The sequence below is a fragment of the Rhinolophus sinicus genome, linkage group LG13 (genome assembly GCF_036562045.2).
Source record: "Rhinolophus sinicus isolate RSC01 linkage group LG13, ASM3656204v1, whole genome shotgun sequence".
In the NCBI taxonomy this organism is placed as follows: Eukaryota; Metazoa; Chordata; class Mammalia; order Chiroptera; family Rhinolophidae; genus Rhinolophus; species Rhinolophus sinicus.
The window spans coordinates 2126562-2270740 of NC_133762.1; the positions used below are offsets into that span (position 1 = coordinate 2126562).

Genomic DNA, 144179 nt, shown 5'->3' on the forward strand with positions numbered 1-144179 from the left:
GGTCTTCCCGTGTGCGCGTCACACGGCACCATGGGTCTCAGACTTATCACGAGTGCATGCAGTTATCAGGCCTGTTGGAGGTCCTGCTGCAGACTCGCGCCTCCATTGTCATTGTACTTCCACAGCGTTCTCGAATTTCAAATACCACTTCAAAATGGTCTTGCACTCCTTGAACGACAATGGTCCTTCTGCTATTTTTTTGTTACTGTCCTGCCTGTCACATGGTGACGCTGGCATTAATTTGATTAACGCCATATTTTGAGCGAATGTCATACTACACATTGCTACCGTAATTCAATTCAACTTTGAAAAGCAATACACAGATAACATCTCTTAAAATGTGTACACATTTTTTTGGCCTGAGTCCCTAAGCAGTAACCTTCACACAGGAAGGCTGGAGGGGCCGAAATTGGATACCTGCCCTTCCACCTAAGTGAGAGACAGTCTGATTAAGTAATTTTCTCTGGAAAATAGATCTTTGCTATGCAGAATGTTCTGGAATATTCCAAAGTGGTTATTTTTCTCCACCCCCTGCCAAGGCAACAAGGTAATTTTTCTTGGCTCTTCTTGGTTAGAACCTGATGGAGTACCTGAAGGTAAATGACACGAAAGTGTGGGGACCCTCTAAGACTGGTCCCTAGGAGCTTTTCACTCTCAAGCTATGACACACTCAGCCTCCAGAAACTCATCAAAATTATTATTTAAGGGCTTCTATTAGCAGTGGCTACAGGAACCCTTGCTTCTTGCATGTTAATGTGCACTGTTTTTCTCTGTGTGCATACATATTTCCAGATTTCAGGGAACAATTCTCCTGTGACTTCAAGGCTTTCGTGGGTCCAAGAAAAGTTTTTGAATTTCAGTTTGTTCAGCTTTTTTCAAATTGTAAATTAGGTCAACTTCCCACCTCTTAACATGTTGAAGCTAAAACTAGAAGTCCTGGAAGCATCATTTTTGCATAGTGTGCTCCTATAACCAGCATCCTGACCTAGTGTTGTGATGGTTAATTTTATGTCAAGCTCACTGGGCCGTGGACTGCCCGGACGTTTGGTCAAACCTTATTTTGGGTGTCTCTGCATGATGTGCTTTAATCAGTAAGTATAGCAGATTGCCCTCCACAAAGTGGGTAGGCTTCATCCAGTTAAAAAACTGAATAAAAAAAAGATCAACCATCCCCTGAGTAAGACAGAATTCTCCAGCAGACTGCCTCAGACTTCAGCTGAACCATCAGCTCCCCAGGTTTTCAGCCTGCCAGCCGACACCGTAGATTTGGACTCACCAGTTTTGTATGAGAAACAATTTTTTAAATTTTATATCTATGTGCATCGCAAACACACATCCTATTTGTTGTGTTTTTCTAAAGAACTATGACTAAATTCAGATTTTGGTACTGGTGGTGGTTCTAGAGGAACAAACTATTAAGTATGAATTCTCAACTTACCAGGGAAATATAACAATTATAAATATATATCTATCAAATGGAGCCCAAAAATGTATGAAATGAACATTGACAGAATTAAAGGAATAAATAGAAAGTTCCACAGTAATAGTTGGAGACTTTGTACTAGTTTTCTAGGGTTGTCATAACAAAGTACTATAGACTGGGGGAGCTTAAACAGCCTAAATTTAATCTCTCACAGTTCTGGAGGCCAGAAGTCTAAAATCAAGATGTCAGCAGGAAAAATGATCCCTCAATAGACTAGAGAAGAATTTTTTCTTGCTCCTTCCAGCTTTTGGTAGTTGCCAGCAATCCTTAGCATTCCTTTTTTAGTGGCACCATGACTCCAATCTCTGCCTCTGTCTTTACATGGCTTTCTTTCCTGTGTATGCTTGTGTCTGAAAATCTCTCTTTCCTTATAAGGACACTAGTCATTGGAGTTAAGGTCTACCTTAATTCAGTGTGACCTCCGGAATCAAGCTGAAGCTTGAGTGTATCAGCAGAGACTCCTTTCAGATAAGGTCTCCTTCATGGGTACTGGGGGATATGACTGCAACATATCCTTTGGGGGGACACAATTCAACCAACAACAACTGTGGTACTAGTTCTGTAAAACATGTGGGGTGCATGCTACAGACAAGATATGCACACATCAGTGAGATACTTTAAAACACATTTGTGATCAGAAGATGAATGGGATAGATAGCAAAATCCCATTCATGTCATTTAAAATATACGCACTCAAAACAGATCTACGTATTTTACAATGGCAGGTACCAGGAAAGAATGTATACTAGCCATTAAAACAGAGCCTGTTCCTTTTTCTCCACAGCCTCTCCAGCACTTGTTACTATTTGTCTTGTTGATGATAGCCATTCTGACTGGGGTGAGGTGATATTTCATTGTGGCTTTTATTTGCATTTCTCTGTTGATTAGTGATGCTGAGCATTTTTTCATATGTCTATTTGCCATTTGTATGTCCTCTTTGGAGAAATGTCTATTCAGGTCCTTTGCCTGCCCATTTTTTAATTGGATTGTTTGTTTTTCTGTTGTTGTTGAGTTGTATGAGTTCCTTACATATTTTGGATATTAACCCCTTATCGGAGGCATTGTTTGCAAAAATCTTCTCCCATTCGGTTTGTTGCCTCTTTATTTTGTCGATGGTTTCGTTTGCTGTGCACAAGCTTTTCAGTTTGATATAGTCCCATTCATTTATTTTAGCTTTTACTTCCCTTGACTTTGAGGTCAAATTCATAAAATCCTCTGAACCCAAGGTCCATAAGTTTAGTACCTATATTTACTTCTAAGCAGCTTATTGTTTTAGGCCTTATGTTTAGGTCTTTGATCCATTTTGAGTTAATTTTGGTACACAGTGACAGCAGTCTAGTTTCATTCTTTTGCATGTGGCTTTCCAATTCTCCCATACACTGTTGGTGGGAATGCAGATTGGTGCAGACACTATGGAAGGCAGTGTGGAGAATCCTCAAAAAATTAAAAATAGAATTACCATATGACCCAGCAATCCCTCTCTTGGGTATCTACCCAAAAAAAATCTGAAAACATTTATCCATAAAGGTGTATGTGCTCTGATGTTCGTTGCCGCTTTATTTACGGTGGCCAAGACATGGAAACAACCAAAGTGTCCGATAGATGATTGGATAAAGAAGATGTGGTATATCTGCACAATGGAATACTATTCTGCCATAAGATGAAATAGTGCCACTTGTGACAATGTGGATGGATCTTGAGATTATTATGCTAAGCAAAATAAGTCAGACAGAAAAAGTCGAGAACCATATCATTTCACTGATATGCGGGATATAAAACTGAAAACAACAAAGGAACAAGACAAACAAATGAAGAAACAAAAACTCATAGACACAGACAATAGTTTAGTGGTTACCAGAGGGTAAGGGGGCAGCGGGGTGATAGATGAGGCTAAAGGGGGTCAAATATATGGTGATGGAAGGAGAACTGACTCTGGGTGGTGAACACACAATGTGATTTACAGATGATGTAATACAGAATTGTACATCTGAAACCTATGTAACTTTACTAACAATTGTCACCCCAATAAACTTTAATTTAAAGAAAAACCAGCCTGTGTTAGGGGGATGGAGTGAGGTAGGGGATGAGGACAAAATGTATACAACAAAGGAAAGGCTGTGCTCACGTGTGTGAGGGACCTTGATCTGAGATATATGATTAGCACCTGAGGTCCAAAAAAGAAATAATAATCAAATAAACATATGAAAATAATAGCAAATACACATTTAGCATCTACTGTGTGTCAGGCACTGTGCTAGCTCTGGCAGATATATACTTGTATACGAACCATACTGATATCTATCATATATATATATATATATATATATATATATATATATTCAATTAATTAAACAGTAAAACCACTCTTAACAACTTTGCTTCTTATTTGATCCCTTAAATGACATTTTAGAATATTGCAATATAATTTATAGACATGTTAATAGCTGAGATTAAATGGATTTTCTGATACAAATCTCTGGAAATCTCTTTAAGGAGAATGTCTGACAGTGGTTTTTTTCCTGTATTTGTTATTTCCTTTAAGTAGAATGTAATGCAATGTAGGAAGACGGGAGCAATTTGAACATTGAGTTTTTTGGTTGTTTTGAAAATGGCTAAATTGTACCTTATTTAAATCTCATGCTGTAGATCAACTCCCTTTCCAAATACCCTTGTACACTGAGTGTGTTTGTTTTTGCTTCTGTAGTTTAAATGCTGCAAGCTTTCCTGGATGTCAGGTATGCTGGTGTCACTTAATAAATAACAGAAGGGGCTCATTTAGATGCCCCAATGTAGCTTCGGTCACAGAGACGGTAGCTTTCCCAGCCCTGCAGGGGTTTGAAGGCATAAAAACTACACAATCATCGAGAAGGTGTGGATTTTCCTCCTTCTCATTTGACTTCCTTGGAGAAGAGATGGCTGATAGAAGGCCTGGCACTTTCTACCCATCCCCAGACACACTGGAGATTCTGTTCTCGTTTCTGCACTGCTGATCCTATGAAGATGTGTTTCTGAGAAGCTTCCCTGTGGCTACAACTTTCCCAGATGACCTGGTACCATATTAATAAGATGTTTAGCATCCACACTCCCTCCCCACTAGTCAATAAATAATGCAGGCTGGACTCACTAAATATTATGCCTCTGAGGGCTGTTTCATTGAAATTCACTGATTCACCACTTTTCTGAGTTCTGCTTCATTCAGCATTGTTCCTATGGCGTTTGCCAGCCCCAATATCAAGGTCCTTCCTACCCTCTTTGCTGCTGTCACCCTTTCTCGGCAAGTGACAGGGAAAAGGCTGGTTCCCAGAGAATTCTAATTGCATCGCATCTCTAAAGACTGGTTCATTTCTACTCAGTTTGCAAGTGGAAGGAAATCAGATATGCGTCTCTGCCCCTGTAGCAGATTTGGTCCTCCCCACCCCCCCACACACCAAGTCCAAAGGCTCAAACTGAAAAGCTTTTAAAGGGCTGTCTCAAGTCAGGCAGAGAAAGACAAATACCATATGGTTTTACTTATATGTGGATTTGAAACAAACAAACAAACAAAGAAAACAAAATAAAAACCAACACCTCGAAAGAGAGACCAAAGGGATGGCTACCAGAAGGGAGGGCATGGGAGAATGGGTGAAAGAGGTAAAGGGAACATAGTCAATAACATTGTCACAAGTTTGCATGGGACAGATGGTGACTAGACTTAGTGGGGTTACATATTGTAAGATATAGATGCCAAATCATGATATTATACACCCCAAATTAATATAACCAACATGACACTGTATATCAACTACACTAAAATTTAAATGAAAAAAAAAAAAGGCTGACTCAAAGCCTTTTCCTTCTGTCAACAATCTCTTAGAGTGTTGTTTGGAGGACCCGGTTTCATAATTGCCTCACTGCTCTTATTCCGGAATTTCCAGAACCAAGTCTTCAGAAATGGCTTCTCAGGCAAGCGTGGGCAAGTCGTGAGCTAGCCATGACTACTAACAAGAAGAATAAAACATTGGCAGCCCTTCTCGTTTCCTTCCAGAGGGAGGGAGGAGGGAGTGTTGGGAGAGGAGGGGAGAACACAAACCCAATTGCAACCTAAGGCAATTGCTTCTGAAACCCAAGGGTGACTTGGAGAAAGCACCCTGACTTTTCACTTTCCAGCTCCCGCAGCATCACGTGATTTCCAGGTGTTGTGTGTCCACAGACAGAGACACCTGGGAGGTGTCCTTCCTCCAACAATTCCGCCTTCCCCAGAGCGGCATGCCGTACACCATGCTTTAACAATTTTAGAATCATCCCCACAGATTGACTCCTGTTTTGGTGGTTTGAATTAGCAAGCCTTTCCCTGTTTATCTTTTCTCTTCCCTTCCCTTCCCTTCTCTTCCCTTCCCTTCCCTTCCCTTCCCTTCCCTTCCCTTCCCTCCCTCCCTCCTCCCTCCCTCCCTCCCTCCCTCCCCCCTGCCATCCCCTCCCCCCCTCCCCTCCCCTCCCTTCCCTTCCTTTCCACCTCTCTCCCTGTCTCCCCTTCTCTCTCTCCTCCACACCATAAACAATCTTATGACTCAGACTGTGCATTTGTCCCTGTGAACCCTACTTAATATTTGTGACCCTGATTATGGGTCTCAAGACACTCACAGGTGATGGGGGTGTGTCTTGAGTGTCATAAGCATCACCTCACAAGGGAACTCTCCCACGCAAAGGTGTCAAAGGATCTTCAAATAGGGAAGGGTTTTCACACAGGGTGGACGGGCTGCTTCTTCCTGCACGGGTGGGTCAGAGAGACTAAGTAGTTCAAAATGCCCAGCTTTTCTTGGGTCCACACACGTTTCCCAATTCCAAGTTTCAGAATGCCACCTGTCACAATCAAGGCCTGACGTGTACACAAGGGCACTAGCAAGTGTGCGAGTTCAACGTGCCCTGTAATTATGCAACCTACTCAGTTAAACTCTGAGTCTGTTTCACAGCTATATCTGCCTTGCTGCACTAAGAGAAGAAGATGGTTTGTCCTACTTTGTTTTGAGTGTCACTGCAGAAGCTGTCTGACTCTCTGATCACGATGGGAGCTGAGAGCTCAAGTCCTGAGAACATGCCAGTCATCTCGTCTGTGACTGCTCTCCTGGGCAGTCACACGTGGCGATGCCATTCCTCCCTACAGGCCTTGTCACCCTCGTCACTACCGTGAATGGCAAGTACAGTCCCCAATGCATTTGCTTCAATAGGCATTTCTTCCCCAGCACCGCAGATGCCGTCCCAAAGCCACGGCACACTGTGGGTTATTGCGATGCCACTCTCCACTCAGCCCTGCATTCAAGGTGAAGGACATGACCAGTCAGTGCTGAAATCCCACAGACGACATCAGTACCAGGCTCACACCGTCTGTATGGTGTATACAGTTTAGCTCCTAGAAAAGTCAAGTGGGGGCAGGGGGCACCATTGCTACTGGAGTTCATGCTTACTTCCAAACTTCAAAAGATAGGTGTTTAAGCACTGCTTAGTGGACAAGTGTCGGGGCATGTTTTTGTCATTGTAGATTTCTCCACAGTAACTATTAACAATATAACCATGCAACTCAACATTAAGTACTTACTGGGGTTCTTTTGGCTATAGCCCCCCTATCCAGGTGTCTTTCAATAGCATGAGTTGTGTTGTGAGACAGTAAACCCCTGTCCTGGAAGGAGCCCAGGGGACTGACATCATGACAAACCCCATCACCCCTGGCTTGTGGCTGTGGATTTGGCAGCTGCCTATGTCTAAACTCCAGTGTCCTCACTTAGTGGCACTGACTGGATGCAGTCTAGGTCCTGCCTGCCTGGGATGGCAGTTCCGGGGGGTCTTGGAAGAAATATGTTGAGGATGGCAGACTCCTGTCAGGTGACGCCTGGGTCCCTGAATGATAGAATGCAGCAGCTGCCACCTCCCCACCTGGACTGCTGCCTGGGGCGGTCACATGGGTAAGAAATGGACTTCTGCTGGGTGGAACTGTTACACATCTGTTACCACAGCTGTCTACTCTAGTCAGCTCAGAAATCTCAACCCTGAGGACGGGCAATGCCTTTGACAAGCCTTGAAGTCCATGGCCCAGCTTAGTGGTTGGGTGGTGGGCTGTGGGAAAGATCTGGAAAGATAGAGGCCCCAGCCATTCCATGGTGGACATCAGGTCAGACTCTCCTTGGTAATTTTAGGGTTACCAGATTTACCAAATAAAAATATAGGACACCCAGTTAAATTTAAATTTCAGATACACAGTGGTACCTCGGTTTTCAAACGTCTACGTTGATGAACATTTTGGTTTACTAATGCCATACATTTTATGGCTCGATGGTATCATTAGATAGTAAAATTTATGCTAAATTTGCAATTTTAGGGGTTGATTTTAAAGGTTTGGAACAGATTAGTCCATTTTGCATTACTTTCTATGGGGAAACCGTGCCTCGGTTTTCAAACATTTCAGAACTCCAACGGTCTTCAGGAACAGATTACGCTCGAAAACCGAGGTACCACTGTATAATGATTAAGTTCTAATGTAATTAAGCATGTGGTTGTTGGCATGTGAAATTGGCAGACAATCAATCAGAACTCTACTAAAATTTTGAAGAAATTATGTGGCCAAAGAAATCATGAGCTGAAAATATCACTTTGTGATATTTTATACAGAATTTCAACATTTGAACTGGGAATAAACTTTATCCACATCAGCTCTATTCATTATACCAACTAGAACCCCTGGAATGTGTTTTTCAAACCGGTACGCATGACTACTATGCTGTTCATATTTATCCACTGGAATGCCTGTCTTGAAGACAATAGACTGGGTCTCGCGATGCCTGGGGTCGTGTCCCACAGATGTGCATCTAGTGCCCTCACAGTTGTATGTTTCGACGTCATTGGAATTTTAGTTGTGATTTCTGCCTTAACTTAAGAATTATTAAGAAGGCTGGGCTTGTTAACGGGGCACAGATCATTTTTACTTTTTGGTTTTCTTTTTAATTTCTAATTTCATTGTCTTGTGGAAGAAAATATAGCATTTTTAGTCACGGGGCTATAATACCTCTTTCATGCATGTATCATTTATACTTTCGGGAATTTGTAAAGATTTTCTTCGTGGCCAGACACATCATTGATTTTTGTGCCTGTCCGGCTGGGGTGGGTTTCAAAAATACCTGGAGGCAGGAAGAGGGAGCTTCAAGTATCTTAAAACGAGGGTCAGTCCTGGCTCCCCAACGTCTCTGTTGCCAAGCTCCAGACAAGCTCCAGGCTGAGCCCTTGAGTGAAGAACCAGGACCTCAGCTGGCTTCTAGGCCACCACTCTGGAGCAAGAGGTGGGGGACCGACAAGAGCCCCATGGCCACCTCCTTTCTACGTGCCTGTCTTGACACTGTCATGCTGGCCATGCACCGATGCTATTCGCAGAAGACAGGCACACAGAGAGGCGGGTGTTCTGACGACCATGCTATATGAGGAGGTAGGGCGAGGTACGGGGAGAAGGCGTGAGCTGCAGTTCCAGGCTCCCAGGCACACTGCGGCCAGCGAGACTGGAGCAGGAATTTTTAGAACTAAAGGATGGCACAAGTGTCTTCGAATCCTTGAGCAACGCATCACAGGAAAGAAAGGTCTGAGAGCTCAAAGGCAAAAGAGACTCCTTCCCTGGCTGCATCCCTTTTCCTAAACATCAGGATGGAACTTACTGCTAGTCACAGTTCCTGGACTGCAACACACAATTTCTATTTTTCCTCTAGGTTAGCAGAGGTGACAACTTGTTTAAGTAAAAGAGAAAGTTAAGATGTTCTCTGGCCAACTCGGGCAGTGAGCACAGCATGTGTACTTTCTGCTGGCCATACACCTACATGTGAATTTTGCCCACACTTATGTGGAAGTGTAGAAGGAAGGAGTACAGTGTAAGAATAAGCAGCAGCAATCAGAAAGGCTGGGACAAGTATGAATATCAAGACACTTGGAAACTTCTACCCCAATCATTTTAAATTACAAATTATCCATACAGAAACTTGGAGACTCTTTTAATTTTCTATTTCGTTGTGGTTGTTGCTGTTGTTGGTCTTGGATCATTTTCTAAAATTGGATAACCTGGAGACTAATTTATTTGCTTGTCACTTTCCCATTAAAAGGTTGAATTCATTTCTGTTTCCATTACTGGTACACAGTGGCTTGTCCAAAATTGCCTTCACCCAAATCCCACATGGACAAATTGACAGCATTTTAATAAGATAGCTCTTTGCTTTGGGAGGAATTTATAATGAGTAAAAGAAATCTCCTTATCTTGGAAGTAATACCTCACTTGTGCCAGCATGCGCGTGGCTGCAAAGGTTGGGAGGGGAGCTTGAAGGTGAGGCCAAAGTACTATGTCTGTTATACTCGGCCACACAATCACCCAGGATTCCTTCTTTGAAAGTTCAATACTGAAGTTGTCGTGCAGCATTTTACTAGATGATAAAAAGGGCCCTTTCTTCATCTGTACTCCATAAACTGCTGAGTCGTCTCTGCTTCATAACTAATGCAGAGCACTGGCCCATCATTAACACCAGACAGAAAATTCAATGGTTCCCTTTTACGGAGCTCACAGGACACACGCTTAGCACAGTGAGCTGACCTTGCCATGCACAAAGACTGTAGCAGCACTGGCCTGGATCCTGTCACCCCGGGAAACCCAGAGCTGGAGATTATAAAGGGAAACACTGAACACTGATTCAAAGTCTGACTTTGGGCCACTGAGAAAAATGTGCAACTATGGCTTCTCTTCCATTCAGGGTGCACCCTTCTTTCCAGCAACGGCGGGCCGAGCCAGGAATCTGAGCCCTTTCCAGAACGCAGCCTGTGGTAAAGTCTGAGGGAACTGCGGAGTCAGACCACAGGGTGCTGACAGCTTGTCATCATCCAGGAGGGGCCATGAGTCATTGTTCATGCATCTCACTGGTACCAGGACACACATGCCAGTCAAGTACATACATACATCCCAGTGCGTTTAGTGTGGGAAACACAACACGGAATCACAGGTAAGTTTATAAATCTGAGGACAGCAGGTGCCGACAGGGCGAATCTGCCAAAGACAAGCAGAGGTGCGAGCGCCCACTCTGGACATGCTGTCCCAGCCCATGTGAAGTTCTACGCTCCATGTCTTAATTTTTGAAGCATTAACAAACCTCAAGCCTGCGCCAGCATCTGTGGTGAGTCCATGACCTATGGCTACTGCCCATCTATTCCCCATTTGGAATAGTCGGCAGCAGTCAGTTGATCCTATCTTCTGGAAAGAGCAGTTAGATGTAACGTAGGCGTCCACTGACCACTGCGCATTGCAAATGCTCATGAGACGGTAGGCTTCTCCCAACACTCCATTCCCTAAAATGGAATCCACCTTGCACTTGTTTTTCTCGCCCAAATCAGCCCAGACAGCCAAAACTCTTCACCTGACTATTTATGCTAAAATAACCAAGAGCCACGGACAACTATTTCTCATTGTCTGATGACAGGCCCACCATGATTGTTCTCCACAGCACACACACCCACCCTCGCCAGGGAAAGGCTAACACTGCATCTTAGAGAAAATGCATCACTCCACTCATCTAGGTGGCTTTCTTTTCCGGCCAATTGGATCAGAATCAGCTTGTGGGCATGTTAAACACCGATTCCAGGCTTCACCCCAGACCTATGAAATTGAAATTTCTGACAATGGGGTTAAGGAATTTTTACATTTTCTGAGCTCAGAGATAGTTCTGTACACGTGGTAGTTTCAGAATCACTCAGGGTAGGTTTTCACTAAGACTTATTTCTTCCCTAATGTTCTGTGGTTCTGGAAACATCCAAAGATGTCAGTGCCTATCACAGGGTCCCCTGCAGCCATCTGGCACCCCCAACCCCAGGCCATTGCAGGACAGTGCTCTGGGAGAGCTGGGCTAGGCAGACAGGGCGGGGCAAGGGTGAGGGCTGGACAGTGGGATCTGGGTTGAAGTTTGTCAGTTCTGGCTTTGCAGTCTCAGTTATAGTACTGTATTTCCCTGAAAATAAGACCTACCCCGAAAATAAGCCCCAGTTAAGATCGTCAGCCAGACGGACGCATTTAGTATGGTATGACGATGTTCCAGAAAAAGAGATATGACTGTATTTGAGTAAATGTAGATTGTTGTACATGAAAAAATAAGACATCCACTGAAAATATGCCCTAATGCGTCTTTTGGACCAAAAATTAATATAAGACCTTGTCTTACTTTCGGGGAAATACAGTAGAAGACCCGGTCTTATTTTCGGGGAAATATGGTATGTAACCTGTCTAGTGTCAGGTCCTCTACCTACAAAATGGGAGTAAAAACAAACAGAAAAACGACTTCCCAGATTATAAGAGGATTAAATGAAGCAATGGAAGGAAGGACAGGACCTTGCAGATAATGGTGCTCAACTGATACACGATTTAACTCAGCAAGTGTTAGTTCCCTTCCCAATTTCCCCCTTGCAAGATGATGATGACAGTGACCCCTGGCTTGCGGGTTGTTGGATGATCACGTGAAATGTGTGTGTGTGTGAGAGCGAGAGAGAGCCTCTCCACAGGCAGTGCTGTGAGGAGCAGGGCTCTGCATTCTTTTCTCTGCCGGAAAGAGGGACAGACAAGGTCATCAGTTCCAGCGTCACTCATTCTAGCTCCCAGCCTTACCTGACTATGAGGTCTGATAATTAAGTTCATGAACTTGTTGCAATGATGTTGCTAAACCTTTTTTGATATCAGAGGGATTATTCACTATGAATTTGTACCAACTGGAGAAACAGTTAATCAGGTTTACTACTTGGAAGTGCTGAAAAGGCTGCATGAAAAAGTTAGACGACCTGAACTTTTCGCTAACAATTCATGACTCTTGCATCACGACAATGTACCAGCTCACACGGCACTGTCTGTGAGGGAGTTTTTAGCCAGTAAACAAATAACTGTATTGGAACACCCTCCCTACTCACCTGATCTGGCCCCCAATGACTTCTTTCTTTACCTGAAGATAAAGGACATATTGAAAGGAAGACATTTTGATGACATTCAGGACATCAAGGGTAATACGACGACAGCTCTGAGGGCCATTCCAGAAAAAGAGTTCCAAAATTGCTTTGAAGTGTGGACTAGGCACTGGCATCAGTGCATAGCTTCCCAAGGGGAATAATTTGAAGGTGTCCACAGTGATATTCAGCCATGAGGTATGCAGCACTTCTAGGATGAGTTCACAAACTTAATTGTCCAACCTCGTACTTGTCCCTCTGGTCTCTTAAGGGCAGGGGCCTCCGACGTGCTGCTGCCACTGGCACCCTCCCCAATAGGTAACAACCGCTCATGTTGTCATCGTGTGTGGCACAAAGTTGCCTCCTCGGAGACCCCCCTGATGGCATTCCCTAATTCCCTGTGGAGGGTCTTCACCCCGTCACACCCGTCCTGCTTCATCCATGTCCATGTCCACCTATCGCCCTCTCTACCAGACCCAGCTCCACGTGGATACGCTTCTCCCTTTCACCTGGAACGTGGGGACATGCAATAGACATTCAAACAACAGTCGTTCTGTGAGGGACTCTGCGATGGCTCCTCCCTAACGACCACACAGGGCTTCTCTGCAGCTTGACTAAGCCTGTCAGGATTTGGGGCCTGGAAAACATCACTCGGGAGGGACAGCTAACAGTGTCTCTCAAAGTTTGCTTTTTTCCACCAGAGAACGTGTTACTGGATGTCACTGCCAGCGGTGGCAGGAGCAGTGTTGTACTTTGAAAGGGAGGCCTGTGACAGGCTGGGAAGCCCTTTTGTCATAAAACCTTCAAAAGCAAGAATAGAACATCCCCCGTGTGGGGAGATGAGGCTTGATGACGATGTAAAGAAACTCAGCTGACATCTCCTGAGTGTTTCCTGCACTCTGGTTCTATGTAGACTTCTGTCTCAGCAGGCGCTACTGTTTGCTCTTTAAAGATGGCAAAACTGAGGCTGGGAAAGGTGTGCCCGAGGTCAGTCAGCAGGGGGCAGAGCTGGGTTTGCGGGTGACTTGGGGCAGCCATTTGTAATCATGGCGTTAGAGAAGTGACGCAGGATGTGGGGTGCACGGATTGGCAAGCCATGAAGTGGCTTGGAGAGCTCCCCTTACTCTTATGCTTTCCGTGGTGGTTTAACACCGCCTAAGACACTCTTTGGGACGCTCTAATGGCACAGCCTTCAGGATATCCGTTCTCGGCCGCCCTTCTGACACCTGTGCCCCTGCTAAGCAGTTTTAGAGCCCACAAGTGCCCCCCAAGTCATGACATGAGGAGCTAACCTTTCAAAGGAAAATGCTTTCAGCCCCAAATTTCACTCCCAGCTTATGAAGACAGCACCGGCCTGTGACACAAACAACACTTTGAATGAAAGTAGAGCTACAGTGGGTAAGGCAGCTGGTGTCTGCATTTCCCTTTCACTCCGTATAGGGAAAGACAGGTTACTGTCCTCCATCCCCTGCCACTTCTGACCGAGGACAGATGGGTTTGGGGTAAGCGAGAGCAGTGTTAGGACACTGAGTTTCTAGTCCTAACTCAAAAACAACCATTTGGGAGAGACTGAGCAGGTTACCAGTGTTGGCCTCAGTCTTGCCGTCTGATTTCAGCTGAGGCGCCACCATCTCTGGGAAGCCCTCCAGGATTTCCCAAGGCTGGAATCCCTCATTGTATGGTCCTTGTCTATTTACATAGCATGTCCCTTCCTTAGAAAGAAAGTTCCAGCTAAGGAACTGTTCTTTGACATGACTGTATCTACCCCACCCCTCAGTGCCTGGCAGAGGGGTCATTATCATAGGTACCTTTATTACTATTCTAGGGCTGTCATAACAAAGTACCCTAGACTGGGTACTGGGTGGCTTCAAAAACAGACATGCCTTTTCTCACATCCTGGAGGCTGGGTTCTGAGATTAAGGTGTTGGCACCTTCTCTCCATGGCTCGCAGATGACCCTCCTGTCCCTGTGTCCTCCCATGGTTGCCCGTCTGTGCATGTCTGAGTTCTAACCTCCCCTTCTAAGGACACCAGTTAGATTGGACAAGGCCCACTGTCACGGCCTCATTTTACCTTAATCACCTCTTTAAAGACTCCATCTTCAAACACAGTCACATTCCGAGGTCCCGGGGGTAAGGACTTCAACATATGAGGGGGGGCACAATTCAGCCCATCGCAGGTCCAGCACATTTAAAGTGAATGTATTGAACCTCAGCCTGTGGTCCCAATGTGGTCATGTCAATATGAAATTTGAAGTGAAGTTGTGAGTTAGCCTCAGCCAGGGAATGGGCTGGCTCTCCTCTGCCTGTTTGTTTATTTCTAGGCCCTGGAAGGATCTCAGGAGAGCTCATGAAGCCTCCTTGAAGCAAAGTGCCAACTGCTGGACACCACTGCCACTCCCTCCTGACCCCACAGTCCCCACCTCCCCCAAACACAGATGCACGGAAGAGACACCACCCCCTCCTACCGTGTTTCCCCAAAAATAAGACCTAGCCAGACCATCAGCTCTAATGCGTCTTTTGGAGCAAAAATTAATATAAAAACCGGTCTTATTTTACTATTAATTTTTGCTCCAAAAGACACATTAGAGCTGATGGTCCGACTAGGTCTTATTTTCAGGGAAACACAGTAGATCCACTGCCTCCTGAGCCAAAACAACTTTGGCGGATGTCACAAAACTTAACACAACACTTTTCAAAATGGTTCCTTTACAGTTTCTCTTTAGGGTCAAACCCAGTCTCCCAGACTCCCCTCTGGAACTGATATTCTTACCTCTTCTGTTTGAAGAAACAGGCCCCCTGGAAATTTGGAATATGATGGCACAGATGAGCTCTAAGTGTCTGTATATTTTGGAGATTCTTAATTTAATTGAATATAATGAACTTACATCTTTCCACAAAAATTTGAGACTCTGCTTCCTCAAATGCACAGCTGGCTTCCCTCTGTGGCCAGCATGTGGGGGTTGGGAAAGGTGGGTGAGGTTGTCACAGGAACCAGAGGTCATGGGTGTCAGAGTATGGGGAGCGTGCTGCAGCGTGGACAGGAATAGATCACATTGCAGGTCTAAGTGGGTGGTGATTTCCTGAGCCTTATGTTGTTTGAAAAGTGTAAGAGCAGTCTATATTGTACAGTAATTACCAAAACGCACTGAAGGAAACATAGCCCTCATTTGAACTCTGAAGTATTTATTTCTGCAAGACTATCCTTATCTTAAATGATAGTTCCAAGTACATGTCTTAGAAAATAGCTACGCAGTTAGCATTAATAAAAAGATATACTACAAGATGCGGTCAATTCTTGGTTATTTTCATTTACCGCACAGAGAAAAACGGGCCAATATAGGTGGAGAAATATTAAGCTCCACGACTGTAGAAGCTCCTTCCGCATAAAGACCAACAGCTTCCACATAAAGTTAAAAATATCTGCCAGGATACTCTCAGATTATTGAGACGATAACTTACCACTAGCCTTGGTGTTTAAGTACAGCACTTACTCTCCACTGTGACTCATTTTTCTGAAGGTCAATGGGCCTTGAAAGGTATTATGAGTGGAGGAAAGCAGGACCAGAGACATGCCAGCCCAAAGCAGACAAAATACTAATGCACAGTAGTGGAGTCAGTGAAGTGACCGAGCTGCCTGCCACACTCTTCAACATGCTACAGTCGCACAGAGAGACACACGAGTGCTGTGGACCTGCCAAGCACAGACCTGCCTCAGTGAGACACCCCCACATACACCCCCAACTGAAATGCCTGATTCCACTTTCTCCATGGCAGCCACAGCAATTTGGAGTGAGGTTGACTGAAAAGGGAAGTTGTAACCTGGAGAGGAAATTTCTAGAAGCCCCATGGGAGCAGAACGCCCTACACACCCATTGAGGATCTCAGCAGACACTGGAACCAACTCTGGGTCTTCATGTTGTCTTTCCCAGATGAGCAGAAAGAGAGGGAATGTGATCTTAACCACCTACAGGGCACCATCTGACCGAAAGATGGGCTCCCACCTTGCTTGCACATCCCACCCACTGCCTGCATTAGCAGTCAAGTTTATAAGTATCTTATCTTCTCTCTGTCCTGACTGGAGGTGGGATTAAGGATAGAAGTTGGACAATGCTGCCGGGGAGATGAGGTTAAAATGGGAGACAAGGCTAAAATAAACAGCTGATGGGAAGCCCCAGGATTTCATGCTGAATTATAGAAATAAAAGGCAATGCAGGTCTCCTCTCAGGGGAATACCTCAAATTTTAGGGGCACTTAACAGACCAATGACTGCAGCAGAAAGGTAAAAACACAAAAGCCCAGATGCTTCATCCTTCCTCTCAGAAGCTCAGAACAAAAGAGCAGCAGAAGAGGAAGGACGGAGCCTCTACCTCAAGCCTGAATGGGAGAATAATTAGAGAATTTGGGAAGAGTTTCAGAGACCTTCTCTTCAGAGGACTAGAGGGTCCATGCAGAACTTCCCAAATTAAGCAGAAGCAAGACAAAAATAAATGACAAGGCATTCATGCAAACATGCTATGGGAAAACAGAAAAGAGAGAACCATGGTGTGTGCAAGAGAGGCAAAGTTTCCACATGCAAAGATGCAGAACCAAAGAAACAGAAGAAAAGGCTCCACAATTTTGTATAAGAAGTTGATGAGAGGGCTTCTGGTCAAGACAGTCGAGTAGGTAAATGCTGTGCTTGCCTCCTCCTGTGACCACCTCAAAATCACAGCTAAACTACAGAACAAACATCATTGAGAATTGCCTGAAGTCAAGCTGAACAGAAGACCTACAACTAAGGACACACAGAAGAAGCCAGGTGAAGATGGCAGGAGAGGCAGAGATGCGGAAAGAGCTGGGCCCACACCTACATGTGGTGGTTAAAAATCGGGGGGATGACTTGCCTGCAGAGATGCCTCCTGAGGAGAAAGGGCTGCCAGCACCACACCAGGCTCCCCAGCTTAGGTATCCAGTACCAGGCAGAGAGTCCCCACACCTCCCGGGGTGGTGATGGTAGTTGAGTGACACGGAGGGTAACTGGAGTCCCAGTCACTCCTCTTAAAGAGCCCACACACAGACTTACTCACTGACAGACTTGCTCTGAGCTCCAGGACTGGGGCAGCAGTTCAAAGGCGCCAGGGACACACGGTGAGGAACTACATTGTCTGGCCTCATGGAGAGGGCTTGAAGGGCAACTTATTCCTAGACAGAAGTACTGGCAGGAGCCATTGTTCCTCCGTTGAGCAACCCAGCCTGCATGCATAGGTAACTGTCAAATCTGAGTCTCCATAACCTGGCTAATACTGTTTGCCCTGAGACTCCGCCCCACCCAATGTGTGGACCCACTTAAGTTGTTTCCAGGGATTTCCATACAAACAGCTCATCTTGGCTCATGCTTTGGACTTTCCTAAAATCTCTCAAAGGTCCACACACCCCAAACAAGCAGCATTTGGCCTTGGTGTGCCCTGTACCTCTTGTTAAGCAGCCCCACGCCCAGCACTACTGGCAGCTGGCCTCAATTTGCAGCTTAACCTCTCCCAGGGAGGGAGGGGTTAAGCCCAGCACAAATGGTAACAATTTGCAGATCACTTTGTAGCTCATACCAAGTGGCCCTGGACAGGGCACAGGAAGTAGCTGACCTTCACCTGCACCACAGCCCCTTGCAAGAGGACCCAGAACCAACATACCTGGTGGCCAGCTTCAGACCACACCAGAGCACCACACAACCACCTCTACAAATGACACACCCAAAGGGAAGACTGGGTAGGCACCAGGAAGAGCCCTGTAAAGCAAATCCTGCTCCATAGGGTCAGCCCCTGCACAATACTTCCTCCAATGTAGTCATAGCCAGTCCTCATAGCCAATCAGCCTAAGGGTCAATCCCTCCCATTGATATGGCAACAGCAATCAAGGCTCAACTACAACAGATGAGCACACACAACCCACACAAGGGACACTCCTGGAGCACCTGGCTCAGGTAACCCAGGAGACTACCCCACTGGGCCCCACAGGACACCTACTACTTAAGTCAACTCTACTAAGACCGGGGCACATAGCAGCTCTAGCTAATACACAGAAACAAAAGCAGGGAGGCAGTCGATATTAGGAGACAAAGAAACATGTCCCAAATGAAAGAACAGGACAAAACTCCAGAAAGAGAACTAAGAAACTATGGAGGCAAGCAATCTACCAGATGCAGAGTTCAAAACACTGGTTATAAGCATGCTCAATGATCTTAGTGACAACTTCAACAAAGAGATAGGAAAAATAAAAATGGAGATAGAAAACATAAAACAGAACCATTCAGAAATGAAGACTACAATAACTGAAATAAAGAATACATTAGAGGGAATCAACAGTAGATTAGATGAAACAGAGGATTATATCAGAGATTTGGAACATAAGGTAGCAGAAAACACTCAATCAGAACAACAAAAAGAAAAAAGAATCCAAAAACATGAGGATAGTTTAAGGGGCCTGTGGGACAACAAGCATGCCAACATTTGCATTATTGGCACACCAGAAGGTGAAGTGAGAGAGCAAGGGATTGAAAAACTATTCGAAGAAATGATGATGGAAAATTTTCCTAACCTAGTGAAGGAAATAGACATACAAGTCTAGGAAATGCAGAGAGTCCCAAACAAGATGAACCCTAACGGGCCCACACCAAGACACAGCATAATTAAAATGCCAAAGGTTAAAGACAAGGAGAGAATCTTACAAGCAGCAAGAGAAAAGCAGTTAGTTACCTACAAGGGATCTCCCATAAGATGGTCAGCTGATTTTTCAACAGAAACTTTGCAGGCCAGAAGAGATTGGCACAAAATATTCAACATGATGGAAAGCAAGGACCTACTCTACCCAGCAAAGCTATCTTTTAGAATTGAAGAATAGACAAAGAGCTTCCCATACAAGAAAAAGCTAAAGGGGTTTATCACTGCCAAACCACTATTACAAGAAATGTTAATGAAGAAGAATAATTGTAAAAAAGATTTTAAAAATGAATAAAATGGCAATAGCTATATATCTATCAACAATTACTTTCAATGTAAATGGATTAAATGCTTCAATCAGAAGACATAGGGAGGCTGAATGGGTAAGAAAACAAGACCCTTACATATACTGCCTATGATATGAGACTATGAGACTTACTTCATATCAAAAGACACACACAGACTGAAAGTAAAAGGAAGGAAAAGGGTATTTCATGAAAATGGAAACAAATGAACAAAAAAGCGGGGATAGCAATACTTATACCAGACAAAACAGACTTTAAAACAAAGGCTATAACAAGAGACAAAGAAGAACCCAGTAATCCCACTTCTGGGTATTTATCTGAAGAAACCCAAAATACGAAGTTGAAAAGACATATGCATCCATATGTTCACTGAAGCATTATTTACAATAGCCAAGATATGGAGGCAACCAGGGTGTGCATAAATGGATGAATGGATAAAGAAGAGGTGGTACATATATACAAAGGACTATTACGCAGCCATAAAAAGGAATGAAATTGCACCATCTGCAACACCATGGATGGATCTAGAGGATATTTTTCTGAGTGGAGTAAGTCAGACAGAGAAAGACAAATACCATATGCTTTCACTTATATGCGGAATCTAAAGAATAAAATAAATGAATAAACTAAACAGAAACAATCTCATTCATACAGAGAACATTTTGATAGTTGCCAGATGGGAGGGAGGTTGGGGGGGATGGGTGAAAAAGGGAGGTGGATTAAGAAGTACAAATTGGCACTTACAAAACAGTCATGGGGATGGAAAGTACAGTATATTGAATATAGTTAATAATATTATTTAACTATGTATGGTGTCAGATGAATACTAGATTTATCAGGGTGATCATTTCATAAGTCATATAAATACCTAATCACTATGCTGTACACCTGAAGTTAATATAAGATTGTATGTCAACTACAATTGAAACATAAAAAAAATTTTTAAAAAGAAATTAATCAGAAATTGATGTCAATAAGACAAGAAGAAAAAGACAAGATTGACAAATAAAATGAAAGGCAAATTGCAGACCTTTGGAAACAAATTGAAGACCCCATCACTTCAGAATATGTGAAAAAACTGGAAACAGGTGCAGGTTGATAAATCATGAAATATAGGTTTGATTATATTATGTAAAAGTATATAGGTAACCACTATAAATACATACAAATATATTTTTTTTCATTTTTAACAAAAGGAAGACACATACACCCAAAGGAGGAAAAGAAAGAAAACCCAAAACATAGGATGTAAAAAAATATTAGCTACAGAAATTTTTTCAGGAAAAACAATAGAACCAACCATATCAGATATTTTTAAAATGTAAATGCATATTTGAGACATATCTACAACACAATGACTCCAAAAAAGTTAAAAATAAAATTATGGGTGAGGATATACTAGGCATAAACTCAGAAAAAAGAAATCTGGGGCTCTGATTTTAAAAACAGACAAGTTTGAATTCAAGGTAAATATTTAGGATAGAATCAAAATATGATATTAATTGTTAAATATATAGTAAAAGAAGGGCAACTGAAAGAGATGTCCTGCTAATAGGGAGTGTAGCCTGTTCTGCCTGCCTCTGACGGGTCAGTGTCAAACGATAATGTTCCAGGACCACAATCTCAGAAGAACAAACTGATTTTTTAAAACTTCAAAATATACCTCAATAAATTATACACATTAGTAGTACAGGATATGTGGTGCTCAAAGCACAATGTGATACAGTTATACATTAATTTTTAAAATGTGGAAATTGAATAACACTCAAAAAGGCTTAGTGCAAAGAAGATATCAAAATTGGAAGTTATGGAATATCTAGAAAATAAAGACAATAAAAACACTACATATCAAAACATATGCATGGCTGTTAAAGCTTTGATGAGAAGAAAATTCAGGGCTCAAAGTAATTATATGATTACATCAGAATGAATGGAAATAAATGAACGAGGTATATACTAAATAAGTTAGAAAAACATTAACAAAATAATAAAAGTAGAAGAGAAGCTACAACTTGAATGGACCTTAAGGACATCATGCTAAGTGAAATAGGCCAGTCACAAAAAGACCAATACTATCTGATTCCGCTCATATGAAGTACCTAGAATAATCAAATTCACAGAGACAGACAGTAAAATGGTGGTTACCAGGGGTGGGGGGGAGAGGAAGGGAATTGGGAATTAGGGTTGAATGTAATGGAGACAGTTTCAGGTTTGTAAGATGAAAAAAATTCTGGAAATGGATGGTAGTGATGGTTGCACAGCATTGTGAATGCACTTAATGCTACTGAACTATACACTTAAAATGGTTAAAAAGGTAAATATTATGTTATGTATATTTTACCACAATTTTATATATATATATGTTTAAAAAGTTATATATGTATATATAATTATATATACATATATAATTTTTTAAATAAAGGATCAACTTCAAAAGTTACTATAAATTATAGTAATCAAGACAGCATGGTATTAGCAAAAGAATAGACAAATAGAATAAAGAACCCAGATGGAACCCAATGAAACAGAAGAGAGAGCCCAGAAATAGACCCACATAAATACAGTGAAGTGATTTCGACACAGGGACAAAGGCAATTCAATGGGAAAATGATAGTTTTTTCAACAAATGATGCCAGAGCAACTGGACATCCACATGCAACACAATGGAGCAAACATAGTCTTTTCATAGTCTTTTCTGGGACAACTGGACATCCACATGCAAAAAAAAAAACAAACCAAAAATGAATCTAGACACAGACTTTACACTATCCAAAAATTAACTCAAAATGGACCACAGACTTAAATGTAAAACACAAAATTATAAAAGCCCTATAAGGTGACATAGGAGGAAATCTAGATGACCTTGGGTATGGAGATGATTTTTTTACACACAACAGCAAAGGCATGCTCCATGAAAGAAATAATTGATAGACTAGAGTTCATTTAAATGCAAAACTTTTGCTCTGTGAAAGAGTGCCCAGAGGCTAAAAAGACAAGTCACAGATTGGGAGAAAATATTTGAAAAAGACACCTCTGATAAAGGACAGTTATCCAATATATACAAAGAACTCTTAAGATCAAGAATAAGAAACAAACCATCCAATTTAAAAAGGGCCAAACCCACCCAATCCACCGCCTCAGGTGGGGCTGCCTGGCCCAGCCCGGTGGGCCAGCTGGCATCAAGCGGCAACTCCTACTAAGTTCCTGGCAATCTTCCGCAGCTGCGCTGCAGGTTTTAACATTTTGGCAGCCAAGGTGCCTGCCGGCACTTGTGGGCCCACAGCTGTGGCAGCAGCCGACCCATGAGGACCCGTCAGTCACATCCCGGCACGCCTGCCTCCCCACTGCATCCCAGGATCACACCAAAATTACAAATAAATTATTGAACAATCAACCTGAAGAATCATCTGAACACTAGTTGAATAGAAACACTATAATTAAGGATAGAGGCCACGTCCAGACCGGTAGAGGGGCTGAGACGCGAAATGGGCTGACCCCAAACCCACAGATAGTGGTTGAACACTAGAAGGGACACCTCAGTGGTGCAGGTTCCCCGCACCCCCAGAAGAGGAAGGGGTCTCAGCCCCTCCCTGGGCCAGTGCCAGGAAGAGGAATTCCCGCAACATTTGACAGTGAAAATCGGAGAGGCCTCTGCCTGTCCCTGTGAGACAGAAGGCAGCTGGAAACCCACACATCCCCTTAAAGAGCCCACACACAAACTCGCTCAATTGCAAACACTCACCTGGTCTCTGGTGGACGGGCTGCAACTTGAGAGGTGCCAGAGTCATACAGGAAAAGACTGAGATGTGTGGCTTTTCGACGAGAGCTGGAGGGAAAGGAACCATTATCCCTGCGTGGAGCCTGCCTCACAGGTAGCATACGGGAGGGCGCCATCTTTTCTAGGTTGAACCCTCCCCCAAAGGGCCAAATCTGCGACGGCATTGGTCTGGTGAAATCCGTGCATGCACACCACTTTGGTGACAGCCTGGGTCCCCACCTGCACACGGCCGGTTAGTGCTGCATTGCCTGGGGCACTCTGGGCTGCTGAGCTGCCGGCTCCGCCTCCACAAGCTCTGAAGGCCTTTCACAGTGGTGGACGGTTCAGAGTAGCCCAGGAACTGTTGATGGTGGACAGTTACCCAGACCTTGTGCCGTAACCTCTCTTGGGCAGCTCTTGGGGACATGCAGGCCTGAGGCCAGCGGTGGCTGGCCGCTGTGCTCTTAGGACATTCTTGTGACGTGGTCATGGGCGTGACACCGATGCAAGAACCTAAACTGTACTAACTTTGTAAAAACTATGGCCCATACCCTGTAACTCCCAGAACCCTGCCCCACTCACCTAGGGCTGCATTGCCTGGGGCCCTCTCGACACCACATCAATTAGCCTGGCCTAGGGAGGTTCTTTCAATGGCGGAGCCTTACAGGCAGCTGGCAGGTGGCAATAGGCCCAGGAGGCCCTTTTGCTAAGCTGCCCCAGGCCCAATACTGGTGGCAACCGGCCTTGGTTCACAGCGAGGCCACACCCACATGCCTCCAGATCCAGCACAGGCAACAGCCAACCACATACAGCATTGAGGCTCCTAATAGGTAATCCTGGGCTGGGCACAGGCGAGGCTGAAATTGGCCTGCATGGGACCCTCTCCTAAGAGACACCAGAAATAACATACCCAGAGGCCGGCTTTAGACCACATCATAGCACTACCTGGTTAGCCTCACAAATGACACGCCCAAGGGTGGTCTCAACAGGCACAGTAGCCTGGGGGCGAATACTGCTCTGAGGGGTCAGCCCCCACACAGCAGCTCATACTGTGAGGGTAGCCCACCCTCACAGTCAGTCAACCTGGGAGTCAATCCCACCATTGATACGCCAAAAGCAATCAAGGCTCAGCTACAACGGGAGAATATACACAACACACAGGGGTGCTCCTAAAACACACGCACAGATTAGGGAGACTGTGCTATCGGACCACTCAGGACACATGGTACATAAGGCCACCCAGCAAAGACTGAGAGATATAGCAGATCTACCTGACACATAAAAGCAAACCCAGAGAGGCAGCCAGAGTAAAGAAACAAAACATGTCCCAAATAAAAGAACAGGAGAAACCTCCAGAAATGGAACTAAGTGAAATGGAGGTAACCAACCTACCAGAGACAGACTTTAAAACACTGCTTATGAGGATGCTTAAGGAACTTAGTGAGAATTTCAACAAAGAGATGGTAAGCATAAAGAAGGATACAGAAACCATAGAAAAGAACCAGAATAAAGAATACAAAAACTGAAATGAAGAATGCACTGGAAGGAATGAACAGCACTTTAGAGGAAGCAGAGGATCGAATCAGCGATTTAGGAGACAAAGTAGCAGAAAACATCCAATTGGAACAACAAAAGAAATGCACACAATTAGAAATAAACAGTAATTAAAGAAAAGAGCCAAGAATAAGGAGGTGGGTCCAGGGAGGGCTGGGGAGGGGTCAGCCAGAAGGAATGAAGTAAGGAGTGAACGTTAAATTATGTGAGAAAGGGTAACTCCCAGAGGCCTGAGCCTCAAGATGGCTTCATGTTGGTGTGTTCTCCGACTAACTGATCACATGAGTGGAATGAACGGCCACCTCTGACACCTCCATGCTTCTTGGCCAGGTTTGACCTTCGGGCTCCCACTGCCAAGGGACAGGCCTGTCCTGGCAGTGCGGCCAATGAACAATGGGGAAGGTGGCTGCTCCCAGCCATGGGCCCAGGGGCACTAGGGGCTGCAGCCAGTTCCCCAAACTGATGGCTAAGTCTAAGAGTATGGTGTCTAAAAATATATTTTTAAAGAATAATCCATGTGAGCCAAATCAGTAAAAGCAGAAGAAAGGAAATGCACACAATTAGAAACAAAAATGGAATAACCATAAATACAGAGGAAGATGTAGATGCCTGATCACTGCATTGTACACCTGAAGCTGAAGCTGAATAATAATGAATGTCAACTACAAGTTTGTTTATATATATATATATATATATATATATATATATATATATATGGTTACAAGAAGTGGAGTATAGCATTAGGAGTAGAGACAGTGGAAATGTAATGGCTGTGTGCGATGTCAGAGGGATAGTGAATGGGAGAGGGGTGTTGACACAGTGTGAGGGATATAAATGATAAATGTCTAACTATTACTTTGTTTTGTACACCTGAAACTAAAAAAAAAAAAAAAAAATCCCAAGTGCCTATATCGCAAAGCTAGGCAAATACGCTGAAAAATGAATTGAAGTTAATTTTCTAAAAAGTATGTATGTAACCAGAAGTGTTCAAGGACCTCACCTGTCCCGTGAGAAATGCAGAAACATACCAGTGATGCCCAGAGAGCCCCCAGGTGAGTTCTTTCACACTTAAGTAGAAGATGATTCTAGAACCAAGTAAACGGTTTGCAAAATTGAGGGTTTTTTCCCCCTTTTTCTGTTTGTTTAGCACACAAAAGCAAGCTGCAGAATGATTAATCTCAGGTATGAATTTTTACAGCAAAAATCGTAAGTAGTGATCATCTCAGGGACATAACAGTGGTTTGGTCTTAAAGAATCCATCAAGATAACACAACGTGGTAATGGAACAAAGGGAAAACTTCATCATCTCCATGGATACTGAGGAGGCTATGCCAAAATTCTATCACCTGCATTTTCCCCAGAAAACCTTGGTAGTTTGAGGATATATAGATACTTTTTTATTATGACAAGGAAAATACATTATCTTCATACAAGTTAAATGGTGAGGCATTAAACCATCCCATTAATGTCAAGAACAAGATAGGACTTCCACCAGAATCCCTATTATTTAACACTGTTCTCAAATGGTAAGAGAAAGAAAGAAGGGGAATACTGGAAAGGAGGAGGCAAGAAAACATCTTAGAAACAATAAGATGTTATTGTTAGAAATTGCTTAGAAATCACAATTATGGTGGCTGATTATGACATTAATATACAAAATCTACCTCTTTCCCATACATCCACTTAGAAAATGAAATGGGAAAAATCATTCCATTAAAAACGGTAGCCAAGTGATAAAATATTTAGAAATAAGCAACAAGAAGTTTATAGGACCTGTCTGAACAAAACCATAAACCTACTGAGTGACATAATATTAGATTTGAATATAAGCCTAGACTGTAGGATTCTTGAATAGACTCAATTGTCTATAAATTCATTGTGACTCCAATTTAAAAAAAAGGTGTGTGTGTGTGTGTGTGTGTGTGTGTGTGTGTGAGAGAGAGAGAGAGAGAGAGAGAGAGAAACAAAGAGAGAGTGTTGAGTGCTGACTTGAAAATATTAATATGAATATGAATACTTGATACTAATATGAATAAAGCCTCAGAATTTAAAGGCACTCATGGAGAGATAATAAAACAGAAATAGAACCAAACACTTAAAGGAATTTAGTTTACCAAAAGGTAGCATTTTGAACAAGATTATAATTGTGGGGAAAAGATTATAATTGTGTTACCAAAATACACTGTAACATATTCTGTTGGCACAACTGACCAACCGTTTGGAGAGAAAAAAAATGCATCTTTACCCATATTACCTGCAGTAAATGAATTCCAGGGAGTTAGAAGATGTAAAGGTAAACAAATGAAACCATAAGGATTTAGAATAAAATACGAGTAAGTTTATTTTTAATCTCTACTGACCACGACAGGCCTGTCATCCAGGGCCACACCATCCCCTCCCGTTCCTGCCACACAGGGAGCCAGAATGGGGAAGACCTTTTAAAACTAGAAACAAATCCTAGGATCGCAAAAGGATAAAATGAATAAATTGACAGCATAAAACTTTACACTTTCTATATGCCAATAAATAAACAAATCAATAAATAACATCAAAAGACAAATAATAAACAAATAAAAATATTTCAAGACATAAGAAAGGTTCCAAAGTGTACAAGCAAATTAATTAAGAAAAACCCAAATAAACCAATTGAAAATTGTGGAAAGGACATAAATTTACAACAGCTGAAATTGCCAAAAATTTTTTGAAAAGATGTTCAACTTCACTCATAATAAAATTAACTGAATCCAAGGAATATTGAAATACTTTTCACTAATCAGATTGGAAAAAAATTAAGTTGACAATGCTCAGTGTTGAGAAAGCTCAGAAATCGGCCCTTTCATTACACTCTTGTCAAGTGTAACCATCAATCAGTGTCTGGATCTGGCGATAACTATCCACGTGTTAAATGTACTGAGCCTCAAACCCAGCAATTCCATTTCCAAGTTAGAATTTATACCAAGATATGATCAGAAAAGTATGCTCAGATAGAACAAGGATGCTAATTATAGATTTGTGTACAAAAATAAAAACTGGAAATAGTCTATATGTTCACTACTAAAAGAAAGACTAATCCAAGAACTTACAGTCCAGTGATGTGGAATGCAAAGCAGCAATTAAAAATGAGGTAGGTCTTTATATGTTGTTCTGGAAAGATCTCTGAGATAAACCACTAAGTAAAGAAAACAAAGTGCAGAGCTCTGTGCATAGCATGGGTGCTAGAAAGGAATGTCTCTCTCCATTCCCCCTTTCCTCTCTCTTCTAAGTGCCTCCCTCCCGTCCTTTCCTGCTTTCTGGAAATTTCCCCACCTCCCCAGAATTCACTGGTGGCCCCCAGTAAGGAGAGAAAACAGGAGTGTGGTGGAGGCTGTTGACAGTCATTCATACTTTTCTAACGATGTATGCATCTCTTCCTTATGGCTACAATTTAAACTGGCAGAGTAGTCATTTGGGTGGTCAGTATATGACCTGCTTTTGTTTGCTTTTTTGTGTGTTTTTTTCATTATAAAATGCAAAACCAAAAAAAAAATTTTTTTTAAACGCAAAAATGTAGTAGGGATCACTTTGCAGATAGCAATAAGAAATGAAGCATTCTCTTTATATATCAAAACATTCTGCTTGTTTTAAATATAGATTAATAGAAAAGAAAAAAGAAAACATGTGCATTCTTTATCCATTCCATGAAGAATGGGTGGGCACTGAGGACGACCCTGCTCCAAACGGGGTGATGCTCTCATGGCCTTATTAATCAGCCTTCCTATGAAGAAGGTGTCCTGTCTGAGCTTGGGCACAGGACACCTCCCCCCCCCACCACACACAGCGCATGCGCAGGCCGCCATCTTCCTTCGTGCAAACAAACCCAGTTCATTCCCCAGAAATGAATGAAATAAATGGCTGGAGAAAAGTATGCAATTTCTTTTGCTCTGAAAATCTAATCTTCACTCATGATGTACCCATCTTAGGGGTTAGAAGCAAATTAAAGATCCCCAGGGGCTCCAAGCCTTCTGCAGTTTTGAGCTCTGCGCAGTTACTGGATAAAAGAATGGAACAGGTGAGATCACCTTGTGTCTCCCTGTGATCTCATTAAAAAATAAGAAACACGGGAAGAGGCAAAGTGACTACTGTCAGCTAAATAATCGAAGTAGAGAATTCTGTCACCACTTAGATTTAAAAGGAAAGGTTTCCCTTGCTTTCAATACAATCTCCAGTGACTCTCCCCCTGAGCTAGCTCTCTGGACTGAGGCTGGGTGGACCAGCTGTAGGGAGGCAGCGGCCCCAAAGCGAGAAGCTGCAGTTACTGGCTCTGTGCAGCACTATTAGCCCGCTGCTGACCACTACTGGCCTTCATCTAGGAAAGCCACCAGCCACACCATCCCTCCCTTTCCTGCCACACGGAGTCAGAAGAGGTCCCAAGCCCTATCCCCTGGCCCTGACACATGGAGAAAAATCATGGAATACTTTCACATTAAATGGATCCACAAATTTCTAAAACTAATCCACTTCAGTACATGTGAACCGTCGAATCATTATTTTAAAAAACACACAGATGCTTTAATTTAGCTTTAGCTATTACTTTGGACTGGCAATTCTAATAGAACTCTACTGTACTTTGCATTTCGCAGAATAAAACGGACTTACTCAACGGCCCAGTGTCTGGGGCAGCACAGAAAACTTGGGCGTCACCTGCAATCTACAGAAATCCCTGACTTGATGGGGTCGGGTCCTGCCCTTCACAGGGTAGGTTGGCAGAAATCACACAGGTAACAGCATAATTTACAAGACCAACTATATCTTTCTCCCTCTTTAAAACAAAACAAAAACATAGAAACAGCATAAAACTGTTTCTCTCTACCAACGGCCTTTAGTAAATAAAATCTGAATTATAGAAGAGCTAGCAGTTGGGTTTTTAATTTCAGTTTGATTTAGTTCTGTTTTCCTTTCACCAGTCAATTATCTGAATGGATTTAGCGAGTGTGGTTTATTATTATTAGTTTCAATCTAGGTTTGTACACAGGCAAAAGCTTACATTGGATTGTCACGTAGGCCTTCCTGGCAAGTGACATGCAGGCATGCAAACCAACTGGGCAGGCCTCCCTGGCAGACCTGAGCCACCCACCTCTATGCAGGGCTCACCAGGTAGCGGGGGATGGACAACATGATCTCTCGATGGTCCTGCAGACCGGGAGGATGCTCCCTGGATCTGAAAGCATTCAACAAAAACGTGCTGACATCCCATGGATCGGGTGTACTGACGCCCTCCGGTTGGATGCTGCGGTGGGATCAGCGCCCCCAGCTGTCCCCAAGCCAGCGCGCTTCCTGCAGGCTGGGGACCAGGTCCGTGCTATGCAAAGTCCTTGGAGACGGCCTCCACGAAGTTCGGCGCCGACATGAGGATGCCGATGGTGCAGATGATGGTGAAGACGGAGAAGGCCATGAGGCACAGGCGGTCCACCACGCAGGCGGCGAACTTCCACTCGCTGTGGACCGCCTCGCTCTCATCCTGGCAGCGGAAGCGGTTGGCGATGTAGCGGACGTCCTCCAGGATCTTGGCCAGGTCTGGGTCCCCGTCGGAGGACTGCCCGCCGTGCAGCAGATGCTCGTCATGAGTAGGGGAGCACGCCAGGCGGCCGCACACGACCCCTGAGTCAGGGGTGGGGGCACAGTGCATACCATCCAGGCCGCGGAAGCCGATATAGAGCAGGTTGCCGTTGGGGGCCGGGGGCCCGGCCACTGCGCTCATCTCCACGCTGGCCAGGCTGCAGCGACGCTGCTTGTGCTGACAGACCGGGCGCACCTTGTCCTCCCCCGGCCTCTTCATGCGCAGGAACCATGCGCACCAGTTCAGGAGGATGATTCTGGTCTGGGGAGACAACCGAGCATTAGGCGCACAGGGAAGCAGCCAACATGATGCTACCACACCAGCCCCGCGTCATGCATCCTCAGGGTGACAGGCCCCCTCGGCTTCCCAGGAGAGTTTACACAGGCCAAGTGGTGCCAAGGAGCTGCACTCCTTGCGTCAAATGTGAGCTGAGACTAAACCAATGCAGAAAATCGCCCTGGGAGTGAGCTGGATTCTTCTCCATGGGGACACACTGCAGTCTCAGGGAAGAGAGCCACGTGGAGCGGGGAGAGGGCTGTCTTGGAAAGAGAGTGCTGAGTGTGTGAACAGGGCAAGTGGCTTTCTCTCTTTGCCCCTTCTTGCCTGTAACAGGGCCCATCACACCTAACTCCTTGTGAGATATTCCAGAGGTCACAGCAAACTCACAAAGCCAACCCCGGAGCTTTAAAATTCTCAAGGGTAACCCCGTGACATCTGTCAGATACGGTGTGAACTCTTGAAACCGTTCAGACTGTAACATCAGATGGCTGCATCCCGTGCAATGATGTTTTGTCATTGCAAAGAGGGTTTATGAAGTCAACCTGATAAAACGCAAGTGCAGAGAAAGTCAACATGTGGAACAGGAAATGAGGGTATGAAATATTTTCTAAAATGAGGGCATGGCTGTTTTCTAATAAAATTTCATTTGTTTAAGTACTTGCTGGCCTGGATTTGGCCACTGAGGTCATAGTTTGCTGACCTCTGATCTAAAGCATGTTGGAATCATGTGGTTCCACAGAAGGTGCTGGAGAAGAACCACTTTCCCATTGTTCCCCTCTAATGGAAAGAAGGAGCCATCTGAAGCCTTGATCAGGGAAAGACAAGCATTCTTACAAGCCTACTTAGACCAGGAGCCGAAAAGTGGGTCCTTCCCCTGAAATTATCTAAAGACTGATTTCATTTTCACCTTGGTTTATGATTGTAGGCAAATTCCATTGGCAAGAGAACAGTTACATTTCTGATTTGTAATTACGGGCAGTAGGTTGTACGACTACGTTCATGACTGCAGCACTTTCTCGGCCATCATTTTTATGACATCTTATCAAAGACGACTGCAGTAGACCACTAGGGACAGGCAATGAAAGGAAGAAGGAGGCGGAAGAGCGGTGTCACTGTGGCTTGGTCACAGCACTGTGGCTTGGTCACAGCAGACAACCCTTGGTCACAGCAGGTGGCATCTGAGCACCTCCAGAGCCGGGAGAGGCTGTGTGCTGACCCTCGAGGGTTTTCCACGTGAATCATCAGGCCAGTTTGGCCCTCTACAAGAGGCTCATGGGACACGCCATATCACGTGGGCCTCTTAGGGCTCTGTGAAGTCAGTATTATCTCCCTATTTTACAGATAAAGAAGCTGAGGTTCAGAGAGGCTAATACACTGGCCCAGGGTTTCATAGGGAGTAAGTCACCTAATGAGAGTAGACTTCAGCCTCATCTGTAAAGCCTCTACAGGGTTCTCTTCCAAACTCCTGTGACATTAGCCCAACCCCCACGCAGCAATCACCAGAAAGTCTGGACTAGAGCTTGACAGAGCACACTGGACAGTGAGTGTGTCCAAATCCAGAGCGAGCCATGCAGTTGGAGAGCTGAGCAGCAGCGCCAGGAGCTTCTCCTGCCAGGTGGGGGGTCTGCACACCCACTGGGGGACATCTGAAACTAACATGACCCACATGCCAAGTCGATTTGGACATCCATTGCCTGAATCATGAGCTTTCCAGGCTAAAGCATCTCTAAAGATGAAATGATCCTCTTGGCACTTATCAAACTGCTCGTGACCTCTTCTGCTAGGTTATAGTTTTGTTTCTGGCTGTGCAAATGTCACTTAATGCCACTGCACTTGGCAGTATGTTCTTCACAGCAACAGATCACAGTAAATGTCCCTTAGAGGTTTTTATGTTTCACATACCCATGGAAAGAAAGAAAAACGCAGTATGCTCTATCAAGTGAGAGCAAGAGACACGAGCTTCATATTTCATTTGCAGCCACTGGTTTTAACATGCTCTTGTGTTGAGAGGCAAATAATTATTGCTCTTAATTAAGATTTTTCTGGAGCAGTAAAGTGCTACCAGCTCATCAAAAATGGGTTGCGTCTTTATGTCTTAATTCCCTCATCTTTACATCAGTCTAAACATAATAAGAATATGTGTTTATATTTTTTCATTTGTATAAAGAAATACTGGAAGGAAAAAGTAGGAATTAATTCAAACAGTTATCAGTATTGGTGGTGGAAGCAAGATTTCCTTATGTATAATTTTACTTGTATTATGACTTTTGAAACATGTAAGTGCAACCTATTTCAAATGGATGGATGGATAGAGGGCTGATAGAAGACGGTAAAGGGGGTCAAATATATAGTGATGGAAGGAGAACTGACTCTGGGTGGTGAACACACAATGCGATATATAGATGATGTATTATAGAGTTGTACACTTGAAACCTATGTAATTTTACTAACCATTGTCACCGCAATAAATTTAATTAAAAACAAAAAAAGAAGGTGTGTCAGGGCTATGAGAAAGTCAGATGAGCGTGGAGGTCAATGTATGCAAATGTGTCCCAGCTTTAAAGGAGGGAACCTTCTCAAAACAAGCCCACGGACAGTGGTGACATGACCTCTATGTGAGGTATCACCATTTTGGGGTGCTTACTCTATTGCGGGCACAAAGAGCTATGAGAGAAAAGTGGTAAATATAAGAACTTGCCATGGAAAAGGATCCAAGGGGATGCAGCAACTTGGTAAAGCCATTTTTTCTTTTTTTTAGATTCCACATATAAGTGAAATCATATGGTATTTGTCTTTCTCAGTCTGACTTACTCCACTCAGCAGAGTACCCTCTAGGGCCATCCATGTTGTTGTAAATAGCAAGATTCCACTCTTTTTTATGGCCGAGTAATACTCCATTGTGTGTATGTACCACCTCTCTTTTATCCATTTGCCTAGGATGGGCACTTAGGTTGCCTCCATATCGTGGCTCTTGTAGGTAACGCTGGAAAGTCTTCCTGCAGTTTTAAGCTTTGCTAACTTGGACAACATACGTGCTACAAACTCGCAAAATTTTAAAAATCATCAAAAAACTGGTCTTTCCTAAGTTAGTTTTTGTGTAACCGTAAATTACTGCACAATAAATGTTTTTAGAAGGCCCAAGAATTCTTGCATGCACCTTACATCTTGCAGCTGCATTGAGCATGTTGGTGAGTCCTAGACTCCTTTCTGAACTTGGACATGAGGTGATGGGTCTCCAAAGACAGGCTCCTTTTACATGAGAGGGATTCTTTAACTCCCAACTGTCCCTAGGCCACGCTCTCTGGACCAGCGGACTGGAAGGTTTGCAGGGCCCAAGGAAGAAGCAGGAGGGGGCAGCTCTCTTACACCTCGGGATTTGTCACACCATGGTCCTGCTCTGCCCTCATGCAGTTTTCCTGAGTGTCAGTGAGGGTGGGCGTGCAGCTTGGGACACTAGACTGGGAAAGAGAAGAGCACGTGGGTGGGTGGACGTGAGCCGACATACTATCTGGATCAGCAGTCACTGGGGAGGTGTGGGATGACCTGGGTTAAGATGACAGGCTATGATGTGAAATTGTTTGTCATTTAGTTCCTTTGATCCCATCCCTTTCCCCACTGGTAACTAGTAATCTTTAACTTACAGGCTCTGGGTTAGGTTACGTTCCTACGTGTACTGAACATGTATATTTTTACATCACTCACTCTGTGTCTTCCTCTCTTCACTCCTGTTGTGAAGAGTTAACTGTGTGGCTGTGGGATCTTGTCTGTCGCTTTCAAGGCTGCACAGTTCTCCATAGTGTACATGCGAAAAGGAGTTTTAAAAACACCATGCTGGCAAAATACACAGAGAGGCCGGCGTGTGAGCCCTGCTCTGGGTGTCAGACCGTAGGCTGTGTGTGGGACCCTAAGAGCGTGCCACCTGGAACTGCCCTCTAGCAGACATGTGCCGTAGGTGACAAGCTATTTGTTTGGGATTGCTAGCCTTCGTGGCATTTTTCAGCTAAATAAGTCACCGGTAGCACCTCCTTTGGGGAGGGGCTGCGCCTCCCTGCGGTAGCGGGCGGGAGGAACGCACCCACTTGGGCATCTTGCCGCCGTCGGGGTCGTGGTGGTGGTACTGCAACACGATGACGGTGACGACCACAGAGAGGCCCACGATGATCATGGTGCTGGCGAAGTACTGGGCTGCAGAGAGAAGAGAGGCAGGGTGAGGCCCGGCCGCCATGGTGGAGACCGGCGACCCGGGACCAGCCTCCATGGCGCGGACCTCACAGGGGGGCGGGGGGGACCCAGAATCGGCCTCCACGAAGCGGACATCACAGGGGGGTGGGGAGGACCGACCCTGCTCTTTGACTGCCAGAGCCCAGGGACCAGGCCTGCCAGCAGCAGGGGTGCCCTCAGGCCTGCAGTCCAGCCCCAAAGGTGGAGGCCAGCCCAGAGCACAAACACCCGCCTTTCCATCACTGACTACACTTTCGCGAGTTCTGTTCCCCTTTGCCTTCAAAGAGAGTTAACAGCGTCTCACAGGACGGTGATGAGGTTGTTGGCACGAGAAAGCACGGAGACCATCATCAGAACTAAAACACCCGGGCAGTGAGCCCCAGGTGTGCCCCTGCTGGGCCCTGCTGGGCTCCTGCTGGGCCCCATTGTGATGACTGCAGGACGTGCTGGGGGTGTCACAAAGGCAAACCTGGGCCTCACCTGGCCATCTTATCATGTATGGAGGCTTAGGGTACTAGTGTGCAAAATGAATGTGGCCCCATTTACTGAGAGACACTGTCCGGCCTGAGGAAGAGGTGAGCTGCAGTGACTTTTCAGGCTGAGAACATTAGCTTCAGCTTTGATGAGCAAGGATGTGGGTTAGCCCACGGCCCAGGTGAGAAGCAGCATGGTGCACGTGAAAGAGTGCCTCTCCTGCCCACTGACTGCAGTCTGTGAGTCTGGACAGCGACTCAGCCTCTCGGGCCTCAGGTCATTGATGAGTACGGTAAAGATAGCCATGCCTTCTCTGCAAGGTTGCTGCAGGAATTAGCAATGATATGGGCCAAGGGTCTAGGATGAAGACTGGCATAGGGAGGCATTCCTTAGTTGGCAACTCTGATTATTAAATCTGTGTGGTCACCTGCTCAAGGGGGCTAAGCTCGGAGCAGAAAGCATCCTGGTGCAGAGGTCAAGGGCATGGCCCTCACACCTAGTTCAGAGCCCTCCTGCTCTCCAGGCAGGAAGGAATTCACTGTCCTCCCACAGAGACCGAGAGGTACCTGCAAGGAGCTGCTGGAGGTGGAGTTGAGACTTGAAGTTAGCATCCGGGACCTCCCAGAACGGCAGAAGGGGACGGTGCATAAACCACACCGTGGCTGTCATGGGCTGAATTGCGTCCCCCTAAAATGTATGTGTTGAAGCTCTAACTCCCAGGACTTCAGAATGTGACTATATTCGGAGACAGGTCTTTAAAGAGATGATTAAGTTCAAAGGAGGTCCTTAGAGTGGGACCTAGTGACTGGTGTCCTTATAAAGAGGGGAGATTAGGACACACACAGAGACACCAGGGAGGCACGCAGAGAGGGAAGACCATGTGAGGACACAGTGAGAGGGTGGTCATCTGCAGACCAAGGGGAAGGCCCTCAGAAGAGCCCAATCCTGCTGACACCGTGATCTTGGACTTCCAGCCTCCAGAACTGTGAGCAAACACACTTCTGTTGTGTTCGTCACCCAGTCTGTGGGATTTCACTGTGCTCGCCCAAGCTGACCAAGGCAACAACCTACCGAGGATCCAGGGTCAAAGGGTCACACAGCTGAAATGGCCACAACAGAGATCAAAGGCCAAAAGCACTGTGTCCTCTAGACATGGGCCATGCGTCAAATAAGCACTCCCTGCCGGTTCAGCGGTCAAGGTAGAGCCTGCCAACTGCTCCGTTAGGGGTGGTTTCTGTTGCAAATCTCTATTGAAAGCATCGTGTCGGAAAAGAATGGGATCAGACATCAAGCTGAGAGATGGGTCCTCGCTCTCTGAATGGCACTGAGAGAAATAGGACACCCACGAAGGTTTTTCATAATGACAGTCTCTTTGGCCAAAATATTACGTATACAGAGAGCTCCAGGCATCAGGGCATTGCCTTCTCAGTCTGTGAAGCCTGTGGGTATCCATGTAAGGCTCCCCCATTCCCACCCACCCCCAGTTAACCACACAGGGTGGCCCTAAGGTGTGATCACTGGTGGCACTCCTCTTTCTGACCTCCACTGCCACGTAGGAGTGATGACACTCTCATATGAAACCTAACAGCCACTGCAGAATGTTTGCTCCCTGTCCTCACAGCTGGCTTGGAGGACTGGCTCCCTAACAGTGGAGGGACAGAAGCCAGGCTGCAGTGGCGAGGGCACCGGACCCTAACCACTGTGCCCCTGAGCACCCCTTTGCTCGTTACTGCTTCTTCCCATCCAGGAAGATGCACAGACCCATGCGATGTCGCCTCCTGTTCCTGTCGTCCCTCCCTGGCCAGAAGGTCATGCCTTCCCTCTGTTCTGGCCAAAACATATATGTCCTGCTCACATTTCCTCCGGTGCTTTATCAAGTTATCTCAGGAGATGGGGGCTAAGCATGTAAGTGTGTGCCATTCCATTTGACAAAGGATTTGGCAAACCAATGACTCAAGCTAAAATGATGCATCTCTAATGGTGACATCTCGGGCTCTATAACAAGCATGTGGGGGAGAATTAGGGAGGAAGGGGGTGTTTTATAGCCAAACCCCAAAGCTGGACTCGCCCTTCCCCTTGCGTGTGCCCAGGTGAGCCAGCACGTCACCTCCTCATGGCAGATCCAGGGAGCAGTGCAGCTCTCCGTGGCCAGAGGACAACTGTGCTCCATGCCTGTGCTAGGAAATCCTGGGCACCCTCTATGCCCATGTCTTTCCGTGGAGCCCCTTGCTCGCTTACCTATCAAGGGCACTGAGTCAGAAGTCGCAGGCATGATCTCAGCCACCAGAAGCATGAAGACGGTGAGAGAGAGCAGAACCGTTATCCCTGGAACATAAACACAGGGCACCTGAGACACAACAGGAGGTAAGGGAGGGCTGAGTTCCATCCGACAGGGGTCCTAACCTGAGAGTCAAAGAACTAGGGATGGGTTGGGGGAAGGGTGGGTGGTGTCCAAGACATTCCTGGACCCGACTGCATGGTGTTTTGTATTTATGGGCCTGGGCATTTTGGGGGGACAGGCACGTCATTTACCAGCGTCCCAGAGGAGACTCTGGTGGACACAAATTTAGGAGTCAGAATATTAGGGGAACAACACAAAATGAATCATTGAACTTAGGACAAGCATCTCTCCTTTTCTTTATTAGTATTGAGAGGCAGTCTCATGTAACAGGAAAAAGAAAACGTGCAGTCTCCAGTTGGTCTTTGCTACGTACTGGCTGTGTGACCTTGGAGAGATCACTTAACGCCCGAGCCTCGTAGTCAGAAGATGGACTTGAGAATGGTTTCTACGTGTATGAAAGACGATCTTTCGTAACTCTCTGAGATGTCGACAAACTCATCGTGCCCTTTTAAATCCAAGTTTTCTTCTTTTCCTACTGGATGAGCTTAAGGCCTTACACTGTCTAGGGCAGTATACAAATGCAAACTCAGAATGGAACAAACTAACCGAATTATTTTCTGGGGACAATGAATGCTGGCTGGTTGCCAGCAAAGAGTGTCATGGAGTGGCAGGAGGGGAGAAAGCACAGGACCCTCAGGGCAGAGCTGGTCCCTTCCTGGGTGTTCCTATTGCCCACCGCCACCCCCAGCAGGATCAGAGGACCCTGTGGTACCTCAGTGCATGGCTATCGAGCACAGAGCCTGCATCAGGAGCCAGTGAGTCAGGGAGACACTAGGAGCTCAGTGTGTGATGTGCCACATAGGCCCCGTAACATGTCCGCACCCAGCACCCGGACGTGCCCCTGCATGGTCCACAGTGACCCCTCCAGAGGTGACCTCCAGGCAGGGCCATCCAGTCCCGTGTCCGTCTCCCACTTACCGAGGGAGATTTTCTCCCCGGAGTCTGCAGGGAGCAGGAAGACCAGCAGGGCCAGAGCGGAGATGAGCACACAGGGGATGAGCAGGTTGAGACCGTAGTAGAGGGTCCTGCGGCGAATGGTCACCGTGAAGGTGACGTCTGGGTACGGCTCTCGGCAGCACTCGTAGAACTTCTCGCTCCGCTTGCCCGGGATTCCTCCATGGGGAGGGGAGATAAGGAACGATGTTCGAGTGAAATGACCCTGTTGGTTTATTTTAATGACTATAACACACAAACATAGCCACGGAGTGTGTTCAGTGCTAAACATATGGGTAATCTGCTTGAACAGACACTTTCTGGTTTCTCACACAGTTGTTGGGGAGTATCTACTGATATTTGAACCAATGAGTGGATTGTTGTGTGTTTTTTTGCGGGATTGGAATTGCATGTACAGTACAACGCACGTTTGTGCCCCACCAAGTTCTTATGTTCAACTCCTAACCACCAATGTGAGGGTGTAAGGAGCTGAGGCCATTGGGAGGGGATTGGGTCAGGAGGGTAGCGCCCTCGCGAATGGGATTAGTGCCCTTATAGGGACCCCAGAGAGCTCCCTTGTCCCTTCTGCCGTGTGAGGACACAGCAAGAAGATAGCCGTCTAGGAACCAGTAAGTGAGCCATCACCAGACTCTGGATCTACCAGCACCTTGATCTTGGCCTTCCGGCCCCCAGGACTGTGAGAGATAAATGCCTGCTGTGTATATAAGCTGCCCAGTCTGTGGTGTTCTGTTCCAGTAGCCCGAGCGGGCTGAGTCACCATGAGTATAAATAATACAGTGTGAACTTTACACCATTATAAATGTAGTTACCGTTTTTCTTAAAATCATCAAACACAGGCTCCCATGACCTGCGGCTTCCTGCCCAATGTGATTTTAGGAATGCAGCGGCTGGCATGATGGATGGACGCCCACACTAGCGATGGCTTGTTTAAGTGTTTCCTCGCGGGAAGAACTGAATTTTCTAATTGCTTTTGTTTCTCATCCGATAGCTCTCAGTGAGTTATGGAACATGCTGCAGGGTTCAACACATGCTCTCCCTGAGGAGCTCAGTGGAAAACCCCAGGCTTTTAAAGTGATCACAGGAGTAACGCAGCTTCCTTCAGGCTGGGAGCCTCACTCTTTGCTGGGCTTACCCACGAGGTCCCACTCTCCATTCGGGATGTAGCCACTGATATCTGCATCCTGCATCTGGAGGTCCAAGGACCAGCCCCCGTAGGACCAGGACCCAAACTTCAGTTTGCACTGCTGTACGTCGAAGGGGAACCAGCGCACATCAATGTAGCAGGAGCTCTTGAATATGCCTGGAACAGAAACCGGCAGGAGACCGAGCTGGGAGCTGCCCCAGACGCTCTGCACACTCGGCAGCCTCGCACCACCGGCGGGAATGCAAGTCAGTGCAGCCACTATGGAAACCGTATGGAGACTCCTCAAACAATTAAAAATAGGACAACCATGTGACCCAGCCGCCCCACTTCGAGGCACATGTCCAAAGGAAACAAAACCACTGTCTCAGAGAGATTGCAGCATGCCATGTTCATTGCAGCAGCATTGACAATCGCCAAGATGTGGAAGCAACCTAAGTGTCTGTCAATGGATATATGGGTACACACACACACACACACACACACACATTTGTGTGTATATGCATAACATACCACATTTATATTATCCAGCCTTTAAAAAGATGGAAATCATGTCATTTACAACAACACAGATGAACCTGGAGGACATTGTGCTCAGACAGAGAAAGACAAATACTGCATAGTGTCACTTCTATGTAGAATTTGAAAATAAAAAGCTGAACTCATAGAAACAGAGTTGAATGGTGGTTGTCAGGGGTTGGAGGACAGGGGGATAAGTTGGTCAAAAGGTACAAACTTTCAGGTATAAAATGGATACGTTTTGAGGATCTAATGTACAGCATGGAGACTACAGTTAATAGTATCATATACTTGAAATCTGTAAGACAGTAGATCTTAAGCATTTTCACCAAAATAAAATGAAGATAGCTGTGAAGTGATGGATGTGTTAACTTCATGGAGAAATCAGTGTTTACATATATAAAGTCATCACGTTGTATACTTTAAATATATTACAATTTCACTTGTCAACTATACCTCAATAAAGCTGGGAAAATATTAAAAATAAAAATAAATGAACACAGTAACCCCTTGATCTCTCTCCTCATACGCTGTTCAGAATACCCAATGCCTACCCTTCATGGAGTGAAGAGCTTGCCAGCCTGACAAGGGTCGGCGAGTTAAACAATACATTATTTATGATGTCTTGCATGAAAGACATTTTCCTTTGTGCACACATCCTCTGGTCCTCTCGTGCTCCTTTCAAGAGGAGGCGATGTGGTATGATCTTACTTATAAGTGGAATCTAAAGAACAAAATGAATGAACAAACAAAACAGAAACAAACTCATACAGAGAACAAACTGATGGTTGCCAGATGAGAGGGGGCTTAGGGGTTGGGTGAAAAACGTGGAGGGATTAAGAAGTACAAATTGGCTGTTGGGGCCGGCCCAGTGGCTCAGGCGGTTGGAGCTCCGTGCTCCTAACTCCAAAGGCTGCCGGTTCGATTCCCACATGGGCCAGTGGGCTCTCAACCACAAGGTTGCCAGGTAGACTCCTCGACTCCCGCAAGGGATGGTGGGCTTTGCCCCCTGCAACTAACAATGGCAACTGGACCTGGAGCTGAACTGCACCCTCCACAACTACGATTGAAAGGACAACTTGACTTGGAAAAAAATCCTGGAAGTACACACTGTTCCCAAATAAAGTCCTGTTCCCTTCCCCACGCCCCCCCCAAAAGGAAAATAAAGTGCTTTCTTAAAAAAAAAATTAAAAATTGGCTGTTAAAAAATATTCATGGAGGTGTAAAGTACAGCATAGGGAATATGTTCAGTAATATTTTAATAATTATTTATCATGCCAGGTGAGTACTAGACTTATTGGGGGATCACTGCATAAATTATATAAATGTCTAACCACTATGCTGTACACTTGAAACTAATATAAAATAATATTGAATGTCAACTGTAATTGAAAAAAAGAAAAAAGAAAAAGAAGAGGCAATATGGGCACCAGGGCCTCTCGACTGGGTATGACTTTGAGAACTTTAGTCCATCCTTTCCTTTTAGACTACAGCTAGACCTGCCCAGAACAAACTGGGTCTTCTTTGAAAAAAAAAAAAATCTCCAGAAAAGAGCTCAACGGAAGCTACACTGTCTTGAAATTCAAGACAGCACCAACATGCCCTACTGAAGACGGTTCTAAGAAATTTCTGTGCAAATAATTGGTAGTTCTGTAAATTTGCTCTTACCATGCATGCACATTGCCAAACTCTAAATATAAGAGAAAAGGATGTGGAAAAAAAAAACCCTACAGACGTTGATAAAAATGATGCAGTACTTAGAAACAGAATTTAAAGTGTGTGAGAGTGTGAGTGTGTGTGTGTGTGTGTGTGTGTGTGTGTGTGTGTGTGTGTGTGTGGTAGTGAGTGGGGTGGGTATTTTCCTTAGGTTAAAACTTGAGAAAATACTTGGTTCTCTAGAAATATACTATGTGGAGGACACTTTTAACTAGTCTGAATGCCAGATTCAGACCAGAACAGGACTAACAGGTTTAAGTTGAAGAGACAGAGCTTGGGCACAAGAAACAGTTCCCACTAAGATGAGGGACTCCAGGCTAGGACAAGAGGAAAGTGAATTTTCTGGCAGGTCACCAAGAGGAGACCAGCAAGTTATGGCCACGTGCTCCTGCCTGCCCAGAGAAAGACTGGAAAACAGTGGAAAGCACAGATAGCTAGGGTCCCAGGGCTCGTGGGGACAGGGCAGGTGGTCTGGTCATTTCTGCTACCAAGTTAAAGAAAGAATGAATGGAGGGAGGGACTCAGTGGCCTTGCAGACATGGGTCCCCATTCCACAACCAAGGTGGGAAAGACATAAGCCTCCTGTCCCCTCGAGTTCCTTTAAATACAGTCTCAGTGTCACATCCAGTGTTCATAAGAATCTGGAAATCCTTAGAGCCACTGCCCCCCCCCCCATTAATGAGCTAGAGCCCCCCAAGCCCACAGTGCTTGTAGAAAACAAACTCTATAAGTGAATCATTCCATTTGTATGCAATGACCAGATAAAGAGAATTGCTAGAGGCAGAGAGCAGGGCAGTGGTGGCCTGGGGCTGGCAGTGAGCATGCGGGTTGACTGCAAACAGGCAAAGGGGATCTTTTGGGGGGGGATGGCAAATGTTTAAAACTAGATTGTGGTAATGGCTGCACAACTCTGAATTTACTAAAAGTCATTGACTCATGCACTTCAAATGGGTGAATTGTATGATATGTAAATTTATTACACATCAATAAAGCTGTTAAAAAGAAAAATATGAAATGGAAAAGAAAGCCAGGCGTCTGTTTCAAACACTCCTTTGCCTATACTTAGCTGCAAGGGCAGGGCAGCATCCAGACAGGTCTACACTTCCCCAGGGCATAGGCTGCCCTGACCAGACAGCTCCACACATTCCTGCCAACGTAGGGGGCCCCACACTCACAGCAGTGTCCTGTCCTGCCCGGGCTCCCGGGGTCATGGAAGCCAGGACACAGGAACAGCCCCCAAGGGGGGCTGCTGCACAAAGGGCTCAGATGACAATAGCCTCAGCCTTCAGGACCGTCTGCAGCACCCTATTCTTCTCCACCGATGACAACTGGAGGCCATTTTCAATGACAGCCCTCATACTAGAAGCTGGAATGTAGAGGCTGGTGAAGAACGTACATGTGATAGCAGACGCATCCCACAGCTCTGTGTGCAAGGGGCCGGCAGGTAGGAGAAAGCAGGCTTGGCCAGGGGGAGGGCAAGGGGCCGGGGTGGGAAGCCTGTGCTTTCTGATGGAAAGCCTGAAACCCTGCAGCTCAACAATCTGTACAGATGGTACTGGGAGGACTCTGCCTTTCATGGAGTCTCTCACTCACTCATTTGTTCATTTATCAGCTTGGCCAGGCACCTGATGGATTAGGTGATTCCAAGGTGATTACACAGATTCTGCCCATGGCGTGAGTATCATCTACTAACCAGGAGTGTGTGTAAACAACCACCCAGCAGGCAGAGTCCGCGTGCTGTGAGCTACAAGATGGATGAGAAGGCGTGAGCCTGGGACCGACGGCCAGAGATGGGTGTGCATGCATGTGTGTGTGCTTTGTGTGGTGTTGGTGAGGTGGAGGGGTGGTGGCAGATTGTCTGGGGGCAGAAAATTAAACAACCAGTTGCAGTGGGGAGAGATATTCCAGGAACAGAACATGTCAAAAATCATCTAAGAGATTCAGGCATACTATTCATATGCCTGAAAGCTCTAGAACCCGTGTTCCCCAGCCATGGACCACTCACTGAGCAGCCAGGGCCCTGAGGATCCACGGGAATGATGGGATAGTGGGGAAAGAACCAATCCCAGGAAGCAGTTGGCTGAAAAGGTGGAGAAAGGCTCATTCGGGACTAAGTCACTAGTGAGCGCCCCGTTGAAGCCACGTGATCTGGGATCTAGCAGGCATATAACGCCCACACTTGAGAAGCCACCCCAGCAAGTTCACCACCTTGCCCTCACCTCCTGGAGAGCAGCACCCGCCATGACACCTCTCTAGTGGGAAGGAAACTGGCAAGCTGAAATGGACAGCACATGGCCTGCTGGTTATAAGGAGAGCTGGACATGACCGGCCAAGAGAGACTTGGCTTCAGTTGTGAATTAATGTTAAAGACCACAGGGCAGACAGTACGAAAACGTGACACATGTTGGCAAAGACAGCTTGAGCCATGATCCTAACACAAATCTAAAGAGGAAGGTAGCCCTGTTACATGCAGGAAGTATGTGCGAGCAGAGGAGAAGGAAGCAGGAAGGGGTGGGTGGGAACAGAGGGAAAGGATGCCCAGAGGATGCACCGAGCTAGCCCACCACTCATGGGGGCTCCGTCGGGACGGACTCCCGTAACTCGCTTACATTGTCTAACTGTAGAGAACAAAGGAAGTAGCTCTTACCTGGAGGGAGGTACTGGCAGTACCCAGAAGAATTCACTAACACATTGGTGTGGAACGTGGCATCAAATCTCTCGTCAGCACTAGAAACAGGAAAAGGATTTCGTGAGCTGGCACTGCCACCCGGGTGTCCTTGGGTCTGTCATCGCCATGGCCCAAGCAGCTCTGAGACGTTGTCCGGCCACCCAGGCACCGGGCTGAGAGCACGCTTTGCAGCTGAGCTGGGAGATCTCCAAGCACACGTTGGAAGAGGCCAGTGTCCACTGCCATTTTGTATGAACTGTGATTTTATTTCCGATGCATCTAAAACAAAGTTCTTAACAAAAATACGACCTGAAGACAACGTAGGAGGACATCAGCAGGTGAGGAATTTCAGTCTATCTGTAGGAGATGAAGAGTGGGTGGAGCATGATGCCACCGTCAGCCCTGTAAGGGCAGGGATTCTGCCCCGCTGTTCAAAGTGCTAGTTCCAGCCTCCTGGAAGGGCCCAATTCATGGGAGGTGCTTAACAAATACAACTTGAACAAGTGCAGCTGATGGTGCCAAAGGGGGCTGGGTACCAGCAGGGCCCCAGAGGGGTGTTACCAACTTGAATAAATGGGGGAGACACAGCACAGGAAGTTACCAACTTGGATCAATGGGGGAGACACAACACAGGAAGTTGTCAACTTGAGTAAGTGGGGGAGACACAACACAGGAAGTTACCAACTTGAATAAGTGGGGGAGACACAACACAGGAAGCAAACACAGCAATGAAAACCAACAGGCCCTATTACTCATGCCTTTTGTTTTCTGTTCTGACACTGACATCGGGGGCCTTGCTGATCCTGGAGGAACCGTCCCCCATTCCTCCCCCGCCAGGGTGAGCCATTTCCTAAACATAGTAAACAGCTTGCCCATGAGTGCACCTCTCCAACACAGACCCACAAATCCAGGGCCCAGAGCCCAACCACCTCTTTTGTCAGGGTCTCACACTCCAGGCCAACAGCCACCTGCCCTCATTGCCCAGGGCCACATACCAGACAGCTAAGAACAGTCCTTATGCCCCAGAGCCCACTGAAATTATTCCAACAAGCCAACCACAAGCCTCCTCACCCTGCTTTGTCCATTGCTTTCCATGGAAACCACCACAGAGGCTCATGCCCACATACTCCCACACCACGCCCCCTGCCTTCTGACCAGCCTTGTGATTCCCCATGTGGCTCTGCGTGGTGTGGCGTGGCATGGCGTGGTGTGGTGTGGTGTGGAGTGCCTCCTGTTTCTAAGGCACTGTGAGCAAAAATGTCTTCTTTTGTGAAAGGCATTTTGTGTCTGCATGTCTAACCATCCCTGATCAAAACAAATTCCAAGTACCCTTAAAACACAGTCCTGTCCATTGATTTAAAAACAAACAAACAAAACAGAAAACAAAAACTGTGTCAAGAAAATGTAGACAGCTGGTCAAGGTTCTAGCACCACACAGGAAAGTTCCCCTCATTTCTGCACCTTGGGGACCTCTAGTAAGGTCTCCCTACTTCTAGAGAGCCTGAGGCTGCCTTTTCTATTCCCGAGCACCTTTAAATGGAAAAGTCAGATCACGAGACAGTAGAGAACAGCGTGACAGACTCCATCAGCGACAGACACAGAGAGAGCTCCAAGAAGAAATAGTCAAGAAAGGAATGAAAAATCACGTCTTAAAAAAGTAATATCCTCACAAAAATTCAAGAGGATATTGCATTTAGAAAAACAAGATGCAGTATGGAAGTGAATATATGATTTATGAAATGAATTTTTACTATAAGTGGGTGGGAGGTTTGGCTGATAAAAATCAGAGGTGAAACAAACGTAAGACAGAAACAATGAAGGCCCCAGAGGACAGACCCCGGGAACTCATATAACAGAAGCTCGTGAGACAAGGTGGGGAGTGGGCAGGGGGGGCAACCCAAGAACTTACACAGAGAAATTTCCTAGAGGTAAAAGAAACCACTGGTGCATGACAGCAAAGAAAGGCATTTTCAAGAATGTTAACTCCTCAGAGAGCTTGTTTCCCATGGTCATGACCTTGAGGATCAGCTCCAGAAAAACAAAGGTGAACACTGAGAAAGAAGAAATGACCTTTTGGACTAAACCTGGAGACCAAGAAAAGGGATTTCTTTTTTTTTTTTTTAAATATACTTTAAAAATTTTCAATTATAGCTGACATACAATATAATATTAGTTGCAGGTGTACAGCATAGTGATTAGACATTTATGTAACTTGGGAAGTGATGCCCCATAAGTTTAGTCCCCACTTGACACCACAAAATTATTACAATATTAGTGACTATATTCCCTATGCTGTACTTTACATCCCCATGAATGTTTTCATAACTGACAATTTGCACATCTTAAGCCCTTCCCCAAGAAAAGAGATTTTCATGATGAGCTGTGCAGAGGACAGGGGTCCAAATTATAGCAGGATAGAGGGGTCTCTGAGGAAACTAGAGTGGATTCAAAGCAATGAAGAGAAGAAATAACAATCTGGAAAGCATCAGGGATTTGATTAACAACACATCATTTTTAAAAATCTTGTAATAAGGAAAAAAAAGGCAACCAGAAACTCCAGGAAAGAAAGAATACTGTATAAGAAAGTCACAGTTTGAATATGAAACAAAAAATGTGATGAAGCTTAAAGGAAGAAGAAAGTGGGGGAGACTAAAGCTGTCATACAATAATAATCCTTTGAGATGAGGAAAGACACAGCTACCCCGTTACCTCCAAACACACACAGAGAAAGAGAGAGGAGGAGGTGGGCTCAGGATGATACGCTTTGCTTGACCGCAGTCTGCACCCACCTGTTGTAATGTGTCACATTATAAATAGTGACTGAAAATGTGGACCTTCACAAATTCGCTCTGGATCATACTGCGATTTTCCAACCAGGTTCTCTGGAACCCTGAGACTCTGTGGAAATGCTCCAGGGTTCCTGCAAATGTTTGATTCCAGTATGGTCTTTTCCTTATATTTTCCAAATTCTCATAAATGTCCAAACACACTCAAATGACTGTCTACAAATTTGTAACTCTTCAGAGACTCCCAGCGTATTAATTCATGTGAGCTATTAAACTCCTTTTTTGGGGGTGGCAGTTAAATTAAACCTTCTCCTGCCAGGAATGTGTGTGCATTCACACCTCTTGGACGAGTCACCCGGTGAGGCTGCAGTTTTGCCTCACTGTGTACAAATATTTACACTGGAACATACAGATCCAGCACAGAACCTGGATGTGGCTTGTCACTTGTTCCTGCCCTGGTGGCAGCAGGAACAGAGTGAGATGCCGTGCATGGCACAGGAGAAGCACAGTTTTGCTTATTTCAAGCTTGGCTTTCTTCTTGTCTTATTTTTGTATTTATGAGAAAGACTGAGCATCTGTTAGATCCGTGATTCAATTCTGGGAGGAAACAAAAAACTCCTCCAAGCTCTTCATCCATGCAATTGGATCCATTTAATTGAAGAGACTCCAGAGATTGCAAGACAAATGGGTAAAAACAAGGTAAAAATCGTTCACCATTAGCAATGCCTTACCTGTGTGCCTCAGGGATTTCTGAACATGGTGCAATCACACCGAAAAATTGAGCTAAACAAACTGGTAACACTGTCATTGATTATCAACATTCAAATCTTACATGAGGGCAGGTTTAGAATCTTTTTGCACTGGCAACTTCATTTTATACATAAATGACACAAAAGTAAACTCTTCTAATAAATGTGTACTCATGCCACTTTCTCTGTTTTGACCACTAGGATTGGAGATAAGGTTTGTTTGAAACAGGGCCCTGCTGCTAGAAACTGAGTCTGAAAACGGCTTTCTGAGGCAGGGGATAAGTCCCGGGAAACACGAGTGGCCAAAAGCACTGCAAGGACGTGGAAGGTGACTATGTCAGTGCCATTACCACACTGCTGGCTGCACTGTGAGCACAGAGCGGGGCCCAGTGGGTGCCAGCCGGCAGTGACCATGCATCACGTGATAATTAGGCCTTGCAGCTGGCACATACGAATGACTGTGGATGCTGGGGCAGGTCCACAGGGTGCAATCCGCTCCTCTCTGCTCTGCTGTGTGTTTGAAACTTTCTGTATTGACTGTTAGAAAATAGTCACACACACACACACACACACACACACACACACACACACACCCCTTTCCTCACTCCTGGAAGACACAATGCACCCTCAGAGTTCTTGAAGATACAGGCACGTGGCCCCTTCAGCCCTTCTCTCTCCAGCTGCCTCGGTCCTCACCTGGCCAGTAATGCACAGACGAGCTGTTGGTGGGAGGAAGCTTTGGGCCCAGCCCCACCACCGATGGGGTGACAAGGGCAATCAATGGGGCCTTGGACACTAAAAGGTGACCGTGGAGAGGAGGGATGCTTAACCCAGATGTGCAGAGTACAGGTGCCACGCCCTTGTGGGGTGTTCGGGAGGGGAGCACATCTGGACAGGCTGTAAAGATGGGCAGAACCCCCACAGGTGGAAGGGAGGTGGGTGAGTCCCAGCCTTCAGAGCAAAGAAAATTACAAAGGACAGATATAAATTCACATATTGATAAAGGCTCAATCTGCCGAGAAGACATAGCAGTCATACATTCTTCCCCACACAAACAAGCTGCAGTACATCAGAACCCAAAACAGATGGAAGTGAACAAAAAGGCAAATCCACAGTAAGAGTTGGAGACCTCAACACTCCTCCCTCGACACTTCATGGCAGGACAACTGGACCACGAATCAGCAAAGATATAGCAGAACCGAACACACTGACCACCAGGGCGACCCAAGGGACGGAAAACGCTTCCCCCGGAAACCTCGCGAGCGCACCGTTTTCAAGTCCCCAGGGAACATACACTAGGACAGACCCTATCCTGAGTCATAAGACAAAACCTCATCAAATTCAAACGGCCTGAAACCTTACAGAGGGTGACGTGTACCCACAGCGGAAGCAGATCAGAAGCAAATAACAGGAAGACGACAGGGAAATCTGCAAACACTTGGGATCGAAACCCCGGACTCCTAAATAAATGAGGAGTCAAAGAGGAGACTTAGTGGGAACTCCAAACATACACTGAACTGAATGAAAATAAAAATACAACCTATCGGACCGTTTGGGTGACTGAAGGCTATTAGAACCAACGGGAAAAGGAGGCATGTGGGATCCGATGTGGACCCCCACGCCACAGAGGGTACATCCAGACATTACCCAAACTATCTGATTTAATATTCAATAAGAACGTAAAACTTATTTTAAGTAAAAGACATAAACCATGCTAAAACATAAGTGCAGTGACTTCAATTAAACAATTCTTCAAACAGATTAGTATGGAAAGTGGTAGAGAGAGGAAAATAATAATCTCTAGGTTAATTTGCTTCTCAGGTTAAACCATGAATATTTTATGAACCGTAGCAACACCCCCATCCCAAACAACCGGAACTCAAGGTTTGTGGGGTTTTTTTTGTTTTTTTTCCGTTCACTTCTCCAACATTTATTTTTATTTATTTACTTTTTTGAAAAGGAATGGATTTTGAGAAAAAACGTGGGGCAGAGAGGTATGGAATAGGAAATAAAGACAAACGGAAGCTGTTTTGCTAATTGTTTTCTAAGCACAACAAATGAGGACAGAGAAAGCCCTGCACAAAACACAAAGGTTCAAGATCAAGGTGTTCCTTTAGGCCAGGCTGAAGATTGCAGTCTCTGGCATTTGGAATTTAGGTGGCAGTCTTTGTTTTTGGATGGACCATGGGTGTGTAGCAGAGCCCATGCTTCTAACCAGATCTGAACAGAAGGATGGCCACTTGGCCCAGGTAGAAGATGAAGTGTTTGGTTTCATGTGTCATGTAACCACTGAAGTCCCTCCCCATGAGGCAGTGCCAGCTGGGCTTGTACTTCTTGTCAAACTCCTTCCTAATATGGGCTGCAATGTCTTTCTCTCTGTCGTATTTCTCCAACGCCTGAGGAGCACATTCTACCGAGGCCGGTTGCGTCTCCTCTGACATATCGGCATTTTTGATCACTGCCTTTCTGTCACACGTGGTTACAGTGGAGCAAGGCTGGCCGACTGCAGCGGTCTCCTGGGGGAGGGGCTGGGAGGCTCAGACCTTGCGGGAGAAGCTGTCGCTACTGAAGGCGAGGCACATCTCTGTGTATTTTTTATTCAGGGGTATTGGGCACACTGATCTGTCAATCTACGGTGGGATGGCACACTGTCACTTGATGTGTGCCATTTGCTATTTGGGGATAAATGGTGTGAACAGAATATGGCCCCTCCTTCAAAACTCAGCGACCAGTGGGGAGGAGTGAGAGTGTTCAACCCGGATTTGCCACAGGACCTGTGGCTCAGCATCACCAAGTTGTCCAGGGCACACAGTGGCCCGGAGGACGTGACTGCGGGCCGGCAGGGACAGAGCCCCAGACGAGAAGCCTGGCTGGACGGATCTGATTCCTTAGACTGAACTCCATCCTCACCTTACTGTCCCTTGAGTTCAAAGCGAACGCTTTCAGCATCTTGCAACATTTGGTCCATTCCAGGATTGTGTCCCACCTACCCCCACCCCCCAGATCCCCATGCCATGGACGGCCTAAGTCAGTTTCCCCATGAAAATGCCCCGTGGTGCAGGGCCCATGCCTTAATCTGACTGTTCCCTCCATGGAGCCACTTATCCCAAAGTGAGGGCGCCACAGAAATTATTGTCTAGAGTGAGTCACTCTTAGAAGTGAAAGAGGCGCTCTTACCAGCTGTGCCAGCACTGCAGGCCTAATCCAGGGCTGTGCCAGGCAGTCAGGTCTGGTAAGGCCGCCTCCCACCAGCAGTTACCCCTTCTTCCTGCTGGATGAGGAACCCTCTCTTCCAGATCTTTCTAAGATGGCTGGTCCCTGACACATGTCCTCTTCTGCTCTGTTAAGACAATCTTTTGAGCCCTGGTTCGACACCCACGGAGAAGTTGTCAAGTTTTGGGGAAATGACAGGGTTTGGAGTTAAGGACTTATGTTCCTGAACTAGTTGTTTAACCTCAGAAACTGTTTCCTGAATTGGGAACTTGGGGTAGTAATTCCTAGTCATGAAATCAAGTCAGATGAGAGCACTCAGGGTAAAGAAATCAGTTCCATATCCAATGCCTGGAGGGCATGAATGTGTGCCCTCCTCAGAAGCATCATATCTAGCACACAGTAGGTCCCCAGAAAATTCTCGTCAGCTGAACTGGCAGCATCAGCCACCGCAGACCTGTAACCCTGCCCCACAGCAAAGCCTCGGTTTCCCCAGGCTTCCATACAGCCCACGGGGCACGGGCGTCCTGGGCCACGCACCCACGGTCGCTGAGGGCCTGAGGTTTGGTGGGGGGACCAGCTTCCCTCTCATGTGAATCAGATTCCCAAGTGCTCCTCCATGCAGGCCACCAGTGAGCACAGCCCTGGGGGGCAGTGGACATTCTCAGGGACCCGCACAGCAGGCGGAGGGGGCGGGGAGGGCTGACCTTGGCCCCCACCACGGTGCTGCCCACCTCGCCCCTCCTTCAGCTGCCTCGTGATGATGAGTGAACCTCCCATCGAGTTCCTGTCTCACGTATTTATTACCCAGACCCTTATAATCCTGTTGGCTCCTCATCTGATGTCACTAAGATCAATAAGCTCATCTCCAAAAGCCACGGTCTTGGGCGCGATCGGTCCCTCAGCCCTCAGGGTGTGGGGTGGGGCTGCTCAGGGGACTGGCCCCACACGACAGCCCCGGCCAGCCTGGACGCAACGTGTCCCAGTTGACTCTGTCGGCTGGAGCACGTGGGCCCCTCTCGGAGTTTCTGCTCAGACCCTTTGCACAGCAGCCTGCATTTCATCATTCCAGGCTGCTGGCAAGGGATTTGGTCAAAGGGAAGCTGGATGTCAGATGCCAAGGAAAGGCCATCAAGAAGTGATGGTATGAAAATCGGGGAGAGACAGACTTGCCTGTTCCAGGACGAAAGACAAAAGGTTGAGGCAGGAAGGCCCCGAGGAGGTCTGAGAGCCGAGTCAACTCAGAGAGGAGAGAGAGAAATTATTTCACTTTGTCTAACTTGTAGGAAAATAAAACACAGGTCGAAAAGCACGACCAGAGGTGGGCCAGCCTGACGTATGTCAGACTCTGGAGTCAGGCACACTGCTGGGTGACCTGGGGCAAGTGTCTGAATGTCTCTGAGCACCAGTTTCCTGCCCTGAGAAATGTGGATGTCAACAGTGACTGAAGCCATCGGACCCTTCGCACAAAGAGTGGAACCAAGCAGGGGCGCTAAAGGTCTCTTAGGGACAGTCCAGCTGGTGCGGAGGGGCTGGGCTCTGAGTCAGCCCAAGGCAGACAAGTGGCTGAGCTCACAGTGGTTGAAGGACACACATGTCCACGTGTCCTCCCTGCCTCAGTTTTACCAAGATGCTGGAAGAAACAAGGAAAGGACACAGCCACAGCCATAAGCTGGCAGGAGCGAACCATCAGGGAAGGAGAGATAACAGAACAAAATCTCCATGCCATGGGACTCAGCTGATAGCCAGAAGAATATGACTGAGTATTTTGCCAAACAGAGCAAAAGAGAAAGGAAACAAAATTCTATGAAAAGCAGGAGAGCCTCTCGCATGTTACTCGTAGTACAAGCCGGGACCTCAGGGACGTGGGCCACACACATGCTGTCGTGTCCCGGACCCTCCCCCTGCCACACACACTCCCGACACTTTGGCCCTTCTGCTCCTACAGCAGGTGACATGTTCCTGCCTCAGGGCGATAAAGAAAAATAAATATTTTAAAAAATAAAACCACGACATTTGCACAACTATGAAATGAACACGTGTCAACAGTTTTATTTGTCTTGAACTAATGAAGGCACGAGCGTGGCCACCAGGAATGCTGATTCAGTCTGCTAGGAGAGGAATAAGTCCAACAGCCACAGGCCATGAGCTTCTCTATGGACTGGAACCACGTGCATTACCATCGGTTTTCTAGAATTTTTGGAGTTGAAAGGTCGTTCAGACCATGGCCCACTGCATCCACTATGGAACTGGATGTCCTAGAAGGTGCCTGTGACGTGTAGATGCCATAGGACACAGGTCATCTTTCTCTTCTTCGTCATTTTTATCTATTTATATCTTTGCAAATCAACGTTTTTTATGACCTTGCCTGGTAGGTTCTTTCCCTCAAGAGTGTTTTCCTCTTTGATGCTACATGACTCGCTCCTTCGCCTCTTTCTGGCCCTTCTTGTCAGTCTCACGCCCACCTCTCAGAGCACCAGCACTTCCTGGGGGCTCCCCTGCTTTAATTTTCTTGGAACCCTTATAACTGGTGGTGCTTTCCCTGTCCCCTCTTCCCTCTCTCCCTTTCCCTAGAGGGTGGGCTGTCGTCTGGCTTGACTGCTTCTGTGTCCTTGGATCCCAGAACAGTGTGTGATAAGAGCGGGAAAGCCTTCTAAATATTGGTTCAGGGAATGAATGAAAAACCCACATCAACAGCAGCAGTGGTGGGAAAGGCAGGGTGTGGATGGACAGTTCAGAGGACAATTTTGGAAATGCAAACATAGGTTGGCCCGTTCTACTCACTTCCCGAGAACAGGCTATAGCTTCACCCTCTTTCCACCAACCTTATTTCCAGCAGCCTCCCTCCAGATTAGGGCTGAATATTGGTTAATGCAACCTGCACCAGCACATCTCACAATCTCCTCATCTGAGGTCCAAAGCTGGTCCTCTGCTCAACTGGACATTCCTGCGGCATCCCAGAGCTGCTACTGATGTCCTTTCAGTGATGGTCTCCTGTCCCCATCCCCACCCCAGACAAGGCATGACTGGTCTTTCAGTACCAACCGATGACCCACCTCCAGGAATGATTAACAGTGACCACACTGAATCTAAGAGTGTCCACTGCACACGTGGATGATAACACACACAGCCCATGTGCAGCCAACGCCACTCGGGGGGATGCAGATCTTAGCTTTCTCTGTTCCCTTGGCCCCTGCCTGCCTCCTGTGCTTTGGCTGAGAAACCAGGATGCCATCCCTACCACTCCCATCACTGCTGTCCCCCCACCAGGAGCTGGATCGAATCTCCAATCAGCCCAAGGTGAGAATAGCTGGTACCTGAGTGTGTGGCTCGTGTGCGCTGTAACTGACCACGTTGATAGCTGTCCTTCCCATGCCTGAGGCCCTGACCGCTGCCCACCACAAACATCAGCACCCCTGAGGCTCGGGCCACCAGGCACCCTCAGTCCATGCAAGGGTCAGGCAAGCAGAGGAGGTGCCAGGGAGCTGGCAGCCTGGGAAGCAGCTGTCAACCCATGACAGCCGGCGGTTGGCAGATAAACACTCTAGAGATCCCCAGTGGGAACGGGCCTCGTCGCCCACAGAAGAATCTTGCTTTTTAATGCATTCTATACTGGCTTCCCTGTCTTACTTCTTCTCCCAAATAAACTATGTGCACTGAAACCCTAGTCTTGGGCTGACTTCTGGGGGGAACCTAAGATGCTTGGGAAGGAAATGAATTCTATTTCACTAGCAACTTGTTGGTTAGCAGTAGGAGTCCTTCCAAGCTGGGTTACACTGCAGCAAGGTACGTCCTGCGTGCATCGCCCCTCCCCAGGCTCTGCCACGGTTCATGGGAATATGTGACAGAAAGAGGGCTGCAGCCAGAGGACGGCACACTCAGAGACAGACACACCCTGCGGACGAGCAAATATGGTTTTGCATAGGCTGTAAGAAAGATGGTTAACACCCCCACAATGTCCTAAAAATGCACAGCCAACAAAAGCATCATCAAATAGATTCATCAAAGATCCCCTTGTTGTTATGGGATTTTCTGACTGAGCAGCTCAAGAACAGAAACGCCCAGAGAGGCCGAGGCAGCTGCCCGAATTGCACAGTATGGGGCAGCTGACATGTCCTGGGGTTCAGACTTTCTGCTGCAAGCCAACTGCCTATCCCAGCGAGGACTCTCATTCTGTCCAAAAGGGAAAACCGTGATGAGCCACCCACAGCTGCTACTCACTTGGAGAAAGACGGTGTTCAGAAAATTCCTTGAACCACAGAGTTAGAGGAAAGCAGAATGAAGCAAGCAAGAAACTACCAGGATGAGCGCCTGGCCAGGTGCTCTCCTCAGTGCCCATCCTCACCTCAGAGCAGCTGGCCAGCTGGCTGGCACCGAACGTTGTTCACCATCCATCAGGGAACTAAAGCAGCCCGTCCCAGTGCGGAGATGGCTGTGTTGCAGTGACCCAGCCTCCTCAACGCACGGAGAATGTATTGTATCTGAAAAGCCATCAGTGGCTCACGCGTTGTTGGACTCCAGCATCCAACAGGAACAGAGCGAGAAACTTGGGGGCCATGCTTGTGACACGTCACCTACCCTGAACTCCTGCTCCCTTCAAAGCCATGGCTTACAGAGAAGGATGGCACGTCCCCTCCCTAAGGAAAACACACACACACCCACGTTAATGAGATACCGTGTGAACCTACCACCAGAACATATCATGTTGAATACCTGGAAGCTGGTGGAAAGTATTAAGCCCCCCATTTCTCAAAAGCCCCAAAAACAGACAACAAAAAGGTCAGGACCTGGTTAAATTCAAGCTGGTTTGGGTAAGTCTGGTGTCCATTTCTTGACTCAGTCAGTTTCCTGTTTTACAGGTATGATTTTCTGTTCCTTTTTTCTCTTGCTGTTCCACCCACCGGTATCACACAGATCCAGGCTGTTCACTCCTCCAAATTCCAGCTTCCTCCCTCCCTCCATCTCATCTATGCAGATTTGTACTGAGTGCACGCTAGGCACCCAGGAGAGGTGGCAGGCCCTACGTGCTATGAAGGACAGGGGCCCCTTTCTATGGGAGTACGTGACAGACTCATCTGAGACTCGGTGGAGATGAGAGTGGAGCTGAGGTCCGAGGGAACAGAGGTGGGTGAGGAACTCAGGTAAACGTCCACAGTGGGAAGGGCCCGACACACCAGTGTGCTGAAGACAAATATCTGGCTGGTAGTGGCAGGTGTCAGAGGAGGCTGCAGGGGGTGGGCCCGTCCGCACGCCTGGGGGCCGGGAGGTGCGACCTGTACACAGATGGCGGATGCAGGCAGGGGTAACGAGATGCCTTGGTGTCTGGAAATGGTCTCTGCTTGCCTTTCCTGCTGTCTGCCCTCCTACTGGCCCTTATCAGGTACACTTAGCTGACTGGTCCTTTCAGCCAGGACCTTCTTTATAGTTAGTCCTCACTGAACATCGTCCATGGGTTCTGCAACTTTAAGCAAAATGACATGTAACAAAACCAGTTTTCCCACCGGCTACCGGATATAAACAAGCGGTAAGTTCTTACGTTATCTCATCAATTTTATAACAAAACGATGTTGAACAAAATGGCATTATTCGCAGACTCGCTGGATATGTCTGTGTTGGCCCTTCCTTTCACCCCTGGTCTTTCATCTGACCTTCCTGTGTCACCATTCTCCTTTCTCACTGCGGGCTAGCTGGTCTCCGCAGAGCACGCCTTAATGTTTCTCCCTCCCTGGGGGCCCTGCAGATTTAGCGCTGACTTCTCCAGCCTTGCCCCTGGCTGGGCCCCTGCCTCCTCTGACCACTGTCCTGGGATTCCTACGCTGGGTCCCCAAAGGGCCACCAAGCTGGGCGACGCCTGCTCCACGTGGAAAAGGCTCACCGAGAGGCCGCAGAAGAAACCGAACCTGCCCACACCTTAATCTTGGACTTCCAGCCTCCAAGAGACAATACATTTCTGTGAGAACATAAAGTTTTGTTGTTTAAGTACCCTGTTTGCGGTCTCGGTGGGACTTCATGTGTTTCACCTGCTCACTAGGAGGACACTTCCTCTGACTTTCGACATGTGTCCAAGCTCCGTTGTCTGAACTAATTTAAGAAGCTGAAGAATGGCAGGAAATCAGAAGAGGACACGCTTCAGGAGACAGGCCCATTGATTCAAATGAAATGTGATTGCCAGCAAGACAGACAGAGAAAGAATGAAAGTGGATACAAGAAATGGAATCAGCCAGGCTTCCAGAAGCAGTCAGTGTAGGACAAGCACATCGGCGGGTCCCAGGGCAGGGGTTGGTGGGGAGTGTCACCGGGTGACCACAGAGGGCAGTGGTCGATGGTCGTACTGTTTCCTGCGTCAGGAAGGCAGAGGTGGGACCAAAGGCAGCGGCTGTCACTAACAAATACCTCATTTTTAACATTGTTCATCACATTCTAAGCCTGATTGCAGAGATACTCTGGATTTCCTTATCTGACTGCGCAGTCTCGCAAAGAATTTTAGTGCTTCTAGAAATTGACCCTGCCTGGAGACCAGCCTTTGGGGCTTCTGGCCCACAAATCGGACAGGCTTGGATTCCTCATGAATCCCTCATTGCTTGACCTCAGAAGAAGGACAACTAGAATCCGACCACTACTTGCCTTTCTTCTGTCAGGCACGCGGCCCCCATGACAAGCTTCCGAGTACAGCTAGACAGGACAGCCCTCAGGCACTCAGCTCCCTTTGCACAGGACTCGCCCAGTACACAAGGGGGCCGCACCAACAAGGATGCGTCCCAGCCGGGGACTCCAGCCAGGTCCCCCATGGGGCAGCACGTGTCCCGCTGTGACGGGAACTGCTGCACAGCCCTACGCCCTACATGAGCCTGCATGCCGAGGCAGAGGACACTGGAGAGGGGACAGAGCTGCTTCTCAAAGGCCTGGCCACTGACACAACCTCGTGGGGTAAGATGGTTCCAAATTATAGGTTACGTATCTGGCACATCTACAGAATACTCCAATACACTTGATTGTTAAACATAAGCAAGGATCAAAGCATTTCCCCTTTCATCCAACATGCTTACCTGTTATAGAGAAGAATGTCTGGCTTCCAAATCTGGCCGTCTGGGAATCGCACCGTCTTCACACCCGGATATTCTGACACATTCCACTGTAAATAGTGATCTGTCCAAGACTGACACACACACACAATGACATTAGCAGGATATGCTTCCCTGCCTGCTAATATGGCTTCTAAGAGATTATTAGGGAAGCTCAAAGCCAAGAAGAGTTACAGACATTTATTTACGTAATTGAGTGGCTGTCTATAAAACACCAAGAAACTGAGAATTAAATCATTCCTTTCCAAAATGAATAGTATAAAATCACATCTAAGTTCCTGCTGACACCATGACCACATTCAGACGATGGCATTAGAGTTGATCCTGGTCTAGTGCGTGCCCCCGAGCCCTCCCCTCCCTCGGCAGATGGGTTTTCTCTAGTCAAATAAATAAATGTGTTGCTTTCAAAGTTTTCCATAAGGACACTTTGTAAACATAAATTCACTTATGTCAATCGGAATAGGAGCCAACCTGAAAAATGTAGAGAATTTACTTCCATGAAACAACTTAGTACAGCTGCAGAGGACCCGCTCAGAAATTTCCAAGTGCTTGTTTGGGGCTTGAATTCTCATTTTCATGCAGGAGTAGCATTTCTGATGCCACAGCCCCAAAATGCACACACTTGGCCTTGGTGGCGAAATGCTGACTCGAGACAACCATGCAAGTGAGGACACAGGAAATATCCACAAACCCATGGACATGAAGCACGTCCTTGGGGCCAGGCCCTAAACCGGTACCTGAGTGACCTTTGCCCGAGGAAGGCTGGTGCCTAGGATCTGGCATCCCAGGACCACGCACACCAGCCCTGCCTGGGTCCACTAGCTCTGTAAAGCCTGCTCAGGTGGGACCGGCCTACAGCTGAATTACAGCCAGCACCTCCCAGCTGGGGTCGCGGGGCTGACGGGGCTGGTGGGGCTGGACTCAGAGGCTCGTACAAGCACGCCCCAATCAGGGTGGGCCGTGCTGCAGTCCCCCCACCCTGTGTCCAGTCCTCCTGGGGTCCCTTGTGCTCTGGAGCTCAGACTTTCTCGGATTTATAAAGATGTGTGTTGCCACATGCCTAGCTGGGACCAGGGTGGCAACCCATGGTCAAACACATCACAATTTCTGCAGCAAATCATACATATCCATACTAAGCGAGACCAACAATGCCTCCACTCCATATCGGTTTCAGCTTGATCTTAGACTCGATGCGTTTGATGCAAAGTTACAGAAACAACATTAGGAGGGGGGGGAAAAAGTTAATATTCAGAGCTTCTGAGATTTGGGAATTGCAGCAAGGGGTTGTGGGCACAGAACCAGTGAGACAGGTGATGGGGTCAAAAGGCATGTCGTAGAGATCCCAGCATCCTCTGGGGAGGTTGGGCAAGTGCCCAGAAAGGCTGTCCTAGTTGTGGGACTCTCTGAAGTCAGACAAGAGGAGATGTCCAGGTGAGTGACATTTTACAACCATGGAGCTCCGAGAGTGAGGACGTGATCATGTACAGCGTGCTGAGGCACCTAGGATAGAGACCCACCTGGCCGATGTTTGTAATTTGGGTGTGTAGTTGGGGGAGGGGAGGGCAGCACCCAGGAAGGGCCAGTCTTGTTCAACTTGTTTTTCAGGAATGCTTGGGCACCAAACTGTCTCTGCACCATTTCCCTATTTCTTTTTTTCTCCCTTGTTCTTTGCATAAGCCCTTTTATACTCAGCACCTCTGCTTTCCTTTCCAGGATCTCATATCTCACTGGATGCTTCTCTGGGTCAGTAACCGATCATCACCGAGCCTGTTGCTGTCACTTTCACCACCCTGCCAATCAGGGCCCTAGCACTTCCAGAACTGCCCGGGAAGGTGGGGGTGGGGGGCATGCACCACGTCCCCTGCCTGCTGAAAGGTGGGAAGGCAAGGAAGTGGGAGCGCTTGGTCTAATGGCACCATGTCTGAGCTGCCGCATGCCTCCCCAGCCACGTCACATCTGTCTCCCCCCGACTCATGCACTGGCTCAGGGGCACGTGCCCATGGGCCCACATCCTGGCCATTCTGCTTGCTCAGTGTCGTGGCTTCACCACAATCCATGATGTCAGTATGGTCACTGTTCCCATTTACAGGAGGAGACTGGGGCCCAGAGAACCTCAGAGGGGGCAGTGGGAAACTCCGAACCTGAACTCAGCTGGATGGATGTGTGGGTGGCCTGGGTACCCCATCTGCAGCGGGCATCAGCCTTGTGGAAATGAGCCCTTACCTTGTGGGGTCTGATACATCTCCAGGGAGATGGTGCCAGAGCAGAATGAAATGGATGGACAGCAGCTGGTGTCCGGAGAATCAGAAAGCTGGTTGTTAGTGGGAAGCACACCACATATTTGGTGTCCAAAAACTCCACACGCGCATATGTCTTGAGAATTCTTCAGCGAACTATTATGATCTCAGAGGAAGAAAGTGGGCCTCCTCCTTTTCCTTGTCCCCCAACCTGTCTTTTTCTCAGTATGACATAATGATTGAAACATCACCCTTCAGCATGGGTGGCTAGTATGGCCCCAAGCAAGCCAGGGGCTGGCTTATCTATGACCATCTGTGTGACCTTTTGATGTATCAGAGGTGAAGTGACAAAGAGTTCAGAAATGAAAACGGTAAACAGTTTAGAAAAAAAACACAAGGATCACAGTCTAACACTCCACAGTGTGAATGCTATTAGGTCTATAATTAGAATTAGGAGGTACAAAACAGGAAATAATAAGGATAGGAAACGTAAAGCCAGAAGGATGGTCAAATTCCAAAATAAGACAGATTTTTGTTTGTTTGTTTGTTTGTTTGTTTTTAAAGCAAATGCAAGTGTCTGGGTATGTCCCTTCAGAAACTGAAATGGCTTCTGCCATTTCTTCTCATAGATTAAATCCGATTATGTCTGACAGGCCTCTCCAAATAGTAAAACTAATCTACAGCGAAAACCCCCCAACTGCCTCCTCCTAGGACTATAAAGTGTAAACACAGAGATCAGTCACTTTTTCTTCCTTGAGGCTAAGAAACCAGCAAGTCAGACAGAACCCAGGCCCAGTGACAGGCGGGAAAACAAAACCCATAAACCCTAGTTCAAAAAGAATTTATTACTTTAATTTTTTAACCTTGCTGCTTCTTCTATTTTGACTCTACAGAAAAATCTATCATTTGCAGAATATTGACCTCCGCTTTAAAATATCCTGGAGCAAAGATTATGCGGATTCAGATTTTCAGAACAGGAATTCAGCAACAAGGAACTCTGGGAGAGAAAAACCAATTTCCTGGTCTCCCCATCCCCATCCTGCCCACGTGTCCCCCTTCCCTCGGGACTCAGTCTGCTTAGCCTTCAATATGGAACCACACTTGTATCTACCCATTAGAGTCGGGCTGGCTCAGATGGCTGGTCACCAGTGGGAGAACACAAAGAGCAGGACTCAAGGTGGCAGTTGTCTTAGAAACGGCCCTGGGCAGCTTCCAAGGCCTGCCATGATGACATCTGCGTTCCCCACGTCCAGGCTGTGGCCGCAGTGCACAGGCCTGGGTTTCCCAGCTGAAAACTCTGGGTGGGGCAGAGAGGTTTTAATTAGGTAACTACTAAGGTCTGTTCTAAACCCAAGATCTTTGTGAGTCCTGAAAACTCAGTCGGGATCCAGTGTTCCAGCTGCTACCAGAGTGACAGGCCCCGCCTCACCAGCTTCATAAGGACACACACTCGAAGGGCGTCCGGCCTGTCTTCCACGCGGAGGGCCCCTGGGAGCGAGTGTCAGCCAGCGATGCCACACCTGGAAACGCGGATGCGCTCACATCCTCATATTGAGGTGGGTCTGTGTCCTTCCTCCATTGCCTTCCTTTTCTGTAGCACAAAGACTTCTCCCACCGGCGAACCCCACTGTCCACACCCCCAGCCCGCCTCCTGCAGTAGCTCCAGAAAGTCACTTAGTCTTGCTATTCTGACCTTTTTCAGACTGTAAATCACACAGCCTGATTGCAAATGACTTAACGGTAGAAACGGGGTCCCCTCCATTCCTGGAGCCCCCTCACATGGCCTGCTTCAATGCTTTCCACATAGCAGCTGCTCAAAAAGATTAGCTGAATAAGTCAGTGAGATTAATAAGGTGAGTGTGGAAACAAATGAAGCGGCAGAGGCTTCTGCAAGCATAAGTCTTAATTAGAACTAAGCTGGGCTTGAAAGAAATTCAGAGGTCTCTGGTGACATTTTCCCAAACGAGGGTGTTTATTTATGGAGCAACTGAACTCACTACAATGGTGATAATCCAGTGACAATTTGTTTTCCTGGAAACCAACATCCTTTCTTTAAAAAACACAATTGCCCAATCATATATGTTAGTGAAGATCAGTTATATACTGAGGGCTAGAAACCGAGGCACCAGGCAGGCAGCCCTGCCCGTGAGCTAACGAGCCCTGAGCACAATTAGCTGCATCTTTCTCCATAACGAAAATGTTAACAGCAGCTCTGTACTTGAGAGGGAACGGGAAAGGTCCCATCTTATATAAAAAAGGAAGCATTTGCACTTGCCCTCGGAATTCGCAGAGCTTTACCTTATACCACAGTGTTCACATGTTATTTGGGAGTTGGCTGTGTTTTGTATCACAGTATCCCAGCCCTCTAGGTGCAGCTTGAGTCCTCTGTTTCATCCTTTCATTGCACAGCAGTTACTCAGGGCCTACCTCGGGCTAGGAGCTGGAGGTGGAGGAGACTACAGCCGGACCTGCCTTCCTGGTGCACACGTTCTAGTGGGGGGAGGGCGAAGCAGAGCCCACTGACAAATAAACAATGGCAAGGATGTCACACGGTGATGAGAGCTTTGGAAACAAAATGAAGCACGTGCTACGGATGGCATGTCTGTCTCCCCCTGAAATTCCTGTGCTGAAACTCTAACCCCCAGGTGATGGATCCTGGCGGTGGGGCCTTTGGGAGGTGATCAGGTCATAAGGGTGGGGCCCCATGGAGGGGGTTAGTGCCCTTGTCAGAAGAGGCCAGAAGCTTGCTCAGTCTCTTTCCACCATGTGAGGACACAGCAGAAAGATGCCTGTCTGCAACCCAGAAGAAGGCTGTCTCCAGAGCCCAACCATGATCTTGTACCTCTAGTACCCAGAACTATGAGAAATAAACGTCTGCTGTTGATAAGCCACCCTGTTTAGGGCATTTGGTTATAGCAGCCCAAGCTTACTAAGGAACATGGTAAGGAGAACAGAGTGGGCTGAGGGTAAAAGGGGAGGGTCTGGGATAGTATGTGGGAACACAGGGAAAACTTCACAGGGAAGGTGGTTTTTAGGAAGAGACTGGTAAGAAGTGAAGGAGAAAGTCAAGTGATTCTTAGGGACATAGGCTTCCAGGTGGGGGAGTAAGTGCAAAGGCCCTGGGGTGGGCATGTGCTTGGGTGATGTGTGCCGGGCATCCCGGACTCAGTGATGGAGAGGAAGAAGGGCTGGGCTGGCAGGGAGTCAAAGCCGCTTCAAAGATGTCATCTCATTGCTGCTGAGTAAGACAGGAATCCAAGCAGGCTCGAGGCAAGAACCTTCGTCTTGTTTTACTAGGATCGCACTGACAGACGGCTATTTTGAAAACAGACACCCCCAGGGGATGTAAGGGACAACAGGGAGTCTGGCTAGGAGGCTCTGTAATAACAGAGGTGAGAGATGACACTGGTTTAGACAGGGTGAAAGCAGTGGTGAAACCCTGGATCTACTCTGAAGGTCGAGCTGCTAGAATTTGCTGCCAGAGCAGATGTGGGTGTGAAAGACAAGAGTTATGGGAGTATCTGAGGCTTTTGGTCTGAGCAAATGGACACAGAGTCCATTGATCCAGAAGGAGAAGAAGAAGCTTGTGGAATGGGCATGTGGGAAGGCAGAGGAGAGATGGTTGGAGCATACTGGGTTTGCGAGCGTCCACATGGACACACCAGGGAGGCAGACGGATGTGAGCTCACAGATGTTGCTTCAAGCCAGGAGACTGGGGCCTCCAATTCCTGGAATGATGAATGGCTGGAAAGAGACGAAGAGACAGCAGAGGGGCTCAGCAGCCACTGGTGAGCCGGGAGGAAAAGCTAACAGAGAGGTATCTAGACACTAAGAGAAGGGGGATTTCAATGCAGAGGGAGCAGTCAGTTCTGCCAAGTGCTCCTGAGGGGTCCGGTCCAGAACGATAAAGGGAAAAATTAATCACTGGGAAAACCAGAACAATGGTGTTCTTCCCGAGGGTAGGGTTAGGGTAGGGCAGGTATTGGCAGGTAAGGACCACTAGGTATCACCTGGGTGATGTTGCAGTTCTGCCTCCCGACAGGGGAGGGGCTGCTGAGCTGAAGACATCCCTGGCACTCACTGACTGGTACCCTCAGGATTTGGGCATTGCATTGTAGGCAGGCTTTACCTTGGAAGAAAGAGAAAAAAATATACGTATGCACTCTAAGACCTGCCTGAAATATGTGGGTGAAAGTACCCGGGTGTCCACTCTTCTACTTGGAACTGCATTAAACAATAAGCGAGATCAATAGGAAGACAGACAGCTGCCCAAACATGGGATGCAGTAAGCGCAGTAAGGTGCTAAGTACAGAACCCAGGCGGCGGTATATGGGCGGTTACTGCACACTCAGTGTTTTGGTATGTTTGAAAATTCTCATCAAAAATTGGGGGGTGGGGGGGAGAAAACATTTCTCACAGCATTTAGCAACCTAAAGGGTCAGGGAGTGGTTTGCTCACCCAAAGCCAGGTAAAGGTGGGTTGACCTGAGAATGTAAGGGGACAGAATGGGAGCAGTCAGGGGACAGGGCTTGGCAGGACCTTGCTGTAAAGGTGAGGAGGAAACCATGGCGTCTCTGGGGGGAGGCGGCAGGTTTATGCGGACATACTGCAGCATGTCTAGATGCTAATGAAAACATCCCACAGATTCTATTATGATACTGGACGCAATAGGGACAATTTCCACAGCAAGGTTCTCAGCAGACATCCAGAGACGGGACCCTGGCCACTGCGGAAAGGGCTGTCCTTCAGGGAGCACAGCCCCATGGCGCGAGGACGGCAGATCGAGTAGGTGGGCACAGATATGACAGTGGGGTCTGCTCACTGAAGGACACTGCTTTAAATCCTGAGGGGGGGAAAAGGCTCAACGATTTCTGCTTTATTCATCACAGGTTCTGTAAGGGTCTCCCGTGTAGTTAAGTGTATTGATGGCTTTCAGTGAATTTGTTTTCTATCCCCCAGTTTCCACTTGGATTCCCACGAAAGCTTAGCTGCCCAAGAAGACTCTGGAAATCCCCTTTGCCTCCAAGTTTACCTCTCACTTCATAAAGACAGACACAGTGCTCTTAACTCTTATCGGGGGACACTGACCCAAGAACCAAACAAAGGGCCAATTCAAAATACTCTGTGAATTACGTTAAAAACTGAGTGACAAATACTTTCAAAGTCAAGTGGGTTTTGGTTCTTTTAATTCTTTCCTTTCCACACTTTCCTTTTCCAATTAAAGGAAAAACTAACCAAGTTGTCAGCTGGTAGACCTTGATGAAAACTGTATTATTTTTGGCCTGTAATCTGAAAGAAGTTCAAGGAATTAAATAATAGCTGTGACAAAGTAGCTTCCATTATGAACTATACATATTACTACATCTATTTTTTAAAGTGACAGGATGGGTGAAGTGTGTATCAATGTCTCAATTCTAATAATACAACAAATCACCTCTGAGTATATCAATGAGTTTAAAACAAAGTCCCACCTCTGGTAGAGAAATGAGTTTCCAGTTTTATGTTTAATAGCTACTTATTAACATTTGTAATTCATATCACCTCGATGAATTATGTACCAAAAATTGTGATCCTAAGTTAATCCAGAAAAACATGTAAATATTTGTTTCCTGAAGGAGTAATTTTTATGCAAATATTTACATTTGAGAGAATGAAGACAGAATGATTAATAAAAGACTTTCAACCATAAAATTATATCACATTAGGATAAAATTCTATGTGGAAAGTGTAATCGACATTCAAGTGCAAAGGCAAAAAGGGAGCATGCAAAATACCTGACAGTTAAAGGAGGGCTTGTTTGTACTTTTAAATGAGTGATCTGGGTGACAAATTATTAGCTATTTAAATGGATTCCATTCAAAATAGAGACTAACAGTTTTATGTTTAAATGTCAATATTCACAATTTGATGGAAGTGGCATCATTTGCAATGAATTAAATTTAGGTTAGAATTTCGTATGTCAAACTGAAAATCCATGCATGGAAGAATACAGCATTTGAAAATTTTCTGCAGGGGTCACCAGAGCAGGAAGTGTGCAGACCTCTGGCTTAGGCAATGCTATGGGTTCAAGGACGCCTGTCTGGAGGGCATGGAGGGCGAGGCCGGCGCTCCTGAGCCCGGGGACCAGTTATTATGCAGTCTGTGGCTGTCTAAATGCAGACCTGCCTCTAATTACGTGTCTGACATAAAGTGCTTTTGAAATTTCCCGGGGTCACCCTGATTCCCCTCAGTACAAGCATGCACTGAGCCTCGCGAATGCTGTGCCACACATCCAAAGGAAGGGCTTTCGCTTTGTAGAGGTGGGGACGACAGGCCTGGTTTTTCTCAGGGGACCTCTCCTTTTTCTGGAATTCAAGCACATGCACCTCGGAAGTAAGAGTGGGGACACCCGTGGCAAGGACTGCTGTTGTCTCAACTCACCATTTGTAGCCAGATGTTGGTGGTTAGAACTTGGTTCTTCTCATCCTTTAAAAGAAGAAGAAGAAAAAAGAATCATAAATGCGGTTTGTATGGTTCCCAAAAGAGGGGCTGTGCCTTTTCTCACGTAGGAATCTCAGCATTGGGACTGTGGAAAGCAGACCGCACCAAGCACTTCCCCAGAGTTCAGCTTTTCTTTTCACTCTGAAGTAACACACATTTATGATAGAGCACATACAGAAGCTGGGAAAGCATAAAGAAGAAAATGAAGGCCCTACAACCCCACCATCCAGAGATGACACCTCCTAATGGTTTCACTTATTTTTCTTTCTATTTTTAAAAATAATTTATATACTTAAAAAATAAAATTGGGCGCAAAGTCCAATTTTTCAGTCAAGTTTATTACCAGAATGTATAGTTTTAAACAAATATAAATATGAATAGTTTATCCTTTGCTCTCCCAGGAAAGGGAGCCAGCCCGTGACAGCTGCCGGACCACATGCCAGTCTCAAGTGCTGTGCGGTTCTCATTCCCCTGGTCCCCACGGGCCCGCCCACCTTTCCCTTCATCCTCTATCTACCAGGAAGCACACGAGGCCCTTGACACACATCTGCAGGTAAATCCTGTCCAGGTGAGCAAACAAAGGGTCTGAGAGGTGAGGTGACTATGAAGGAGTCATTCAGACTTGGATCTCATTCCAGGGCCCCTTTCCCCATATCTCCAAACTGCCGAGGTGTGGGATCCAGCAGGACCCTGAGTCTGGGTCCCCACCAGGGCTTAGGATAATCTACCAACTGTGGCTTTGCCCGGCACTGGGTTAAAATCTTCTCCCCTAAAGAAGATTCGAGTGAACAAGGGCCTTTCCTACTGGGATGCTGCCGGCCGGGCCACAGCCAGCACAGAAGGACACAAACAGCAAGTTTTGTGTGACAGTATTTAGTGCTCGATTGCCACCTGAAGGGCTCTGTAAATTAGCAGTTTCCACCCTCTCCAGGAGAAAGGCTTTATTAATGACCTCATGCAGACACGCAGAGGGACTGAGACCATGAGCTCCTCCAATAGGAACAGCCCCAGCCTGGCAGAAAGGATGACAGCTGCTGGGGCGTGGTCAGAGACCTTGGGATGCAAAGGAGAAATGGATGTGGCTTCTCATTAAGACACAAATGTGTTGAATGTGTAAGGGGTTGGCGGGGACTTGGATGCACAGTGCCCCTGCCCCAGCCACTCACACTCTGGGCACCTTTGAGAGGTGAGATTGGGGGGTGGGTGCTGGGGGGATAGGAATCCTGCAGAGAGGAAAGGCCAGGGAAGGGACAGAAGAAGAAGCCCCAGAGGTCCCAGGGCTGGGGCTGTGTCTGGAAGAAGCTGCCAATTTGAGAACAGGAAAAATACACCCCATTTTGCAAAATAAGACATGCCATGGTTTTTGGTGGGAAAAGTTGTGAAGCTAACACATCTCCATACTTTTTACTGAGCAAAGCCCTGACAGAGCCATACATTTGAATTGCACAAGTCCTCTAGTTCCACTGAAATCTCCAATGTTACTAGAAAGCACCGAGAAACTCTTTCAGGACACATATCTGTTGCCTTGATTTACTGAGGAGTTGTTGTTTTTAATGGACTGAAAATTAGCCAGTGTGCCATTGAGCGGGCTTTCCTTCTTCTAATTGCACCAGTGTCTTCATCTTCCCCAAGAAAGGCTTCTGTGGTTTGGGAGTTTGATTACTACCAATCTAATTAAAAGGCTTCCTTCTTTCCAGCATTCTAACTGAAATCTCATTAGAGCAAAACGGAATTTCTGCGGAGCGCAGCAGCATGGGACCCAAACAGCATTTCAAACTGTAATCAACACCCAGCAGTAGCCAGCCACCGCCTGAGAGTGTTGCCACGCCAGGCAGGGGATGCGTAGCAGAGGGGTGGCTGTCTGCATTTCCACAGTGTGTCCCCTTCCTCCCCTCCCCACCCAGGGCCACCCACTCGGTGGCTGCCTCAGCTCCCTCTGTCTGCACCATGACAAGGAGTCCCACCTTCTCAGCCCAGTGGGCAGTGTCTCCTCCCCCCCCCCCCCGCCCCCCATTCATCCGCTGAAATCTTAATTCCCCAGGTGATGGTGTTAGGAGGAGGGCTTTTGGGACGTGAAGAGCGCATGAGGGTGGAGCCTCGTGAAGGTGACTGGAAAGGGAACCCCCAGGGCTTCCCAGACCTTTCTGCTAAGTGAGGACCCAGCAAGAAGACGCCATCTCTGCACCAGGAATCTGCTGGTGCCTAATATTGGCCTTCCAGCCTCCAGAACTGTGAGAGAAATGCTGTTGTTTACGCTCCCAGTCTGGAACAGACCCTGGAGCCGATGTCGTTACTGAGCTCATGGAATGTAACATGTGGGCGGGGTTTCACAGTTCCACAGCGATACACCTATAACCACAAATGGTGACCTCGTCGCAGAGAAGCACCAGGGCACCTGCAGAAAAGGCGGCAGGGAGATAGACTTTACCCAAAGGATGAGGGGCAGGGGTCAGAGATGAGCCTTCACGTTTCCGCCCGTGGATTCTGAAACACCAAAAGACGGGTCCCTCCTGCTGGGAGTGTACCGCGCATGCCCTTCAGGAGCCACTCTGGTCCCCTCTGCCCTGCCCCACACCCTCCCCCTGTCTCCTGCTCAAAGCCAGGGTCAGGTGGGCAGCACTGGGCTGGGGATGCCCCCTGACTCACCCAGCTCCATCAGGGACTCCAGGGGACCCAGGAGCAGGGAGGAGAGGCTTTGGGGAGATGGAGTGCAGTTTGGCACCAGGAAGACACCCCCCCCCCAATTCAACAACAGTCCAGCCTGCTTCAGAAAGGACCTGGCAACCAGTTCCTGGAGTTGTAAACACAGGGGATGGCCTCCTGCCCAGGAAGGGAACTGACACCCCTTCCTGTCCCACCAAGAGCGCAGCCCAGGTGACCCAGCGCCTGCAGTCTGCAGGGGGAGGTCTCCCACACCTGCTGCCCACAACACACCCTCCCACCCTCGGCTTCCTGCCCTTCCTGCCCACAATGCCCTGCTTCCTGAACCCGTATTCTGCCTGAGGGTCTGTGGCAGGTTGCTGCATGTATTACATGAGCCGGGCAGCTGGGCGCCAAGCCTTCGGCTTAGCAGCCGACGGACAGATCTGCAGTCCCAGATGTCCCTCTGGCTTCAGAAAAAAAGGAACTTGCTGGCAGTGCCTGCATGTGTGCCCCTCACATTGCCAAGGATCCGTTTAGGGACAAAAGCCAGTTCCTCAGCAGGAAGGAGGCTTCCTTGTCTCTCACCTAATGACCCTCTACTGACGCCAAAGCCACCAGCCTCCTGACTGCCACTTGAGCTTGTCAGACATCACGAACCAGCTGATGAACTTGGATTCAACAGCCTCTTCCCCCACAAGCTGGACGGCACACTGAGCAAACACTGGGGTCCTTGGGGGAGAGGGGGCGAAACTTTCAAACTCTAGCCTGAGAGTCTGAATAAATTAGCAGGCATATCCCTGAAGAGCAGCAAGCAGCACAGAACCAAAGCTTGGGATTCAGGATTCCAGACCCTCAGGCCGCTGCCTGGCCCTTCCAGCCCTTCCAGCCCTGTCCCCACCCAGTAGGACAGCACACCAGAGACACGCCAGCCGAAAAGCCTCCGCCTCCGGTTTCAGCTCTGTAATCATCAGGCATTCAGCATCTGTGTGTTTCAGTTTTCTCTTCTGGGACATGGGGAGATAACAGCTGCCCACCACCTCCTGGAGTGGGAGAGGCGAGAGCAGCGTTGTACAGGCTGTGAAATGTGACTCGGTGCCAGTGGCTGTCCCTGTGGCTGCTGACACACGTGGCTGTCCCCGAAGACTCACGCTCCTTCCTGACCCTGGGACCACATAGGAAGACACAGGACCCCCGGTTGCCAGGGAGTCACCGAAGGCCGGTGTGGCAAAGCACGCCCAAAGCCAACTGTCTGATACCTTTTTTCTTTCATGTGAATTTTCTTTCATTGTAACATTTGAATTACTGTCCTAAATCAGGGATTGGCAAATTGTGTCCTGAGAGCCAAATCCACCCACCCTATTTTTCTACTGCCTGCAGGCTAATAATAATTAAAGCGTTCACTGGCTGGAAAAAATTTACAAAGAATAGTATTTCATAGCACATAAAAACTACATGAAATTAAATATTTAGTATCTATAAATAAAGTTTTATTGGACCACAACCACACCCATCATTTACACACTGCCTGTGGCTTCTTTCACAATACAATTAACAGTTAAATAGTTGGGACAGAGACTGTATCCTCTTGTTTGGTTTTAATCTGACCACTTCAGAAGATTAGTCAGCATTAGAAAAGAAGGCAATCTTGCCATTTGTAGCAGTATGGATGGACCTGGAGGACACTGTGCTCAGAGACAGAAGCCAGACCCAGAAAGACAAATAAGCAGGACTCCACTGTACGAGGAATCTAACATAATCCAACATGGAGGCAGAGAGTAGAATGATGGCTGCCGGGGGCTGGGGAGGGGCACATGGGAGGTATCAGTCCAAGGATTCAAAGCTCCCTTCTACAAGATGAACTGGCCCGAGAGGTTGCCTGTGTGGCATGAAGCCTACAGTTAATGACGCTGCATGGAATACTTAAAAATTTGCTAACAGGGTAGGTCTTAGATTAAGTGTTCTCATCACAGAAATAATAATAATTAATAATAACAATCATGTAAAGAGGACAGGAGGATACATTTGGAGGCGATGGTTATGTTTATGGCATAGATTGTGGGAGGGTTTCAAGGGTGTGTGCTTATTTTCAAACTCATCACGCTGTACATATTGTACAGCTTTCTGTATGTCAGTCACACCTCAATAAAGTGTTTTTTATTTAAAAGTACACTTTGATTTAAGTAGCCACACTTTTAAAAGTCAATCTCCCAGAATAGTTATGTATCTGCCTTAGAGTACACCCCCTCTGATAAAGTGTAATGTTCTGCCCTGCATTTCTACAGCAAGTATTCTTCTAGAAGTTATCAGGTTACATTATTCAACAGTATTTTCAGAGGTTCTAATACTTTTTCTTTGCTTTTGTGTAGAAGCTGAGAAAAAATAGACAGTGGGAGATCTAATTGTGTCTATGTTCTTGTTTGCAGAGAAAAATTGCTGGATAACATAAATTCATATTTGTGTAGCACTCTACAGTCTATAACAAGAATTACTTCTTTTATCTCATTTAGTCTTTACACTGATCATATTTTTGCCCCAGTTTTGCAGAATAATAAATTCAGAGTCTGTGATTTTCCCTGAGTCAGCGAATATTAAGTCTGACAAAAGACTCCTATCCAGCATAAGAAATAAACTCCACAAATCAATAAGAAAAAGGCAGACAATCCAGTAGAAAAATGGGCAAAAGAGGAACAAGAGCATGGTCTTCACCGCCAAGAATGTCAGAAAATGATATCTGAAAATTACGTGGCTAAACCTTAAATAGAGTTTGCATTTTTCTAAGTGTGATACACACACACACACACACACACACACACACACACACACACCAAGTCAGCACACCGCAGTTTTCATTCAGCAATGGGGATTGTGGGAGAGCTCCCACGTTTAACTTTATACGCCCCTGTTCTATTTGGGCGTTTTGCACTGAGCATACATCACCTTTACAATCATGGGGGAGGGGGCTGCATAATGACATCACAGTTGTGAAACAAAATAAGCTGCTGGCTCTGGGTCACACAGCTCAGTGTGAGAGCCACCCCTGATCTGTTCAGCTCAATACTTGTGTTTGATCCACGAGGCCACTCTGCCCCCAGTGCCATAACAGAGGCCACTTTGGCAATGATAATGGAAAATGGTTGCCTTTGTTGTCTGTACAGCACAGCAGTTCTCAAAGGATAGCCTGGGAAGCCCAGAGTTTCCAAGATGCTCTCAGAGGATCCGTGAAGTCAAAACATTTTTCATAATCGTTAGGAGTCACGAGCCAGCTTCACCCTCACTTCCTCTTGGGCCTTTGGAGTCTTTACTGAGGTCACGGGACATGTGCTGTCAGGAGCAGACTGAAAGCAGAAGCTGCTAGGACAGCCCAGCTGACCCCTATTAAGCTGGGCATTGAGGAGCTTTGCAAAAATATAAAATGATGCCACCTTCTCACTAAATTTGTCTGAGGAAACGGAGTTATTTTTCATAAAATATTTATGTTAACATAACACAGGTTTATTATAATTTTAAATGAATTAATGGACTTTAAAATATTTTCTTGGTGTTTATTTCTAACATGGTAAGTACGGATAGATACAACCCATGTTAAAAAAAAATTGAGGGTAGATCCTCAATAAGCTTATGAAAGTAAAGGGGTTCTGAAGATTAAAAGTTTGGAGCCGCTGGTGTAGGATGTGGCATTCTTGCAACGTCCTGGTTGTTGGACCCCAGGGCCCAGCCCTCTTGGCGGGCAGAGCCCTACTCCATCTCCATTCTCATTTGGGGGTTGCGCAGGGTCTGTGTCTTGGTGGTACAGTGTGAAATGTCTAGACATCACAGGCAGCCCTGAGCTCTGCTACTCAGGATCTGTGGACTTGGGGTCACTGAGCTTGTCCGAGACTCCGTTTCCTTATTTATAAAAACAATGATTGCCATCTCTCTAGAACATTGCAAAGGTTACACAGGTAGCACAAGAAAAGTGCCGAAAATGTGATAAAGTTCTCCACCTCTTAATGATCAGAAACAAATTTGTCCCATGCAAAGTTCTTCCAATTAAAAAAAAAAAAAAAAAGACTTAGAGAGTTGGCCCAAACTGGCAACGTCTCTCTACCTCCGACCGCCTCCTTTTAAAAGTGGCCCATAATTACACAGGATTTATTCTCACTGAAATCCAGGCTTGGAAGGCACATGTCTAGAGGTCCAAACTTAATTTTCTTTGCAGGGTTAATGGTTATTCTGTGATGTACGAATGCGCAAGACGTGAACCTTTTCTAGGAGAACACGTGCCCCATGAGTTCCTTCAAGCTTTGGAAGCTGCCCCCGACCAGCACCAGACACCCAAGGGCTTAGCCAAGGAGTCTCACATTTCCCGACTATGCTTCAGGATCTCTTTAACCACAGCTGAACTGTTTACATATACTTATTTCTAACTGTACTGATCAGTGCTAACAAGAAAGGTCAACGTGTTATGCTGTGACCCTGTAAAAGACAACACCCTGAGTGGCCTCACACTGTAGACGCTGCCCCCAGAGTCCCACGGAGGAAGAGGCTACAGCCCTTGGACAACTTCTGCCTCTAGAAACCCCAAAGTGACCATGGACTCATGCTTTTTCTTAACTACCAAAGCGAACCCTCCACATCTCTAGAATCCTTGAGGAATTTAAAAAATGCAGGCCCGAATGTAACACATTTTTCTTACCTCCCAACAGGTCAGTGTATAATTCCTTATTCACATAAGCCATGGAGGACACATCTGTAGGGTCGGTGTCGAGGAAAATTTGCCTTCATGGGTTGATGTGAGCTTTTGTCTATTAGCTTTTATCTGTTTCTGTGCTGTGATCAGGGGTTGAGTAAATTCCCCCTTTGGTCTCATTCTCCCGAGCAGGGGAGACATGAGATGATGTTTGTTGTTCTGTCTGTGCTGTGAGGTGATGGTTAGCTTAGGGTTAAAGAAATTCTTGATCAGCGGTTGAGAGAGTTCCCTCTTTGTTTCTGTCTGTTTAGCCCACATCAACAGATGAAGAGAAGAAGTAGCTAAGTTATATCAGGACGACGTGACAGGCACATCGCCAGGCCTTGTTGCTTATCTGGATGAGTTGGCCCTTCAGCTGGATGGACAACATTCATATCAGTAATTGCCAGATCCTCCCGGAACTAGCCATTCCCTGAGGGGGAGGCAGGAACAAGAAACTTGGCTCTATGCTACATCTGAGAAAAATATATAAGACAGACCTCAGCTGGCAGTATAATTATTATTATTTCATCATTTGGTCATTTGTCATTAGTAATTCTTCATCATTCTGACATTTTGAAGACTTCCAGCAACACAGTTTACACCACCAGGGGACGTCCTGACTTCCAGCCGTGGAGCTGGTGAGGGCTGGCTGGTTCTCGGCCTCTCCAGTGTTGTTCCCCACCGTTAGCCTTCTTGAGAACTTGTTAGCATCTAGAAACTTGTGTGCACCTTATGGCTTATCTCAGAAGACATCCGAACTTCTAATAACAACAATAGCAACGACAACAGCAGCAACATTCTTCAGATTGTTAACACCTTGAAAACTTGTGCGCAGCCGACAGCATCAGAAGACACCTTGACTTCTAACAACAACAACAACAAAGGCAACAGCAGCAGCGTTCTTGGGAACAAACAGTAGTGTGGGAGACACCTGAGTTTCTCTCAGCTACAGACCTGACAAGGTTTTTTGTGGGTTTTTTTTTTAATTTATTGGGGTGACAACTGTTAGTGAAATTACATAGATTTCAGGTGTACAACTCTGTATTACATCATCTATAAATCCCATTGTGTGTTCACCACCCAGAGTCAGTTCTCCTTCCGTCACCATATATTTGGACAAGGTTTTGATTTACAACTTTTCCAGTGCTGTTCTCCCCCAGTTTGGTGAGGTTTTGGCATCTACTGTAATAGTTACTATCCTATAGAGCTTATTACTGCTTTTGGATACTCCTTACTGATGTTATTTGTGTATTTAGCCAAGTGATTTCTGATCAATAGTAAATATATGTTGGGATCTCTTAAACTTACATGTATGTGCACTTCTTTGACATGGCACTGTTATCAATGTATATAGTTTAGTCTTAACCACCTTTACTTTCTGACATTAGCAGATTCTATTAATTGCCTTTGTCTTTTGCTATTGCATATTGCTAAATAAATTAATTAGCCCCATTCTAGCGTGTGTCCCTCCTTCTTCTTTTACCCGCTCATCATTACATCATCCTACCAAATGGTGGAAAACAGGCCCCTCGAGCTGACTCCTTTGGAAGGAAGTACGCATGCCCGGTGAACAGGGACAGGTGTGCCTCTGACTTTAGGGCCTTGATCTGGGCAATGCCAATGGATTTTCTTTCCCTCATGAAGCCCACCGCCCAATGCCATATTGAAGGGAGCAGGGCCAGGGTCAAACAACGCCAGCTGCCAGTGTGTACAGGTTCAAGAGGATCACCAGGGAGTGACCCCCTGCCCTGCCCGTGGCCTGTGGCATTTAGTTCCTGCTGGATGAACCCTCTCCCCAGCACCACCCCATCTCCCTAGGGAAAGGGAAGGAGGTTCAAGAATACGCTTTTACCTGGGACTGAAATATCTTCTCTCCATTTCTGGAAGAGGAAGGACCTTCCTATGCCCCTTTGAATGACACACTTGAAGGAACAATGCCTGAGAAGTGGATCATGGGAGTGGACCCTGACAGAAAGGAGAGCCTCGTTGAGTTACAGAGCTGGACAGTGTGGGGAGTGGTGGTAGTCGGGTGGGGGCGGGGAGATTGAGGAGAGAGAGAGATCCAGTCACGCTGGGTGAACCACGAATCATGTTTTGTCTAAGCTCTCCCTGGATGGACACAATACATTCCCCTTTATACTTAAGCCATCATCCTCCCTGAATCCGCGCCCACGCCTCTCCTTCACAGTTTACAACAAATACAGCACATAACTACGTGTGACTGGACTGAACGCAACAACTGTGCACACAGCTGGATTCCCCCAAAATGTGCCCGAGTTATGGACAGGTGTGTGGCTTCCGCATCAGGCTTTTCCAATCCACTCTGTCAAGAAACTGGTGGCAGTATGTTCCATCAAAGCTGAGGTCCTCTGAAGATGTGAGACAGAGATAAGGGGATCTGAGCAGAGCCCTGTGAGTGGAACTGCTACAAAGGTGGGTTGAAGAAAAGGGAAGGGGATGAGATACCTGAATGGAAGACAGGGGCAGGATGTAAAAACCATTTTGTCGTTGTTATTTCAAGCTTCTAATGTTCCTAGAAATTATGTAGATTACCTTGTTTAATGTATTAAGGAAAAATAAGGACTGCATATAAGAAAAGAATATATAAAAGATAACGTATCACCATTAGAGCACAGAAAATTGGAATTATGAGTTGACGCACTCTCACGAGGCTTGGGCAAGATGAAAAAACATGGGAGTGCTACATGAGCACAGTGTGTTACGAATGAATGAATGAATAAGTGAATGAATATTTTTAGAATAGCAAAAGCAAGGAAGACAGGAAGAAATGAAGGCAAGCAGATAGACGTCACTAAAATAGGAAGCAGAGTCTGGAGAAAAGCCCACACAAGACATCATGCTTCCCATGAGTTCTTTGTACTCTATAACTTTAAAAAAGCCTTGGATCAAATTAAGCACTGTTTCAAAGACGAGACTAGAAACTAATCAAATGAAATGAAAGGGAGACTGCAGAGCTAAACAAGTAAACTTAATCAAAACAGCAGTATTACATGGCTAATGAATTATACACAGAAAGAAACAAAACAGATCCAGCTGAAAATTGAGTCAGGGGCACGAAGGGCAGCATGCGATAAGCACAGTGTGTGCAGAGGAAAAACACAGAGATTAGGTCAATTAAGGAAGAGGTTGGAGACAGGGGTGGGGGGTGAGGGGGTGGGAGGGTGAGTTAAATGATGCACACACAACCACAGCTGGAACATGGGGAAAACAGTAAGTGTTCCAGGATAACACAAGGAGACCTACTTCTGGTCCTAGGATAATATTAATAGCAGACTCCATAGTCTGAACACCATCCTGCTGCAAAACACCTAAACTTGCTGGAGGAAATCAACAAGAGTCTTTTTAAATGCAAACTTAATCTCACAAGAAAGTAAGAGAAATCCTCAAACACAAAAAAATCCAAGAGGAAACTAAAAACATGCTGTAAGTGCAGGAGTAGGCCGTGGCAGAGCTATGGGGTGGGGAAAGCGTGGCCAGTTATATTCACAGAGCTGAGCTGTGCCTCATTGGGACCGAAGACAAGGGTTTGATCCCACAGGTTGGGGGAGCTGAACCAAACCCCCCACTCCACATCCATCCACTGGTCATGAGGGTCTTAAAGAGCCCACTGCCACAAGGAAACAAAAAGTTTGTCTTCTCAGTCTGTAGTGGCAGTGTGGATTGATAATTCCTAAAATACGTATGGGCCTTCTTTCTGATGGAGAAGTCAAATGTGAGCAATCCACAGTGTCTGGGAAATCTGCAAGCTGGGAGCATAGCAGAAACGCTGCTTCAGGCCAGTGAAACATGAGGGACCAGAAACAAAGAGAATAAAGAAATAAGCAAACAAACAAACAAAACTCCCCCAAAAGCACCCAAAACAAAAAGCATCTTTGCTTAGAAAATACAACCATTTTATATTCTCCTGATGCAAAATATAAAATATATAAGTGAAAAATCTTCCATGAGCAAGAGATAGCAAACCAAATCTGCAGAAATAGCCCCCAAAAATTCAGACCAGAGAATATCAAAGGGTTAACATTGAATACATACATTTAAAATGATTAAATACTTTAAAGATATCAAAAGCACAATAAAAGAATAAGAGTCTCTTGGAGGAAACAAGACAAAACAAGAGGAAAAGTTTCTCAAATTTAAGAAAAAGTAGTAATTGAAATAAAACTCAATGAATGGGTTAAATATGAGATAAGAAAGATATGAAATAATAATTAGTAAGCCGAAGGTGAACCTGAGCAATAGACCTACAGTAAAGGAAAGAATGCTAAAGAGACGGAAAATATGAATACTTTTTCATATGAATACTTTTTCAAAATACATAAAGGATACAATGAATCCAATATACAGCTAAGAAAATTTCAGAAGGAGAAAATAATGAAAATAAAGAAATAATGGCTTAGAAATTTCCAGAATTGACCGACTAATCCTCAGATAAAGAAAGTATAACAAGTTCCTCAAAAAGGTAAGTATGATTCAAAAAGTAATCAAAGCTCAATATAAAGAGCCTAGAATTAATCATTCCCATACTTACAGCAAGAAAAAAAAACCTCAATGAACTGAAAATTAATGACTTCGTTAGACCCATGAGACATTGATACTGCAGGGTAAAGCACCATTCTGACATCTGAAAAGACGTCCAAGTCCAGAGTCACTGACAAGATGTGCTGAGCTGGGGCAGAAACCACTGAGCCATGGACTTGAAATAATGCTTGCATAGTAATAATAGTGATGAATCTCTAGGTGCTGAGTGTGAACTTGGGAGAAAGAAACCTCCAGGGGCCACTGTTTTGTGGACACGCTTACACTTGCATGGATTTTATTTGAAGGAACCCCACCAAATTCTCATGGTAAATATATAAAATGACCCCTGACCATGGGTTTGGTCATGACTTGTTGGATACAACCCCAAAGGGATGATGAACCTTGCAAAAAAAAAAAAAAAAATTTGGTAAGTTAGACTTTACCAAAATTAAAAACTGCGCTATAGAAGACACTGTGACCAGAATGAAAAAACAAACTCCAGATGGGTTGAGAGTTTTGCAAAACACTTTTCTGATCAAGGTCTTGTATCCAAAATACAGGGTGGGAAATCAACAAGAAAACAAGCAACTGAAATATCGGCAAAAGATGTGACCATCTGACTAACAATGGCAAATAAGCACAAGAAAGGATGCTTACATCGTATGTCATTAAGAAACTGCCAATTAAAACCCGAGGATACCACCGCACACCTATTAGAATGGCTAGAATCTAAAAATAACTGACAACACCAATTGCTGGAGAGGAAATGGAGCAACAAGAACCCTCATTCAGTGCTGGTGGGGATGCAACATGGCATCGCCACTTTGGAAGACAGTGTGGTGGTTTCCTACAAAATTAGTGTCGGCCATAGTAGCCGACAACTACCTTCCTAGATATTTGCCCAATATTTGAAAACATATATCTACACAAAAACCTCACTGTGACTGTCCATGGCTGCCTTATTCATAATCGCCAAAACCTGGAAGTACCAAGATGTCCTTGAGTAGGTGATGGATAAACAAACTAAGAAACATCCATACAGTAGATTATTATCAATGGATAATATGATATGAGCTGTCAAGCCAAGAAAGATATGGATGAGTACTAAATGCATGTCACTAAGTCAAAGAAGCCAGGCTGAAACAGCTATAATTCCAAAGATCAGACATTCTACAAAAGGCCAAACAGTAGAGAGCTGGTAATCAGATTGGTAATTGTCAGGGGTGGGGGGCAAAATGAACAGGTGGATTTTTGGCAAAGAAACAATTCTGTATGAATCAAATGAATACAAGACATTAAGCACTTGTCCAAATCCATAGAACGTTGTAGCACAAAGGGTAAATCTTAACTGTACGCCGATTTAAAAGAAAATCATTTAGGAAGTCAGGGGATCCAGGATGGAATAGACAATGTGACAAATGGATCTGAATGTCTTACAAAAATGGTCACCTCAGGACGGCGTTGGGAGAAAAGGTGCTGACCTAAGTAACTTCAAAAATGAGTAGAATCGATAAGCCACTGGACAGAGGCATCATAGTCTAGTTGACGAAGTTGTTCTTTGCAGAGGTACGAGTTAATAATTCTGAAGCCACTGCACATGTACACTGGAATTGAACAATTAACTCAGTGGATGGCGGATGGTGGGAGTCAGGTTTTCGCTGTTGGAGTGAGAGCAGGTTTGAATGATCTCTGTGGTCATGGAGACGTAAGGATGAAGTCATGTTTTCCTTAACATAGATACTGAAGGTTACACATAGAAATATTCATAGATATGCACATATACTTGGGCTAGTGTACATACATATATCCCTTTGCTTTGTCAGCTTAGAGGACCTAGATGTAATGACACCCCAGTAGCAATGAACACAACTGGAACCCAGATCTTGTTTTCTAATCATTTTTGAATAAAAAGAACTCAGGGGTCCTTGAGAAACAGTTGATTCCAGGTGTTGGGCAGAAAATATACAAGATGAACCTAGAACATCTTATGGTGCCAGAAAGTAAGAAAGTGATCCAAAAATGAAATAAAATAAAACCACAATGATGGTGAGCCATCAAAAGGAGAGAGAAGCGAACTGAATGAGCACCTAGTGGCCAAAGCTGGAACAATTTGAGAAACAAAATTAATGAAGTATGATTGGAATATAACTCAGGGTGTAAGATAAATACCCATGAGTCTGCATTGGCATAAATGATTGAATAGATAAATAAAGGGGAGAGAAAAGACAAATCTTTCATGGAGAAGAATTCCAAATAATTTATGTATGCACTTCACCTTTTAAGGATGCAGATTTTAACTCCCCACTTCTTAAAGGTGGTCTGCCCATAGTCACTTAGTTCCAAAGAGTACAGTATGGAAAGGGGGTAAAAAGAGTAACTGAACAGTGCAGGGTCCTGGCAAACACTACCTTAAGCCATATAATCAAGGTCAATATCAACAATGGTAAGTCATGTTGACAGACGTACCCTTGGTATGACATGATGGGAATGGTACTTAAGTCTCTGGTCTTCCTCCCTAAGGCACACCATCCCAGTCTAATCATGAGAAAAGACCAACAAATCCCAACTTAGGGACACTCGACACAATACCAGTATTCTTCAAAACTGTCAAGACCACCACACAAAAGGACAGTCTGAGTCACTGTCACAACCAAGAAGCCTAGGGAGACGGGATGATTAATGTAACGTGGTTTCCTGAATGGGATCCTGCAACAGAAAAGGACATCAGATTAAAAAAAAGAAAAAGAAAAAAGGACATCCAAATAAATGATGGGCCTTACGTAAAAAAATCTATTAATTATAATAAAACGTGCCATACAAATGTATCATGACAATAATAGGGGAAACGGGGTGTGGGGTCATGGGAATTCTCTGTAGTACCTTTGCAAGTTTTCTCTAAATGTGGAACTGTTCTAAAATAAAATGTTTACTTATTTCACTTAGCATAATAATCTCAAAATCCATCCATGTTGTCACAAATGGCACTATTTCATCTTATGGCAGAATAATATTCCATTGTGTGTATATATCACATCTTCTTTATCCATTCATCTATTGAAGGACACTTTGGTTGTTTCCATGTCTTGGCCACAGTAAATAAAGCTGCAATGAACATCAGAGCACATATATCTTGACAGATAAATGTTGTCAGATTTATTTTTAAAAACCTAAATCACATTGTCATGAAACTGTAAAATATGAAAAAGAATAGCATAAAAGCGCAGAGTCAAAGGCAGTTTGTCTGCAAATGAATGGCAACCGGCCTGAGTGCAGATGGCAAAGCACATTACAGCCAGAAACCCAGGAAGTGACATTTTCAAATTACGGGGAAATAATCATGGAATTCAACTTGGAATGCCATGCCCAGCTAAACTGTAATCCAAGAATAAGGTTACAATAAAGACTCTTTTCCCCAGACAAACAAATAGTTTATTCCTGACATCACCTCACTGAAGTAATTACTATCAAGTATACGTACACCTCGAAGAAGGTGTACACCACTGAATTTAGAAGAAAAGAAAGGGACACAAAAATCGGATTCAGTGTAGTTGAAGCACTGAAAATATTTCCAAAGACAAAGACAAATTCTTTTCAGGTTATTTTTGACTTCTGAATTTATGGACAAATCCAGTTACATTGTTTATCCTCCAACTAACTATTTATTCTACAGTTTCATATTTCATCAAGTCTGAGACATCATTCAATTGCAAGATACATTTTTTTTAAAGTTAAAATGTGAAAAAATGCACATCTTAGAATTGATGGAATGTGGTGTAAAATTTATTTTTACAGATAAGGAGAGAGAAAGCATGTGAAGTCACAGACACTTCTACTGATCGAGTTCATTGTCCTCCACCCTAATGTTTGAAAATCAAGCAGGGAAAAGAGCCTAAATGGGGAGTTTATTCTTGAATCAACACTGAGATTTTTATAAATTATCTGAAAGGCAGAGAAATGTCGAAGTTTGCAGATACCCCTTACCTCATTTAAACAGAAAAGGGAACTACCCTATAGAAACATGTTGCAAAACTATCAGAATTAGAAAAAAATGATGAATGTCATGGTGGTGATGTCAGAGCACTAACTGTAACTCAGGAAAAGAAGTTGAGGGTCCTTGTCAACCATTTCCAAATATCTTGACTTCATGAGACCCCACACACCTTAATCAAGAAAGATCTGAGGAACAAAACTGGAATATTTTCAGCTCCCAGATATTTCAACAAAAACACAACAGAAAAGGCATTTAAAGCAATCAAAGGTCTCGTAGGGGAGAGGCAGGATGGTGGGGAGGACTCTTGTAGGAAGACAAGTCAATATGCCTGGGCCCCGTCAGAGGAGTCAGAGGTCAGGCAATGGCTCAGAGCCCACAACTGACACACAAGCGAGACGGGGTGAGCAGAGAACTCAAGAGCCTAAGGGGTTTCCCACAGCAGCTGACCCAATGTGTCTTCCTCTCCAAGCTGATTCTGGGACCGAATGCCCACCCCGGTGATTCACTTTCGTGAAGGACCTGCTCTCTGCAATACGGATACCTGAGGGAGAGACAGGAGCATGGTGCATTATATACCAACATGTCATCCTCTACGGGCCTCCATAGGTCCACGTGTGACCCAAAGGGGCTCTGTCCATGGCCCAACGTGGCTGTTTTGAGTGTTTTATGTTCTCATGCATAGTGGCACCCAGGAAGCAACACCAGTGCTAACTCCAAACTCAGGAACACAGTGACAGGCTGGGGTCCCCTTGGAAACCCGTGGACTACAAGAGTACCACCCAGAGATGTACACCAACGAAGAGAAAGCACTACGACACCCTCTCACAGATTCCTAGTTCACACAGCTACTATCAAAAGGATTCTAAGAGATCGCGAGGAACCTGATGACACTGGTGGTTCCCAAATGGAATGATATAATCCTTTTTGTTTCTGTGTGAAATCTAGAAATAATGAGTCTCCTATGTGGGTCTTTGGCTCTAATTTTTCTCTTACGGACTTGTGGAAAGTTAATAAATTACTGGAGCCCAGAAATAATTTGGCAATTCATTCTAACTCATCACTGCAAAACTCTAACACTCAGAAAGGAAAATTTTACACCTCCCCCACCCCCAGACCATAAGTCTATTTCCCATCTAATGCAGAGCATATTCTGATGTCCTATTTTACGGAACAATGAGGAGCTAAATAAACCAAATGCAGACTATTCACAGGCCTCTTTTCTTCTGCTGAAAAGTGCAGTGAAGTGACTTATGCCATAAGGCACACTACACCAATTACCAAGAAAAATGTTCTCATCGCAAATCAGGAACACACTTACTTTGAAACTTTTTCATAATTCAGGTGATTAAATAGTTTGCATGAAATGCCAAAGCAACTTGTCCCTTCACAAATTATCGTTTTTTAAGTGTGAGCACTTAGTATGGTAGGGACATTTTTCTCATTGTAAACCCTGGGCTAGTTAGGAAGAAAGTGTTCAATAAAGGGCGGATGCCTGAGGTGAAACTCACACAATAGTTATGTCTGAATTTCCATCCCACAGCTCCCCACATTGTCCTATGCTATCTGTGATCAGCCCTTAACCTGTAAACCAAAATAAATTTGCACCTATTTTTATATTCATACATAGAACAATTGGTATATTTTCAATTTAGTGAAGGGATGCGTTTCCCCTTAGATCCCATTGACAGGTTATTACAGAGGATTAAGTTAGGAAATAATGAAAGATTCCCAGGGAAAGAAGTGACCCCTGACATTTTATCACAGGGGTTCCCTCTACCAGAGAGCACAGGGGGAAGGGTCTTAAGATAATGAAGAACATACTCTCTCTTCTGGCTCTTGCAAACAGAGCACAACACACTTAACAAGAATGAAAATCTTGCCCAATAAAATCTCACATAAAGTGGAAAGAAAAATACTGTGAATGCTATATACCTACATTGCTGCTTTCAAGGGGGGGGGGGGAGGCTCCGCAAAACATACAAGGGTGAAAAAAAGTGACAGATTGCCCGCCACTCAATATGTTTGTCTTGCCTCATTTCATCGGATTAATTCTAATACCAAATTTATAAATAATGTGCACAACAGCCGAATACTGCTCCATTTTTCACATTCTGCAGTTTTCTTCCTCTGGGTGGATTTTTCACCACGGACAGTAGGAAATGGTCCCAAGAAGACCAAAGAATGATTGGCTTCCGTAACTGTGGACATTTCCTTAAATCTACACAAATACGAAGGTGAGTATAAAACAAATGTAATAATAAACCACGTTGCCTACTGAGTACTTTAAAACGATAAGACTCAGAGCTGATGAGCGTACATGGAACTGGCAGTTTCCAACACTGTGGGTCAGTGTATAAACTGGAACAGACTTTCTTCAAAGCAATCTTTAAGTTACTTTTAAGTCAAGAGACTTTAAAAAATTATTAACTTTTTGGGCTAATTGCACATCTAAGAAATAATCCTAAATAAATAATCAGATATCAGAATAAACATGGGCGTCCAAAGATGTTGATTATAATGTTATTTATAGTGGCAACAATATTACGTATAAACAAGCTAACTGCCCAAGAACAAAGTCTGGCCTCTCCATAAAAAGGATAATTATGTAATTATTAAAATATTATCAACAGAAGGTGATCACAGGAAAAATACAGTAAAATATGACATGGAAGCAAAGCGTCCCATAAAATTACCTAATTGTTTAAATAATTGTTTATATTCTGTTCTGTGATCCTCATATTTCTCACTCCGTGTAGTCAGGAATATGATCTGGCTGATTATTTCTATACTGAACTGCTCTCTGAAATCTCTTCTCACATCCAACCTGGTGTAAGAATTACTTGACCTCTCTAAGTAACATATATACAGATCCGATACCGGCCTTCACATACACGTAACTGTAGGAGTGATGACAGACAGAGAGGCATTACAGGTCTTGGGGGAATGGACGGTGATGGGAAATGTGGGACCGGGGGCCGGAGCTTCTCACAGACCGTGTTTTACTGTTGGCTCTGTAAATACTGTGTGTCATGCTGACATTTTCAAACATTAAACAATGCCATAACCCATACATTTTCTCCGTGTTATATACACATTAGATAATTGAAATGTCCATTTGTGGGCAGACATAATGGATAATATGATGTCTAAATTTGATAAAGTTCACCAATCATGCAGTCATTACACAAATAACCCTTATTATCCCTGAAAAACAAAATAAATTAAACATAAATTAAGATTTCTGTGTGCAAGATAAAACAACAACAAAACCCCCTAAAAGCAAATAGATAGGAAAGAAAAGAACTTCATAAGCTTGAGGAAGCTGAAGACTTTTAAAATCTAAGACAATAAGCATTAAACATAGAAGAAAAGAGGTATAAATCTGACCACATGAAAATTAAGAATTTCTGTTCATCAAAAAATACCATTAACCGGTAAGTATGTCATACTTCAATTAAAAGGTTACAAAAGAGACAAAGAAGGAACATTAAAAGAGTGGAAAGACAAGCCAAAGTGTCTGAGAAGGTATTTGCAAAACATGTAACTAAGGTCTCAGGTTCATAATATAGAAAAACTCACACAAATCAACAAGAAAATAATACAAAAGAACAAAAAAAGAACAAGATAAAAACAGGTAAGAGACATGAACAGACACTTCTCAGAAGAAGATATCCCAGTGGCAAATTAGGAAATGGAAATGTCATCGACTTTATTGGTAATCAGGGAACTTCTGATTAAAATCACAGGGGAGCATTACTCCACACCCGCCAGAATGGTGAATTAAAAGACTGAAATACCAAGTGTGGGAGGGTGGGTGTGCAGAGCATCAAGAATGCACTGCTGGTGAGAATATTAATTGGTATAACCATTTTGAAAATTGTTTGGCTTGATCTGGAAACGTTAAAGATATGCCACCCTATGCCCTAGCGGGTCCACGCATATGTATCTCCACACGTGATGGCTAGAAATGCAAACGCATGTGCGTCAAAAGACATGTACAGTAAGAACACTCATGGCAGTGCTCTCCCATAACAGACAGAACCTGGACACAATCTAGCTATCCATCAAGAGAATAATAAAGCAGGTTATATTTACACAATAAAAACGAACGAACTGTAGCAACAGGCAACAATTCCGGCAAATGTCACAAAAATAAAACCGAGCAAAAGGAACCAGACCCCAAAGAACACCTACTGTGCGTGTGTGTGAGCCCCCTTCCATGAAGTGGCAGAGAAAGGCAAAACTGAACTCTGGTGCTGGATGCCATGCTGATGGTTTTCCAGCAGGAAAGAGAAGAGCTGTGTTAGGTGGTTGTAACTGAGTAGGTTCACCTGTGATAATTCCCTGAGTCGGCTATGATGTTATATGACACTGTAGCCGTCTATGATGCTACAACTCAAAGTTTACAACAGGATCAGAGAACGACTTCCAAAATGAAATTTAGGTCTCTCTATAAGCTAATCCGGTGTATAAACGAGATAAAATGCTAATAAAACATCGTAATAGAAAACAGTGAACAAACTAATGTTTCTTGACTAATGATTTCCGTTGTAAATTTTATCAGTTGGGGCTGAATCAAATCTACCTTGGCAATCAGTCTTGGCTTAATCTGCTTAATCTAAACCCCACAACAAAACACATTGCGTACGTGAGCTTCTTAAAACAGACACTTTAGAATAGAAAACCACTGTACAGTTCTGACATTTCAAAACATCTGAAACTCTACTTGCACTCTTGCCTCCTCTCCACAAAATAAAGCAAACCATTTTTCTGGCTCTGTATGCCTTCCCCCCAGACACAGACACCACCTCTTGTACCCCAAAATGGGAATGTTTACAGGCAATTTGCTTTCAGCCATCTGAGAATTTCCCACTTGGAGATTCATGTCACAGGTGGTGCTCATTAACGATGACAGCTATAATGGCCTGGTGAAGGCCATGGCCACCTGCGGGCGGGAGAGGTCAGCTCCTTCATCTGCCAGGTGACGTTGAGTCTGGAGTCAGCACCATGCCTAGGCCTCTCCCACAGCCCGTCCTCCTGCACTGATTTGTAACCCACCAGGCAGGATTTTAGACAATCCCTTATCTAATCTCACGTTAGCATCAGTCAATGATTTTGGCTTTCTGGGAGCTGTGACGCCACAGCCTTTGCTGTAATGTCTAGCTTTTCCTCTTGGAACCTTAACAAGCATATTATGTAATGTCTTACAAGACAAATGTAAAAATCCAAAAAGGAGTGGTAAGAGTTAACAGGTGCATGTGTGTGTTCATATGTGTGTATGTTTATACACACATAGATATGTACAGACACACTATTTTGCAATAGTTTGGGGTTTTTTTCTTTTTCTTGTTTTTTTCTAAAATAGTTTATAGTTAATGTTGACTGTGAAGAAGGAAATCACTGGAAGAAAGATCATGGGAATTGCTCTTAGAAGGTTCCAAATGACTTTTGTCTTCTCTGAAGAGTAACGCACTACGGAACCCTAAGAATTCAATAAGAGACAGCTTTTCACTGACATCTCTCCCTGGCAAAACTGCCTCTTTCAGCAGCACGTTGGGAATCAAGCAGCAGCTCCGAGAGAACCGAATTTTTCCCCTTTGGGGAAAAGTCTTCAGCGGCAGACTTGAAAAGCCACATTTAAAAGAAAGATTCCTTTAGCAAAAGTGCCCATATTCCTCAGTCTATAAAGCTGCAAGAATTGTGCATGTTTATGTCCCAGAGCCATAAAGAGGTTCGAGAGGGCTAACCCTTCTATCATAATAAATCTGGGTCAATTGTAAAAGGGAACTGTAATCACGTTTAAATTTAGCCTTTCAGTTCTGCCATCAGCAATGACGTACTAGGTAGGGGTTTCTCACCAACCGTTCAGTGAGAACAATTAGGAAAGCAGGAGAAATGGGACGGTGATGCGCATGGAGGCACCAGGTAGCAAACTGGTCACGAGGAATGGCGGGGTTAAGACCCAGGAGGGGAGGGAAGCCCTGAGAGAATAGCAGGATTTGGGGCCCCTTTCCCAGAAGCACGTGATGGTCCCTAATGCAATGCTGAGGAGGCCAGAAGTTTAAGCAGATCTTGACAGACTCAAGAGCCAGGGGGACAAAAGAGGACTTCAAGATCCACTGAATAGGGCCGGCCCGGTGGCTCAGGTGGTTAGAGCTCCATGCTCCTAACTCTGAAGGCTGCTGGTTCGATTCCCACATGGGCCAGTGGGCTCTCAACCACAAGGTTGCCAGTTTAATTCCTCGAGTCCCGCAAGGGATTGTGGGCAGCGCCCCCTGCAACTAAGATTGAACACGGCACCTTGAGCTGAGCTGCAGCTGAGCTCCCGGATGGCTCAGTTGGTTGGAGTGCGTCCTCTCAACCACAAGGTTGCCGGTTTGACTCCCACAAGGGATGGTGGGCTGCGCCCCTTGCAACTAGAAAATAGCAACTGGACCTGGAGCTGAGCTGCGCCCTCCACAACTAAGACTGAAAGGACAGGACAACAACTTGAAGCTGAACGGGCACCCTCCACAACGAAGATTGAAAGGACAACAACTTGACTTGGAAAACAGTCCTGGAAGTACACACTGTTCCCCATTAAAGTCCTGTTCCCCTTCCCCAATAAAATCTTAAAAAAAAAAAATCCATTGAATAGAGGACCCAATCAATTGCCTCTATTTACAGCCTCGAACATAGATGCAAAAGTTGGAAACAGGAATTGAAGCCCAGCCCCTCATCTCAGCTACTAACTAAATTAAGGCGACTTGTGCTTGCTGGTGCATAGAGCCTGGTGGTGGTCGAGAACAAACGTTCGCGGAGGATGGTATTTTCAAGACCCCCAGGTTATCTTCACAGTTTTTCACATGCAATGTCTGCGACAAAATTTAAAACAACAACCAGGCTTTAGCAGCAACTTCATGAATCATTTCAATAAACGCTGTTTAAACATTGACTAAAATAAAAATTGGAATAGGGATTGAATATGCAGTCCTGACGAGTTGCCTAATAGCGAGGAAAGAATACAATTTTATTTAAAACTCCTATTCATATACAACTCGGCCTATTTGTGCCATTTTAAAATTAATGCCTGGTAATTAGTGTTTACGGCCCCATAATGCTTTTATACCATTTTAATATTTAAATAGTGTGCTACACAGCCTATAAACATAGAAAAGAGACCACATGAACTTCACCAGAATGTCTTGAGTAATGGTGATTTGGGGGATTTCCCCCACCTTCATCCCTTTTTTTGTTGAATTTGGTTTGTAGTCTGAAGAAATAACACTTCTATAAACATTACTAAAATAATTACGTAATGGTACCTTGGATTTTCTTCATAGACTGTGTTCAAGATGTGTGACTCTTACAGCTAATGGTTGATACTATTAAGTTAGAGTTGTAGCACTTTAAATAGTGGCCGTAAATGCAAAACTTGTAAGTCTGATGAACGTGAGCAGAAGGGCCCCCCAGATTTCCGGTAACACACAAGCCCTTAGGGAACTGGGCTCCACAAGCGTGCTTGCCGTCTGTAGTGACAAACCCCACAGGCATGACCGCTTGTGTCTACTGTCTTCTGACTACAGCTTCTAAAAAGGTAAACACAAAATCTATAAAATACCCCAAATCCTTTATGCATATTTATGTGCATAATTTGTGCATATTTATGTGTTGATTCACATTATTCATTTTCAATTCCTTTCCTTCTAGATGTAGTTTCATAACTGTGCCCATTTATTTTATGCAAATTAGCACTTTGAATGGCCTTTAGATACACGTGTACAGGTGAGTGACTAAATGGCATGAATAAAAGAGAAATATGGTGAAAACTATTGGAAGGTTGGAAGCTTACTTACATTTGCATCACTTCAAAATGATTTCTTATGTATTATCTCATTCCCAGCCCAGTTACAAGCCCATGAAGTAAATTACTAATCACTGTAAATCAGAGTATGCATTTAGGAATTATTTAGGTACTGTCACTTAACAAATCTATGTACCTACGTGAAGTTTATATACAGTTATATTTCACAGATAGTATATTCAAAATATCTCTGGAGTCTGTGCTTTTCTCCATATTCCCATGGAGACCATACTAGTGTTCACCTCCTTATCCCCGCCTACACTTTCCCTCCTCTATAATCCACCGCCCCCACACACACTGCCCTCAGCATCCTTTATCTAAACACAGACCCAGTGACATCCCTCCTCCACTTAAAAGCACACCACCGATTCCCACTCTCCATCTAGTGCTTCACCAAGGAGCCTGTTGGAAAACTAGAGTAGGCAGCCGGTAAAGCGATCCATTGAAGATACATGTTTTGTGCTTAAAATGTATGCACATCTTTTTTCATTCTGATCTGTAATTTATATTTGTTGGATGTAATACAAATATCATGATTTGGATTGTCTCCATTTCTAGGAAAATATGCTATGGCAGCCTCACAAAACCCCTGGCATACTGCCTCTGATGCCCTCGGAGATGCCCAGACTAGAGCTCAGGGCAAAATGTAAGGTGCAGAGGCGCTTAAGAAATCTCACACCCTATACTCCCCCCTCAGTCTCTGCACTCACTTCCTGATTTCGCCTCCTACCCAAAACCATCCTGTCCATCATCCTGTAAGCTGTGTTTCTAGAACACAATTCTTATGTTCTGCAAAAGGTCTATGAAGAAAAATTAGGAGTTGGGCCAACACTACCTCCCTCTTTTAGAAATTCTCATAAACTTAAGCACATTCAATTTTGTGAGAAGTCTTGGCACAGAACCTGCAGCCAAAATCAACTGGGAGCTGGTGTTCTTTAGCACACACCTTGGGAAGGTGTGCTGTCACATTTCCTGGCTTTCCTTACCCTGTTCCCATTACCTGGAATGCCTTTCCTACTTTCTCCAACTGGCAAACTCCTACTCACTTTTAAATATATAACTTTGAAATCATTCCCAACCACGTTAACTGGAAATAAATGTTTTCTCCTATGTGTATTTGTAGCACTTCGGATAGGCCTTTATGTATAGGAATTATAGACGTGTCAGTCTCCCTAGCCAGAAGGTTTTAAAAGTAGAAACTATCCCTTATTCATTTATGAATTCCCAGAATCTGGCAAAATTCACAAGCCAAGTTCAAATATGTGTGGAATAAACTGATGAAAGAGAAATGATCTTTCACGAAAATAAAGTGTGTCGCATCATATGCCATTTCCCCATCACCACAGCCAGGGAATCTCTGCTGGCAAAAAGGGAAACAGGAAGTAGACTGGGGGTGGGGTGGGGAAATGGTTTCTAAAACAGCCCAGTGGGAATGGTCAAACGCCCCCCGGAATTGACTTTTTAAGGAGAATTGTACCAGTCAAGCCTGTCACTGGCATCTCTTAGGAGAGCCACTGTGTCTCTGTCCGTGGTGCTGAGATTCCAGCTGGAAAGCCCTTTTCTAGCTGGAAAACCAGGCAGAACCAAGCCCAGCTGAATACAAATGTTTGCATATTGCATTATCTCTGATTTTTCACCCAGGATCTCAGGACAGTCGCATTCAATCAGTTACAGTTCAGTCAGTTTAAATACATTAAGCAGACTTTGTTCTGCACAAGAAGATACCAACTCCAAAGGAGGCAGGACACGTGCAGGACTTGGGGTCACATGTGGGTTCTCATTGCAGCCCTGCCTCTAACCAGTCAGCATCCTGGGGCAAGTGACCACACCTTTCTGGGCAGCAACTTCATGAATGCTGAACTGAGTAGCTACACAATTAAGATGGAGCAAACCTTCAGCGAATCACCAGCGTGTGGCAAGCACTCTTATTTAATCCTCTCAAAACGCTGCAAAGTGGGTACTATTATTCTCATTTTATACACAAGGAAAAGGGCTTAGAAAGGTAATTTGCTCCATGTCACTCCATTGGCTCACAGTAATGCCTGGCTGGGAAGTTCAATGGGTTCGTGGCTAGACCCACGGCCAAGGTGAGCCAAGGCTTTCTCCCCTCCACCCCTCCCCTCCATGACCTCTGGCTGCTGTTATCTTCACATGTGTTTCTCTCATACAGGAATGTTGATGACACATAGTGCTTAGGATCTGTTACTTTAAAGTCTCCCAATGTGACAAATTGTTTTGCATTTGTCTGCAAATGTTTGTTTTTAATTTTCACATCATGCAACCCTAGGTTATGCCTAAATTTCTCACAAGATCCCAAATCCTTCATATAACCTGGTTTCTTAAGGATCTCCTAAAAAGGCTGGGGTGCCCAGAAAGAAGCTTGCAGCTTCTGGGTGAGTGGTCTTGTCTACAAAACAGGCTGCTACAGCCGTAAGGCATGCTTCACTTGCTTGCTGCTCCTGCTCCTCGGTTGAGTGGCCACTGCAGCCTCACATCCCACCCACAAGGACCACCGAGAGGGGCAGCTGTGGAGCGCACAGTCTGGCAGGGGCTCCTGGGCAAGTGATTGGGGAGGCTCCTTCTCATCCTATCATTGACCACTCGAGGAGTGTTAGTATGGGGGAGAGATGGTAGAGATTGCTTTATGTTGTTGTTTTGATGAAAATGACCAAAGTCACATGTCTCTCAGAGTTGCCTCCACATTCTTTTGCTCATTACAATGACCAAAGATGTGCTATCATGTCCATTTCATCAACAGGAAAGTATAGACTCAGGACGTTTAAGAAAGTTACCTAACACCAACTATGCAGAAACGAGCAGAGCCAGGACCTACCAAGCCTCCCAAGCACAAACCCTGAGCTCCTGTGAGTAACAGAGATGTTGCTCTATAAAGCTCTTGTGCCCCCAATGCCCCAAAGCCTTGTGCCCCTGCACTGCCATTTCTCTGACCTAGTTTAGCCAACATAGAGCTTTTTTTCCAGCCTCTCTTCCCCTAACTCAAAATCCCCATTCTTCCTCCTTTCCTCTAGTCCAAGCTGTGTACACAGCAACTTTTGCTCTTTTGTAAGCTCTGTAACAGCACTTGTCTCCCTATACAGCTCCCCTCTCATGATAACTTGTCCATATCATCACGTATACATTGAATATTTTAAAGCATAGGTCTATCTGTAGGAGGAAATACACATTTCACACAGGTGTCATAGGGGAAAGGATGCCATTTATCACTTATTTTAACTACGTTAAGTGTTGCACCATTCAGCAGTATGCTAGTGTGGGTACTCTTTTATTTTTTTCCCACCTCCACCCTCTCCCCTCTGGCAACCATCAGTTTGTTTTCAATATCTATCAGTCTGTTTCTGTTTTTGTTTTGTTTATTTGTTTTGTGTTTTATAGCTTCCACGTATGAGATCATACAGTATTTGTCTTTCTCTGTCTGACTTACTTCACTTAGTATAATACCCTCTAGGTGAACATACGGGTGCATACATCTTTCTGAATTAGTGTTTTTATTTTCTTTGGATGAATACCCAGAAGTGGAATTGCTGGGTCATAAGGTAGTTCTATTTTTAATTTTTTGAGGAACCCCCATACCGTTTTCCATAGTGGCTGCACTAATTTACAATCCCACCAACAGTGGATGAGGGCCCGCTTTTCTCCACATCCTCGTCAACACTTGCTATTTGTTGATTTGTTGATGGCCATCCTGACAAGTGTGAGGTCATATCTCATTGTGGTTTTAATTTGCATTTCCCTGATGATTAGTGACACTGAGCATCTTTTCATATGTCTGTTTGCCATCTGTATGTCCTCTTTGGAGAAATGTCTATTCTGGTCTTTTGTCCATTTTTTAATTGGCTTGGGTTTTTTGGTGTTAATTTGTATAAGTTCTTTATAAATTTTGGATATTAACCTCTTATTGGATGTATCATTTGCAAATATCTTTTCCCATTCAGTAGGTTGTCTTTTCATTTTGTTGATGGTTTTCTTCGCTGTGGAAAAAGTTTTCAGTTTGCTGTAGTCCCATTTATTTTTTCTTTTGGTTCCCTTGCCCAAGGAGATCTATCAATGAAAATATTACGAAGGGTAATGTCCAAGATTTTACTGTGTATGTTTCCTTCTAGGAGTTTTATAGTTTCAGATTTAATAATTAATTCTTTAATCCATCTTGAGTTTATTTTTGTATATGGTATAAAAATGTGGCCCAATTACATTGTTTTTGCATGTATCTGTCCAGTTTTGCCAACACCACTTATTGAAAAGACTATCTTTTCCCCATTGTGTTTCCTTGCCTCCTTTGACATAGATTAATTGACCATATAAGTGAGGGTTTATTTCTGGGCTCTCGAGTCTATTCCATTGATTTATATGTCTGTTTTATGCCAGTACCATGCTGTTTTGATTATTGTAGCTTTGTAGTATAGTTTGATATTAGGGAGTATGTGGTTACCTCCCACTTTGTTCTTTCTTAAGATTTATTTTGCTATTTGGGGTCTTTTGTGGTTCCATATAAATTTTAGGATAGTTGTTCTAATTCTGAGAAGAATGCTATTGGTATTTTAGTAGGGATTACATTTAATTTGTATATTAGTTTAGGTAGTAAGACATTTTAATAATATTAATCTTTCTAATCCATGACCAAGGTATATCCTTCCATTTATTTGTATCTTGTTCAATTTCTTTAATGTCTCATAGTTTGCACACTACAGGTCTTTCACCTCTGGTTAAATTTTTGCCAGGTATTTTATGCTTTTGATGCAATTGTGAATGGGATTGTTTTCTTAATTTCTTCTTCTGATCATTCATTATTGGTGTATGGAAACGCAACAGACTTCTGTATATTGGTTCTGTTTCCTGCAACTCTACTGAAGTCATTTATTAGTTCTAATAGTTTTTGGATGGACTCTTTAATATCATGTCATCTGCAAATGAGAGTTTTACTTCTTCATTTCCCATTTGGATGCCTTTTATTTCCTTTCTGATGGCTGTGGCTGGGACTTAACACTGCAGTGACCTTGCAGGCAGGCCAAGCTCCGGGGTTAGAGTCCTGTCCTACCCTATGTCCCACCCTACAGAGGTGGAAGGGAGGTAAACAGTGGCGCTCACTGGGCCCTCTGACCGCCCCCCCCCCGCCCCCCGAGAACCAGAGAATTCCCGAGGCCCCCAGAGAGCTCCAGAGCTCCCCAGTCTTCTCTATGCAGGTTCTCTCCGGTTTGTTATAGAGAAAGCGGTCCATGTAGAAGCGGCCTCTGGGCCGCCTCTAAGTGCCAGGTGGTTGTGGGGAAAGCGTGGAGCGAGCCCGCGTGGAGCATGAGCTCTGGCCGCCCGCGGACTGCCTGCTGAGAGTGCTTCTGGCGCCGCCCTGCGGTCCCTGGGTGCTCCTGGTGTTCCCAGGCCAAGGCTGCAGGCCCCGAGCTGTGAACGCACCACGGCGACCCTGCAGGTAGGCCGAAGCCCCGGATGGAGCTCCCGCCGCCCTATCTGGGGGGATGGGACCATGTACAGTGGCTCTCAGCTACTCCAGGCCCGGAGGGCTCCCAGGCTCTCCAGCTTCTCTGTTGCGTCTCTTTCTCTTGTTTATTGTCAGAAGCTGGCCATTCAACGCTAGGCTGTCTCACAGGAGTAACTGCTGCCTGTATGCGTGCATATTTGATCCTGCTCCTCGGCTGGGCGAGTTCAGTATCCCTAGGTTGCGGCCATCTTGGTCCCCTGGGTACCCCTTATTTGTAGGATTCTGAAGTATCGCCTGTCTTCTTAGCCCACTATTCTGAACCCCTCTTCTGGAGGCTCTCAGCACTTTGTACCTGGAGTTGTGGCTGTCCTCACACTTCTCTCCTACCATAGTCTTCCCTCCCCTTGAATACCATTGTCCCTGTGCTCTGCAGAGTCCAATGCCTTGTACAGACTCCAAGCCATTTATAATGAATGACATGTTTGATAAAATATTTGTATCGTGTGAAAGATATGCCAACGAAAACTAAATATTCCAAGCAGTCTAGACCAGCAAAAGAACAAACATGCGTGACTATTACACAGTTTGCCAACTGAAGTGAGTGCTGCTAAGTTTGCAAAGCAGGCAGCCTTCGGGGCAGCAGCCTGAAGGAACGGCCAGGTGTGTCTCAAATGTGGAGCCTTGCTCATCCTCAGAGCAGGGGTTCCAGCACTACCCTTACCAGGAAGGCAAAAAACAAAACTGCCCATTATTGGAATTGGGGTGGGTGTTCCTAACTGCTCACAGCTGCCCCCCTTCCTGGACAGATTATTATAGCTGCAAAGCCCAGAGCCAGGCCGTTACCCAAAGCAGCTACATGCCACCGGCAGCAGAAAGTCTAGAGAAGGCTAAATTGACACCGAATGTCAGACTGCATGCCAACACTTAAACCCGGTGCGAGGCTACAGTATGACCACCTCAGGACCCTGTTCTTGCTGATTCCTGGCTTAGGATGCTTTCGCCCTGAGTTTCTAAGCTGGGGGAAAGGCGGGACTGAAGTACCCGCGCACAGGTGGCAGGGCAGTGGAACAAGCTTCACTGATTTCTATTTGGCAAGTGGGGAGACTGAGGCACACAGCAGAGAAAGGCCAGTCGGGGTCAGAGCGCCGGCCCGCCTGGCCCAGGGCCAGCTAGTGTCCGTGCCAAGCCACACCGCCTGGCCAGCCGCCGCTTCCACGAGCCCTGGGAGCCCGCGGCGGCCGCGCTGGTACTCACCACGTCCATGATCTGCAGGAGACTCAGGGAGAAGTAGACGGTGAGCGGCTGCGAGTCGTTGGCCACGGGCCTTTCCAAGGGGTTGTAGTTCCTGACCAGCTCCTTGTAAAGCTTCCTCTGGAACTCGCCTTGCAGAGACACTTTAGGAGAGGAGAGCCGGGCAGGCTGTTCAGGGAAGGCCGGCGGGGGTGCGCCCCAAGACCCTTTGCCATGAACCCCGCCGCCCAACCTGTGCAGCCCAGACGAGCGGGGCTAGCAGCCCTCGTCCGGGGCAGCTGTCAATGCCCCTCGCGACCCCAAACCGCGCCCGTGCGCGGGGCGCACCGAGCCTCCCGGGTTGCGCCCGGGATCCCAGAGAGCAGGAGTGGAGCGCAGGGAACCCCGCGGCTTTACCGTGCAGGAGCGACGCGGCCAGCGCCAGCCAGACCGAGCGGCGCATGCTGGGTCCCGGAGCTGCGGCGGCCGGCGCGCCCCGCGTCTCGGCTGTCAGCCGGGCCTGTGTCTGCAGCCACGGAGCCGCCTCTCCGAGCTCGGCTCGCGCGCCTTTAAAGAGCCGAGCGCGCGCTCCCGCCCCGCCTTCCCCCCCCCGCCCTCCCCCCCCCGCGCCTCTCCACGTGACGCGCCCCGCCCCCGGCCCCAACCCCAGCCCGCCGGCAGGGCCAGCAGCTCCGGGGCCTGCGGCTCGGCGGCCGCCTGGGGAACTGCAGCCCGCGGTATAAGTGGGAGGTGCACCCCGCCCCGCCTCGGTCTCCAGGGAGCCATCCCTCCGCACCGCACCTCTGGCCATGCCCAGCGATGTCGGTCCAAGGCTGGGCTCTGCCAGTCCCTCTGCCCTTTGTTTCCACTACGCTCCCTACTGCTCTCAGAAGCTGTGCTGGGGTCTTGGGAGAAAGCTGGGACGATTGTGGGGTCCAGTCCTCCATAGCCCCGCCTCTTCCACGCCGGCAGCTGGGTGAGAGCGACCAGGAACCAGGACAAGACAGATCTTAGAGGAAGCCCCCTCCTACCGCCCACTAGGTCCAGGTGTTCTTTCAGCATCACCACCGATTCTCCTCAGTAGGTTCTGGAAGTGCTCAGAGGAGAGGCGGAGTGGGCCAGGGAGACATTCTGTGGGGAGGAGAGAGGCTGCAAAAGTTTGTGAAGGGACCCAGTGGATATCCTCCTTACGTCTGGTTCCTTTTTAAAGGCGATTCAAAACATTAAAAAGTTAACACCCGACCTCTTACTGGAAGGCCAGCCAAAGCGGTGGTGTGATCGAGGCTTTTTGTGAACCTGGGAAAGCGTTAAGGACCAAGGGGAGGCTCAGAGAGGACACCAGTCAAAGGAGTCGGGCTAGGTGTTCAGATAGGGGCCCGGTTCTGTAAGGGGAAGGGAGGAGGGTACTGAGGAGACGCTCCAGGGGCCGCAGGAAGTCTGCCCCTGCGCTCAAAGCCCAGTGCCGCTTGTTTCTCTGCGCCCACACGGGGGCGCTGCCACTCATCTACCTTCAGGCCCCAGAGCATCTGAACGACACCTGGAGCTCAGCCACTGTGGACCAGCGGAGGCAATGCCCACATTTCTGAACTGCTAAGACTCGGGATTCTTGGATGACACCAAACACTAGGGAAAGGCTCACCAACACGTGACTGCCCTTGAATTTACCGCAGAAAATCAGCAGCAGGAATGGACGACTGGGCCAGTTATTTGATTTGGGAAAACAAAGAAATGTGACAGCCTTGGAATGCAGTCTCGTAGCAAATTCATACCTGTTAATGGAGGTGTGCATGAACAAATAATCAGCACAGGCTTTGCTAATTGTGACAGGATTCTAGAGGAAGGAAGGACGGATCTAGACAGGGAGAAGGGTTTATAGAAGCGGTGACGCTGGAATACGAGGCAGTGTTTACTGGTGAGCAGACAGGCCTTCTCTTAGCTTCATAGCTGGCTGCTGAGTTGCACACCTTCTGTGACAAGTGTGGACACACACAGAGCTGGCATGTGGGGAAGCAAGGGGCTGCAGGGCCTTGGCCGCTGGCAGCAAGGGAGTCAGGGAAGGCAAAGAAAACCCAACAACGTAATAGAGGACGCAAAGGGGGACCAGCTGGAAGAGTCTCCCTGGCACATCACACCCACTGGTCATAAGGGTGCAGCGCTCGCTTCCCTACACATTTCCTGCAAGTGCCTACAAGCCCTTCCTTGTGTTCTAGAGGGATGTGAGCCCACAGGGGCCCAGAGAATTCATATATCTGGAGTATAGTCACTGGGCTCATGTTCCTGAAAGCATAACTACTTCCTCATGTCCCTTGTACCCCATAATATCAGAAACCTAGCAATAAACCATGTTACGGTGGCACAACAGGTCAATAGTATTTATTTATGCTGTGTGTTCTGCTGGCGCCTGGAGGACCCACAGGCACAATCCACTCACTCAGTCAACAATTTAGAGCTGACATGTGGAAAAATTAATTCCGATCTGTGCTGTGCCAGTAAGTAGATCTGTGACTTAGGCTGTATGCACCCCCATCTACGGGACCCAGTCTTTCCTCTTGAAAAATGAAAGGAGTAGGACACACTGGGAATAGACCTGATAGAGCTATGCGGCACCCCCTGCCCCTTCTATTCCCAACATAAGGAAATGGTAAATAAAACAAGAGAAAATGAATACATACTTGAGCTTAGAAAGGCAGGGGCCAGAAACAAATGCAGAGTAAGTTACAAGCTGCTACCATCGCCCAGGAGTGGGCAAGGGGCAGACCTTGAGTCTGTGAGAGGTGGGGACCTGGAAGGGAGATACCCACATAAATCCAGAGCTTGGGAAAAATCTCCCCTTCCATGTAAAGGAGACCAGGACACCCTAACTATGACCTAGGGAAGTGGGAAGAAACACGTTTTGTGTTTTGGCTGCAGAGAAGGGACTATCGATACACTTAAAGACCCAAACGTGCATTGGGCTCAGGTGTGGAGTCCAAATGTGTACTACCCCCATGGGTTAGAATTCAAGGCGTCCTCTGGAGGGAGACTTCCATACTTCACATCCATGGGACTGAAAAATAATTACAACTTGCATCAAAATGAGCTCCAACTAAGAAATATAACACACATGGGAAACACACTCCATGTCAGTTGAGACAGTAATCAATAGAGTGCAAGGGCTGAGTAAACAGGAAAATTAGCACCCCACAATTTGAGATAGTAGGGTAATCTGAGGGGAAACAAACTGTAAAGTAAGTTTGCTTAACGTGTAAAATTGTTGGTCATGACAAGTAATGTCAGCTGCAGCCCCAGCCTCAAGTAAGGGAAGCTGGGAAACAGTCTTCCTGTCTGGGCCTGGGAAGCGAACGCAAAGCTAAGCAGTCTCAGTAATACAGTGTGCAGGACGTGAAAGCAGGGATTAACAGCACAGGGACAGAACAAAACACAAAGGAAAAGAAACAAACAGAAAATGAAAGTAGAGCATCTAGGAACAAAACCCATAGCAATTAAAATGGAAATGTAGCCAATGTGTGAAATGTAGATTAGACACTGATGAAGAGAAAATCAGTACTCTGGAAGAAAGCTGCAAGTGTTACCCAGAAAACAGCACAGAGAAACAGGTATGGAGCTGTTGGGAATAAAGCTGCGATGGGTATCCTTGCACATGTCTTTTGGGGAACACGTCTACAGTTCCATTGAATATTATGATGGTTAAATTTATGTGCCAACTGGGCTGGGCCATGGGTGCTCAGAGTTTTATTATATGTCCAACATTATTCTGGCTCTTTCTGTGAAGGGTTTCTTTTAAGGAGATTACCATTTAAATTGGTAATTGCTTTGCATAGTGTGAGGAACCCTCATCCAGTCAGGTGAAGGCCTGAGCAGACAAAAAGGCTGAGCCCCCCTCCAGGAAGAGAGAATTCCTCCTGCCCGGCTCCTTCAGACTGGGACAAAGGCTTGTTCCTATCTTCTGACTGGAACTCCATCACTGGCTCCCCCGGTTCTCAGGTCCCGTGGACTACATCTCTGCCATCCGCTCTCCTGCGTGCCCAGTTTGCTGGATTGCCCTGAGGACCTTGGAAATTGTTGGCTTCCATAATCACAATAAACCTTAGAATAAACACACACACACACACACACACACACACACACACACACACACACACGGTGCCAAAAAAATGTATACATATTTTAAGAAAGGAAAGCTGTATTAAAATTGTAATACTCAATATATACCGATAACAAAAGATGAATACAAGTCACGTTTGACATCTGCAATGACAAGAGGGTCTCAAAGTGGTTCCCATCAGCGTGCAGACACTTCTGATTACGGCGGACTACTGCTTGAGCAATGCTGACCAAAGTGTTTACCTGTATACATTTTTTGGCACCCCTGGTATATATATTTGTTATAAGGAATGGCTACATGAATATATATATGGATATTTATTATACATATACAGCTTATATGATAATGTATATCGATATAGGTATGGACATACAGATAGATCGATAGCGGCATAGCCATGGATATCTCCTGTTGGTTCTGTTCCTCTGAAGAGCCCTGCTGGGTCCTAGAATGTGCAGACGTGCAGCCTCAGTAGCCACGGTCACGTTCCTAACACGGTGGGTCTGATGGCACTCCCACCCCGATGTACAGGGATCCAGTTGCTTTGCATGCTCATCAACTAGACTCTGATTTAATTTCAGACATTCTCTCTTATGGACAATTGGATCTCATTGTGGCTTTTAATTTGCATTTCCTTGATGACTAAGGAAGTTGGACAGCTTTTCATATGCTTATTGCTATTTGCAATATCTTTTTTTTGTGTGAAGTGATTTTCAAGATTTTTGCCCATTTTTCCACTGGATTGTCTGTCTTTTTCTTAGTTACTTGTAGGAATTCATTCTTTGTTCAGGATATGAGTCCTTTCTTAGACATACAGAGGGTGCCAAAAAAAATGTATATATGTTTTAAGAAAGGAAAAAACTGTATTAAAATTATGCTGTTGGGAACCACTTTGAGCACCTCTTGTAACTGCAGAAGTCAAATGTGACTTGTATTCATGTTTTGTTATTGGTATATATTGAGTGTCACAATTTTAATAGTTTTTTTTTTCCTTTTCTAGAATGTGTATACCTTTTTTTGGCACTTTTTGTATATATTGCAAATTTTTGTACAATTCTGTGCCTTCATTTTTACTTTTTTAATAGTATCTTTTGAGGAACAGATGGTCTTAATCTTAGTGTGGTCCAGTTTATCAGCATTTCCAATCACAGTTTGAATTGTTTGTGTCCTGCTTTCGATTTCTTTGCCAACCCCAAGGTCATGAAGTTACCATCCTATGTTTTCTCCTAAGCACTTTTCCTATTTTACCTTTCAGAGTGAGATTTTTCACCCATCTGGAATTAACTTTTGTGTACGCTATGAAGTATAGTAGGACTAGAGAGTCATTATTTCACATGGATATTCAATCAACCCAATACCATTTAATGAGAAGGTGATCTTTTTTCTCCCTGTCACTTTTGTACCTCAGATAACAGTGTACACATAGGTCTGATCTGTTTGCGTATCCTTGCACCAAATGTCACACTCTCCACTACTATAACATTATAATAGGCCTTTGTACTTGGTAGTGTGAGCTTTATGCACTTTTAAAATATTTCTTCAAGATTGTCTTAGGTATTCTTGACCCTTTTCATTTTAATCTGACTCTGATTCATTTTATAATTTGGGCGGGATTCTATGCAGTGTTTAGACCAATCTGGGGAGAATTGATGTCTTTACCGTACTGAGTTCTCTAATCTCTGAACATGGTGTTTTCTTCCATTTATCTAGATCCTCTCTAATTTTTCTCAATACTACTTTATAATTTTTCAAGTAGCTGGGTAAGTTTCATAAGAATTATTCATAGACAATTGCTGTTTTTAATGCTATTAAAATGTAGTTTTGTAAATTTCATTTTATAATTGTTGCATGTCTAGAAATACATTGGATATTTGATATATTGGTCTCATATTCTGGGAAATTCTAAACCCATTTATTAATTCTAGTAGTTGTTCAATAGATATTTTTTAATGTATATAGTCATAACATCTGCCAAATCAAACAGTTTTAAACTTTTCTTTCCAATCTTTATTCTTTCATTTCTTTTTTCTTCACCTATTTCTCTGGCTAAGACCATCAAATTCAATATTTAGTGGAAGTGATAGCACACAGTTTCGTCTCATTTCTCATCTCAGGCAGAAAGCCTTCGATCATTCACCACCACATTAGTTTTCTGGGATTTCCATAGCAAAGTAACTGGTTGACTTTACACACAGAAATTCATTGCCTCACATATCTGAGGCTAGAAGTCTGAAATCAGGGCCTTAGCATGTTTCCTCTGAAATTCTGCTTCGACTCCTCCACGGCCTCTTCTTGGTTTGGCGTCCTTGGCTTGTAGCTGTGTCACACCAGCCTCTGTCTCCGTCATCACCCGGCGTTCACCTTGTATGTCTGTGTTCACCTTCCTCTCATCTTGTAGGGACACCAGCCATTTTGGATTTGGGTTCTCCTGAAGGTTCTCCTCACCTTTTTCAGGTTTGCAAAGACCCTTTTTCCAAACAAGGTCACATTCACAGGTACCGGGGGTTAGGACCTCAACATATCTTTTTAGGGAACAGAATTCAACCCACAACAACCACTAGGGGAAATGTCAGCTGTAGTTTTATGATTTTTTTTATTTTGTTCCTTTTTTTACGTCATCCTTTACATAAGAAACAAATTCCTTTCTATTCTGACTCAGATAATAAATTTTGTAAAATAAAGAATGAGTATGGAATTGTACTTTTAGCATCTATTAAGATGACTTTGCGTTTCTCCTTTTTTATGTTAATATTTTGAATTACATTGACTTTTTATTGTTAAATTAACCCTGTGTAAAGGCTCACATTATTGATCAGACTTATTTGAAATTCAGGTCTGATCCAGCACCAATTTTCCTAATGACTCGTGATGACACCTTGTACACCAATATCCGGAATGCCCTGACCGCTTCACCCTCGGGCTCTGAGCTCCCTTTCCCGACCCAGAGTGAACTCCTGCTTCAGAGTGGTGAGTGATAACACACAGGGGACAAGTTAGCACAGGAAAACAGATGTGTTTGATTATCACTCAGCTTTTACATCCTGCAGCTCAGGGAACTCTGTTCTGGCTACGTGACTGGCTTGTATTGTTCAATGCAATGGCAGATTTATTAACAATAAATATTATTATAGTAAACATTATTATAATAAACATAACAATTGACGTATAGTAAACATTATATAATAATATAATAGACAAACGAGGTGTATCATTCTAAAAGTGCTTCGCAATCAGTAACCAGTACCTAGCAACACCTGCTGAATCCTTATTTATCTTTTAGCTGGTACCTTTCATCAGCCATTCTTTGCCAGAAAGCTGTCTCGGAAGAAGGAGGGGATGTATGGCTTATAGACCTGCTCTTCCTACCTTCTAGTCCTGAAAAATGACCCACTTAATCTTATTTATTATTATTTTTAAACCTATTGTTGAATTTGTTCAGTGACGATTTTCTTTAGAACTTGACATCTATGTTTGTAAAAGGAACCTACCTGAGATTTTCTGGCTTTAGTAATAAGCTTGTACGTTTTGGCATCTAGATTATGCTAGTCTCATAAAATGTGTCGGAAATTATTCCCCACTTCCTATATTGTAAAAGAGTTTGTGTAAGCTTTGTGTTATTTCCTTCTAAAGTCATTAGAAAAATGGACTTGTAAAGCCATCTAATTTGGTGTTTCCTTTCTCAGAAGATTTCCTTTTGTAATTTGGTATGGAAGCATAACATGCAAACAGAGTTATAAGTTTGCGAAATTTGTAAAGATCCACAAAAAGAATATTGCCAGCACCCCGAAAACCTTCTGCCTATTTTTATGATGCCATTATTTTAATTATTTTCTTCAGTGAATATATGTATATTTTGTTAGCTTTTAAAATTCCTTATGTGTTTTGAAAATTTATTTTGCAGGCTTCTCTCTGTCTCTCTCTGTCTCTCTGTCTCTCTGTCTCTCTCTCTCTCTCTCTCTCTCTCTCTTTCCTTCTCTCTCTCCCTCCTCCCCTCCCCCACTCTCCCTTCCTCCTTCCCTCCCCACTACCCAGGTCATGTTTCTGAGTGAAACTGGGGACTTTGGGTGTGCCATTTGGAGGTTAGCAGAAGGCTAATCATAAGTCAGGGTCCTCTGGGGGGTCTGTACTTCCAGCTTCTCCAGGTGGCGCCTTCCTCCCCTTTCCTTCATTGTAGGGAGGCTGTAGGCAGAGTCTCATTTTAAGCACTGAGATGGCTCACTTCCCATTGCTCCTGGGCCAGGGGCTTCTACTGGCTCTCCAGCTTCTGCTCCTCTACATCTCTAACCACAGATGGTTTTCCTGCCTTGCAACTTAGCTACACAATTTAAGGCTTTTATTCTCATGTGTATTTTATCCATGTGGTTGGAGAACAAAAAGACTTCAAAACAGGATCTTTCAATACTGACTTAAGGTTGCGATGCCATATTTGGCCATCACATCAGTAAAGATTAAGAACTCTGATGAAGTCCAAAGTCTGGAGGGTTTAAGAAAAGATGTCCTCCCATACAACCGTTGTTGGGAATATGAATGGGTACCACTCTTAGGAGACAATTAAACTCTCAAAGTTTAAATTAACATGCTATTTAAATCATATCTTAGTTTGCAGGATATGGTGTGCAATATATACACTTAAAATATGCATTACAGTATTATTTATCTTTACAAAAAATACAAACTCTCTGAAAGCCCATCACTAAGGGTGGCCTGTTCACAAACTATAATCCTAGGCAGACTTAGAAAGAATGGGATAGATACGTGCTCACAGAAAAGGAAATATATACAAGAAACTACATAGTAAAGAAGTTACTAGTTGATATACTGTGACCTCATTTGGGTTAGACAGTTCTGGAAGCCAATCAAGTAACCGTCAGCAGGCATTAATTGTAGAAGATGTGGTACATATATACAATGGAATACCACTTGGCCATAAGAAAAGACGGAATACTCCCATTAGCAACATGGATGGATCTTGAGAATATCATGCTAAGCGAAATAAGTCGGATGGGAAAGGTCAAGAATCATATGACTTCACACATATGTGGGATACAAAACTGAAAGCTACAAACAAACAAAACTCAGAGACACAGATAACAGTATGATGGTGACGAGAGGGAAAGCGGGGGAAGAAAAAGGTAAAGGGGGTCAAATATGAGTATATGCTGATGGAAGGAGATTTGACTTTGGGTGGTGAACACACAATGCAATATACACATGATGTATTATCTAGTTATACACTTGAAAACCTCTATAATTTTGTTAACCAATGTCGCCCCAATAAATTTAATAAAATTAAAAAAAATTGTAGCCATTAGAAATGTATCATTTCATACTGTTTGTGGTTTTATTGACATACCCTTAATTGTACTTATATTTTTACAAACTAACCATTATTTCTGGTGGAAATGCAGAATGGTACAGCTACTCTGGAAAACAGTTTGGCAATTTCTTATAAAGCTAAATATATCATTACCATATGAACTAGAAAGTGCACTCCTGGGCATTTATCCCAGAGGAATGACACTCATATTCACACGAAAACTTTGCATGCACTTCATAGTAACTTCAACAGCCCCCAACTGGAAGCAACCCAGACATCCTTCAGTGGGTACATGATTAAATAAATTATGGTAAATCCATACCATGGATGACTAAGCAGTGATAAAAAGGAACCATCCAATGATAAACACACAATTATCTGGATGGACCTCAACAGAATTATGCTGAGTTTTAAAACGCCAACCCCAAAAGGCTACATACTGTGTCATTCCATTCATATCTCCTCTGTCCTTTAAATGACAAAATTGTAGAAATGGAGAACCTATTAGTAGGTGCCAGGGTTAGGGATGGGGGTAGAGGGTGGGAGGCAGGGAGGATGGGATTAAAAAAGGGTAACGTGAATTACCTTGGTGAGGGAACTGTTCTGTATCTTGAGTGTGGTGGTGGATAGGTTCCTACACGTGATAAAATTGCGTAGAACTGCCCATACACACACATAAACGAGTACATACAAGTAAAATTGGGGAAATTTGAATACGGTGGGTGGACTGTATCAATGCCTGCGAGTTGTACATAGTTTTCAAAATGTTACCACTGGGGAGACTGGGCAATGGATACACAGGATCTCTCTATATTAGTTCTTACAATTGCATGTAAATATACACTTATCTCAAAATAAAAAGTTTAATTAGAAAAAAGTCCTTAATAGAGTTATTTTTTCTATAGACAGATCTCATGACTTTTGTTGTTCTAAATATTTTACAGATTTTTGTTTCAATTGTAAATAAAATTGTACTATTATGTTTTTTAAGTAGTTATTACTGGAAAATTTTTAAAAGAATGGGATTCATTTTGAATACTGATCTCCTGTCTCACAATTTTGCTATGTTCTTCTTTTTTTTTTTTTAAGATTTTATTGGGGGAGGGGAACAGGACTTTATTGGGGAACAGTGTGTACTTCCAGGCCTTTTTTCCAAGTCAAGTTGTCTTTTCAGTCCTAATTGTGGAGGGCACAGCTCAGCTCCAGGTCCAGTTGCCGCTTTCTAGTTGCCGCTTTCTAGTTGCCGTTTTCTAGTTGCCGTTTTCTAGTTGCCGTTTTCTAGTTGCCGTTTTCTTGTTGCAGGGGACACAGCCCACCATCCCTTGCAGGACTCAAGGAATTGAACTGACAACCTGTGGTTGAGAGCCCACTGGCCCATGTGGGAATCGAACCGGCAGCCTTGGGAGTTAGGAGCATGGAGCTCTAACCGCCTGAGCCACCGGGCCGGCCCCCTATGTTCTTTTATTTTTTCTTATAGATTGTCTGTTGAGTCTTTTTTTGTAAGTTTTCCGTTTAAACGTGCATTGGACTTTTAAAAATGCTTTTTAAATACTGTATTGAGGAGATCATGTGATTGGCTTCTTACTGCATTCATGTAGTAAATTGCACTAGTGGGTTTTCTGATAATGAAATAATCTGCTGTGGAATATTTCATGATGGCACACTTGCTTTTCTGGGATAAACTCTATATAATCATTTCATTCTGTTAATTTAGGAAAAGAACTATTGAGTTTACTTAGCTAACATTCCATTTCTCATTTCTAAATGCATGTTCACCCGTGAAATCGGTTTGTCATTTTCTTTCCTTGTAATTTACTTGCTCTGTTACGGTACCAAGGTTACTCACTGACTTTCTCTAATGAGTTTGGAAGCTCATCTTCAAGTGCTATATTCTTTACCGAGTGTGTAAAATAGGAGTTACGTATTCCTTGAGAGTTTGGTAGAATTTACCTGTGTAATATGGTCTCATTTTATAGGGAAGAATTTGATCACCATTTCAATATTTGTTATCGGTCTTTACATTTTTTTGTTTCTTTCGGTGTCAAATTTAACTTTTTTTCAGGTAATTTTTCTCACTTCATCTAGGTTTTTATATTTAGTCCTCTGTTCATAATATTCTTGTCGATGAATTTTAATTTAAATTGCTTTTTAAGTTTATATCAAATAAATACTTCTCTCTCTAGTAAAGAAGAGTAAATCTTCCAATACTTACAAACCTTCCCATGGGATCTTCAATCTGCTTTAGTCACTCTCCTGTCCAATTGTCATCCTATCGCTTCCTCTTGTCACACTAAGAATTCTTTTGCTTATTTTCTGAATAAGCTAATTTTTTCGATCTCAAACTTTCCTCTTTTTTATTACTGTCACATTTCAGTAGAGCAAATCCTCCTATGACAGGGTGCATGCAATTACTTTTTTGGACCCTCATATGAAATTGATGGACTAGCTTGGACAGAAGTCTGGGTTGGAAGTAATTTTTCTCTACGGAGGTGAAGGCATTTTTTATTGCCTGAGGTCATTTTCATGACTCATCTTTTGTACCCGTTGGTTTTTTGTCCATATTGTCACTTTCCCACATTGTTCTCCAATATCAGTGGTTAGTTTTTTGATATTTCCCTGTTCTGTGATGCATCATGTGTGCTTTCAATCCAGAGGCTCATGCTCTAAAATTCTGAGATGTGTAGTATTATTTCATTGTTATTTATCTTCTTTTCTTCTCATCGGTTCTCATTTTTCAGAACTCCACTTATTTGCATGTTGGCCTTCCCAGATGGATCTTTTTTTCCTTACAGTTCATCTGTTTGTTGTTTTGTTCTAAGTACTTGAAGAACAGCTCCACTTTATCTTCCAGCCCTTCTTTTGAATATATTGCTTCTCCCATCATATTTTTAATTCCCAGGGATTTTTGTTCTCTGAATGCTCTTTAAAAGCATCCTGTTTTTATTCCATGGATGCCATCTCCTCTGTTATAGCCATTGGCTTTACTCCCCATAGGCACTTAGCTTTCTCCGAACTGGTAGCTCAGATACCATTAGTCTTTCTACTTTGCAACTTTGAAAAGTTTCTAACATCTACTCGTTGATGTCATCTATTTACTTTGTCCTTCTGCACTGATCCAATGCTTTTCCTCTTTATTCTGATATCAGTGGAATATTTGAAAGAAAATTATTTTAATAAAAAAACCCTCTAGTATATTTATGTTAATTTCTAGTCATTTGATATTCTATTTATTTGCATGTTTAATATTTTTTAAAGAAACTAGAAATTGGTCTGTATAATCAGCTTCTTTCTAATAGCCAGGCTTGATTTTTGTAATCATCTTCTTTGGGGAAAACTGAAAAACTGATTCTAGAAGTGCATACTTAGTAAACGAATTCTGAAAATGAAGCACAAGATGAGATAATCATCCTACCTTAAAATAACAGGTAGTGAAAAAGCACAGGGGAAAATGGAATAGTCTAGACAATCCAGACAGAGCCGAGTGTGTATTTAGGGATGTGGTATATGATGGTGGTTACACAAGTTTCAGTGAAGATGTATTTATTACTTAGTAAATGGTATTGGGTAAACACCATCTGATGCCCCATACAGAGCGAGAAAGCTGGATTTCCACCTGACACCACGCACACAAAAAAGTAGCATTTAGTAGGTTAAAGTTCTATAAAGAAAGTAAATCTATTCAGCTGATAGAATATGCAGACTATCTATGTGAAAGAAAATGGAGAAGTCTTTCTTAACTGGGATCCAAAAATCACACACAGGAAAGGGGAGAACTGATGAACTTGACCCTTTCAGAATTTGTGATTTCTGGTTAGCCAAGATAAAAGTTAACATAAGGATGACAGATTGAGCTCTACTCTTTCCAGTATCTAGAATAGAGAGAACTCCTGCAAATCATCAAGGAAAAGACCACAATGCAACAGGAAACAAAAATGGGCAAGACATATGAGAAAGGCTTGCAGATGGAAAACCAGACAATACCTGCTAACTGAATGAGTATGTGCTTAACCTCACTAGTAATCTGAGACATGCAAACGTGAACATCAGGTTGCCATACTGACATCAGATTGGCCAACGTTAGGAAGTGTGATCATGTTAAATGCTGTTGGGGATTTGGGGAAATGGGCACCGTTGCTTACTTTGGGAACTGAAAACTGGTGGAGCCATTCTGGAGGGCAAATTACTATGTATTACTTCTGACCTACCGTGTTTCCAGGAAATTAAGACCTAGCCAGACCATCAGCTCTAATGCATCTTTTGGAGCAAAAATTAATATAAGACCCAGTATCACATATCATATCATATATCATATATATCATATCATATCATATGTCATATCATATCAAAGGCCTGGTCTTATATTATAGTAAAATAAGACCGGGTCTTATATTAATTTTTGCTCCAAAAGCCGCATTAGAGCTGATGGTCCGGCTAGGTCTTGTTTTCGGGGAAACACGGTAGCAGTTGTCCTCCAGGCCATATCCCTTGAAGGGAGTGACAGTGCACAGAAGCCATAGGAGGACATGAGAGCAAGCAGCTGGAGATCATCTGGGTAGCCTTCCTTAAAGAAAGGGATAACGGTGATGTGTATGCACACAGTGGGGATCTCAGCAGGCGTCGAAAGTGATGAATTAGGGGCCGCCCCGGGGGCTCAGGCGGTTAGAGCTCCATGCTCCTAACTCCGAAGGCTGCCAGTTCGATTCCCACATGGGCCAGTGGGCTCTCAACCACAAGGTTGTCAGTTCAACTCCTCGACTCCCGCAAGGGATGGTGGGCAGCGCCCCCTGCAACTAAGATTGAACACGGCACCTTGAGCTGAGCTGCTGCTGAGCTCCCGGATGGCTCAGTTGGTTGGAGCACGTCCTCTCAACCACAAGGTTGCTGGTTCGACTCCCTCAAGGGATGGTGGGCTGTGCCCCCTGCAACTAGCAACAGCAACTGGACCTGGAACTGAGCTGCGCCCTCCACAACTAAGACTGAAAGGACAACAACTTGACTTGGAAAAAAAAAGTCCTGGAAGTACACACTGTTCCCCAATAAAGTCCTGTTCCCTTTCCCCCCCAAAAAAAGTGATGAATTAGATGGACGGATATCAACATATGTGTGGTTAATAAAACAAAGGATTATTTACATTAACCACATACATACAAAAGAACCAGGGGTACGAAAAAAATGTGTACAAGTGGACACTTCAGTCAGCGGTGCTCAAGCAGTAGTTCACTGTCATCCGAAGTGTCTGGACGCTGATGGCAACCACTCTGAGCACCTCTTGTAATTACAGAAGTCAAACGTGACTTGTGTTCATCTTTTGTTATCGGTATATATTGAGTATTAAAATTTTAATACAGTTTTTCTTTCTTAAAATGTGTATACTTTTTTTGGCACCCTCTGTATTTTTGGGTGAATGATTAAAAATGCTTTGAATGGACATTCTTTAGGTACTTGTGTGTACATTGTGAAGGTCAGAGTGAGGAGTGGAATTGGAATGGTGATGATGAATGAAGGAGAAAATTAATAACTAATGTAAACAAAGAATGAATGAATGAATGAATGAATGAAATAACCCAGAAGGGACTTTGCAGAGAAGACGGATGGTGAGTGTGCCACAAACTGAGGAACATGGATGGGTTAATTTTGTTCATCTGCAGCTCTAAAAAGTAAAACTAGTTAAAAATTAGATGCCAGTGATTGAAAACTTATGTCTGGAGATCATGAGTCAACAGCCCAGTTGGAGCATTAGGTAAAATAGCTACAGGGATGGCTGTTATTCTTTGGAGGGTAGTAATCTCGCCACCCAGTTGAACATTACTATATAATATGACAGAAAATCTATCGGGGAAAATAAGACCATGACCTTTTAGTGATCTTCCAAGAAAAAAAGTTTTTTCTATATTCCATTAGCACTGAGATTGATGATTCAGACTTAAGGTATGAGATCTCTGATCAGTGTGGGTCACAGATGAGGGTTTGGCACCAATGGGCTCCTTGGGAGGCGCAGGGCAGCTGCCCTCACAGAGAGGGGTGCATGAACAGCGCGTGGCAGAACCCTGGGGCCGGCCCTGGCTCCTGCCGCTGAGGGCTGGAGCCACTCTGCACCCAGGGCGCCCTTCTGCTGTCTTCCTGGGGGCCAGCTCGGAGTCCTGGGCTCCATGGGAGGGAGGCGTGGTTATTCAGCTTTCCCTGAGCTCTTGTGAAGAACCACCCCATCTGCTAGGATTCCTGCTTTTCGTTTTCTTAAATGGCTTCTTAAGATGCTCTCCCATTTACAGGAGGTGGTGTGAGCACATCTGTTCCATGAAGAGAAAGAGGCCGTCTGAATCATCATTTTGCTTCTTCTGGAAGATGGCCTTCAGCTTTGACTAAGGACACCCAAGCAGGTAAGTGTAAGAAGAGATAACTAGAAGTGGGCTTCATGCCTCAGTTTCTAATAGCTGTAAGCCACATGGGCTGCGGCGGGAGGCTCTGTGCTCCTACGTGACCTGTGAAGTCCTAGTTGGGCAGAGAGTGTGGTTCTGCCTTGGATGTGTCGGTGCATTGGGCCCAGGGCTTGTTTTGGGTAAGAAACATACGTGAAAAGAGGAGTTGTGTGGTCAGAGAGGGAGCCAGTGTGGCTGGACGACATCTCAGGATATACTCGTATATGGGGAATGTGCTCAGAGATCCGTATGGTTGAGATAAATCACAGGGGTGGTTCATTTATGATCCCCAGTTAGGAGGGTGAAGAGAGGTCATTCCAGGAAATCCCAAAGAAAAAATGAATTAGCCACAAGGCTTTGACTGCAAGAGGAGCGACCAACCTCCCTGGTTTGCCCAGGATTGAGGGGTTTCCTGGGATCTGGAATTTTCAGTGCTAGAACCAGTCCTGGGCAAACCGGGTGCCTGGTCAACTCTAGGACGTGCACATGACAGAACGCCACCAGGTAAGCAAAGATAAGTGCCATGCGGACTCAAAAGGTCAGCTTACGGGATGGAAGGCTCTGCAACCTCCTAGGAAAGGATGATGCGCTCAGAGACCCCCTGCCTTGAGCTTCCGGGGCCTTCACGTCTGTGAGCTGCAGAAGCTTAGGACACACACCTGTGCCCACACTTCTCCCAGAGAGTCGGATCGTTGGTCTGAGCGTCGCCTTTGGCTTCAGGAATATGTAAAACCACTGCTTTCCAGGAATAACAGAGTGAGCCCGTGCTTCCCAAACTTGTCTTCCCATCGCTGTCATCTGGCGAGTTTAAAACATACCGACGTCAGTGTTCCACCGCTCGGAGACTGGGGTTAACTGATCTGGATGTGGCCAGGGCTGTGGCCGTGTTTCCACCTCCGCAGGTGATTGTACGTGCAGACAGGTTTGGGACCCACTGCTAGATCCTCTCCCCCAGAATAGCCCTGGTATTGGAGAGGGGAGAAGTAAGGATTGATTTGTGGGTCCTTTAATCTTCAGATCTGTCAATAAGAGACCCTTTGCAAACCCTGCAAGTTAGGAAGGGAGTGGGGTGAGGGGGTGCAGGCGATGAGGAGATTCTGCAGGTGGCTGGGGTGGGACCTCCACGGTCCTTTCACTGTCCCCATGCTGCTGAAGTAGGAATATTTCTCTGTGAGCCCCCAAATGAAGGAGGACTATGTCTCTGTGAGCCCCTAAATGAAGTAGGGGACTTTGGATTGAGTGAGTGAGTGCCAGGATCATGTCTCCTTAGACCGAAGAATGGAAACACGGACCCAGGAGAGGCACAGAGTTTTAAAAAGAGGATAGTTTATTGAAAGCAAAGAGTTGGAGCTCCCGAGTGGCAGGGGGTCCTGAATGGGGGTGCCCTGTGACTGAGGCAAAAGCTCTTACTTTTATACCTTCCCTTGCCTGTTTGGGGAAGGGGAGCTGTTTGAAGAAGGGAACTTGTTTGAAGAAGGGAACTGGCGCCTTCTAATGAAATTCGTCTACCAGGTTTGTTCTGCTTGCCCATCCTAAAGGAATTAGCAAGTAACCCACTCTTAGGTATCAGATCAGCTCCCTTTGTCAGGCCAAAAGGAATTTTATGATTAACCTCAAGGCATTGTTACATTATGTCCTGGAGCAAAGGAGTGATTTCAAAACCTGGAGTTTCAGGATTTGGCTGTCTTGTTTATCCTACCAGGACCTCCCTGTCTACCTAGGGAGGTGCTAGCTAACCTGTCTCACTGCCATGGGTCCTGGCCATCTCTCCGGCTTCCTACTGATGTGTGGTTAGTGCCCTGGACCTGGCCTGTGCCAGCTGACCTTTGACGTGAAGGCATTCTCAGCTTTGATTGTCCGCCGAAAATGGGGGTGCTACTGCCTGCTCAGATGACGTCCATATAGCAGCTGATAAGAGGTTAATGCAGAGTAAAGCATTAGCATTTCCCTCCTCCTCACCACTGTGAGTATCTGAGCCCCCCAGAGACCTCCTTTAATATTGGGGTGTTTCTGCTGTGGCAGACAAATACTTCCACTGTGCTCTCGCAGCATGCAGGAGCCTGCCCCAGCTTTCCCAGATGCATCTTTAAGACATTATGACTCCGTAATGCTTACTTCTTGGAATCTGTGAATTTGCAGTCACAGAAGTTTTAGGGGGAAGGACCGTAGGATTCTGCAGCTGGGGTTCTAACATTCTGTGAGTGCAAACCCAGGCCTGCAAGCGAACGTAATTTCCAAATATCCTGACTCTGCTCCTTTTAGATTACATGATTCACAGATAGTCACAAACCATCGCTGAGTGAGTCTCTGATATTATGATGCTGATTTCTTATTTTGGTGATGCATACCCAGAAAACATAAATCTACATCTACAGCAGCTATGCAAAGAATGCCCAAGTTCAAGTCTGTGCCTAAAGCTGGTCTTAATTTGTCCACAAGAGAACAGGGCAGTACCTGGGCGGTAAGACGTGTACAGAAGATTTCTGAGGCTTCTGTGGAGGATTTGGTCCTGAAATGTCAGCTCTTTGAAGAAATGGCAGCTACCAGACACTTGAAATTGAGATGAATTTACATTTGTCCTTTTTAAAGAGAAGGGATATGGCATAGGTCATCATTGGTATTGTCAAGTGTGTGGCCACTGAGCAGAAATAAGGGGAAGGTAAAGCTGGTTATCAGGTTGACGCAGGGAGCCCACAAGCTGTGGCTAGCTGGTTTCCGATTGCTTGACTTGACAATTCCTATGCACAAATACTAAGAAACTGAAAAATAAAGACACAAAATGTAATTCAGCAACACAGAGAGAAAAGCCAGAACCTCACAGGCAAGTCCATAAAGCCCACTCAGTGAGGCACACAGGCCATGCTGGAAACGACCAGAACTCCCTTTGTGTTCCCCTCCTTTCTCGTGGACTCTGCTCCCCAGACAGCTGACGTAGAAGGCTGAGCCGGCTGGAACCGGCCCTGTTCTTGGCTCAGCCGCTGGCCACCTCATCCGGGGAGAAACACCTCGCTGGCTGGATAACCGTGGTCTCAGTCCCCCTGTCGCCATCTGTCCCGGGATGACAGTGATGGTTAAGACCAGCCAGGGGTGAGGGAGACTTACTGTGGGGCCGTGCCTGCCGCTGGCCAGGGAGGGTGCCGTCCTCACTGTCTCCCTCAGGGCAGAACTCACACCGAAGTTCCCCGTCCTCATATGTGCCAGGTCTCGGCACAGATAACCCGAGGGACTAAAAGGCTGGCCGCAGGGCCTTGTCACAGACCGGCTGTCCCTCTCTGTGCACACTGCTCTCAACTGCCTTTCCTTCATTCTCTTAGAATTCGCTGTTTCAGAGCCTTACCTATACGTTCAACAATCAAAGAACTACTTTTAAATGTAAATATAAGAATGAAAACTCCTGCTGCCTTAAGTTTGCAATCCGGGTGTTTGTGGGGATGGGGAGTGGTCAGTGGGGGTACAGAGTTCACTGTGAGGGGTCATGGACTGCTGGACTTTGTCCTTTTAGAGAAACCACCCAACGCCCCAAGCGCACATGGGGTGCTACAAAATGTGTGTGAGCTCACTCTCCACGCATGCCCAGAGGCGCTGCACACAGACCTGTGAGCCACTGTCCTGTCCTCTGGGAGAGGCGCTGTCACAGGCTGCGAAAGCCCAGGGCAGCACCGTGGTGAGAGGGCGGGTTCCTGGGCTGGGGACCAGCAGGGTCCCAGGGGCACCTCCCGGGAGGGCCGAGCTGGGCCTTAAGGGTGAGTATCCCGCCTCCTTCTCAGCTCTGTATCCTCCTGATAGGCTGGGTAGATAGATAGACAGATAGAAATGAGCAGGAGAAGGAGACGGTTAGACCCATTAGAAAGCCACCTGCTGCAGCTCCTACTTGGGTTACGACTCCTGCAGGGGTCCAGCAGGACCCCAGGCTCACCGTAGACCTCTACATCAAAGAGATATGTTGTTAGAAGTCACGGAATGGGGGGGTCACATCCTGTCTGTCACCAATACCTGACCAGTCTAACGGAACTCCAGGTTTTCACAGTCCCCTAAGGGATGTGTTTACAGAGGCCCCCAAATCAAGGGAATGTGTTTACCCATCCCCTAAGTCAAAGAAATGCACTGCTAAATGCCAGAGGACCAGGCACCTCGGGGAGAAGAGATAAGAGAAGGGAGAGGGGGAAGCAGAAATAAAAGCCTTCATTCAATGGAAGGCGGGGCTGCTTCCCTCCCCGGGGGCAGCCTGCTCCATGCCTCAGAGTGTACCCTCTTTTACTAATAAACTTCCATTCATGCTGCACACATTTCCATCTCTGGATTGAAAGCTTTCCTTCATGAAGGCAAGAACCGAGGTATTCAATATCATTTCCCCGGTAACACTTAGAAACGAGGAGAAAATACATATATAATAGCACTGAGAAAAAGTCCATCAGCATGTCGGGAAGTTTTAGGCACCTTTGAAAGGCAGAAAAGATACAGAGGAGGGCACTGTCACAGGCCCTAGGGATGGGCAGAAAGGGCTGCGGAGAACAGGAGGGCGAGGGGGTAGTGTCAGCCCCCAGGCACCACCACCTGCGTGAGGCTTGCACCCCAACCTGACTGCGGGAAGACACAGGAGCACTCAGCTCTGGTCCCCTTGCTTTCAGTGGAAGAGTCCCAGAGGTTACAGCTCCCGGAGCCCCTTCTCGCCCGACCCTCATGATGGGATAAACAGAGGCAGGAAGACGAGCCCACCCAGCTATCAGCACAGAAACACAGAAGAGTCCAGATTTTAAAACATAGCAATTAAAGCATCCAATAGTCCAATTAGATGCTTTGCTCTCTGATCGTCTGAAAGCACAAGAAAACCACAACTGGGTCTGTGCTTTCCTATACATTTTTAAACTCTCCCTGCTTTTAAGGAAGCCCCGCCCTTCTGTTTGTATGGAGATCCGGATTCCTCTCACCTCTGTATTTACACCCTGTCTCCACACAGAGGGATCCATCTGAGGGAGCCCTTAGGCAACTGGCAATGAATGGTCCCTTGTTCAGCTGTTGAACTGAGTGACAGAGGACTGGTGTCCCTGGACAGAGACAGCTACGCCACCTGGTGGCTGCATCAGGAGATGGTCCCCTTCTGCCTGGCCATGGCACCTGGGCACAGGGCACGATGCAAGGCCCAGGGACGCCTCAGGCCCTGTGCCCAGTAGGAGGTGGGCAGTCACAGCACATGCCTCACGTTGGCGTTGTCCCAGGGGTGGATGTGCGGTGGCTCCTACCGGCCCCCTGAAGTCACACAGGGTAGACACCCTTCATCCAGGGCTTTCTCCAGGACACACGCCCCCCTCGGGACCCAGACATGCAGTCTGTGAGCGGTTGTGGATAAGATGAAGGAGGAAATGAGTGGAAGCAGGGGTCCACCCCCCAAGGAGGCCCTAGGAACCCTGTGCCGCACAGAGATGAAGGGGTGATACTAGAGGGGGACCTGTGGGATGTCACGCTGCATGGGGGAAACACAGAATTAGGGGCAGAGGCCTCCTCCACATTTTGGCTTGGATGGCAGAGCCAGGCACACATGCCAGGCACACACACCGGGCACACAGGACCCAGCATTCATTGCCAGACAAACAGCTGAGCCAGCAACACCAGCCACACAGTGCTGGGCACACAGACCACACCAGGCTCACCAGCTCGGGGCACGTGCAGGGCAGACGCCAGGCACAATGGGCACATCATCAGACACACAAGGCCTGAGGCACAATACTGGGCACCACCAGGACACGAAGGCACACAAAACTGGCTGTGGGGAGGGCAGTGTGAGCAGGACAGTCCTGAGCAACTGTCCCCCAGGACCCCACGAGCAGCCACGCTCAGCCTGGCCTCCAGTGTGCTTTGGTGCCGCTGCAGAGCCTGGGGCATCCTGGCTGCAATTCTGTGTGTGGATGAGGAGAGTTGATGTCCTCAGACCCCTAGGATGGGCCTCACAGGCTCTGAGTCTTTCACTAGAACGGTTCTGCAGTGCGAAGAATGTCTGTACAGTCCCCCCCTGAGCAATATGGGTGGTGTGCACGGCGTAGGTCCACTTATATGAAGATTCTATTCAATAAATACATTGGAAAACATGTTGGAGATGTCCTTACGATGTTGAACCAAACATCGATTACACTGGGCTACCATAAAGCAGTCATATTGCTACGTCTCCCCATCAATGCGCGAGTCATTATACCTGTAAAGAAATATGAATTCCTTTCATTTGTGCTGCCGAGTCTTAGTTACACACACAACCCCTGCAGTGCTTTGTGTCGTATGAGACCATGTTGACATGGGTTCTGACAGACAGATGACTCATCTTGTAAACAGACGTCATAAACCTATGGGATTGATTAATGCAGTACTGAAATGTATTTTCCTTTTGATTTCCTTAACATTTTCTTTAGCTTACTTTCTTGTAAGAATACAGCATAGACTGCCTATAACATACAAAACACGTGTTAATTGACTATTCCTGTGACCGGTAAGGCTTCCGGTCAACAACAGGCTATTAGCAGTCCAGTTTTTTTGGAGTCAAAAGTCGTGTGCAGATTTTCAGCTGTGCAAGGGCCGGCGCCCCTAAGTCCTTTGTCGTTCAAAGGTCACCTGTACCTCATTTCTTATTCTTTGTCCGGATATTTCCGGCATGGTTTCCTAAGATAGGGGGTCCGAGGGCTGGGCATGTGTGATTTATTAGATATTGCCAGTGGTCTCCATCAGGCTGTGGCACTGCATTTCCGCACACAGCGTCACAGAGTGCCTAATAAAATGGCTGTAACGGGCTAAGTCATGGAAGAATCAGAGACGGGCCCTATGGTTGTGCTGACCTTCTGCGCGTTTGCTTTGCTCTGGTCTTAAAGCCCAGACAGCAGGGAACCAACTTGCCTGGGACCTTTCTGCGTCCACCCTTCACCATCCCCCGCCCTTCCCACCTCTTCCTCTGCTGGACGTTAAGACCAGCAGTTTGAACCTTTAGCCAGTAGGTGGCGCCACAAGGCAACCGGTTAAACTATCTGAGCGACTTTGACCTTCCTCCCCAGATGAGCTTTCATCTCTTGCTGAAGGTCCAGAGATTTAGCCCCAAGAAAATCGAAAATCGCAGCCCTAGAAACTGGTAAGGGTGCCATCAATTTCAAGCACTTCTGAATGATTTTTATAAAATTATTTGCTTTCCCTGATACTGTGTTTCCCCGAAAATAAGACCTAGCGGGACCATCAGCTCTAATGCATCTTTTGGAGCAAAAATTAATATGAGACCTGGTATTATATTATACATATTATATTATATTAGACCCAGCCTTATATTATAGTAAAATAAAACCGGGTCTTATATTAAATTTTGCTCCAAAAGACGCATTAGAGCTGATTGTCCATCTAGGTCTTATTTTCGGGGAAACACGGTATGACATAGGGATTCACACACAGGTAAAGAGTTGCCCTTCCGGGTGAAGTGCTCTGGCCCCCACGGGCACCCTTGGAAGGCAGAACGAGCGCTAGGTAAATGTTTATAGACCCAGGAGTGAAACAGCTGTGGAGCACCTCTGGGCCCGGTGCACGCTCACCTCTTCCGGTGTCAGAATCATAACGTAATTTCACTTAGGGAGAGAATGAAGCCAGAAAACACAAGTAGACAGAATACAAAGGCGAAGTGACCTTACCCAGCGTCATTCCCAACCCTGCGTCTGTCCCTGACCTTCTGCGTTAAGACAGGGGTCCGGTTCTGGACAATTGTGTGTTTTCAATCACTTGTCTGTCTTGAGGAAGATCTGCTTGGTTTTCTGACGCAGGAGGACACTTGTTAGTCACCCTAACTGGCCACGTGCCTGCAGAGCCCAGCTGCCCCCCCCCCCCAGCGTCCGCCCCCCAGGGGTAACTGCCTCAAGGCTCCTTATTGATCACCTGTCCCCTGCGGGTGCAAGGAATGTCGCCTCCCGGGATGGAGTGGTCAGCAGGGGGTGTTGAAGGAGAGACCGTGCAGAGCCAAGTGGGTAGTCAGCCCTCAGATTCTGCTAGGCCGGGTGACTGACAGGCCTGACTCTAGCCTCCCACGTGCTACGTGTGGGTCTAGGGCCTCAGTGGGGGAGGGGCGTGGGGAGCCCCGGCAGGTCCATGACAGCGCAGCCCACGGGTCCTAACCCCAGGCTCGAGTCACACCGGATTCAGGCCCCGCCTGTTGCTCTCAAGCTAAGTGTTTGGGAGGCTCCCTCACGTGTCTCATCGCGGCATCCACATCTGGACAGTGTGGACCACGGCGGCCCTACCTCAGAGGGCGGTGGGCAAGATCCAGTGAGTCGCGACGCCTAAGCTCTCAGGTGGCGCCCAGCGCTGCCGTGCCTTGCTCGGCTGCTTAGACACACTCCGGGTACTAGTTTATGCCAGGTTTAAAAATAATCTATTTCCTGAATCAATTTTGGACGTTTTTATTTTCCTTACGAAAACAGCTTCATGTTGATTCTTCAAATGCATTAAAATAAAGCTTACATACTGTATAAATTTAATCCCTCTCCTCTGTATTAATATTAGGTTGGTGCAAAAGTGATTGCGGTTTTTGCATTTGGACCTTTTAAATCCCAATTACTTTTGCACCAACCTAATAGCTAGATTTCCTTTCTTTTAATGTTGCTTTATCCTCACTCTTTTATTATTCTTTTGTAAATCAGGCTTGCCAGGGTCCAGTTTTGTTTTTTGTTTTTTTGGCTGGTGGGGGTCTTCTGAAAACCAGCCTTGGGTCTTTTTTTCTGTTGTTTGTTTTTATTATGTTTCATTGGTTTCTACTTTAATTTTTAAAGATTTTTATTCTACTTCACATAAAGCAAAGAAATATTTAACAGTTATCAAGTTATGAAACATGATGATGAAACCAACCTGGCAACTTAAGAGCCCAGCCGGCCCCGCGCCCCTGGCTTGCCCAGGTCCACCAGGGGTCAGCGCTATTATTTTTATTTTTCTGTTTTCAAAAAGGAGGGTTGTTTTTTGTTTTTTGTGTTTTTAACCATATATCATGTATTCCTAGACAATACAGTATTTAGTTTTACCCATTTGTCACTTTCCTTAAATATTGCTGCACTGTAAACTATCTTCTGCTTTTCACTTGTACCATTATGTTTCTGAGATTTGTATACAGACGGTCCCCAACTTATAATGGTTTGGCTTCCAATTTTTCGACTTGACGATGGTGCAAAAGCAATACACATCCAGTGGAGAATATACTCGGAATTCTGAATGTCCATCTCCCCCTGGGCTGGTGACCTGCGGTGCGATGCTCTCTGGTGATGCCGGACGCGGCCGGAGCGGCTCCCAGGCGGCCCCGCCCCGGCATAAGGGTCAGTACCCACCAGACATCCTAGAGCGCACTCCTGTATTAGATGGCTTTGCCAGCTGGAGCCTAACGTGGGTGTTCTGAGCATGTTTAAGGTGGGCGAGGCTAAGCTGTGATGTTCCATAGCTTAAGAGGATTAAACGCATTTTCAACTTACAATATTTTCAAATTAGGATGGGTTTACCAGGACGTAGCCCCATCCTGGACGGAGAAGTGTCTGTATATTATTGCCTGTAATTATAATACGGCCATTTTAACTGCAGCATAAAATTCTATAGTGTTAATCTGTTACATATCTTTTCATTATTCTGTTTATGAATATTTAGATTATCCGAAAGTAAGCCAAAGCCCTGCTGCAATGAAAATACTTGTATCTGCTTCCTGAACAAACTTTTAAAAGATATTATCTAGGAGTGGGTTTGGGTGGCCATAGGGTCAGTGTGCACATAAGAGGGTGGATACTAGAGCAGGAAGGCCTGAGTTTGCATCCTCGCTCTGCCACTTATTTGATGTGTCTTAGGCAAACTATTTAACTCTGTACCTCAGTTTCTTCAACTGTGAAATGGGGCTGATGGCAGTATGTGCTTCACAGGGTTAGGAGGATTAAATGAGACAATATGTGAAAATCACAGTGCCTGGCAAAAAATAGTGCTCTGCATTGTCAAATCAACTCAAATATAATTTAAGCACTGGAACAACTGGATAGTGCCAGTTGTTCTCTAAATGGGTCGAACCAGTTTACATAGCAATAGAAGTTCTATCAACCTATATTCTCATCCATTCTTGGTATTGTCACACTATTTTTTTCCAGATTTGATTTATAAAAGATAATATAATGCAATAGCACAGAATATTGAATGCACACAAAAAATTATCAAAATATTTACAGCAAGGCACAGAAGCTTTCTTTAAAATAAGTTGTATGTATAAATTATATGTGTATGGCATATATTGTATACAGTGTTAGTACCTTTGTAGTTTCTTTAGTTTTCAGTAAGAGTCCTGCACATGCTTTTTTAGCTTTATATCTGAGTACCTCATTTTTGGGGGGCCAGGGTGAATGTAACTTGTATTTTCTTTTCTTTTTTAATTAAAGTTTATTGGGGTAACAATTGTTAGTAAAGTTACATAGATTTCAGGTGTACAATTCTGTAATACATTGTGTATCATAACCTAGAGTCAGTTCTCCTTCCATCACCATGTATTTGACCCGTGTACGCTCTTCTACCTTCCCCGTTACCCTCTGGTAACCCCTAAGCTATTGTCTGTGTCTATGAGTTTTTCTTTCTTCATTTGTTTGTCTTGTTCTTTTGTTGTTTTCAGTTTTATATACCACATATCAGTGAAATCGTATGGTTCTTGACTTTTTCTGACTGACTTCGCTTAGAATTATAATCTCAAGATCCATCCATGTTGTTGCAAATGGTACTGTTTCATCTTTTCTTACCACAGAATAGTATTCCATTGTGTATATATACCACATCTTCTTTATCCATTCATCTATTGAAGGACACTTTGGTTGTTTCCATGTCTTGGGCACTGTAACTAAAGCTGCAATGAACATTAGAGCATATATATCTTTACGGATAAATGTTTTCAGATTTTTGGGGTAGATATCCAGGAGAGGGATTGCTGGGTCATATGGTAATTCTATTCGTAATTTTTTGAGGCATCTCCACATTGCCTTCCATAACAGCTGCACCAGTCTGCATTCCCACCAACAGTGTATGAGGGTTCCTTTTTCTCCACAGCCTCTCCAACACTTGTTATTATTTGTCTTGTTGATGATCGCCATTCTAACTGGGGTGAGGTGATATCTCATTGTGGTTTTTATTTGCATTTCTCTGATGATTAGTGATGTTGAGCATTTTTTCATATGTCTATTGGCCATTTGTATGTCCTCTTTGGAGAAATGTCTCTTCAGGTCCTCTGCCCATTTTTTAATTGGATTGGTTGTTTTTTGTTGTTGTTGAGTTGTATGAGTTCCTTTGTATTTTGGATATTAGCCTCTTATCAGAGGTGTTGTTTGCAAAAATCTTCTCCCATTCGGTTGGTTGTCTCTTTATTTTGTCGATGGTTTCTTTTGCTGTGCTCTTAAGAAGCTCTTAAGTTTGTTATAGTCCCATTCATTTATTTTAGCTTTTACTTCCCTGGCCTTTGGAGTCAAATTCATAAAATGCTCTTTGAACCCAAGGTCCATAAGTTTAGTAGCCATGTTTTCTTCTATGCAGTTTATTGTTTCAGGTCTTATGTTTAGGTCTTTGATCCATTTTGAGTTAATTTTGGTACATGGTGACAGATAGCAGTCCATTTCACTCTTTTGCACATGACTTCCCAGTTCTCCCAGCACCATTTATTGAAGAGGCTGTCTTTTCTCCATTGCATGGTTTTGGCCTCTTCATCAAAAATTATCTGTCCATATTTATGTGGGTTTATTTCTGGGTTCTCAATTCTATTCCTTTGGTCTGTGTGTCTGTTTTTCTGCCAATACCATGCTGTTTTGATTATTGTTGCCCTTTAGTACAAACTGGAATCAGGGAGTGTGATACCTCCAGCATTGTTCTTTTTTCTTAGGATTGCTTTGGCGATTTGGGGTCTTTTGTGGTCCCATACAAATTGGATGATTTTTTGTTCTATTTCTTTAGAATTAGAATGGGATTTTGATGGAGATTGCATTGAATCTGTATATTGCTTTGGGTGATATGGCCATTTTAATTATGTTGACTCTTCCAATCCATGAACATGGAATGTCTTTCCATTTCTTTGTGTCTTCATCAATTTCTTTAAAAAATGTCTTATAGTTTTCAGTATATAGGTCTTTCGCATCCTTGGTTAAGTTTATTCCTAGGTAGTTTATTCTTTTTGTTGCAATTGCAAAAGGAATTGTTTGTTTGTTTGTTTTTTAATTTCTTTTTCTGTGATTTCATTGTTAGTATATAAGAATACAGTAGACTTTTGTACATTGATTTTGTAGCCCACGACTTTACTGTATTCATTTATTCTAGCTTTTTGGTGGAGTCTTTAGAGTTTTCTATATATAGCATCATGTCATCTGCAAAGGGTGACAATTTAACTTCTTCATTCCCAATTTGGATGCCTTCTATTTCTTTCTCTTACCTGATTGCTCTGGCGAGGACTTCCAATACTATGTTGAAAAGCAGAGGTGGTAGGGGACAGCCCTGTCGTGTTCCTGAATGTAGACCAAAGGGCTTCAGTTTTTCACCATTAATTATTATATTACGGTATTTTATTTTCAATTTCAGTTTCCACTTGTTCATTGCTAGTATATATAAATACAATTCATTTTTGTATGTTGACTTTGTGTCCTACAGTGTTGTTAAACTCACTTATTAGTTCTGGGAGATTTTTGTTTTTTAGATTCCTTAGAATTTTCTACCTAGGCAACTACATCATCTGAATTATAGAGACTGTTTTCCTTCTTTCTTTATGACCTTTTATTTCATTTACTTGTCTTATTTCATTGGCTAGAACCCAGTCCTATACTGAATAGCAATGGTGAGAGTAGATATCTTGCCTTGTCCCCAGACTTAGGGGAAGACATTTAGTCTTTCACCATTAAATACAGTGTTGACTATAGGTTTTGTGTACATATTTATCATGTTGAGGAAGTTCCCTCTTTTCCTAGATTGCCAAGAGTTTTTATCATGAATGGTACTGAAATTTGACAAATGCTTTCTTTCTACATCATTTTATAGATCGTGTGATTTTTTTTTTTAGCCTGTTAATATGGTACATTATACTGATTGATTTTGATTATTGAACCAGCCTTGCATCCCTAGCATAGATCCCACTTGGTTATAATGTATAATTTGTTTTATACAATGATGGAGTCAATTACTAATATTAGTTAAGGTCATTTGTTTCATATTCATGACTGATACTGGTTTATAGTTGTTTTTTTCTTGTTTATACTGTCATTGTCTGGATTTGTTATCAGGGTAATACTGACCTTGTAAAATGAATTGGAAAATCTAATTCTTCTCAAACTTTAGATAGAATTCTCCTAGCAAAACCATATGGGCCTGAAGATTTCTTTTGGGATGAGTTTCAAATTACAAATTAAACTGTCTTAATAGTTATAGGACTACTCAAATTATATATTTCATTTTGGGTGCATTGTAGTAATTTGTGCTTTTTGAGGGATTGGTCCATTGTATCTAATTTGTTGAATTAATGTATGTAGAGCTGTTCATAAATTACCATATTATGTTCAAGACATCAGCTTGGTCTCTATTGATATCCTTTATTTCATCCTGATATTGGTAATTTTTTTTTCAGTCAACGTATTTTTATGATAGTTGCTGTAAAATCCTTTTAAGAAAATTCTAACATTTGTGTCATCTCTGTGTTGTCTATTGATTGTTTTTATTCATTCAAGTTAAGACATTTTCCCAGTTGATATGATGATTTCGTATTGAAACATGAACATTTGAGATATTACGTTATGAAACTGAATCTTAACTAAAGCTTTTGTTCTAGCAGGTTTCCTCTGACACCCATCCCATGGGTGGGTGGGTGGGTGGGGTTTCTGCCTTATTATTGCCTCTGTTGACACCCAAAGGAGAGGGACTCCTCATTCCTGCTAGGCAAGAGTGGGAATTCCAGTTTACCACTATGCCCACTGATGCCCACTGATACCACTATGGCAGAGAGAGGCAGCGCCCCTGGTATGGCAGCCCTCGTAGATTCCACTGGGACTTTCGAGGACAGAGCCTCACTGACACTGGTCAGGTATCAAAGTCCTGACCTCCTACTTGGCCTTCTCAGATACCACCCAAGTGTGGGGGGGCAGTTATGTTCTGTTGTTACAGCTTGGGAAGGTTGGGAATCTGGGCTCAGCAGTTGACCTTTGCTATTGAAGGATGGTTTGTGGCTGCAGGTATTTCAGTGGAGTTTGGCTGCAGAAGGGTGGTTATTGTCTAAATATTTTGTGTCTTGCTAGGCTGTCACTTTTCTGGTTCTCTGGGTACAGAAAGCAGGTTTTAGGTTTTTTTTTGTTTCTTGTCTATGTCTTCGTGTTGGCATTTTCAGGTTGCCAGCTCCTTCAGCACTCAGGGTGGAATATGTGAGGCAAAAAGAAAACTACAAAACATTCATCACCATGTCATTCCCCTGGACCCAAGGTCCCCAACTGATCTGTCTTCTCTCCACCTTTCATTTTTATCTTACGTTAGTTTTATATATTATGTTTAGGATTTTTAGCTGCTCTTAGTGGGAGGAATAGGGAAAAATATATCTACTTCATCTTTCTGGAAACAAAAGTCTCCATTTCACAACTTTTTATATGTTGTATTTTCACTCAGTTCAATATACTTTTTTATTTCCTTTGATACTTCCTTTTTGAGCCATAGCCTAATTAGACATGCATTATTTAGCTTTCAAATATTTGGAAGTTTTCCTGTTATTTTTCTGTTGTTGATTCCTAGTTTGAATCCACTATGGCCATAGCACAAAATCTGTGTGATCTCAATTATTTTACATTTGTTGAAGTTTATTTAATGGTTTAGGAGATGGACTAGTGGTAAATGCAGCATGGGCGCTTAAAAAAACGTGTGTGGGGTGGCTGGTTAGCTCAGTTGGTTAGAGCGCAATGCTTGTAACACCAGCGTTGCCGGTTCGATCCCCACATGGGGCAGTGTGAGCTGCGCCCTCCACAACTAGATTGAAACAACTAGTTGACTTGGATCTGAAGGGTCCTGGAAAAACACACTTAAAATAAATAAAAGTTAAACAAACGTGTGTTCTGCTGGTGTTGGGTGTAGAGCTCTCGGTGTTGATCAGCTCCTGCTGGTTGGTGGTGAGACTCTATCTGTTGAGAGAGGACTGCTGAGGTCTCCAACAATAGCTGTGTTTACTTCTCCTTCAATTGGATCAGTTTTTCTCTTAAGGTATTTTGAAACTCTGTTGTTTGATGCATATATATTTAGGATCACTATGTCTTCATGATAGATTGACCCTTTTATCATTATATAATGTCCCTCTCTGTCCCTGGTAATTTTCTTTACCCTAAAGTCTGTTTTATGTGATAATAGATCTTTAAGATACGAAAAGCTTTCTTTTCATGTATAATATGTTTTCCGATCTCTTTCTTTCAATCTAAGTATAATATTATACTTGAAGTGAGTGGTTTTTTTTTAAAGATTTTTTATTGGGGAAGGGGAACAGGACTTTATTGGGGAACAGTGTGTACTTCCAGGACCTTTTTCCAAGTCAAGTTGTTGTCCTTTCAATCTTAGTTGTGGAGGGTGCCATTCAGCTTCAAGTTGTTGCCCTTTTAGTCTTAGTTGTGGAGGGCGCAGCTCAGCTCCAGGTCCAGTTGCTGTTGCTAATTGCTAGTTGCAGGGGGCACAGCCCACCATCCCTTGCGGGAGTCGAACCGGAAACCTTGTGGTTGAGAGGGCACGCTCCAACCAACTGAGCCATCTGGGTGCTCAGTGGCAGCTCAGCTCAAGGTGCCATGTTCAATCTTAGTTGCAGGGGGCGCTGCCCACCATCCCTTGTGGGACTCGAGGAATTGAACTGGCAACCTTGTGGTTGAGAGCCCACTGGCCCATGTGGGAATCGAACCGGCAGCCTTCAGAGTTAGGAGCATGGAGCTCTAACCACCTGAGCCACCGGGCCGGCCCCTGAAGTGAGTTTTTTGTAGTTGGCATATAGTTGGGTCATTTTTTAAAATCTACTCTATAATCTCTTTTTTGATTTGTATATTTAGACCATTCGTAGTTAATGTAATTATTGATATTTAGAGCTTACGTCTGACAATTTGTTTTTGTTTTCTGTTGTTCCCTGTGTTTTGTTCCTTTGTTTTCTTTTTCCTGCGTTCCTATCACTCACAAGGACATTTTTCAGATTTTTTAAATTTTTTTTTTAGTGTCTCTCTTTGTTTAGATTCTTTATTGGTTGCCCTAGATATTACCTGTGTACACGCTTACATAACAAAGGAGAGAAATTGTTGACGGGTATCTATTCACCCTTAGTCATTCCAATGAGTACATTGATATTCTAACTTTTACTTGTGTTTTTGCTTTTACTGTTTTCTTCATTGGCAAGATTATCACTGAGAGAGGCTATGTTTCCCCCTTGGTAATGAAAATGCTGCCGAGGTAAGCTTCAGATTGTGTCCCATGGTCCATATATGGAGTTAGTACATGCTGTAAGTGTTTGGCGAGCAGCCAGCGTTCCCTGGCAATTCCCCAGCCACGCTGGGCTGTTAATTGCATGTTGGAATATGGAGTCATTCCCCATGGTATCCTCAAGTCAAAGTGCAAGCACCAGCAGAAGCTTGAACTTAGATGACCATGTTTAAAATGCCGAACTAATAGGATTCTCATAGTTTCTGTGGTTATCATCACCATATTTCTCATGGCACTTGAAAGAAATGAGGGTGTTCTAATGCCACAACAAGCACCGAACCAATTCTGAGGAGCCGCATCTGGAGGCAGCAAATGCATCCTGTTGAAACTAGACGAACTGCACAGCACAGCCAGCCCTGTGGTTTTAAATCACCTAAATGATGAAGAGAAGTAGAAGAAAAAACTTGCCAAAACACTAGTTTTCTCAGTGAAGAGTAGAAAGGAAGCAATGCAGTGTTTTCTTTGTTCAAACAAATTCTGGATAAATGGCCAAGGATCCATGTTTTGTGAACTCAGAAAGCATTTTGAAGTCTTTGCTATTTCACCAATTTTCCTGAAATGTGAAAGCGACTGAATATAACATGATGACAATTCAGAGACTTCTCAAAAGAGAGTTTAAATTTTCAAGAATGTGATGACTCATCCTATTGATTTTGTTAAAGATCAAACTAAGTGTTTTTTAAATGTGGGGGAAAAGGAGTCATCATCTGTCACTAGTAAAAAGCATCAGAAAAATAGAATGGGAAGGAATGATGGAGAAGCATGACACGCCTGGAAGTTTAGAAACACCCAGATACGGTTTTTGTTTTTGTTTTTATAAATCATGTACCACAAAACAGAAACCAGGAGACATTTGAAAGAAAATCAATAGCATGGAATAAAAGTATGAAATGCAGTGCACAGATCCTGCAATACTCTTTACTGGATGATGCTTGTTGCTGGATTATTAGACGTTGGGGGGAAACCTGAAAACACAGGTGATATTTACCCATAGGGGGATGGTTTCCCATGGGTATTGAAATGAACTAAGCTATTTAGACAGCCTGATTCTTTACATTCCAGGAATCCATTCATTTGTAACGTCTGGAAAAATCCAGTGTTTAAAAACAATAGGCATTCATTTTGTGCATGAACATGTGATTTGAGTGGGGCATGTCCCTGCTCTGTGCCGCGCTGGAGACCACACACACACACGTGGTGATGGCTCTTGGCTGCGCGTTTGTCCAGGGAACTCTGCCTGGGAACTTTGGATCTTCTCCATGTGGGTCTCTCCCTCTGGGCCTCTCACAGGAAACGGAAAGCACCTGGGACCCACTGCACTCCCCCAAGTCTTCCATGATGAGATAAAACATCAGGAACTCATCAAACGTCTTTTTTTAATATGCTCCCCTCCAGCTCTGCCCCAAGAGTTGGCCACATCCTCCTTTGTTGTCTGATAAGCCCGTCTGCTGGAGCTCTTTTCATTTTACACTGTGATTTTCCACATATCTCTGACTCCAGAAGAAAGGGCAGCCTTGGAACGCAAAGTCTACGAGTATGTAGCCTCAGTACACAAAACAAATTTGATGCTGAATAAGTATTTGAAGTAAATAAATGGAGGATAAAGGGACAGAGGGAAGGAAGAATGAAGAAGGATAGAGTAAATGTACCACCGTCTAAAGAATTCCTCATGCCAAGGAACTGGAATTATTTTTATTTGTTTGTTTTTCCCATCCCCTACCCTTCTCCTCCCCTTTGGCAACTGTCTCCTTGTTCTCTATCTATGGATCTATTTCTGTTTTGCTTTGTTTATTCATTTGTTTTGTTTTGTTTAGATTCCATGTATACGTGAAATCATACGGTATTTGTCTTTCTGTCAGGCTTATTTCAAACCGGCATTATTTTTAGCACCATCCACTCATGAAATACTGGCCATTGTAGGTTCTATTCTGTCTTCTGATCCGTGTACATACCTCCATTCCTGCTTCTGCTGCACAGTTCTGCTCACCAGCATCTCGAGCCGGTTTCACCACAATAGCCTTCTCTCTGAGTGTCCAACCTCAGTCTCACATGCTCACACAGCCTTAGAGGGATCTTTATAAAACATCAATCTTATTATTTTACTACCTTACTGAAAATCATCTCTTGGCTTCTCTCGGGTCTCAGAATAGAGACTATACATCTTTCTGTGGTTCATAGGCCACGTGTGGTCTCCTGCTGACCATCCACCCCCGTCTCACTGACCCCGCTGTGCACTTGATGCTCGAGCCATTCAGAAGTACCTTCTGTGTTAGTTTCTCAGGGCTGTTGTAACAAATTGCCACACATGGTATGGCTTAAAACAACATAGACTTACCATCTTGGTTGAGGAAGCCGCAACTCCAGAATCAAGGTGTCACCAGGGTTGGTTGCTTCTGGGGCCTCTGAGGGTGAGTCTGTCCCAGGAGCATGTTCTTACACAGGGTGGTTGCCGGAAGCCCTTGACTCTCCTTGGCTTGCAGCGGCATCACTCTTCCTCCATCCTCACTGCCTTCTTCCCTCTGTGCATGTCTGCAGGGCTCCACCTCTCACTCTCCACGTAAGGACAGCAACCATTGGATTTAAGGTCCAGCCTAACACTGGAAGACCCCATCTTAACACAACTAATCATACCTGGAAAGTGTTAGGCACGGCCGGAGGAATGAGTCACAGGAGACCAAGGTTGGTTTATTAACATTTATTGGGCGTGTGTGAGCTGCGGGAGGTTGGGCGAGAGCAGAGGGAAAAGACCACAACTTACCCGAGCAAAGAGGGTGTGGAGTTTTATAGGAGGGATAAATGAGGCTGTCCCCTCTTCAGTGACAAAGGGTTTCAGGGCATGACCCAGCCCTCCAGCTCCACGCCCTGGCCCCAGGTCGCTGTCCCGACAGGACAGGCCCTCCCAGGCCCGCTGATCACAGGCCACTAGGAGATAAAGCGAGACAGGATCAAGACAAGATGGCTTTTAAGAGGAGGTTTCTGCTCCTGGCCTACATGTGGCCTAACGGAAGGGCTCTGTTTCCAAATAAAGTCCCATTCTGAGTTTCTGGATGGATGAATTTTGGGAGATGCTCTTCAAACTACATTTTCTTTTCACCTAATAGATTGTGTCCATTCTGCCTTCAGGTTATTTGCATTAGTCGTTCCTTCTCCACTCCTCCTGGCCTTTAGTTTTGCTTCACTTCTACTTGTCCTCCAGATACTGCTTGTTTCAGAGTGACTTTACCTGTTTTAATGATTAATTTTATGTCAGCTTCACTGGACCATAAAGTGCCCAGGTATGTGGTCAAACAGTGTTCTGGGTGTGTCTGCAGGTGTTTCTGGATGAGATTACCATTTGAATTGGTAAACTGAGTCAAGCAGATGGCCCTCCCTCGTGTATGGGTGTCATCCAATAGGTGAAGACCTAAATAGGACAAAGAGGCTGCCCCTCCCTCCACTAAAGAGGGAACTCCTCCTGCCAGACCACCTTGAACTGGGACATAGGTCTTTTTCCTGTGTTCAGAGCGGAACTGAAACAATAGCTCTTGGAACTGACTATTGTGTCTCCAGGGTCTCCAGCTTGTCAACTGCAGATCTTGGTACTTCTCAGTCTTCAGACCTGTTGAGCCAATTCCTTATAATAGATGTAGGTTAGATGTAGAGATAGAGATAGAGATAGAGAGACCGTATATCTCCTACTGGTTCTGTTTCTCTGGAGAAACCTGACTAGTACACCTGGGAAAATTTCCCTTACTCCCAAGAATTGCTTAGGTCCCTTTTCTGGTAGCAAACCGTTCAGGAAGAAGCTAACATTCTACGTTATCACTCTAACTCGGGTCACCCCCAAGACTGAAAGTCCCTAATGTCGTAATTTGTTCATAGTCACTGTTGTGTCTTCAATCCTTAGTATATTCAATATATGCTTAAAAAAGACCTCCTTTTTAAGATAACTGGCTGAATACATGCTGTCCTCCAATCGCACATTTCTAAAAATTAGAAGATAAAAATCATTTTATAAAATTGTGCAAAGATAGTAATGTTCGTGAGTACTGTTGTAATAACAGAATTGGTAATTTTCTGACCAACAATTGTGCCGAAGAAAACTATAAAATCTGCATAAAATATTTTTAAATCTCATCGAGACTTCTGCCTCTGGTAAGATGGTGTAGACGTGCTTCTCCCAGCTCCTCCCACTAAATACAAGCAAAAACCTTGACCTTGTATGTTAAACAAACATAAGAAGACTCTGAAAGGCAGACATAAGGCAGACATATTAGGAACCTTGGGACCAAGATAATGACATGGTTGTGAATTCTCTGAAATGTTTAAGCATCCAAGGCTTGGAGCTAAAGAAACTGGTAACCCAGAAACACCAAGGTGAAAAGAGTAAAAAATACAACACATAGCCAAAGGTTCAGGAAAGAACCTGCCTAGCAAGACAGAAAACTTGAAGACAGCTGTCGCTCGGCTCCAGGCATACGCTACAGGAGAAGCTGTGGGTCACCACGTCCACACCAGGAAAGGCCATGGCGGGAGCCTAGACTGCCACTCTCCAGGCTGTAATGAAGTGCCAAGTCCCCCTTCCCAGCACCAGGGCTCAGCAGGGACTTGGGAGTCTCATCTTCAGGGAGTAATGCCCCCCCCCCCCAGTGTCGTGGAGGCCACGTGGGGAGCCTGGGCGTCCACTGCCATCTAGCGGTGATGAGGTGCCCACCCCTCCCTGAGATGGTGTAAGAGGAAGTTTGGTGCAGAGTCAAAACTTTCACCAACAAACACCCAGTGATGAGAAGGCCCGTCCCCACTGGTGTCAGCGGAGGCCATGAGGAGAACAGAGATAAGGCACACATCCCCACCATCCTGAGTGATTGCAGGGGAGGCCTACCAGGGACCCAGAAACCCCAACTCCATCAGCAGTAGTGAGGAGCCTCTTCTGCCCTGGAGTGTTGACAGAGGCCAAGTAAGGGGCCTGGATTTCTACCCACACCAGCTGTAGCAGGTGAATCCCCACCCTTCCTCTACCAGTGATGTCAATCAAAGCCATCTAAAAATAGAAGGTTTAAATAAGACCTAGACTCTCATAATGTAATACCCAAAATGTCCAGTTTTCAATTAAAAAAACAGAATTATACCAAGAATCAGGAAACTTGGGTGAAATAAAGACAATTAATAGATGCTAACACTTATATAACAGAGATGTTAAGAGTACCTGACAACAATTTGAATGCAGGCAGTATAAAAATGCTTCAGTGAACAATTACAAACATGCTTGAAACCAAAAAAGGGAGGGAATTAGAATATACAAAGAAATAGAAGAATAAAAGAAGATGAAATAACATTTTAGAAAACAAAAATACAATAACCAAAGAAAAAAACAACACTCAGTAGACAGACTCTCCACACCAGATAGAAGTGAACAGAAGAAAGAATTACAGAGAAAATAGATTATTAAAAAAATAAATAAACATAGCTTCACAGAGTTGTGCGATTATAACAAGATCTAATATATATGTCATGACAATACTGGGAGAAGAGGAGAAAAATGGTGGGGCTGAAAAAAAATTCAAAGCATTATTGATGAAAAGTTCCAAAATTTGGCAAAAGACATAACTCACAGATTCAAGAAGTTGACAAAACACCAAACATGAAACTCAAAGAAATGCATATCAAGACGCACCATAGTGAGACTTCTGGAAACTGAAGACAAAGGAAAAAATCTGGAAAGCAGCCAGAGAGAAACAACGTATTACTTATAAGGGAAAAACAATTTGAATGAATGGAGATTTCTTGTCATAAACATTGGAGGCCCAAAGGAAGTGGGACAACATTTTTCAAGTGGAAAAAAAAAAGTAGTTAATCTAGAATTCTATATTCAGTGAAAATAACTTTCAGAAATGAGGGGGAAATCAAGACATTCTCAGAGGAAGAAAATTTACAGAGAACTTTTCAAAGGCACACGTATGAGGAGAACTAAAATAAGTTCTCTAAACAACACAAATGATAAAAGAGAGAACCTTGGGACATCAGAAAAAAAGAACAATGGGAAGAGTTAAAAAATGGGGAAATACAATACAGTTTATTTTTCCTGTTGAGTTTCTAAAAGGTGTTTGCCAGTTGAAGTAAAAATGGCACTATCACTGTCTTACATAGTTCTATGTATACAGAGGAAACATTTACGACAACTATGTAAATGGTAGAGGGTAAGGGTATATAAAGGAAGGTTAAGTATTCACTCCACCTGGCGCTGTGGTGGGCGAGCTTGTGGGGTGGGGGATGGACAGCGAGTGTGTAGGAATTCTCTGGTGTGCGATGCGGGCCCTTGTCTTCTACCACACCCCCCAGGGGACATCTGATCATCTGGCCCATCTTCAGCAGGACCCCTGTCAAGTCAGTTTAGCCAGAAACCCTCTTATCTATGCTCCCTCCTAGTAATTTTCCATCCACTGACCCACCCTCCTTCTTGACTATAAACTACCACTGAGTCTCCTCTCCTCTCTCCCTCACTGCAAAACCCCACTGCAGTTGCCCCTATACCTATCACAGTGGTGCCCCTGAATAAAATTTGCCTTACCATTTTAACAAGTGTCCTGAATAATTGTTTTTAACAAGGGAAACTCTAGAATGTAAATTACACCTCAGCGGTGTTCCTGCGGAGCCCTGTGTGGGTTTCCACTCTCCGCACCTGTCAGTCCCGGGCTGAGGGCTTCCGTGGGGGGCTGTCCCCTGGAGGAGCATGAGAGAGTTCTGCTATCAAACCAAAGGGACCCCAATGGGATGGAGCGAAAGGCCGGCCTCATCTGTGCCCTCTGGACCACGCGCACGCCGTGGGCAGCTCTGCAGCCCTCTCTTCACCACCCTCCTGTGTGATCCAGCGCTGAACCCTCGGAAGGAAGACCTTAACCTCTCACTATATTGTCCCCAGTGCACAGCTGCGGAAGTCACCCACAGCAGGCTGAAGTGATCAGGAGATAGTCGCACTCAGCAGACACCTGTCTGCAAAGCTTGGTCCCTCCTTAGTACCTGCGACTGTGGAAAAGAAAACTTAACTTTGGGGTTGGTCCTAGTGAATGGCGCTGGCTTTCTTTCCTGGGGCAGAACAGCACATGGTGGGGCTGAGAGAGCCAATGGTTTAAGTTTTATTAGCGCAATTTTAGAGAAAATGTCCCAAAGCAGGTAGGTCATCGGAACACCCCCCACCCCGCACACACACACACACACACACACACACACATACACACACAGATACTCTTGAGCTCTGTCCCCCAAATTACAACATAACAGGATTCTTTCTTACTGCCAACGTCCACAATTATTATTATTATTATTACTTATAATCTGTTAAGTGCTTGCTGTGTGCCAGGGACTGGGCTGAATTCTTGACTTAAATAATCCCACAGAAGGCTGGAAAGGGGGTAATATTACCCTTTGCTGGAGAGAAAAGCCAAGAGCTGCGGGGGTGGGGGGGCACAGGCCAAATGGGCTCAGCCCCGGGCTTAGTCTCTCCGTCCACCAGCCTCCTCACCCTTCACTCTGGTGCCCCAGTGACCCACCCTCCTCCTGGAGTCTGTCCTCAAGCTCAGCTCTACCTTCCTTGGAGGGAAGGTTTCCCCACGAAACCTTCCTGAAGTCCCACCAGAGGCGGTCCTGTCTTTTCTTGAATGGAGCTGCCCCCCCCACCCCAGCAGTGGCTGTGTGCGCTGGGTCGCCCCCGCTGGTTACGGTTCAAGGGCAGAGCCCGCTGTGCGTTCACCGTCTGCTCCAGACCCAGCAGCCCGGCGCCGTGCGTGCGGCGAGTGTGCAACGCGACTGCACTGCTCGAGTGCAGTGCCCAGCGCTGGGGGTGCGGGGGTGCGGAGGGTGCTGTCTGACCCCCCACTGCACAATGCTCCTGTGTGATTGGAGCAGCGAGCTGTTGAAAGAGTTTATTTGGGGGCAAGAGGTTAATCAAAGCTAGAGGTCGCCTTTGATATCCAAAATTGTGTCATTATTAGAAGTTACAAAAATTAGCATCTCCATGGCTAGAATGCTTTTATATTCATATTTTTGTCTCTTCCTAAGCCATCTGCTTGCATAATTTCATTTCTATTCGGTAGACACCCACGGCCCGCCCTCCACGCAATCCAACTCCTGGCTAGTCCTGCCCTGAGTCTCAGGGAAGATCAAAGGAGAAGCCTGCAGCTCTCCCTCCTTTAATCTTCACGACCACCTTTGAGGCCCATTTTATTACCTCAAGTGACATGCTCAGGGGCAACCTGTGACCCGCCTGCCACTGAGTTGCTGGCAGGGCCCAGGGGGGAGCTCCTGCCGGCCACAGAGCCCACCTGGCTCTGCTGTCCTGGCCTCTTTGAGGCCGGTGGGCCCGCACATCTACCTGCATAGACCCGTCCTTTGCCACCTCCTCACACAGCCCGCACTTCCTGCCCTCACTGGGTTACTGTGACAGAATCTGTGAGCCTGGAAATTCCTCTCAAAAGTTGCCATAGAAACTCCTGGCGGGGGTGTACAGCAGGCTGCAGTGTGACTCCTCCAGGCTGGTGGGGGGGGGCTGGTGCAGCGTGTGTGCAAGCCCCCGGCATTTCCCACCAGCTGTGCCATCCCAGAGGACGGAGGAGGAAGCCACCCTGCTCCTTTTCCCTTAGCTCCACCCTTGAGGACAAAGAGCGTCTTCCCTCCTATGAGCTTGGGGAAAGTGGGAAGCTCGCTGAGCCCCACCACCTCAGTTCAGATCAAATGGAACCGCAGCCCAGAGTGGCCTCCAGCTGCCCAGGGTGTCAGAGATGACGCACAGCCAAAGATGAACGGAGCGCCACGGTGCTGCGCTCTGCAGGTGGGAGGAACCTGCCCCCAGCAGGGTTTGGGTGACAACCTCCTACCTCCTGCATGCTCGCAAAGACCTCTGGTTCTTGCCCCAAAGCTACGGTGACTCCCCCAGCTCCAAACTCAGTGAAGGTTTGCTGTGGCCAGAGGCAGAGCAACTTCCTCATGGCTGTTTCCCGAGAAAGTGGGTGGCACCTGCTGCTCAGCGTGGCTTGGTGGCAGGACAGATCCTTGACCGTGGAGACAAACAGGCCGAGCTGAAAACCCAGCTCTGCCGCAGTGTTCCCTTTGCAGTGGGATCACAGTCACTTATCCGGTGGCCTCGAGGACTCAGGGAGGTGATGTACACTCTTGAACCACGTTGTCCAAGAGAACTTAAACCAGCACAGCCAGGAGCCCTGGACAGTGAGGGGAGCAGAGGTGTCCCTGTGGACATATAACCTCACAGTGGGTTGACAGCCCGCGAGACCGCCCTGAGAACCGCCCTTCAGAGGGGCCCCAGGTGCAGGGAGGGCAGTGGCAGCCCTTTGGGCGCTCAGCCCACTTGATCCACATGTTGACAAAAGGCTGGATTTTCACAGGGTTGCCTGTGAAATGTTCTCTTTTCACACAATTCTTAAAATAAATCCTGCCGAAGGGAGGGTTTCACAGAGACGTGACAGATATATCCTGTTCTACATAAGATGGCTAATAGCTGACAACTGTTCTAAGAAGCACAAACTGGAGAATGTCAGAACACAAACGGCCTTGGGGACGCGGGGGCTTCGTGGCCTGTCAGAGGAACAGAGGCCGAGAGCAAGTACAGCTATTAAAATTCCGTTTCTCTGAACACATATGAAGTACCCACTATGTGTGAGATTTTGTGATGCAGGGGGACAGGCTCAGAGATGTAAGTAAGAGATCGTCCCCTGTCCCATGGGCATTAGTGCAGCTAGGAGGGTCAGACACAAGCAAATATAACACTGGGCAGAATGGTAAGAAATACTAAAAGGGAGATGTAAGCCATGGGCTCCTGGAAACTGAAGGATTGAGCCCCTTACTTTGGTGGGGGAAAGAGAGAGAAGGGAGGATAATTCTGAAGAGGTTTCAGTGAGGCTGTTGCTTTCTGAGGTTGAACAAATCAGTAGTTTATTTATTAGAACCCAGGCTTTTTTTTTTTAAAGGCAAATTCAAATCAAGTTTGTAGAAAAAGACTGTCTGAACACTATTTAAAATATTGAAAATTGAGTTTAAGAGAGAAATTTTGGAGACAATATGTCCTGGAAGATTGCATAGCCATGTTTTCAAGGAGTGTTTATTGATGTCAAGAAAGAGACCTGACAAAATAGAGAGCCCTGACTAGCTCCCATCTCTAACTGAGTGTGATGCTCAAAGGAGAAATAAGAATACCTGGCAGGAAGCAGAGGCCAGGCAGACTTGTGACCTGCCTGGACATTCACTGTGTTCCCCTAAGAAAGACACAGAACCATCAGCCTTACTGAATCAAGGTGTCTAAGTACAAACTCTGACCAACCAGTGGCTAACACTAAGTGATGCTGACCCAAGAGCACCCTGGGAAGCCAGGCTTAAAAAGAAAAACAAGATTTTGTTTTTTAAATGAGCAGGGACACTTGCAGCTGCATATGTGGTAGAGACCAACCCAGGCAATTACTGTCCAGACCAGACAGGAAACAGGTTAACAAAAACTTACAAGACAGAAACAATGGCAGCATATCTAGAGGGAGAGGCTAGAACCAGAATCCACAGTGGCTACAATACGTGATCTAAAATGTCCAGTTTCCAACAAAAACATTAGGACACATGCAAAGAAACAGGAAAGGATTACCTATATACACCAAAAGAAACTCCTTCTGAGGGGGCCCAGATGTTGGATTTAGCAGACAAGACACCAAATTAACTAGTATAAATATGTTCAAAGAACTACCATGTTTCCCCAAAAGTAAGACCTAGCCAGACAATCAGCTCTAATGAGTCTTTTGGAGCAAAAATTAATATAAGAACCGATCTTATTTTACTATAATATAAGACTGGGTATTGTATAATATAATTATAATACTGGGTCTTATATTAAGTTTTGCTCTAAGAGACGCATTAGAGCTGACAGTCTCGCTAGGTCTTATTTTCGGGGAAACAGGGTAAAGGAAGCTATGTTTAAGAATAAAGGAAACCTGTGATGGCTTATCAAATAGAGAATATAAATAAAGATAGTGAAAGTATATGAAAAAAGAACCTAATGGTGATTCCAGAGATGAAAAGTATAGTTATTGAAATGAATTACTAGACAGAATCAGTAGCATATATGAGCTGGCAGAATAAATGATAAGGACCTTGAGGACAGAGCAATAGACATTATCCAACCTGAAGCACAGAGAGGTTTTTTTTGTTTGTTTTTGATAAATTGAACAAAGCCTTAGAGAAGGAGAGAAAAGGGGGCATTAAAGTATTTGAAGAAGCAGTAGCCCAAAACACCCCAAATTTGATTTAAAGAAAAGATTAATCTACAGAACCAAATTTAACAAGCTCCAAGTAAGATAAACAAAAAATTCACACCTAGACAAATCGTAATCAAACTGTTGAAAGAAAACCTTGACAGCAGCAAGAGAAAAATGATTCATCGAGCACAGAGGAACCACGATCAGATTAACATCTCATTCGGATGAGAATCTTCCTCAGAAACAATGAAGTCTAGAAAGCAGTAGGATGACATATTCAACACACTGAAAGAAAAAGAAGTCAACCAAAAATGAATGTGAAATAAATACATTCCCAGATAAACAATGACAGAATTCATTTCTAAAAGATCTGCCTTATAAGAAATAATAATATCAAAAAAACCATGCTTCAGGCTGAAAAGAGATGATATCAGAGAGTGCCTTGAATCTGTATGAAGAAATAAAAGCACTGGTAAAGGTAATTACATAGGTAAATACAGATGACAGTATAAATATACTAGTTCCTCTTTTTCTTGTTTTATTCCACTTAAAACATTTGTATAAAAATTATAACTCTGTACTGATTGTTGAATTTTAACATATGCATGTGTATATATGTGTGTATATTATACCTCGTAATAATAACACAAAGGAGAGGGGAGGAAATGGAGCTTTACTTGAAAAAAAAATCCATATTTTACTGTTATTGTTAATATTAATCTGAAGTAGATTGTGACAAATTAAGGAATTGAAATGGAGCAAACACTCTGGAAGGGATGTGACCACTGGTGCCAATGCTGGAAAACAAACTGTCGCCGGGAATGGATCGCTGGGGGCTCATTGTGGGACAAGCATGGCAGTTACACACTCCAGGGAGCGAGGTCTTAGCAGGAGTTTTACCTCCAGGAGACTCACCGAGTCCTCACAGTGAAAACCAGAGAAAAACCCCCTCATCCATTTGGCAGAGGGATGGGGAAAGTAGCCATTGTGAAATATGCCGAGAGCTATTTTACCAGAGCCTAACTGACCTGGGGGATGGGAAAAAAACCCAACTCTAGTTCTTTCTAGCCATCCAGTCTCACCTGAGGAGGTGGCTGAGAGGCACTAGGGAAGGTCACAGCCTGGGGGCTTAGACTCACTTGAAGACTGAGACCTAATCGTAGGATTATAGAACACTCCCCCCTGCTCCTCATCTTGCTACCAAATCAGTAGGGCTCCTGTATTACAACAGGGGAATACAACTGAGAGAACTGCAGCGCTCAGATATTAGTTAAAAGGAAGTCCCTAGGGAAACCCAAAGAAACCAAGAGAGACACATCAACAAGGATATTAGGAGAAATTTTAGTTTCCAACACCTGCAGCTACGGCAAATAGTAAATATAGTTTCGCTCCTAGCCAGATAAACATAAAACCTCGCAACAAGGTCTGTTTACCTCAGTTCCTTTCATCCTGGGTTTCAGCAAATATTTACATGATATGCTAAAAGACAAACAACAACAACAATATAGTTTGAAGACACAGAGCAAACGTCAGAACCTGATTCCAATGCGGTAGAGATTTTGGAATTATCAGAACAAGAATTTAAAACAACTATGATTAATAAGAGAGCTAATGGAAAAGGTGGGTAACATGCAAGAACAGATGAGTAATATAACCAGAGAGGTAGAAACCCTAGGAAAGAATCAAAAGGATATGGTAGAAATCACAACACTGTAACAAATAAGGAATACTTTTAATGGAATCATCAACAGACTGGACATGGCTAAGGAGAGAATCAGTGAATTTTTGGAAATGTCGATAGAAACTTCCAAAACTGAAATTCAAACAGAAAATAATTTAAAAGATGAAATAGAATATCCAACAACGGTTGGACAATTACAAAAGGTGTAATATATGCATAATGGAAATACCAGAAGGAGAAGAAAACTAGGGAAAAAAAGGAAAATATTTGAAGTAATGACTGCCTTTTCCAAAATTAAAGACAAATACCACACATTTGTTTTTAAATATAAAGCACAGATCCAAGAAGCTCAGAGAACATCAAGCAGTATATATATCAAAACAAAACAAAACAAAACCCTATACCTAGGCATATTTTCTTCAAACTGCAGAAAATTGAAGACAACAGAAAATCTCGAGTAGCTGTCAGAAAAAAAATCCGTACAGGGGCAAGGATATGAATTACATTAGCTATCTCTTCAGAAACCATGAAAGTAAGAATAGAGTGGAGTGAATACTTAAAATGTTGGGGGGAGGGGGAGAAATCAACCACAAATTCTGTATCCCGTAAAATTATGCTTCAAAAAAAGCAGAGGAGAAATAGAGACTTTCTCAGACAAATAAAAATTGAGGGAATTTATAGATCTGCCTTGAAAAAATGTTATAAGTTCTTCAGAGAGAAGGGAAAGTTCTAGGTGAGAAATCCTGAACCACATTAATAAAGGAAGCACATTAGAGAAAGAATAAATGAAGGTCAAATAGCTAATTGCTTATGATGGTTGAAATATTGATTTTTTGTATATTCACCTTAAATCCAGCAAGTGCTAACCTGGATTCTCTTAATAGTTCCAAATGTATTATCTTTAGATTCCATTGGGATTTTATGTAACAAATAAACTTATCTATGAATAGCATCAATTTTGTTTCTAATCCGTATGACTCTCTTACTACATTTGCTAAGCTCTCTAAGACATTGTTAAACAGAAATTATCATAGCAGACATTCTGTTTTCATCCTGAATTTAAAGGAAATGCTTCTGAAATTTAGTCATTAAGTATAGTGTTTGCTGTAATTTTTATTATTCAATAGTTATTACTTAATATTAATTTTATTAATATTAGTAATATTAATATTACATAATATTTGTTATATAAATCAGGATAAAATTTCTACTATTATAGTAAACATTTTATCATGAATGACATTTCTTCATATTTCAAGAACTACTAAAATAATGAAACCTTTTGTTCT

At 45.0% G+C, this 144179-nt stretch overlaps 1 protein-coding gene across 1 annotated transcript; it reads right to left on the bottom strand.

The window, feature by feature from the left end:
• Window positions 1–27079: 27079 nt before the first annotated feature.
• Window positions 27080–98276, bottom strand: LOC109459063 (neuronal acetylcholine receptor subunit alpha-7). The gene is made up of 10 exons (XM_019753236.2): window positions 98100–98276; window positions 97707–97846; window positions 67217–67261; window positions 58524–58633; window positions 44712–44791; window positions 39821–39988; window positions 38653–38847; window positions 37572–37658; window positions 34714–34823; window positions 27080–30620 (listed from the first exon to the last, which is right to left on the bottom strand). The coding sequence occupies exons 1-10, from the start codon at window positions 98143–98145 to the stop codon at window positions 30102–30104; spliced, it is 1500 nt and encodes a 499-aa protein (XP_019608795.1). The 5' UTR covers window positions 98146–98276; the 3' UTR covers window positions 27080–30101.
• Window positions 98277–144179: the final 45903 nt, after the last annotated feature.

Excerpts from the sequence above, each read along its gene's own strand:
- LOC109459063 (XM_019753236.2), bottom strand. The coding sequence starts at position 98,145 with ATGCGCCGCTCGGTCTGGCTGGCGCTGGCCGCGTCGCTCCTGCACG. Across the intron at positions 37,659-38,652 it reads CGGGGAGAAAATCTCCCTCG|GGATAACGGTTCTGCTCTCT; the intron begins GTAAGTGGGAGA and ends TTTATGTTCCAG. Across the intron at positions 34,824-37,571 it reads TGACTCAGTGCCCTTGATAG|CCCAGTACTTCGCCAGCACC; the intron begins GTAAGCGAGCAA and ends TTCTCTCTGCAG.